This window comes from Melanerpes formicivorus, unplaced genomic scaffold, assembly GCF_026170545.1.
Source record: "Melanerpes formicivorus ecotype bairdi unplaced genomic scaffold, bMelFor1.0.p_v2 SCAF_4, whole genome shotgun sequence".
Lineage (NCBI taxonomy): Eukaryota > Metazoa > Chordata > Aves > Piciformes > Picidae > Melanerpes > Melanerpes formicivorus.
Window position 1 is genome coordinate 15,648,989 of NW_027142356.1, and position 144,179 is coordinate 15,793,167.

At 37.5% G+C, this 144,179-nt stretch overlaps 1 protein-coding gene across 2 annotated transcripts; it reads left to right on the forward strand.

Moving 5' to 3' along the window:
* The first annotated feature begins 15,907 nt into the window (after window positions 1–15,907).
* On the forward strand, window positions 15,908–88,425 carry GLRA3 (glycine receptor alpha 3). Of its 2 annotated transcripts, XM_068137056.1 has the most exons (10): window positions 15,908–16,308; window positions 34,047–34,174; window positions 40,223–40,290; window positions 55,848–56,071; window positions 60,168–60,250; window positions 68,260–68,397; window positions 72,398–72,612; window positions 74,258–74,404; window positions 78,628–78,747; window positions 81,633–88,425. In XM_068137056.1, exons 1-10 carry the CDS (start codon window positions 16,190–16,192, stop codon window positions 81,900–81,902), a joined length of 1,512 nt encoding a protein of 503 aa, XP_067993157.1. In that variant the 5' UTR covers window positions 15,908–16,189; the 3' UTR covers window positions 81,903–88,425. The 2 variants fall into 2 exon arrangements, with proteins under 2 accessions (XP_067993157.1, XP_067993156.1); XM_068137055.1 differs by lacking the exon at window positions 78,628–78,747 and having other exon boundaries at window positions 81,633–88,422.
* The last annotated feature ends 55,754 nt before the right edge of the window (window positions 88,426–144,179 follow it).

Consider the following 144,179-nt stretch of genomic DNA (forward strand, 5'->3'; position numbering starts at 1 on the left):
TATTTTTAAAAATAATGAAAAATAAACATGGTTAAGTGGTCAAGCATCAAAAAAGACTTCTGTGACAATCACTGAATCTACAGAATATATATACATAACATGACAAGTGAATGGTTCCCTCCCCTGTCTTCAAACTATCACAAACATCTCATAAGTAGGTGACAAGCAGTATGAGTTTTTTTGCAAGGAAGAGGTGCATATATGAGGAAGTTAATGTAAAAGAGTCACAGAATTTGTGCCAGCCCATTAATCACACCTCTTCATTGTTCTCAGCCATCAGAAGTGTCCATCTTGCTGTGCAATTTGGTTTAGTGACTACAGAAATACTTAAGTTGATGATAGCAACTAAATCAAACTTCATTACCTGAAGTATTAAAGTCACAGCAAAATGCAGCCCATAGAGTCTCATTGTTCTAAACATGCCATGTGAAAATATCCTCTGAAATAGCACTCAGAGACTGTGCAACAGTTTGCACACAGTGCAGAGTACACTTCCTTCTCCATGAGAAGAGGCTTTCATGTGCCTCTGCTTTGCAAGTACCTACACAATGGCAAAGCAGATATTTTCCGAGTACAGGAAAAAGATGCGTAAGTGGGAGTCCACTTCCCAGCATTTATCCTCTTGACGTAGTTACATTAATAAGTTCACAACTTAGTTTTATCTATTAATGTAAAAATCTCAATGAAGGCACTACCATTCTTCACCATAGGAAAACATTTGTTTAAATGAAGCATTGAAATAAGAAATCTCAGCTGCCCTGCAGTTTTATACTACCTAATCAGTTTACTACAAATTAAAGGATGCACTTCTGTAAATTTTCCATGCAGTGCCTGCTGTTTTCTGAAATTCAGCAAAGTTAGTTCACACGCTTACTTTATTGATAAATTAGAAAGCTGATGTGGAACAAGATTTTATTTCTCTGTAGCTGAAGTAGAATGTGTGAAATACATTAAATATGTAACTTACTGAAAGGGCATGTGTCTGTATGTGTCATTTGCAGCTTCTACAGAGTATTTGAACTAATGTGGCAATTACGTCAGAAAAGGGACTTGCAAGTTCTAAAAGTATCTCCATTCAGTATCACATAGAAGCAACAGAAAAATAAATACTTCCTTGCAAACATGAAAAATCATTAATTCAAGATGAGGTCCCCCCCCCTTTTTTTAATGGCATTTCAGACAGAACTTGGTGCTATGTCGCACTTAAGCATACGGCATACATGTATTCAAATCGCAAATACACACAATTCAAGCCATGTAATTAAGACAATAAAGAAACAGAACCACATCTGCAGCCAGGTAGTACAAGCTATCCCAACTCTCTTCTGCCTACACTTCAGATTTGCTGTAATTGGATCATCCAAGATCAAAATAATTGTTATACTGGATCAGAGAAGAGGCATAACAACATGAAAGTAAGTATTTTTATTCACTTATATTATCCTAAAAGTCAACTCGATAAGATACAGTTTCTAGATGCTTTAAAAGGTGGGATGCATCACAAGCATTACCAGCACATACATGTAGGAAATACTGACTGCTGAACAGAGACTTAAAAAACAACACCACAACACTACTATACATAAAACAATACAAATATCTATTTTATACAATAAGGGATAGTAGTTGGGAAATGAAACAAGTACCATCACTGGAGGTGTTTAGGAAGAGACTGGATGGGGCACTTGGTGCCATGGTTTAGTTGAATAGGTAGTGTTGGATGATAGATTGGACTTGATCTCGAAGGTCTTTTCCAACCTGGTTAATTCTATTCTATTCTAAGGGAAAAGCCTTTGGCTACAGTGCATTTGGAGGGAAAAAATAGTTTCTCTATCACTTTATCTTCAAGCACATACAAGTTACAGAAACAGCAGTTAGCCTTTAGATCTGTGCTTTTTAAGACAAACACAAAAGAAAAAGAAAAGAAATAGTTTCATTATCTTGCTTGTTAACAATGTAATCTGTAACCCATAAAAGTATCAGAAAGCATACTTAGGAAGTCATGTTTTAAAGAATGAAACAACATATATAATAGGAGCCCCTATTACAAGAGGGATGTGGAGGTGCTGGAACGTGTCCAGAGAAGGGCCACAAGGATGATCAGAGGGCTGGAGCACCTTTCCTATGAGGACAGACTGAAGGAGTTGGGGCTGTTCAGTCTGCAGAAGAGAAGGCTCTGAGGTGACCTAATTGTGGCCTTCCAGTATCTGAAGGGGGCCTACAGGAAGGCTGGGGAGGGACTTCCCAGGATCTCAGGTAGTGATAGGACTAGGGGGAATGGAATGAAGCTGGAGGTGGGGAGATTCAGGCTGGATGTGAGGAGGAAGTTCTTCCCCATGAGAGTGGTGAAACCCTGGAATGGGTTGTCCAGGGAGGTGGTTGAGGCCCCGTCCCTGGAGGTGTTTAAGCCCAGGCTGGATGAGGCTGTGGCCAGCCTGATCTAGTGTGGGGTGTCCCTGCCCATGGCAGGGGGGTTGGAACTAGATGATCCTTGTGGTCCCTTCCAACCCTGAATGATACTATGATATATATAAGAGCTACTCTGTAATCAACATCTGATAGAGTCCCATTACTGAAAGAAAGCTTCTTCACTGTGACACTAATAAATTCAATCTCAAGAAAACCCCACACAAATCCAAGTCACTGCAAGACAAGAGTAATATGCCACATATGCAAGCACAATAGTTTTCCTCTGTCTTTCCTCTTAAAGTATTACAATGAATTGCACATCTGACTGAACATAAGATTATTTATTGGATAGGGATTAATCCAGACATATTAGAGTCACCAATCAGGAAAAGATTATAATCTTCACAATTTTATGAAGACAGCTATTGACTTTGAATTATTTCCAGCTACACAGTTTCTTATCAGTAAGATTTCGAATTCAGCAACTTCACGTTCATGACCACTTGGACTCCAAACTGAACTTTAAAATCACATTTCATATTTGATTAAATGTTTTAAATATGCATGCTCAACAGTTTATGAAATGTTTTCAATTTCATAAAATTGTTTGGTTTAAGATCATCAAGTACAACCATAAACATAACATTGCCAAGTCCACCATTAAACCACATAGCTGAGCACCACATCTACATATCTCTTAAATAACTACGGGGATGGCAACTCCATCAATTTCCTGGGAAGCCTGTTGCAATGCTTGACAACCCTTCCACTGAATGGGGTTTTTCTAATAATCAATTTGAACCTTTCTTGGTGCAACTCAAAGCTGTTTCCTCTTGTCCTATCACTAGTTACTTGGTATTAGACATCCACACCCACCTCACTACAATCTCCACTCAAGTAGTTGTAGAGAGTGGGAAGGTCTCCCCTCAGCCTACTTTGCTCCAGACTAAGCAACCCCAGCTCCCCCCTTGCTCCCTGTAACACCTGTTCTCTAGACCCTTCATCATTGCCCTTTTTTTGGAACCCTCCAGCACCTTGGTATCTTCCTTACAGTGAGGGCTCTAAACCTGAACACATTAATTGGAGTGCAGCCTCACCATTGCCAAGTCTGAGGGGGATGATCACTTCCTTAGTCATGCTGGCACTACCAGCACAATCTAGTGTTTGATATACTTGAAGCTAAATCCTACATGATTTTTTTTTAAGCACAAGAGCTGAAGAACTGTCCCACAGGCCACATGTCTCAGTCCTAGAGGAGTGAGCCTCACAAGGTGGACAGATTTCTTCTGTAACACAAGTGAAACAAGTCACTTGGAGTAGCAGGTCAATCTCAGTTCTTTCAATTTTCTAATATTAAAAAACTCTTTTTGTACAAACCCTTAGACATCTTATCATTCCTGAAAGTTTAAGCTTTCAATACATGCATGATGTTTTCAAATTATACCCCTTCAAGACACAACTACACAATGCACTACTCCTTCCTCCTTCCCAGACAAGCACAGCTATAAAAAAAAAAAATCATTAAAATACAATTATTTGTCAGTCTTTAAGTCAAGCAAAGACAGAGAAACCATATAGAAATGCATCTTCAAAGCCTCAGAACCTTCCCCCCAAAAAGAAGTTTACCACACACAAATAGAAGTTGAACAGTAAGTGGAAAGATAGTAGCACAGCTTCTATGAACACCTAGTAGTCAATTATTGGAACAATCTTCTCCCACTATCAAGCTGCTGTTAAGACAGAAATATATGAGCACACATGTATACACAGCCTACAACTTCAGTTACACAGCTGAGTTTTACACCATACTGTGCCTGGTCATAGGAAAGTGCCTGCACTCTAGTACTCTAGTTCCTGTTTGTTCACATCAGTTCAGTGACCCCTGCTCTTTAAATGTGTGCTTAATTCCACTTTCCTATTGTTTCCGCTCAGGCTGGAAGTGAAGTCACTTTAAAAGTCTTCTTTTAGGGCAAGGGAGGAAAGGCAATAACAAGCAACTCCTACAAAAAAAAAAATCAGAATATAGTTGTAAAACCAATGCAGGCTTAGGAAACGCTGCATTAACATCAACTAACAGCCATGTCATAAGCCTTTTCCACTATGTTCTTCCTCTCACCACATCTGTATTTCAGTGATGAATAGCACTGTCTGGTAATGCTGAGGTAGAGAGCATTACATGAGAGAAAACCCAAGCACCGAGTTTGTTTCAGGGGGAAAAAAAAAAATTAAAAATCAGATAATTAAACACAATTCTTTTCACAGATATCAATTACAGATACTGCAAACACAACCTAAGGAGTAAGACAGTAAAAGCTTAAGTTAGGAGGCAGATGAATTTGAGAATTAATATAACCAAATAAGCAAGCAGAGAAATAATGGCAGTGTGAGCAGACCTGTGCATTTTTCGTAGTAGCTAGTTAAATCTTGTCATCACAACCTCCTCTCCCATTATCACTGCCTCATCAGCACAGTGAGCCACAAACTGAAATAGAAAGAAAAGATGACAGGGTAGAAGAGACTTTCTCCAAAGTCCTTATACTCAAGAAACAGCTGCAACTATAACCCAGCTAACCAAGTGCCCCAACATCCAAAACCAGAATGGAATTTCTCAAGATTTCAAAACATCACGAAACTTTGTCAGAGAAGCACATTACAACCCATCAATCCTATTAAGCTTCCTTAGCTTAAAAATCATTACACATAGAAGATCTCTGTACTTCAAAGATACTCACAAAACAAAACCAAAGCATCCAGAGGAAGCTACCTCATCCCAAGGGAACATCAGAAAACCATAGTTCCAAAGAACAAATGGCAGCTCAGCAACAAGAAGCATTTCATTAAAAGCAAACAACAAAAAACAACAAACCCTCACCCCCACAAAAAAACCCAAACAAAACAAAAAAAAAAGGAAACAAAACAAACAAACCCACAACAAACCAAGCCACAAACAAACCACAAAACCACCTGTTAATTACCTTTTTGAGAGGCTGTACCACTTCAGCAGGTCAGAGCATCAGAAAAGCACATCTCATCTGTTCTTCCTAAAGCAATGAAAGGAGCAGTAACTGGGAGCAGGATTTTTTAGTTACCTCATTAATTTAATTCACCTGCTGAATGTCTGATTCTGCCTGTAGTTGCATTAGCAACTGGCGTGTGAATTAGATCAGTGATAGAGTGTATCTTTGGGAAGAAATAATCTGGAGACACTTTCCTCCTCCAAAAGTGAGGGTCCTTGTAATATTTTATTAGCAGTTTTTCTCAAGACCTCTTTTGTAGGAGATAAGTTTTTGCTTTAGGATGTTCAAAAATTTTAGACATGTTTTGTATAAACATCTTGAATTTTGTTCATCCTTTGACATGATGCTTATTAAAATGTTTGCAAAGAAGTATCCATCATCGATAGATTGTGGTTGTGCATGGTGCCTGTATGAGAAACATGTCAGCATTCAAATTAGAATAATTATATTCATAAACTCACACATTTTTGCACTATACATTTTTGCATTAATAAATATGTATTAGTATTGAAAAAAAGAATTAAATTCAGTCAGGCATATCAATTTGTTTAATACTTCTGGTTTGAAAGCTAGACACGAATCTATACCATTGAAGCTGACAGGAGAGGAATAAACCAATGGAAAATATATTCTCTGGGACCTGCCATCACCAGTATAATTTTCAAAGTCATCAAAGCACGGATATGGGTACAATGAGCAGCATACAGTGTTGCCGAATCTCCACAGCCTGGCCTTTTGTAGGATCAAAGTAGGTGTACAGCACTAGTATGTGAGAACAGAAGCTTCTCTTATCCACTTTTCAATGCACTTTCACAGTTTTCATTTTCCTAGAAGCTCAGAGGATTCCAGCAACTCATAGAGACAAGACATCACAGAGCTGCAAGGGCTGGCTGACCCTGGAGAGCCAGGGACCAAGAGTATACTAAGTGCAAATCATGTCCTCTCTGATGTTCTGCAGTCCCACATCACTTGACTGGGATGGGCATAGTCATATGCTAGCAACAGGGTCCATCAACAGTGCCAGACATGGCAAGGGGGTGAACTATGTCTTGTGGGGGGACCCAAGAGAAGACTGAAGGAAGGGCTATAGCACAGAGGCAGCCTGAAGGAGCAAGAGACAAGATCAGAGACTGATGCATCTGCAACATAGCTCACTCTGGGACTAAAGGCTCAGTCTTAAATGGGGCTCTTGGGCCCACATGAGGGGCTGATCTGCATCAAGGAGGTGTTGGTTCTTTTGGGATCTCGGTGAGAAAGGCACTGACAAAGCTGAGTAATGGGTCTAGTAAGTAAGAGGTGGAAATAACAGAAAAAGTCATAGTAATCTTATGTCCCTTATGATGTTGAGTGTGGCTTGAGGCCCCAAATGAGGGTCTGTCAGGGTCACTAGTACCCTCTAGTACACTCAGAACCATGACATGAGCATACAGGATCACACCACACTATTCAGGGTACTTGAGAGGCCTGAAATTTTATTCCTTGCCTACTCATAATTCCCAGTCATTTGAAATGCATCAAATAAATTAAGGTCAGATAGGAACACCAAAGCTTGAAGGCTGTTACACATCTGAACTGTCTTTGCTGCAGTTTTGAATATGCTTTGAAAGAAACACTCTTTTTTACATACTGACCACTTTTTCACTTTATTGTCAGCCTTATCAAACTGTAGCAGCATCTATTCATGCTTGGGATAATGTTTTCAGTAGACTAAAATAGCAGCTAGTAGCTAAAGCAATGCAAGAGTGTCTTCCAGTCCTGCACATCAGGCATGTTTTTCCAGACATGGCTGTGGTAGAACAGGGACAGACAAGGAAGCCTTGGCCACTATGATTTATCACTTGGAAAATCAATAGAGGACTTACACAGACAATAAAACTGGGATCAAAATGAATAAAATAGCTACACCACACCATGAAATCTAGCTCTAGATTTTTAAATGTAGACTTAAGTCATGATCATATACTGATCCCTACAGTCCATTTTAGAATGCAATGACATTATGGATTGGTTGGTTTGTTTTTTTTTTGGGGGGGGGAGCTAGAAAACATTGAATCCAGTAAATTTCATGAGCTCTGAAGAATATAAATGAAGGACTAAGATTGGCAAGATGTTCCAAATGAATACCACGTATTTCCCAAATAGCATTTTGATATTTCCTCATGTACTGGGAAAGTTATTTTTTTCAAGGAAGTACTGGTGCCTTTCTATAGAGTCCAAAACTGACCTTATGCAGAATATTGCATTTTATCCTCATCATTTATTTTTGAGAAAGAGAAATTCAAAGTGGAAAATAAGGTGAGAAAACCTACTCAGGAGACTGGAAGAGGTTGGTTCATTTGGTAAATGCATTTCCTCAGGTTAAATCAAAGGAAGGAAAAAAATAACGTTGAAAAAAATAACAAACACACAAAAAAAAAAAACACAACAACCAATCAAACAGAAAACTGTATGTGAATTTAAACATACCAGGACTTGAAATTAGAAAAAAAAAAAAAAAGTAATTCTAATTATAGAAACAGAGAGATACTATTCCTGTAGGAGCAGCAGCAGAAAAGGGGTTAGCTATTTTTACAAGGTAGCTTATATTTGCCAAATTGTGAAAGACTTTTCATGGTGCTATTACCCCAAATAGCTGTGGACTAACACTAATGTCTCAGAAGTCAATTTCCAGATCTATGTTCAGCTTCACTGTATACACAGAAAAACCACTGTGCTGGAGAAACACAGGATCTTACTAAGTAGAATGATTAGTGACATCAAGGAGGTTCATATCCTGTTCCCTTCACACCACTTTCCCACCATGATGTACTCCAGAATGTCTCTGCTTACTGCAGGGGATTTGGACTAGATGAACTTTATCTCTTCCAATCCAGTGCACTCTATGATTCTATTACTAATTGGGCTAAGGCAGAGCACCACCATCGCATGTCTACTGGTGTTGCCAAGTTATTTCAAGCTGGCCTTTGTAGTCTACTACACTGAATCCGGTAGAAGAATAGTTTGGTTTCCAGTTTTGAATATCAGTGCTTATAAAGTAGACCTCTAAACTAAGCTACTCCAAGTTTTACATTTCAGAATCTCTTCCCAGATCTTTATAAAGGACCCCCTGCAAGTTAAGTCATACAGGAACTCAAAGTGTTTTTGACAGTTTATATAGCTCATAATCATCTTATTAGATTTATGTCTTTTCTCTGCCCTTATGCTAGATGTAATGCTAGCTGTAGTATGTACAGTGAGTACAAACATTGGAGCTGAGCACAGACCATGGCAAGAAAGAGAAGGCAGAGTTAGTGGGAGATTTTCCACTTTGGTCTACATCTTCAGTATTCAGTCTCTCTCTAAATTCATACTTGTGTTTGTTAACTTCCAGAACGTGCTACAAAATCTATATACTCTTCAAGGCAAAGGAGAAAACTGGTGTAAAGTATGGCAGGCTGAGAAAATCTGGGCTTCCAGATTGATTCCTTCCATTTCACATACACCAGCTGTCACTATAACTTTGCTGCATCTGTTCAATGGCACTGAGAAGTGCTTATTCAGAAGGCGGGGGGTGGAGGGGGAAGAATGGAAGAAGAGGCGAAGGGCTTAAATTTTAATGTAAAATACTCTGATGGAAATAAATTTAATTCAACATACCTAAACCCCTGTCTCTAAGCACAAGCATCAATACAGCCTAAAATACAAAACACTGAAGTGTGCCTGTAATCCACGCATTACAAGATCCACATATTTTCAGCTATACCATTAAAATGGCCTCAGTGAACACTACATTTTACACATGCAAGCAATTGTGTTCTGCCTTCAAAATCCATGGGAGTCAATTTATGTAGGTACAGTTTGTTTCTCAGAATTAACTTTTGTATCCGATATTATCCCATGAGCAAAGAAGAAAAAAACAAACAAAAAAAAAACCCAAACCAACAAAACACTCAAATAGAAGAGACAGGGTTTCACACTTGGAAAATGGCAGGCTACTCCAGATATTTAAGCATTGTGCTGCAATGATTACAAGGAGTAATTAAATTTAAAAAGGGGAGTGCTCACTAACCAGCAGAAACTGCCTCCCTTGAGGCCCAAGACAGCAAAATATTCAAAGGGCTGCTGACTCCGGTGGAACAGCTCACTTGCTTTGAGCTAAGCAGTGTTTAATGGATTAAAGCCTTGATTAAAAAACGGAGCTAATAACAAAGTATGAAATGAGTTTGAAAATCTTTCTTGCTTGGACTCTCTGCATAATGGTTCATAGCCCCCTTTTTTTTAGACCACTGTTTGTTCTGTTCTTTTTTGTAAAACAAAAAGAAAATACTAACTTCCCGTTGACTCTCCTTATCTAACAAAACTTCTGTTTATGTGCACATAAAGAGAAGCTTGTATTTTGCTCCAAGGCACTCAAGACACTACAGTGAATATAAACATATCAGCTACACCTCAGCACTCTTTTCTAGCAATGATTACTTACAGAGTACAAATTTACACTGCATTTATATTCTTGCTTATTTGTCTTAATATAAAATGAATACATATGCACAGGTTTTGTAAACATCGTGACTAATATTTAATAATGTTGTATTATCAGCATACATATCAAACATTATTAATCTGAAATATACATATTTTATTAACATTGGATAAGCTCTGGGACTTAGAGCAAAATACAGACCATTTATTGGCATTTTAATTTCTGCCAGTACTACAACCTACATCCCCCACCCCTCATCCTCTCACCCCCTGCCAAGATTAGCTTCTCATATAGTTTAGTACAGACAGAAAGAACATGACGGACAGGAGAATATCAGTTGTCACTGGAACTGGGAAACTCCCATCTGAATTAAGAGAGCTAAGGCTTAAGATAGAAGGTTCTTGAGAGGAAACATTATCCAAAGATAAACACATCCAATCTGTTGGTCACAGCTTGGGCCGATGAATTAAATACCCATTAAGTAGAACCAATTTCTTTGTATGTATCCAGAAATCAAAGGCAACAGCAAGCACTTCAGAAAACCAGACTAAAAGGTCTATTTATTTCAGTTACCCCAAAACTTGCTTTTGAGGTAATATATTTTGAAGCGTGTTATGTTACAGCCTTGTGATATGTATGCATATTTCTTATGGAGAAATTTGCCAAATGCTCTTATGTAGACTCCTCACTTGATTTTCAGAAACTGAAATATGTTGCTAAGCCTCTTGTTGCTTATTGAAGTATACTGAACATGTACATTTTTTTTTAAAGTTATTTTACTTCCATATTTTAAAGTTGGCCTTTCTATTTTAGGATTGTGTTTATCAAAAAACATCTAATCTATTTGTAGTTTTGTTTTAGTAATAGGTCAAAGCCTCTGGGGTTTCACACTTGAATGAATTACATCCTGGGGAATCCTGTGTACTGAGAAAGCCAGATTAATTAACATAATCAAACATGTCTCAGTAAAACTGGGATCTAAAACTACAGTGATGTCATATCCCATCACAACACCCTCTTAAAATGCTGGAAATGTTCAAACTGGCAATGCAAGTGTGGTAAAGAGCACAAATGTGAGATCTTTATTCCTTACCATCATGATATATGTGGGTTTCAACTCTGTCAGCTTGACCAGTATTTGCAAGGTCAATTTACTGCTTTTCTAAAAAAGTAAATAACTTTAACTTTGTAGTTGAATATTGTGTGTTTATAGATTCACATGTTTTAACACTGGAGCCATTTAACTTCTAAATCTCAAGGCTCATCAAACTTTACCCAGCGGCTTCTGGATCAAACCCAGAACATGCAGCTGACCTAAATTTAAGGACTTTAAATGGTGATCGGTACTGCTCCCTCCTTAGTCGTTTCAATCTTTTAATTGCTTCAAAGTAGGATTTTTTTTTTTTTTCTGTTCTGAATTCATCTTTTATCACTTTTCAATCTTGATTATTTACTACCTCTACTTATTAAAAAAAATTACCTTCACTTTGTAACCTTTTTTTTTCATCATGAATGTGTCTAAAGACATCTCTAAACCATTTTCCCCCCTTTTTCAAGCTAAACTGCTTTATGTTAGGAAAAGTAGTCCAAAGTATAATGTTCTTGTAGCTCTTTTCAGAAACCTTTCAAATTTGTCAGCAGCTTTCTTACAGAATGATTATTTAAACATATTAAACCATAACGTAATCAAGGATTTGACACACTTAAAATGACAGTAACTTCTCCTGGCTACTGCTACGATTGGATTGTCTTAATATTCCACAAGGACTCTGTCACACCAAGAAGAACATTCAGTAACTCTTCAATCCATAGCTGCACATTGGCTTCTCCATATGAATACTGCTGCACAGCTGCATGATCTTGCATTCAGTTGTATAAATTGTGTGTCGCTAAAGTGAGCCACTCTAAAATACTGACCTACGCTTATCTCTTGCCAAGTACAAACATCCTTTGAGTTTTCAGGAGGGAAACGCTCCTGATGGGGGTCATAACAGCAGATTACTTTGTTGTTATTTTGTTTTGTTTTAATTCCCCAAAGTGGGGATGCTTGTTCTTGCAGCTCTTCCCAGAAACCTTTCAAATTTGTCAGTGGCTTTCTTCCAGAATGATTATTACCTTTGGGTGCCTTGAGAAAAGTGTGACCAGCACATTGAGGGAAATTATATTCCCTGTTTGCTTTGACCTAGTGAGGCCACATTTGGAGAACTGTGTCCAGTTCTGAGTTCTGGGCTTCCCAGTTCAAGAGAGACAAGGAGAGCATCCTTCTTACAAGGAGAGGCTGAGAGAGACCTAGCACTGTTTAGCCTAGAAGACAGAAGACTAAGAGGGGATCTTATCAATGCTTATAAATATCTAAATGGTGGGTGTGAAGAGGATGGGGCTGAACTCTTTTCAGCGGTGCCCAGAAACAAGACAAGGGACAACAGGTATATACTGAAGGTGTTTAGGAAGAGACTGGATGGGGTGCTTGGCGCCATGGTTTAGTTGATTAGATAGTGTTGGATGACAGGTCGGACTCAATGATCTCAAAGGTCTTTGGCAACCTGGTTAATTCTATTCTATTCCATTCAATTCCATTCCATTCCATTCCATTCCATTCCATTCCATTCCATTCCATTCCATTCCATTCTAAACATATGGGAAAACTTCTTTATTTTGAGAGTGAGCACTGGTACATGCTTCCCAGAGAGGTTGTGGAGTGTCTTTCTCTGGAGAGATTCAAAATCTGCCTGTGCAATATGCTCTAGGTGAACCTGCTTTAGCAGGAGGTTTGGACTAGACGATCTCCAGAAGTGCCTTCCAACCCTTACAACTCTATGATTCTGTGAAGAACATTATTATCTATGGATTTAATTTTAAAATGGATGTTTAAACAAATCTCACCTTTCAGTTTACTGTATCAATAAGAAGTATTTAGAGATACCATAAAGACTCAACATAGCCATCTGTTCAGCTTTGTATAACAGCAGGTAAGTCTACTTGTAGTGATATAGAAAGAATAAAAGTGTTTTCTCAAAGTTCATGATTAAAAACCAAGTGTGCTCTTATGGCTCTGATCTCATTGAAGTCAGGAGTAAGTGCTTGAGTGATTTCTTGGACTGGAAGTTTTTGTAAATCAAAGCAAGTTGTTTGAATCCACTCAGAAAAGAGTATTTTAATATTCAACAGTACCCATATGAAAATTTTAAAAAGCATTTGTATTTAGCAGAATAAAATGATGCAATAGCAAGGTTGCTGCTTAAAGCACAAGCAAGTGTGAGTTTTTCCAGTGGGGACTTGAGGAAGTTTGAACTCTGCTTATCTGAAGTACAATCTGTACATCTAATTAATAGAACTGTTTCTATACAAGAACTGGAGAATTTGTGCTGGTAGTTTTAACTAATTGCATCATAAGAGAAAATGCACTTGCCTCAGTCCAAATAAATGAAATGTCAGACCAATTCACTGTTGACACACATAACTGCACAAAGATAAACACCACCTGGAGAAGCAAATTCATTAGTTGTTTTGAGCGGAAAGATAAGAACCAATTGTTCTTAATATACAAAGGAAGTACTCCACACGAGTTCTGTGGAGCACCAGCACTGACAGACTGTCCTTAGCAAATAGGGGGCTTGTTTAGTTTGTTTGCTATTATGTTTTCAGGTAAGGATTTAAATAGGTTCTTTTCATGATTACTGTTTCCACCTGGGGCGAAAGGGAGAACGAAAGGATAAACATTTTGAAAAGTGGACCTAGAAATTCTGAATACTGAATACAGAGAGTCTTTGAACCAGTACTATTAAAGAAAAAAAGTTCAGGGAACAGAGGAAATAAGTTAGTGATATGATACAATATTCTTCAGCTATGGACTTGATAGGTATCAACAAAGAAATCTAAACTGGATCTGAAATATGTAGTAGGTATCATCACTTAGTGGTACATGCTGGAACAACCTTGAAGAGCTAAAACATTAATAAGGATATGCTAAAAATGGAAGATGTAAATTAAGGAGCAAAATGTAAGTTTGAAGCAAAAAGGACAACATACTTGCAGCTGGAACATGGGATTGCTTTAAAAGATTTCTAATTAAATACCCTATTTCTGACACATACCCTATCCTTAGAAATAAGAACTGCATAAAATCCTGTTTCTTGTTTCTTTCCTGCATGTACTGTACACAATGATAATCTGTTTTCTTTTCTGTGGGAAAAGTTGATGTATATTTCTCTCTTTTTTATTTTTGTTGTTGTTTTTGTTCTTTCCCCCTGTAAATTATTATACTTCCCTAAAATTTCAGTTTCTTTTGCTCTGCTTCATGCCTTTTACCACATGTGCTTCCTTCTTCAGCATTTGATCTCTCTTACAGCTTCAGAATAGTTTAAATAAGACTCTGGCCTGAGATAATGATGTAGGCTGTGCAACTAGGGGAGCTGCAGAGCTAGTGGGGCTGTCTGACATGAACTAGTGGCTACAGGAAAAAGCATGTCAGGAAATTGTACTGAGGCAAACACTGGGATATGACCAGACAGATACATTTCACATAAGCAGAGATCTGTCCCTGAACTGATCCCAGATTTCTCCTTCCATTGACTCTCCCAGACATGATAGAATCATAGAATCATAGAATGCACTGAGTTGGAAGAGCCCTTTAAAGGTCATCTATCTAGTCCAGCCTCCCTGCAGTAAGGAGAGACATCCCCAGCTAGATCAGGTTGCCTAGAGCCCCCCCAAACCTTATTTTTAATGTCTCTGGGAATGGCACCTCCCTGGGCAAGCTGTTCCAGTGTTCTACCACCCTCATAGTAAAGAATTTCTTCCTAATTTCCAGTCTAAATCTACCCTTCACTAGTTTAAAACCTTCACCACTTGTCCTATTGCTACACACCCTTATAAACAGCCCCTCTCCAGCTTTCTTGTAGGCCCCTTTCAGATACTGGATGGCTGCTATAAGGCATCCCCAGAGCTTTCGCTTTTCCAGGCTGAACAATCCCAACTGTCTCAGCGTGTAGGTGTTCAAAAGGTATTGCCTTTTAGGCTCACAGAGGATATCTCTACTTCACAATATAAGACGTATTCTCCTCTTCTGACTCTCTCCAGGTAAAGCCCTTCCTTGAAAACCTTCCATTTTACTTCATGCACAAACCACAGAGATTACTGCAAGACTCTCAATACTTCCCATTATCAACTAATAAATCCTTACCTTTTTCTAATGCAAGCAGTTCCTGGCTTGCATGAAGTGCCATTTGGGAACTCTACCTACAATCATTTACTTTTCTATTGTCACCTGTATTTGTAAAGTTGTTTCTTGTTCCTCCTTTCTCTAGTGAATAACATTCTTGTTTTCTTCTTACAATGTTCCTTCTCTTGTTCCCTCAGTCCCTTCCGTTCTCCCCAGCAAAATTAGCCAACTCTTTCGGTTTCCCACCTCATGGCACCAGATCAGCTCTCTTTTCTAATTAGTGGACTAAAACAGGATATACTATTCCTATGTCCATCAACACTGCTTTTTTCCCCATTTCTGAACAAAAAAAAAAAAAAAAGGAAAATAAAGAAAATAAAAAACAAGGGGGGGGGGGGGGGGGACTGGGGGGGAAGGGGGGAGGAAGCATAGCAGCAAGGTACAGACAAAGTAGAAAAACTTTCACCCTACTTTCCTCAGAGACCGAAGGCTCAGAGATTTCACCCGAGCCTTTGAACGCAGCTTGCCCCGCGCAGGCGTTCCCACCGGGCCCTTCTCTCCGGGCCAGGACCCGCAGACAGCGGCTGCTTTGCTCAACCAGGGACTGCTCTGACGAGCCTCAGACAAACCCACTCCCACGCTCCCGATGAGGCTATCTCCCCTTTCAGGGGCAGCCCCTCCAGGGCGCCCCCTCGCCTCCGCCGTCCACGGTCCCGCCCCGCCGGCCTCCCCAGCGACAGCGCACTCCGAGGGGGCGGCCGTGGCCAGCCCCCGCCCCGCCGCCGGGGCCGCCGCCCCCCTCTCCCCCCCGTCGCCCAGGATGCGGCCGGCGGCGGGGTGCTGGCTGCTGGCAGGAGCCGGGGGCGAGCAGGCAGAGAGGTGGGGTCCCGCCGCCGCCGAGGCTCGGCGCTGCCGCCGCGGCTGGGATTAAGCTCCCAGTCGGCGGCGATGCGGAGCGGCGGGGCGGGAGCGGCGGGGCCCAGCGGGAGTGCGCGGGCTGTCGCCGGGCGCTAGGAAGGCGCGGAACGGAGCAGCCGGAGCTCTCCAGGGTGCTGGGGCGCCGGCCTCCCGCGGGGAGCCGAGCTTCACCTGTGTCCACCGCCCGAGCTGCGCCTAGTCGCGCAGCGCCGCGGAGCCCCGCCGATGCCTCGGACACGACCGCTCCAGGGCTCCACGGTGGTGCCGAGCAGCATGGCCCGGATTAGGTACCTCCGCGCTGCTGTCTCGGGATTTTATCTGTGGGAAGCCGCGGTACTGCTCAGGTGAGTTTTGCTCTTTGGGGAAGAGTACGTTCGCCAGTTTTCTCGGGCGGCCGAAACGCCCGGGACTCGCACAGCGAGCGGCTGTGGTCGCTGCCTTTCCTCGCCGCTAACGCCTGGCTACCTTCGGCAGCCAGACTGGGCACGGAAAAGGAATACGTGGGGTTTGCGCTGCAAATGGGTTTCTAACCTTTCATTGCCGCGAATTTGATTCTGCATTTTACAAGCTGAACACTGTGCATTTCCTTCACCTGTTTGTAGTCAGGGTTTCCCTATTTGATCTGTGAATTTTATCCCTGTTTTTAGCAGGAAGTGTAACGGTGGTTATCTTAAAAATTCTTAACGGTGCCACGTGTCAATATTTTAAAGTTACAGGAGATGATCTGAGTTGGTAAAATACAGATTTATTGCTATTGGTTATTTTCAGTAAAGGGAAAAATGAGGGATTACATTCAGGCAGAGAAGTCTTTTACAGAAACCAAAGAAATGATCACAGAGCGAACAGAGAATGTGGTCTAGGGAATTTCTCTGAAGAGGGAAAACATTTGCAGTGCCACTGACATTTGTAAAAAATGGCAACATATCTATAAATTATGACTTGAGTTCACACTCATGTGACTGAGGTTCATACAGCAGCACACCTTTTCTGTCTAAAGTAATTTTATGGTATCAGTGCAACCATTCTTTTAATACATAGCTCTGAATGTGTGGTGATAGCAGGCTAAAATAAACTTGACTCCTGCATTTAAAGGTGAGGGAAAACTTTGAAAGGAAAAATCAGATAATTAACAAAGCAGGCGTGAATGTCAGCATGTATTCACTGCTAATGCAGAGTGAGGCATGCTCGTTAACATTCTAGCTCTGTGTCACAATGAACAGACTATGGCAGATAACATGACAATGCCAGATAACATGACAATGCCAGACTGTTTTAAGAATCACATTGTTACTTGACAAAGATGAAAAAGGAAACTTATGTTGGAAAAGCGGTTCTCCAAAAAGAGTTTGGAGATTTTACGTGGAAGGGTTTTATAATGGTGCACAAAGTTAAAACAGCAGCATGTAGTGCCCCACGGTGATGGCACACTTCACAAGTGCTCACAGGTTCATAGTAAATCTTACTTTTGGAAGACCTGTTTTTTATCAACATATGCAATGTAAATAGTTTACACTGTGATTTTACTGTAATTGTGCCAAAAGAAAGAGATTTTAGGAAACTGGGTCACATGGTGTGGGATTAAATGACACTGGGAGAAAAGAGCAAATGCGTTTACTTTACCATTTAAATTTTCCAGCTGCACTGAGTCTTTAATGTTCAGAGTAGATGACCAAGCCCTTGTGTAGTGTAGGCAATACGAGGAGCATGGTGTTAGTATTGCTCTATTTCAGTATACTTACAGACTTATTTTTTCTCTGCATACTATTTAAAGGCCATCCTACTCTTGAACAATTAATCCTCTATTTTAATTATATTAAACCACATATTAAGGACTGTTAGTGACTTTAGGTCTAGCAATAATATCTGAGAAATCTGAGTCCATTCAAGACACACTACAGTCTTCACTGTGCTTTACAATGTAACAAGTGGGGGTAAAGAAGGAAAAAAACCCAAGGTTAAAATAATAAAACCTGTAACATTCCTGGAGCAATTACTTCTAGTTCTTTTACAACTTAAACCTTGTGAAATTATTTCCATTAGTGCAAAGGGAACAGGGAATAACAAGACTCAGCTTCCACTCTCTGTGCGACACACAGTCCCCAACCTTAGCACCTATGTAATATGCTGAATGAAAAGATGAATGTGCTGCAAATTCCTAGGTGCAAACCTTGGTCAAACGCTGTAGACAAAAAGAATGTATCTTCTCTTACATTGTACAGCATCAAAATGTTTCTGTTCTTCATTCACACACACTGAAGGCTGTGTGAAAAGACTGAATGAACCTGACAGTAAAAACTCTCATTTCTTATCCAACAGCCCTGAGGCTGTTTAAAGTGATCATTTAAATCTTAGGCTTGCCTGTGAAGACAGATGTTTAGTTTTGTTTTCAATATGGGTCAGTGGTGTATTTGAGGACTGGGAGAAATGCTATAATCAAACCTAAATTAAAAAAAAAAAAAAAAAAAAAAAAAAGAGTATTTATTAATGACTTCCAGGCCAAGTCCCAGTGTGATATTGAGAGTAGAAATGCAAAAATGAGGGTGAAAGCTAGGGGACATAATTTAATAGAGCCTAAAAATAACTGTAATTCACTATCAGAAAAGGAAAATGAAGCTGTAATAATCTCCAAGACTGAATATTCCTACAAGTTTTCATTAAAGTAATAGCATAAACAAAAATTCCTCTAGATTTGCATGGCAAGAGGTCATGCTGAGAGCAAGATCATACTCATAGAGTCAACATGAAGATCATATTTATGAGTACATTTCATGACATCTCTCAAACTTGCATGGACAACAGCACAGATCTATTAGAACTACACAGTTCTTTCTGGGGACTCTGCTTTCTCCTTAAAGCGTGTAGCTATTTTATATGCACACCTGTGTATGGGGAAAGCACAGAATGAAAAGGTAGGTGGCACTGTGGAAATGCAAAATAGATTCTCCCTATATAATATTTCTTTAGTTATGCAAATTAACATACACCATGAATCAGGCTATGACTAGGTTATTACCTCTTTCCTTGTTCTGTTCACTGCCCCATTGCCTTTATTTTGAAGAAAAGAGTATCACAAAGATCTTCACACTGTTTAACTCTGGGGCACATCTCAGCTCACAGTTAACTGCTTTTGAAATTATTCCCGCATTACATTGCAAATTTATTTCAGATGAATAGCTTTAAGAAGCGGGAGTCAGCATTAGTTTCCCCAAATAATGAAAAATGAAAAAAGAAAACAGCTAAAAATATATTTAGTATTATATACTATCACAAATATGTTTGACAATAGTTTCAGATGTTCTAATGAGAATTCAGCATCTTATTAATAATATAGAATACAGAATTAACCAGGTTGGAAAAGACCTTCAAGATCAAGTCCAACTTATCACCCAACACCATCTAATCAACTAAACCATGGCACTAAATGCCTTATCCAGTCTCTTTTTAAATGCCTCCAGTGATGGTGACTCCACCACCTCCCTTGGCAGCACATTCCAATGGCCAATTACTCTTTCTGCAAAGACCTTCTTCCTAACATCCAGCCTAAACTTCCCTTGGTGCAGCTTGAGATTGTGTCCTCTTGTTCTGTCACAGGTTGTCTAGGAGAAGAGACCAACATCCGCCTGGCTACAATCACCCTTCAGGGAGTTGTAGATGGCAATAAGGTCTCCCCTGAACCTCCTCTTCTCCAGGCTAAAAAACCCCAGCTTCCTCAGCCTCTCCTCATAGGATTTGTGCTCCAAACCCCTCACCAGCTTTGTTATCCTTCTCTGGATATGTTCTAGCACGTCAAAATCTTTCCTAAACTGAGGTGGCCCAGAACTGGACACAGTACTCGAGGTGTGGCTTAACCAGAGCTGAGTACAGGGGTACAATAACTTCCCTACTCCTGCTGGCCACACTATTCCTGATGCAGGCCAGGGTGCTATTGGCCTTCTTGGCCACCTGAGCACACTGCTGGCTCATGTTTAGCCTACTGTGAACCAGTACCCCCAGGTCCCTTTCTGCCTGGCCACTCTCCAACCACTCTGACCCCTGCCTGCAGTGGCATGGGGTTGTTGTGGCCAATGTGTAGAACCCGGCACTTGGATATGTTGGACTCTGCCCATCTGTCCAGCCTCTCAAGCTCCCTCTGCAGAGCTCTTCTACCCTATAACAGATCAACACCTGCCCCCAGCTTGGTGTCGTCAGAAAATTTACTGATGATGGACTCAATCCCCTCATCCAGATCATCAATAAAGATATTGAACAGGATAGAGCCCAACACTGATCCCTGGGGGACACCACTAATGAATGGCTGCCAGCTGGATGTGGCGCCATTCACCACCACTCTCTGGGCCCAGCCCTTCAGCCAGTTCCAAACCGAACGCAGAATGCTGCTGTCCAAGCTGAGGACTGACAGCTTGGCCAGGAGTTTGATATGGGGGATGGTGTCAAAGGCCTTGCTGAAATCCAGGTAGACTATATCCATAGTCAGCCCCACATCCGCCAGGTGGGTCACCTGAGTTATGCCTACAATATTGTCCAAGAAATGTCTATTAAAATCAGGATGTGAAAAAAATAGTATGTGAAAGAAAATGTAACATTTCAAGATGAGAGCACTGAGGCACAATACCTTTCCTCATCAGCCCAGACTCAGTTTGAAAAGATTTTGTAGGATAAATCAGTCAACAGAGTCCAGGTCCTAATGAAAAAGGTTTCCTATATCTCAAGGAGTGGCAAGGGAAGGGAAGGTGAGCTGGTAGTTTACATACACAGAAAGGCACGCAGGAACAGGATCCTATCAACAAAGTTTGCAGCCCTGCAGCACCTGTGCAGAAGCAGAGTAGATCCAGCACAAAACCCATTTCAGATTTACAAGCAAAACTGGTAGTGATGAGGCAGGTCCAAGGTTAAGCCCAAAAGTCAGGACATCACATGAAGCTCAGGGTCAGAATTAGGAAGGTGGGAGGCCTGGTAAAGTTGTACCTCGACAGTAGCTTGCACAGAGACCAAAAGCATCTCACCAGCACTCTGGAGGTTAAAAATAACAATAACAATAAAACTAATAATAAAAAAAATTAAAATCCCAGCTCCTGAGAGAGGAGGAGTGAATCCCTGCTAAAGCTTCTACAGCTTATCAAACAGCTCTCTTTCAAAATTGTGCTACTGTATTATTGGAGCTGGCACCCCTGGCATGAAGGAAGTATGCTCGAGGTCCGTATAGATGTTAGGAGGAGAGCATTCCGGTTCCCTTGCAGGGGATGGGGGGAAAACATAGACAGGCATTTTACTTTCCAAAATTCCAGCCAAAAAGGAAGTGGGATTTCCTGTGAGCAAGAGTATGTTACTCAACAAGAGTATGTTACTCAAATTCTCTTGTATTTCAACTATACCATTGAAAATACTGAAATCCCTTTGAATAAAATACAGGCTTTTTCATGAGTATTTCTATGAAAAAAAAGAAGTTGCTTTTTTTAAAAAAAATATTTTATTCCCATGTTTGTAATTTGTAGAAAGAATTAGAGGCAGATTTTTGAGCTTATAATGTTATAAACTAAGTAGATTAGCTAACACCAATTAGAAACTTGAATCCTTACGTTTTTACTGTGCTAGTGACGTTTTCTTATTTTTCAACCTCTCCTAATTAATTTCTAGACAATTGATGTTAACAACAGCTGAAAGCAAGTAATATTGTGAGATAAGTGCTAGGCTTCTGTATGATGAAAAATGTAATAGCTCCTCTATCAGGTTACTTTTGTCCAGATATACTAGGAATCATGGCAATTAGAGAAAATGAAAATCTTTATAAGATTAGAGCTTCTTATTTTAACAGATTTAGAATACAAGCTTCAAATGAACTTACTGAGTATTATGTAATAATACCTATGGGGAATTATTCCCGCAAATCAGCTTTTCAGCAATGAACAACGAAGAGCCCTTCTGTGTAGAGTTGCATCTTCTCCTTTTTATTGCTTTTCCCACTGATCACCATAATGTTTGTTGGGAGAGTCATTAAAAGAAGTTAGCAACTAATATGTAGACATTGTGAACAGATTGAGTAAAAGGCACCTTTTGGAAGCTATCAACTACCATCTCAGCAAGCAGGAAAGGACACAAGTAGAAACTATATGTAACAAGAATGCAGGACCAAAGCAGAAGAATGAGAAGAGCATCAGGAAGCAGAGCAGTCTGCAATGTAAAGTCAAGAGAAAAGGCAAAACTCTTTGAGACTGCACTTTTTTCCAGCTTAGACATCATTTTTATGGGTTTTGAAGCTGTATGATCCATCCTGATTTTTAGATACTGCATTAATACAAATGCTAAATAGAGAGAGCAAAAAGAAAGGAAAATAAGTACAAATGTAGACTGCACATGATTGTAAAAGAATGCATTTTGTTATTGCTCTTCCAGCTATGTGTCTAATGAATTCATTCAGTGTTATTCAACAGCAAACAGGGTAAATATATTTAGTCTACATTGCAATGGACTTGCTATATAACAAACACTTTCTGTGTAATTTTGCTATACCACATACAGACCCCTTATTCCTCTAGATTTACAATAGATGTACAAAATAGGCAGGGACAGTGGGTAGAGTAAGGGCAATTTCTACATAGGAACTTCCCTAAGGAAGATCAGTCCTCTTCAATATTGTTATTACTGAAGTTTCTATTTGGTGACATGAAATATTTGTGAAATGCAGTTTCCAGGGGGAACAGTTTGAGAGAACAGGAAATATAGAAAAAAGTCGAGAAGGCTGTAGTCTAGGGCTGTTGAAATAGTGGAGCTGCACAGGTAATGGGGCTATGGTCCAATATAAATCAATGGCTACAGGGAAAAGTAAGCCAGCAGATTAGCCTGAGACTGTCCCAGTGAAACAATAGCAAGCAAAGAAGTACCACATTATCTCAAAAATGTAAGGTTGCATTAATTGCTATAAACCTGTACGTGATTCATACAGAAAATGCTAATTTAGAAAGGGTACAGTCTCAAGCTGCACCAGGGGAAGTTTAGGCTCAAAGTGAGGAGAAAGTTCTTCACTGAGAGAGTTGTTAGCCATTGGAATGGGCTGCCCAGGTAGGTGGTGGAGTCATCATCCTTGGAGGTGTTCAAGAAGGGTTTGGATATGGCACTTGGTGCCATGGTTTAGTCATGAGGTCTGTGCTGACGGGTTGGATTTGATGATCTTTGAGGTCTCTTCCAAACTTGGGGATTCTGTGATTCTATGATTCAGTGATCATCAACAAAATCAGTGTAGCCATGACACTGGAAAAAGCTAACTAGCGTTTTAACTCATCTTGATTAAAATTCAAGCTGCAGTTATAACTTCACTACCTGTCTTAATATTTTGCCCTTTTCTCCATTCCATCTTTGGTATAAAATATATGTAAAATAGATTTGATATTAAAAAATGTGATAGTTGAATACCTATCCATTTCACCTTTGCCCAAGGCTTCACATAATTTGTACATTTTGCATGAGACTCCACTATGGCTAGAATTTATCTTCAGTTTCTTTTTCTCCCCTTCAGAATTTTGAAAAGTGAAATATGAGCCCAATGTAATCCTTCAATGCTTCTCTGAGGATCCACAAGTAGCAGAATATATAATTTCCAAGATGACTTTCTGTAAAATTGTTTGATTATAAATTTGTATAATTTTTACTTATTAACTTTAATTTCATAGCTAACCACTCAGGAGAAAAGCCTTGCAAATATAGTTACACTGGACATGGTTCTTCAGAAAGTTGGGGTGTTTTTAAAATTGCTACTAATTTAAGTCTTAGTGGGTGATTGCAGAGCTCAGTGAAAACCTGGTTTGTAATGTTTTGGGATGCAGTCAGACTTGATTATTAAAAACATCCTGAGTTTTTGTCCTGCTAAGGCTTTTAATTTCAAAAACATTTCTAAAATGCACTGTTATCTGTTAGATGCAGTAATACACAAGTGTGTCCATGCTCTGGGCATCTGTAGGCAAAGGCATACTCATCTGCAGGGACCAACTAAACTTCCAGTTTTATGAGCAATATATCTGCTGGCTAAGGGTGCCCTACTAGATAGACAAAATAAATGTCACAAAATGGTAACTTGCTGGCAAAAGCAGGGTAAAACTTTTTTGTGAAGGGAAAAACAAAAATGTTGAAATCAATCATGACTGAAGCACTAATTTCACACAGCTAAATTATGACAAACTAAAGCATTCTAAGGTAGATGTTAATTCTGTGCCTAAACATCTGAGTGATGTTTTCCCTGACACTAGAACATCAGATGCAACAGTATTAGAATGAAAATCAAAGTGGACAGATTTCATCATCACATCTGGACTACATCCTATAAAAGATTTGTTTTAAATGCATAGAAATTTTTTTCAAAGCTTTTTGCAAAGTTTCTGGGTTTGTTATTGGGTTTTTTTGTTTGTTTTTTAAGAAAGCAAATTTATCAGTTTGCTTTAAGCCTTAATTTTCAAGAGTTAAAGTAAAATAAACTATCTTCTATTTTGCTTCAGTTCCTGCACACTGAAGATTGAATACATAATTGTTTCAAACATGATGTTGAATTTTTTTGCTATATAAAGTGAATATTAAGTGCACCCACCTGAGACAATAAGCCATGATTACAGAAAGTACAATACAGTAGAGAACTGGAATAAAACATGCTATTTGCAAGCAGTTTCTCCATATACATGTTAAAATTTTACCTCCAAAACTCATCCCAAAACACTAGCACTGTGCAATCTATATGTCTCTCTACCTAATTTCATTGTTCCTGAACACAGATCTTTGGAAGCAAGTGTACTCAAATTTTCATCTGTAATCAGAACCTAAGCACAAATGAGTTGTTTAGATTCCCTAACAGCTACCTGAATGCATTGTTTTTCATCCTTTTGAACTGTGATGACTCCTTCAGAAGAGGAAGTATCTTGTACACCAGAACTCTGTTTTGGGGGTGGTTCTCAATGCCTTCACAATCTCCCAAGAAAGGGATACTCTACCTGGACCTTGTGAAGTCCGGTGTCCAGCCTCCATAGGATGTGCAGGAAGTGTCAGCAGAATGGTGCAGGTCATGATCTCTGCTTCACCTAGCATATTTCCATTTGTTTATATGAAGCTTAGAAGACTCAGATCATAATTAAGGGTGTTTGATACATGGTATAATCAAATAAAATATGTATCTGAGAGGAAACTTAAGTATCACTTTCTGTATGTGAAAGAGAACATGTGTAGAGGACCAGGATCATTTTGGTGGAAACATGAAAAGCACTGTCTTTTAACCTTCCCATTATTTTCTCTGACTTACTCAGTAAGGAATATGCTTCAGTGCATACATTAGAAATACTGGTTTCTGTCATTATGTGGCATAAATCCTGCCACTCTTACCATCACCCTGAAGCTCAACGCTATTCCTTAAAGAAAATCTTATGTTGAATTATATAGTGTTGACTCTGGATAGAATTAATCAAAAAGAAAAAAAAATACTTAATCCATGTATCACATGTAAATAATACAGCTGGTTGAACATCACCATTCCTGTCACAGAAAATTCCAGAGTGCTGTAAAGATTGCATTACTTTTTCTATACACAAAAGGAGGTTTAAATTGCAGAAAGCAGGAAAAATCTCTGTCACTTCTGTGGGGAAAATACTCAGAGAAGTTTTTAAAAATTAGAAACTGAGACTCCACCTTCAGTTCACATCAACATTAGAAAACTGATTGCCTCTGACAGAATAGAAAGGGCACTGGACAATATTCCATCCAAGCCTGGCAGCGTTTCATTAAAGCAACACTGAAATGGATATGTTTCTGTAAAAAATCTTACTTCAATAAATTACTATTTTTCCAACTAGAACATTTTCCATTAATTGAAAGTCCTTAGTCAGTAGTAATAACACAGTATCTGCACTATAATTAGCTGACTAATCAGAATAAACAATTTAATGAGAAGTATTTTGGGAAATAACTTTATCCAGCACTGAGTTCTATTTACTGCTAAGTTTTGACTTCTCTGGGCTCTAGTCCTGCTTGTTGAAATACTTTATTTTAAGGTGAGGCTATTTTCAGGCTATTTTCCACTTTCCTCTAACTAAACTTATGTCTTACCAAGCTTACTTTGAAGAAAATGTCTTGTCTTCCAAACTGCCATCTGACATGCTCAGGGAAAATACAGGACAACACTTGTACTGATGACACAAGTAGAGCTTCCCTAGAGCAAATGGAATAGTCTTTAACTGAATTGTGCTTCAGTCCTAAAAATCCCTGCAGTTTTAATTCAAAATCAGAGTTTTGATAAACCTCAATAATTTCATTCTATCTGAAGATTTTCTGTGAAGATTTTTATGAATAGTAAAATAATTGAGAGGAAACATATCAAAGAATGCCATTTCTCAATTTCAGCTATGGTTTTCAACTCCTAAAATGGATTTTTAAAGCAAAACAAGATAAAGGGGGAACAGAAGACATGGCATTCTAAATGTTCATTAATTATGATTACAATAAATATGTTTCTTCTGCAAATCTACACTTCAGTGGACTCTGTTCCTGTTTATATTGAGTGACAGTACAGCAGCCTAATATATGCAAAGTAAATTGATGGAGCAATGCCATAGTAGTAAAATATCTATCGAGAGAGTAAATTACTAGAAAACATAGTAATAGGCATCTCTACAATTTTAATGTACATTTTGGGATGCATTCAAAATACATGATCAACCAAGCATCTATAATCTGTAGAATTCTATTTTCAGTATTCACAGCTTGCCCCTAGATTTGGGAAGAGTTTGCATTGTAGTTTTTTTGTGGGTTTTTTGGTGTTTTTTTTCTTTCTTTCTTTTTTCTTCTTTTCTGTTAGGTCGAAGTTTAATTTTAATTAATTTTCCTTTCAGTCTAATGTTGTCTCATAGGCATCAGTTAAACCATTATTCATTATGGTAGAGAAAGCCACTATTCAGTTCCTGCACAAGTTCAGTTGGTTAGAGGAATCATTGATTAATCACAAAAATATGTGTAACTGTTCAGCTCTGACATGCTTTTATAGAAGGATATGTGGTGTTATAAAAGATAGTCTTCTAAAATTATTTTACTTGATCATTTTACAATCTATCCTTTTCTCCAATGAATTCTCTCCATTATTCAATTGATATGCAAATTCATTTTTATAATGAGATACTAATTCAAGTTCAGACTACTATAAATTAGTGATTTACAGTTTCTATTCTCAAAGATATTCCATTTCTTTTAGCCAAGGTTATCTATCTAAACCCCCCTTCCAAACAGCTAATTGAATTTTGTGAAGATCTGCCTATCTTTAATTCAAAGATGTCAGAATATCATCCATGCAGTAGATCTTTGGAAGAGTGAGATATTTGTCAGAATTTAAACATTTGAAACATTCCTTGCTCCTTGTATAGGTGTATAGGTGTTTGATTGTTGATTGAACAAATTAAGAAACAGCAAGAGACTTAAGATCTGAATGTAGAACATATATAAAAATAAGCTATACAACAGGTACAAAAGACTTCTAAGGAGGTAGGTGTTCCTGGAAATACAATTGAAGAGTTAAAATTCATAAAATAAGATAATTCTTAAGATAAAAATTATCTTATTCTTAAGATAAAATATCTTAACAAAATTCACATGCTGCATGACTGAAACTGGCAACAGTAAACTTGTCTTAAATGGGAAAGTAAAATTAGACCTGTGGTTTATTGAATACATTAATTAAACAGAAAGCCATGCCCATAGGATTACAAAGAATGCTGACAAATTAGTTTTCTTCCTTTAACCCAAGAGATGTTTTTCTTTCCAAAGTGGGGCTGTAAAGCATTGTGGTTATATCTATATACGTAGTGAGTCACAAATAATTATATATACAAATTTATCCTCACCTGGAATGTAAGCCCTTTATCCTGGAGAATGGTGATAGGTCAGATTGGCTTAATCAGAAGGCTTAAAATCCTGTTATTATTCCCTCTCTGTTATGAAAACTTGAAACAGACCACAGCAATTCAAAACTTTTTTTTTAAGGCTATAGCACATGAAGTAATTAAGCTCTAAACATTATACCATTTTTACTTCAATAACAAACAAGACTGGAGGAAGACTGGAGGAAGGCATTCTCAATTGTAACAATACATCACAAGATAAAAATATCAGGTACATCATTTTAAAAAAACACTTGTAACTATTGCCTAACCTACAAGGAGCACTAAATGCTCAGACACTGAAAGAGAAAAAATGCGTTTTTTTAATCTAAATCTGAAAAGATATTTCAAATTCTTGCATTGAAATGCAATCCCATATATTTAGCATTCAGTCTTCACCTCTAAACTACTAAATTAACAGAGTGGATCATTTGTCATCTTAATAGAAATCTATCGCTTGTTGCATAAAAATATTGTTAAGACAAAAATGTGTCTTGATCTGATACTACATATCTCTGCAGCATGATATTGAAAAATTAATCTGACCATTTGAATTTATTCAAAATAAGAGGATAAAATTCCCTCCTTGCATTAACCTTGAATAGTAGAAGAAGGTAATACTACCTAATTCAGGCATCTAAACTAGAAATTAATTTACTCTGGGTTCACAAGGTAGATAATGTAAAGAGACCGAGTCCTCCAAATTGTAATTCAGAGAAGGAGATGAATTGTGAGTCTTGTTTTCCTCCTCAGAAGCAAGTTTCTGTGTGAGCTAGAATGGGGCAGCAGTGAGAGCTGATGCTGTATATCACTTTCAGGACAGGGTTTGTTCAGCTGTTACCCTCTGATACAGCTCTTGGCTTTTTAGGACAGCCCTGGCTTTTTGTGAGTCAATATTGCTGATGAATGGCTTTCAGTAAGAGAAGTCGATTTGTTTTCTATTTTCTGTTAAGGATTTTGCTTTCCAGTAGAGTGGAGAGGTTGTTTTTAAAACTGCATTGCAATTTTAAAAAATATTTGCCTTAAACATATTCATTCCCCTTCTGAGCTGCCATTCCACAATATCTGCCTCATCTGCAAGGCTTTTAGAAGTTCAAGTTGTGCATTGAAATAAAACACAGAGAACTGCATTTCTCTTCTGACACAGCTATCTCGGACACCCAGTCTAACCTCATGAACATCTGTGTCATGCTACTTGACTGAACAAATGCATTATAATGAAAAACTGTGCACAAATCTAGAAAAACATTAGTTTTATCCACACAATAAAAAAAAAATCAAATTAGTATTGTTTATGCCTTACCTTGACATTAATTTTTTTTTTTGGTCTAAAATTGAAAGCAGTTTTTGTTATTCTGATAGGGCAGTATTTATCAGTTCTCTACAAACAAGGAAAACACTTTAATTTGGATGGGCTTGAGACCTTCAGTGGTCATTCATGTTAACGTTTGGCTGTAATTATGAGCTTTCACATTCTGGAACATTTTTCTTTCCAAAAGATATTTTCGTTGGGTTTATGTTCACTCTTGCAAATTAATAGATCATATTAGAGACACTCCCTTTACCAAAAACACCCCAAAAAATAAAAATCGTGTGCTTCTAATTTCATACAACATAATACTCACTTTAATCCTACCAACTCCATTAATCCTACCAAATATATTTTATGCAAAGATCTATATTGCGCAGGAGAGATTTTAAAGACTGTTTTCATACCACAAAATCTTATTGATACAATTTTGAAAGTGCAGTTATCAAGGTACTGTCAGATGATCGACATCACCAGTTCAAGAAACATTTCATTGTAGCAGACCTTGTTAATTACATGTTTACATTGCATAATTTTTACTTTAAAATTTATGAATTTTAACACCATTACATACAGTTATAGAATCAAGATAATTAGTCCTGAGATTAATTAATCTAACCATTATTTGTGAACCAGTGAATAAATACCAATGCAGATAAATTTACTGATATCCTTTTTTGTATTATTGTTTGTGAGATGCAGCTGTGTATTGACTGGCTGCATTTTTTGCTTTCCTTATGAATGTGTAATTAATTTATTGAGATTGTCCACGAAGCTTTTTAATGTAAAGTGTACTAAAGTCATTCAGACATCAGCTGGAGGGAATGGTCCACAAACACAGGATCCAGTTGCTCATGGGGTTATATCACACTTTCTGTCCAAACGATTAGACTAATTAATGACATGAAAGAGCTATCAGACCATCATAATGCATGCAAAGCATAACAGTTCCATAGTATGCATTCTAAGATGAAATATAAAACTTCTGCTTCTCTAAATGGCTAAGATGGATTGTGGTTGAGATGAAAGAAAGAATTTTTGATCAGGTGAGAAAAATCAGCAAGCCAAATATGACAGTAACCTGGTGTTGATACAAGATTTTCTAGATTAAATACACATGCAGTTTTACTATGGAAGGAAGAAAATGAACATGCCACCTAATTCAAAGCTAACTGGCATTGATTGTATTCAAAAGTAACTTAGTGATACTCTGGAGACTGCTTTCAGAATGACTTGGATAAATTAGGGGACTGCTCTAACCTGGGCTTAGAAACTTTCTTTCTCTCCAGGAAGTTTCCAGTGGAAAGTATCACTACAGCACACCATATTCTTATCTCTGTCATTCACAGGTAGCAGCAGCAAACTGGGGAGCATCATCAAGTGATATAAGATGTAATTCCTTCCTTCACATTTTGCCTGTGCTATTCTTATTAAGTCCTTCTGGAGGACTACAATCTGTCTTGTACAAATGTTGACAGTAGCCCATACTTTTTTTGTTCAATATTTGCAAATAAATATTCTTTTATAATTAAAAAAACCACACCAAATATAATTTTTAAGAACCCATGTTGAAAAGGTTAAGGGAGAAGAGAAACCAGTGAAGAACAGTATTTACTATAGCACACAAATGATACAAGACTCTCAAAGTTGTACAACTGAAAATGCTTCTGAAAAGATATCTTTAAAAATAAAGCATATATAAAGCACTTTCATTTGTAAAATTTGTGCTGTAGCAAAAATGTGCAGAAATTTGAGGCACATAGAAAAGAGGCAATTTATGAGTAGGAATACAGTGATTCTTAAAAAGCCAACCAACCAACCCATGGGAACGCTATCTGATTTTTGTAGGTTTAAATGTTTTAAGCAAGGAAACAGTTGTGGAGATTGCAAAATTCCCTTTGAAAAGTTGCTCTCAATCATTTCCCTTTGAAGAACAAGAAGAGAGTAAGATTTCCTCTCACAAACATGCCTACTTTAAATAGACATTTCAGGAGCATGGATTCATGTGCCATGCTTTCTATTCCTAGCTAAATTGCCAGCTTGTAGATGAGATCTCCCATTTAAATTCTGTAGATTTTGGTGCTCTATCTGCATATCTGTGTTAGCTGTTTTTATTATTTTTTTTCTTCCAGACTTCTGTAATACCAATTATTTTAAAGACCTAAAAGAATAATAATGCAAAACATATCCTCAGTAGAGGGGTTAAAAAAGAACTGAATCCCATCACAGTCATACACGTCACAGTATCCTAATATCTAGCTCCATCTTGACACACAAAGGCTTTTCTATCTCAACTCAAAGTGCTATACTATTCCTGAACTGAAGTTTTTCAGTAACTGAAAGCCATTTCGTTTATGCTGTTTCTTTCATGACAATGTTACCATTTAGCTTAAAATTCTTTCCTCCTTGCAGATGCATGTCAGAGATAGAACACTAGCACATTTTCTCCTAGCAGTGCTCCATCTCTGATATTAAGATGCCTGTAGTTTAAAGATAACTCTCCAGTGTAGAGCTTAATTCCATATTGTGCAATGAGATGATGCTTGCAACTGCTGGGTAAGTCAAATATCCAGCTGTGAAAAGAACTGAGCTAAATGGGCCAACATGACCACATGTAACCTTCAACCCAGATTACAGGTTACAGTACAGGCAACTGTAAACCTGCAACCCAGACTCTGCATAGAAGGATTCCAAGATGACAATATTTTTCACTTTGAACTATACCTATTGCTTCTCTTCCTTAAGATCTTTAAGGTCACAGTGTCCTTTGGCAGTCTGAAGATTTCTCCATGAGACTTGCAATGTCTACTCTGAATTTATTCAGCTTTTCTATGTATCACAGGTCACTCCTTTTCACCAAGCTAGCCATGGATTGAGCACAATGCCTTATATTTTGCTAAACTGTGTCTTACAGAGACCTTAACTGTCTTGGTTGCTACACTTGGATCCTCTCTCTTTATTGTTAAACTGTGTGCCTAGATTTCCATTAGAATTTGTCTGTCTCACTGATTTTTCTTCTGCCTCTCATCTTTGAATAAATGTCCAATGTTTTCTGCCCCTTTGATGTATTTACAGAGTTTGGTTGTATTATTTTGCAATATTCTTTTTGATAAACTAAGCTCATAGAGCTCATAAAGTCTCTTAATTTCTTTGGTGCTTTTCTTAATACTTTGACATCATTTTAAAACTTGGACACAGGATTTGACACAGTGTCCCCAACCTGGTCTCATTAATATAAAATTTTAAGTGACCTTTGTGCTTCTACTTACTCTTTCAAATCTTTCCACACTACTGGATAACACAGTAGTGCTGTGACAGCTGTACCACAACAGTGCTTAGGTGTTCAGCATAAATTCTGAATCCTTCTTAGACTCACATTCCCAATTTATCAATATCAATATTTATACCTGTGTCAATGATGGGTTTTTTTTTCTTTTTTTTTCTTTTAATTCTTAGTTTTAAACCACCAGTGACTTTCTATTGTCTTTCCTGATGGTACATGTCAGTGCTGAACATAATTCTTACTATAACTCCCCACAGTAGCTTCTTGTCTAGAATTAAGGATGTGTGTGCTGATGTAGAGAAGCTGCACCTTGACTTTTCTGGGCTGCTTCTTACTCTCTAACATTTATATTCCATGGTAAATGTCTTCAGCTTGACCTAACAGTTTCTGACTCAAAACCCACTTTCAGTAGGTCATGCACTCTCAGAGACCTGTGATTCAGGGTGTTTTCCTATCTCGGTTCATTAAATTCTGATTTCTCAGTCTTCAAGGCCTGATTCACAGCTCATCTCTCCCGGAGTTTTAGGTGAACACTGATTTAACAGACAGAATAGATCAAAGACAGAAGTAATTAGAGCCCTGGCAATTCTAATTTTCTTTTCACCTCTAGATTTCTGTAAGTTTATTTGGAACAAAACCTTTTACCCAAATTTTTGATGGTGTAAATTCAGCCAGTAACAAATTACTATTATACAATGCTTGACAACATTTTTGAGATTCCAAAAGCCACAAATAGTTACACTGTATATCACAATGTTACTCACAATTTTATTTGTATATATATTTAATGACTACTCTAATTCAAGTAAGAGTTCCACAACAGTAAAGACCTTTCAGCTGGGTCCACATGGCTGGTCACAGTGGTGATATTCCTCACTCTTCGCGTGTGTAGAGCACATTTTAGAATGTCAGTGAGAGTTCTGCATGAGTATGGAGAGGAGGCTATAGGAGATGACATTTGCCATGTGGCACGGAGATAAAAGTTTTGCCCTAAAATAGTTCCTCCAGTAGGTTGTTGGGCTCTTTCCGCCACAGCAGTCACTTTTGTTTTAATAGATAATGACTCTCTATGACTGTTAAAGAATACCATTTGTCAACACACTGTTCGATGTTTTGTATTATGTCTAAACACCAATATAAACTATTTGCTGAACAAAAGTGGTGGTAGTAGTACTATTCTATGAACTATTCTTACTACTCTTTTCCTGATGTAACCTTCTATTACAGCACACCCAATTAGACAGACCAATCCTAACGGAACTCAATATTACATCATTCCATATGCACAGCTCTTGTGCAGATGACTTTACAATGGATGGTTGACCGAAAGTTTTAGTAATCTCCAAAAATCCTGAGGAAGAGGTAACAGTAACCTGTAACTATGCAGCTTAGCCAAATACAATTTGCATATAAAATGTCTGTTTCTTTGCTACTATTATTTTTGAAGCATAAACTAGCTTGAAAGTCAGTCTTAGCTTTCCTATTTTCTTGTTCATACAAGAATGAACTAAGTGATTGACTGTAAAATTCATGTTTCCGTAACAAAATCTCTAACAAAATGTTCTGTTCTGGTTTTTTGTTTTCCCTTGCTACTAGCTTGGTAGCCACAAAGGAAACAGACAGTGCAAGATCTCGTAGCATGCCAATGTCGCCATCTGATTTCCTGGATAAGCTAATGGGTAGGATGTCAGGCTACGATGCAAGGATCAGACCAAATTTCAAAGGTAAATTCAAACCTAAACTTTCAGGGTTTAAGTATTTCAGTATTTCTTCTCACAGAAATGCAGTTTCTGGAATAAATATGAAAATGAAATATGCACTAAAAAGTGTTGGGTATTTTAACTTTCATTCCTGGGACAGTTCATGTCAGTTCTAATATGTTCTACTCCTGCCATTTTCACATCCACCCAAATGCAGATCTTTTGGAAATTTAGCTTATCACAGAATGCTATCACTGTCACTATTATCAATAGATTTGAATTGTCTAATACAGTTTGGTTTTATTTTGCTTTCCTGAAATGATTGTTAATGGATTCATCTTTCCACCTTGGAGCCTGAAGCACTCCAGAAAGCAAGTTCCATGAAAGAGAGGCCAAATACTCATACCTGCCTGTTCTTAACTAAAAGGAAGAGGATGTTAATGATATGTCAGTCACGTTTGAGAGACTTTATCTTAGTTATGCATCACCAAACCTGTTTCTCACTCCAGTGTCGCAGCTGTGCTTTTAAAAGGCGAAAGGGACCATCTTTCTTCGTGTTGCTTTCCCTGTTCTCAGTTCTCCACTGAAACTGCTGGTTCCAAATACCTGGAATTGTCTCTTGGCATGTGCCTTTTAGGCACTTAACACAAAGGAGATTCAAAGAAGTAAAAAATCCAAGGTTTGCAAATGCAGTGATTACATCTTCTGAAGGTCTTAGCGCAAACCATATTATCCAGACTCAGACATGAAAAAAAAAGAAAATTAATGAAAGGTTATACACACTGAAATATTATACAAATATGTATGCAATTCTACAGACAAAGACCACCCATTCTAACTTTTACAGTCTAGGAAGCTTAGGCAAACTTATCTATTCATTTTTTTCAAATGCAAAGAGTTACAATGATATAGTAGAACTATATTTCACTGTATTTCTGAATTGTCAAATCAAGTTATCAATCTTTTGAAAGAATAAATGTATTGTGATTAAAAAAAATACATTATTCTTTTCCTTAGCTACTTCCTCCTGTGCCTAACTTCTTGAGTTCAAGAGATTTCTTCTTTATAACACTTCACTATGAGGCAGTTTTACTCCGTTTACTACAAAAATTGTCCTTCAAGTACACAGGCCTACCTCCTTTATGTCATCTGTCACACTGCCTTTCCATCCTAATTCTTATTCAGTACTAGATTTTATAGTTTTCCAACATCTTCGGGTCCCAGAAACTTAAGTGTTTATGACTCTAAAGCCATTGCTGTTTCCTGGTTTAGCCAGAATTTGCCCAGACTGATTCCTAAGAACCAAGTAGTTTGTAAAATTACTTCCTCGTCAGTAAACCATAAAAAGTTGGTATGACATATATAAAATTATTGCCCAGGATTTACTGCAGCTGGAAATGATTTGCTTTTAAGTAGTTAATTATGTTGATATTGCTCAGAAAATTATAAAGATGCACTGAAAATTCAAATACATTGATAAAAGATTTACAGCAGCGATCAGTATCACTGACAACCATACAGTTGGACTTTCCTTTCTGGAGGTATTTTGAAGAATATTCTAGTGCCTGGCCTGCTGGAGTGTTAAGATGTCAAATAATATTTTCAAAGCAACCCAAGACACTATTTCTCAAATTATCTTCTTATATGAATGGAAACTCATATTTTCTGCTCCTCATTAAAGCCACCTTGCATTACTGTGCAAACTACAGGTTCAACATGAGGTAAAGCTGTAGTAGGCAAAAGACCTCAGGTAAAAACAAAGCACTGCAGTTTTTCTTCTTCTTTAACTCTTCTCAAGTCCTGCAAGCAAGCATTTAAAAATGAGAAGTTTATCACTTTGCAGTTGATTTGGAGATTGAGTTTTGGAGTGCGTCTTGGACACCATACAATCACAATCTGCTGATGGGGCTATGATGAAGAATAGGCAGATGGTATGGAGATTAGCAAATTCAATACAGTACTTCTTGAAAGCATAATTCAAAAGATTTACAGCCTTGTTTTGTAACTATTGAAATTTAAAGAGACAAAACCTAATTTGACATTGTTCTTTTTCAAAAAGTGCACATTCTAAATCTTCTGAGACAGCTATGCAGTTTGAACAAATCTGCCCAGAATGATTCAAATCTGTCACAAAGAATAAGTTTCTCCTTAAGTGACTTTGCCACTTTCTGGTTAGTTTTATTAGTTCAAGTGCTGGGGCTTAATGCCTTTTTGAGTTTTTAATCTGGCAACAGTTTTCAGAATCAGAACAAGAACTAATATAAGAACTCAAACAATATTTTAAAATAATTTGTTCTTCCAATAAAATTCTGGTGTAGAGAAGGTTTTAAACTACCAATTTTAGTCATAATTTGACTAAGTGCTCTGCTTTTGGATAAGGAATTCTGCCTGTCTGTTCTTGTACAACAGAAATAATAGAGAAGACTGACTGTAATATTTTTGGTATAGGATAAAGCATAAAATTAAGATCTCTTGTAAATATCTTTGTTCCAGTTACAAAATATTTTTATTTTCAATACATCAAGCTTATACCAAGGTGCTTCTCCTACTGCAAAGATTCAGTGCAAATCCACGGAGAGCCTTACCAGCAATCACCTCATACTTTGAAAATTTGCTATTTATGCCTAACATTAAAAAACTTCAAAGCAAAAGGCCTTTAAGGACTGTCTCTCACTTCTATCAACCTTAAAAAGCCTTTGACAAGATCATGGTGAAAAATTTTTGAGACTCCAAATAAATTATTTCAGTTAATTTAATTATATATTTAAATTAATATTTAAGTTATAGATTGCCTTTGTCCACATACTCATCAGCTCTTTTAGAGAGAGCTGCAGTAGATTTGAGACATGTTCAGCAAAAGTAATCACTTCCCCTTGTTGGTCTTCATTAGGTATCTCCCCACCCAATATTCTCTCCTGTCCAAGTCTCACTGCACAGTCACTCCACCCAGTTTTGTATCATCAGTAAACTTTCTGAAGGTAGACTCTGTTCCTTCTTCCAGGTCATTGATGATTATAGTCAACAAGACTGGACCCAGTCCTGACCCATGGAGAACACTGGGGATGTTCTAGACTCTTTGCCATTGATCACAACCCTCTCATTAGTCCACCTCACTGTTCGCTCATCTAACTCCCATTTCTTAAGCTTCCCTATGAGGATCTTGTGGGAGACAGTGCCAAAAGCCTTGCTGAAGCTGAGGTTAAAAAAAAATCATCCATTGCTCTCCTCTTATCTATCCATCCACTCATGCCATCATAGAAGGCTATGAAATTGGTCAAACATGATTTATCTCTGTGGTTAATCCATGTTGACCACTCATGATAACTTTCTTTTCTTCTGCATGCTTAGAGATTGCCTCCAGAATGAGCTGTTCCATGAATCCTGCAGGGATAGAGGTGAGGCTGACTGGCCTGCAGTTTTATGGGTCCTCCTTCTTATCCTTTTGGAAGACTAAAGTGACACCAGCTTTCCTCCAGTCCTCAGGCACCCATTCTGTTTTCCATGACCTGTCAAAGATGATGGATAGTGGCTTAGCAATTACATCTACCAGCTCTCTCAACACATTAGTTCATCGCGTTGGGGTCCATAATATTCACCCATATCTTGTAATCGTAATAGTTCTTATAATTTCTACCAGTCTGGCAGGTGCAGAGGTAAGGTTTACAGGGATAGAGTTGATCATCAGCATCATCCACCATTGTACCTCAAGCCTGTTTTTCTTTTTTAATTAAACTTATACTTGTTGGACAAGGTACCCATTTCCACTGATACCAAAACTGGCATGTGATAACTGACTCAGTGATTCCTATTTCCACAGTTTTGCAAAGATTTGTATAGTATATGGCTTGATTGGACCTCAGTCTGTCAGTTTGTTCCTATTTGCTTTGCCTGAAATGTCTTCTAAAGTCCTCATACATTCTCCCATCAGAACGGCTCCAGTATTTGACACAGCTAGCAACTGGAGACACAAAGACTCCGTTTAATTTTTCTGCTCTGCTCTTCTTATCTTTCATGGATACTATTATATCTTAATAATCCTCTACCTTCACTTTCCAGATCTTGGCAAGATTCTGTTCTTGACGCCTTGCAGATAGTTATCGTTGTTAGATTTCCTGTCTCTAGTGAGTTTCAGTTTGGGGGTTTTTTGTTTGGTTTTATTGTTGTTGTTTTTTAATTATTATTATTCCTGTCTTTAATGTATGTTCAGCATTCTTGTGGTTTGCATTTCCTGTGGTTTCCCATTTTAGCAGCTTCATGTGTGCTTCTTTTAGACAATGTTTTGCAAAGTTCATTTTTACTCTTTACACTATCTTTAAGTAATCTCTCCACCATTTACAATCTGCTTTTATCCTCTCCTTTTATGTTCCTTTCAACTAGCTGTTAACTATATTTCTGCAATGCTGCTTTTGAAATTAAGCATCAGCATTGTAGTAATTTAGAGCTTTTTCTTCATAAAAGCAGCTAATGGTTTTTGATAAATTGAACTTAAAATTTGAAGTGTAGGACTATGTTCAACAAGGTAACATCATACCAAAGTGGAAATGATGACAAATATTACAACAGGGAAGTTTTTGTCAGGAAAGCTGCCTTGCAAACAAATTATCTAACACGGCTGGGAAGTATAATATTCTCTCGGACAGTTTTCAGTGACTCTGCCTTTTTTTTGTCACTCTGGTTTTTGTTGGTTTTGTTGGGTTTTTTTTCTTGACCATTTTCAGGAGTTGTCAAGGACAAAATTTACTGAATTCTAAGAAGTACAGATACACTGGATACACTCAACAGCTCTAAATAAGTAACCAAGTATCCAAGTGAAAATATTGTCAAAGTAACTGCAGAGTGAGGCCTCCTTACCTGAGAATTTTGCTCCATAAATGTAGTCTTGTGTATTATTAATGATTAAAGAACACACAGTGATTTTTTTCCCAAAATTGCCATAAAGTACATCAAAATAGTGATTCCCTTGAGGAAAGAAAATCGGATGTTCCAAGTTGCGTCCCGCTGGTAGACTTTTTAATGGATGTTCAGATTCTTTGTGTATTTGATATCAAGTACATCGGTCACTTTAGATTTGCTAGCTGCAAAGCATGACCAGAAGCAGACAACTTCTTACTTAAGCAATCCTAGAAAAGAAATAATTGCATAAGGGTTCATAAGACCAGCACTCAAATTCCCTGGATAGATCTTCCATTATTAGTGACTGCTTTGCACTGCTAAAAGACCTCCAGTGCTGAACTGGGTTATTGATACAAGAATATCAAGGTGCAGGAGAGTGACAGAAAAACCTTGTGATGGAAATAAATCTTCTTTCCATTGTACACAGAATAAAGTTGATAAGAAATAATGGAGCAATTCACATGCTCTACCACAATGTCATTTTTACAGAAACTTTCAGAGAAATAATTTAAAACCTTCTCCATGAAGAGACAAATCATTGTTCAGTTATCATCATGACTGCTCTGACACTACTGATGCTTAACAATTGCAAGATAAGACAGAACAACAGTTGATTGAAGGCCTGTGGTAACAGAAAATTCAGTTTGAATAGATTCTTAACCTTTTTGTGGATTTAAGAGAAATAAGAATAGAATCTAAGTAATTTGTTTCTTATCCACATTTTTCCTGCAAGCAGTGGCGATAAGAGCAGCAATATTTTTCTATAACCAGTGATGACAGATAACATGAAAGAGAGCGGCTGCTTAGAGTGAAAAAGGTGACTTTCATCTCTAAGTGTTGTAGCAAATGACATACAGTTCTCATTGAAACACATAAAAGTGCTTTTGGCTATTTATTTCAGATGGAAGTTTGATTATTTTGTATAGAATAATCTGCATAATTTTATAAGAAACTTTCTTTTTATCGCGAGAAGTGGCCAGTCAAGTAGTGTAAATTAGAGAAAAATAAAAAGGAAAGTTATTATAAAACCTTCAATTTAATTTTGCATTAAATAAGATGTGAATGTAGTCTTATTTCGTCTTAAATAAATAAACATTGTTTCATAATGGTTTGTATTTTATAGTCACTGCATAAGCAATGATTTTGGAACAAGGACTGGGTTTTTTTTCTCTTTTGCAGGCCCTCCAGTTAATGTCACATGCAACATATTTATAAACAGCTTTGGATCCATTGCAGAGACAACCATGGTAAGATATTTTACCTCAAAACATGTTTAAAGTTCGAGTTAAATATGATCAATGGGCTTAAATGCTAGTGAGGCTTCTCTTCACAGGAAGCTAAAGAAGGAAACCTATATCTGAGAACAGAAAATGAGAACATCTACTTTAGCAATTGCTTGGTGGTTTTTTTGTTTGTTTGGTCGTTTGGCCACAGCAACCCCATGCAGAGATATAGGCTGGGGTCGGAGTGGCTGGAGAGCTGCCAAACAGAAATGGACCTGGGGGTGCTGATTGACAGCTGGCTGCACATGAGCCAGCAGTGTGCCCAGGTGGCCAAGAAGGCCAATGATATCCTGGCATTCATCAAGAATAGTGTAGCCAGCAGGAGCAGGGAAGTCATTGTGCCCCTGTACTCCACACTGGTTAGGCCACACTTTGAGTACTGTGTCCAGTTCTGGGCCCCTCAGTTTAAGAAGGACATTGAGACACTTGAACATGCCCAGAGAAGGGCAATGAGGCTGGTGAGAGCCTTCGAGCACAAGCTCTACGAGGAGAGGCTGAGGGAGCTGGGATTATTTAGCCTGGAGAAGAGGAGGCTCAGGGGAGACCTTATTGCTGTCTACAACTACCTGAAGGGTGGTTGTAGCCAGGAGGGGGTTGGTCTCTTCTCCCAGGCAACCAGCACCAGAACAGGGGGACACAGTCTCAAGCTGAGCCAGGGGAAGTTTAGGTTTGAGGTGTGGAGAAGGTTCTTCACTGAGAGAGTTGTTAGGCACTGGAATGGGCTGCCCAGGGAGGTGGTGGAGTCACCATCCTGGAGGTGTTCAAGATGGGACTGGATGTGGTACTCGGTGCCATGGTCTAGTCATGAGGTCTGTGGTGACAGGTTGGACTTGATGATCTTTGAGGTCTCTTTCAACCTTGGTGATTCTGTGAGTGGTTTTTTTTTTTCCTAACAGAAAATCTGTCATTATACCATCCATCACACAAGTAAAAGTAAAGCCAATGGTTGGCTTGTTTTTTCAATATCTCCATAAGTTTTATCTGACAGTTGTAGTGAACTCATTTTTAATTAATTTGTTTCTATGGTGTTCAAACTTTCCAACCTCAAAAATGTCAATTCATGAAGTTATTTTGTTAATATTTATTTTATAAATTTGGTACATACAGTGCATATGAGGATGTATACTTTATTTTTAAATTCCTTCTTCCATAGGCCTATTGCACAGAGAGAATAACTAAAACAGTGATCCAGTATGTAAGATTTCATTACAAATTCTTAACGTGGGGTAAATAAGTCGATCGCACACATTTTGTATATATACTTACAGTTTGTGTGTTAAAGAAAGGCAGAAGGTTGAGTACAAAAAGGCTGTAAATTTTAAGAAAATAAGCAGATAGAGTCTAAAGACTGTAAAACCAGATATTGAACTGTGAACGAACAAAAGTAACTTGGGTAATCTTATTTAACAGGAGAAACATACAGTAATAACTTGGAGCACAGATTTACTCATTAAAATTTGTGGGAAGAAAAGATATCCGTAGATTCATAAAAAGGTTTGCATTAGAAGGAACCTTAAAGAGCATGTAGTTCTAACCCTCTGCCATGGGCATGGACACTTTGAATTACACTGGCTTGGTCAAGGTCTCATCCATCCTGGCTTTGAACACCTCCAGAGAGGGGGCATCCACAACTTCCAGTGTCTCACCATACTCTCTGTAAAGAATTTCTTCTTAATATCCAGGCTAAATCTGCCCTCTTCGAGCTTCAATGCATTCTCTCTCAGTATATCACTACAAGGCCTTGCAAAAAGTACTTTCTTATCTCTCTTGTAGGCCCCCTTCAGGTACTGGAAGGCCACTGTAAGGTCTCCCTGGAGTCTTATTTTATCCAAGCTGAACATTGGTTACACTTCTTTTGATACAGACCAGAATATGATTGGCCCTCAGGGCTGCAAGTGCACATTGAGAGCTCATGTTGAGTTTTTCCATCAACTGACATCCCCCAAGTCCTTCTCCTCAAGACTGCTCTTGAGCCACTCCTTGCCCAGTCTGTATTTGTGCTTTGGATTGTACCAACACAGGTGTAGGACCTTGCAGTTGACCCTGTAGAATTTTATGAAATTGGCTTGGGCCCACCTCTCAGCCATAAGCAAGTCCCAATGGATGGCATCACTTCCTTCCAGTGTGTCAGCTGGACCATAGAGCTTGGAATCATCCACAAACTTGCTAAGGGTGCCCTGAATCCCACTGTTCCATACTGCTGCAAAGCGGTCCCTGTACCACCCCCTGAGCAACACTACTTGTCACTGGTATCCATTTGGATGCTGTGCCATTGATATCAACTCTCTGAATGTGGCCATCCAGCCACTTCCTTATCCAGTGAGTGGTCTACCCTTCAAATCCATACTTTTTCAATTTGGTGACCAGGATGTCAGGCAGAAGACTGTCAAAACACTTTACACAAGTTCAGGTGGATGAACTCAGTTGCTATTCCCATATCCACTGATGCTGTAACTCCATCATAGAAAGCCACATCAGGCATGATCTGCCCTTGATGATGTCGTGTTGGTTACCAACAAGCATCTCTTATTCATTTTCCATATGCCTTAGAAAAGCCTTCAGGAGGATCTGCTCCATGATCTTGCCAAGCACAGTGATAAGACTGGCCTATAGTTTTCAGGCATTCTTTCTCCATACAAGTGCAGTACATATTTTTACATAAGGCAAATAAGCACTTTTAGAAACTGTTATGCTGTAATTTGGGGACTGAGAAAGTTAAAACATAAAGGTAAAGGCAGAACTGAGAAAATACAGATGTGTGAAGGGAGTTATAAGGTCAAAATATAGCAAATAAAGAAAGATGAATGCAAAAGTCACCATTCTGAATTGCAAGTAAGAGCTAAAGCCAGACTTTTGAATGTAGCTAAGGGGATGTAGCTAGGAAAATCATAAAGTCAAATACTTATGACCCCTATCTCTAAACTGATATTCACAGCTGCCTCATCTACCTTGGAACACAGTGGTAGAGGTTACTGAGAAAGGCAGATTATTTTTTTTCAGGTAGAAAATTACTTTAATTTGCATTTGGGTGCTTTGCCAGATTGCAAATCCTAAACAGATTGACATGGCATTCCAGGAGATTTATTCAGGTTCCATCAGAGGATTAAGCAATACCCACATTAGAATAGTGCTCCACAGCTACTTTTTGATGGCAAGCTTTGTGAATCTGGTGCAAAGCAGAAGGCAGACCACAGGGTGAGTAAAGGGCAACTATCCAGCAATTAGATCACTATAAAAAGAATATTAGAAAACTGAAGTGGCTACCACATAAAAAAATGTCCTGAATTTAGAAAGAGGGTGCCTGGGTTCACACCTCAAGTGTGAGAAGTAAAAACGTTTCCTTCCAGTGCAATTTAGTAAGCCAGATCAATACTTTGATTTTTTAGTGAAGTTATATTCTGTTCCTTGTTGCCTTGAAAGCAAATTAAAATAGTTGAGACAGACTACAACATGATCTGTAACAAATGTATCCAGGTAGTATGTTACAGAAAAGACCAAATCTGGTCAGAACCAAAGGGGCTTTTGTTCTGTCGATTATATGTATTCAAAAACCGGATCATTAAGCACAACTGTGGCCTTAGGACAAATGCTGCCTTCGTGATACTGGTATGGTGTTTATAATCTATTCATTGGTACAGTCCAAAACAGACTTTTGTTTGTGGTCTGCAGCTGTTGACGTCTCAGAGACTCAAATCCTCCTTTGCAGAAGAACAAATGCTTTTGTGTAGATATGACTTTTCATTGTGTATTTTATTAGTTTTACTTCTCCTGTACATTGAAGATTAACATCTTCTAAAAAAAAAGCATTAAAATCTTTCTATATTGTAATTTAATTCAAAAGCATCTTACATTATTTTACAAGCTGAATTTCTGCATTGTGGAACAAATTCATTTACTGCAGTTCAGCATTTTACCAGTTGTCATTATTTTACCAGTTTTATTTAATGTAGTCCTTAAAATTCAGGTAGTTATATCTTAACATTCATTCTATTTCTTTTTGTGCATAGAATGACTCATTAGAACAATTTATTAGTCTCAAAAAGGTTTTCTATATTCTTGATAAATTATGTTTTCAAGCAGTAAACAAAAGAGCTTAAGTAATCAGCCAGTGCAGAATAAAACCTGCCCACTAAGTAGTGCCTTGAAGTCTCGCAGATATCCACTAATAATCAGAATAATGAGCTTTAAAGGAGTCTGAGTGCATGAAGACACGTTCTTGTCTGTCGTTGCAATTGCACCTCGCACTGTTAGTTTCTGTCCTTCTTCCGGTCTCTCCTTCGCTATTCTTTCACTGATTGTTAAAATCTCTGAGCTCCCTCTGCTGCCTCGGTTTTGTATAACGCAGTAAACAGAAGTGTGTTCAAAAAACAAAGCAAGCAGGATGAATACAAAATAGCCCAGTGCCAACTTTGCATTACCGGACTTCATGGTTCTCAGTGTGCAGTGGGAAGTTAGTGTGCAGCAGGAAGTAGCTTTCAGGCAAGTGTGTTCTAATTTGCACATGCTTAATTCCCACATACACCTGGATGCATTCCTGTGTGACCTGCTCTAGGTGGTCCTGCTCTAGCAGGGGATTTGGACTAGATGATCTTTTAAGGTCCCTTCCAACCCTTAACATTCTGTGATTCTGCTTCTTAAACTCATATACCTGGTCTCACCAATCAGGAGAGATGGTCAAACCAAATAAAAAAGGACCTTAATTTGGTTTACAGCTTGATACTCTGTAAACTGTTTGGTTGGGGTTTTTTTTCATTGTTAAGTTTTTGGGTTGGGTTTATTGTGTTTGGCTGGTTGGAGGTTTGGTGGGGTTTTTGTTTGTTGTGTTTCTTTGTTTAGGTTTTTTTTTTGGTGGAGATTTTTGTGTGTTTTGTTTAAAACACACATCTTTCAACTTATTACACTTATTTCATATTCAATTTCTTTACCTCAAAAGACAAACAAGATGGTTCACAGTGAGGAAATCCTATGCCACATCTTGCATGGAAGATGTGATCCTAGTTGAACCTAAGTAATTTTATGTGATCATATGAAGAACCTAAAGTATATCATATATGCTCTGAGGAGGTAGAGAAAAAGTAAATCACAACATAAAAACCTCCCTTAAACAAAATTTCAGCAGCAGCATGACTTAAAGTCAGGCCTTGCAAGTCTTCACATACTATTGAGCTTAATGGCAATACCTGATCTGTATCTCTTTCAACAGCATTCACAATGTAAGGATTTCACATTCATCTTCCAGCCAAGTAAGGATTTAGAAATCTTAAAGAACAGGAGATTAAAAACAAAAAAAAAAAAAAAAAAAGGAAAAATGAAAGCTTAGAATAAAATAATTATTTCATTATATGTTCTTGAATCTAATAAATGTGTGCTGAAAAAATTCTCCAGTATGAACACTTTAAATAAGGCATTAATTTTTAAATTCTTTCCTTGAATCAGTTTGACTTATTTTGGCACCATTTAACAATTCAGTTGTGCTCTCATGTCTTCATTCTGCTCTGAATGCTTCATGCACTCTGGGTGTGCATTTTTAATTACAATAGCCAAAGTAATCATTCAGCATGAAGAGCTGTGTCCTCAGACTTTTTATGCATCATACCCATACTGCAAAGATATATCCTAAATCACATTTTAAAAGGTTGAAACCATATTATAATGCTTGCTAAAGTAAAATTATACAATTTATCAAAAGAGCTGTTTACTGCACAGCATTTTTCCTTTTCCAAAGATAATATGCAGCATGCTATCAAATATGGTGATTAAGAGCTGGTAGAACAAGAATGGTGAGACCAGGATTCAGCCTTTTATTTTCTTTAAAAGCCAATACAGTTACAGGAAGGTGTGGGCTGAAAATGTATTTTTTACTAACATGCCCCTCCCTGTGTCATTGCTAGCATTATAAAGATGGTGCCAGATGTTCCCCAACTCCCCTCCAAATCCCTCTATATTTTAATACAGATTTATACAACATCAGAGCTCGCTGTATCCAAGGCACTTTGATTTCTTCAGCAGCACAAAATAACTCTTGTGACTCCAGAATCATCCTCACTTTCTCAGCAGGCCCAGTCATCTCCTACAGCACAGAAAATGGATTCTGTACCTTTGTTCACTGTCAAAGCCCTTTTCTTTCTTCATCTATATTCATCATCTTACCCAGGAAGATCCACATGCTGGATTTACCTCTAGACAGGGATCTACACATTGTCATCCTCCCTCTTCTTTCCAAATTTCAGGTAAACCCAGCTCACAAGTTCTCTGCTTCTGTCTCTAGAGCAGCTTGAAGAGGCTTTTATTTTCTAAACACAGAATCACAGAATGTTAGGGCTTAGAACGGATTTCTGGAGATCTAGTGGAGATCTAGTCCAACTCACACCTGCTAAAACAGGTTCACCTAGAGCAGGTTGCACCGGATCACATCCAGGCTGGCTTTGAAGATCTGGAGAGGAGTCTCCACCATCTTTCTGGGCAGCCTGTTCCAGCGTTCTGTCCCCCTCAAAGTAAAGAAGTTTTTCCTTATGTTTAGGTGGAACTTACTGCATTCCATTGCCCCTTGTCCTATCACTGAGCACCAATGAGAAGAGACTGGCTCCATCCTCTTGACACCCATCCTTTTGATACTCATGAGCTTCATGCAGGGCAATAGACACAGCAAAGCCAACAAACACCAACTCCCTCTACCTGCAGCGTTCTCCATGGTTTGGAAAGGTCCCAGCTTGTAGGCCTTTATGAAAAGAAAGAAAATAATAAAAATAATCAAACCCCAAACTTGCTCAGGGCATTTCTTATCACAATTAGGAAAATATTGAAGGTGAACTAAAACCAAATACATTGAATACAAGTAACCGAGAAAATGTGCATTCATTATTTCTTCTTTACCTATTTTTAATGATAAACAATAATGAAAAATCTTCAAAAGCACTTACAAAGAATATGAACTTATTCCCTTGCTTTAAAAAATAAGCTTTCTTTTCTTGCCACCCCCCCCCCCCCCCCTTTTTTTTTTTAATGCTATCTGATCATTTAGTCACTAGATTTCTTCTTCAGTTAATAGGTTTCCAAAAGGTAACTATGTAGGAAAGCATGTAAGCTAATTTATTGGCATAAGAGGATTAAAGAAAATTTCTAGTCTCTTTCCATTCATAAACATTGTGCTACAATGCCTGGTCTCTCACAAGCATTTTTAGTTGCTCTATCTTCTTTTATAGATTTAAATTGAATGACGGTTTAGCTTCTTAATTCTTAGTAGTATTGAAAGGACAGTTGAACAGATAGAACGTTAAACGTTTGACATTGCTATATAGTCTTTCTTAGTTCCCTGTTTTGCAATATATTTTTCCTTGTTGTTGTGATTGTTATGAAACTGGCTACTCTATAGTTTCAGAAATCTGAACATATAAAATACATCATTTGCATGCCTTGAAAAGAATATATATTTTATATAAGATATAATAAATGAATTCAGCCCTTTTGAAAGCATATGTTTGTACTTTACGCAGTTAACTCTCTCATTCATTTTGGATAATTTTACTGCAGTTTTTAGATATTTATCCTGACTTTATAGTGTAATAAGATTGTTTTCCAGCTTAGCAAAATGTAGAGAAAATGTTTCATGTCTGTGCCTGTTGACTACTGTTCTGGTATCACTGTCATATTACATACTATGAGTATTTGAGATCTATCAAAATAAGGTTAGGATTGGTTTTTCACTGAGTACTCTCTATTTCCACCTTCTTCATCATCTACCTAGTGGAAGCCCATTAAGTTGACCTTTCTTTCTGTCTTGCTACTCATCTGGGTACACATGCATTGGTTCACAGAGTTAATTTCTTCATGAAAGGAGAAGGTTAGCAAGCGGATACTGAATGGAGTTTGTGTCTGCTCAAGTTTTTAGTTGCCTAAGTGTATTTAGTGGATTTAGAGACTGATTTAATAATGCTTGAGCCATGAGTTTTGTAGGCTGGTAGACATACAGGATTGAAGGAGGTGTGCATCTTTTTGAACTACCAGCCAAAAGTCAGAATATCATAGGGCTTTTAAAATGTGATTAGATAGCTTTGTGTAGACATACAGATTGTTCCCTTTCTTCTTAGTACTGGAACAGTTCAAATGCACAGTAGCTTTTCTGTGTAGGTATGGCATCAGTGTACAACCTCTACAACACCACAATTTTCCAGACAGACAGTGTGCTTCATACCTATCACTAAGTTTAAAAGCAACTCATACCTAGTTAAGTTTGTCTAAAGTTAGATATTTCTCCCTTTGCATAGCCCATTTTAGCAGTTGCTTAAGCTGCTGGAGTTAGCAGGCCCTGCTTCTGGACCTGGGCTAATTCTGGCTTATTTTTTATTTTACTCTATTTTCTCTATTCTAAACAATGTTGTATTTACCTACCTACACAAGAAAAACTGCAGGCAAAAGTTAGTCTGGAATTCCCAAATTCCTATTTGATCTAATTGCATTATATTCCCTTGAGGAGATGAAATAGATGATGTCGAATATGTTTTCAATAAAGATTTCCTCTATTAGCCCATCCAGTCACTCACTGAAACCAGTCATATTCTAGGTGCTAACTAATAAAATGTATTACTAGCACTATGTAATATATAGTACCAAAAATTCATCCGAACAAATGAATAATCTCAGAAAAACTCAGCTCTTCACTTAGCAAGAAATGACTTCTGCTGTTAGAGCAAAAACATCTTCAGGGACACATTATCTTCCTGCCAAAAAAAAAAAAAAGAACAGAATCTTTTGTCAACTGAAAATATTGCAAAGATCAATGAAGACAGAGGATTAGTGGATGATGTTTGTGCATGTAATTGTCATGTCCATTTTAATCTAATCCTTTATACCTCTGCTTGAAAATGCAAACATTTTAAAAGCCCCTGAGCTAAAGCTTAACAACAAAAAAATAGCAATTACATTGAACAAGTTGCAATATGTGATTTTAGTGTGATGCATCAGGAGTTGGGAACACATAGCTTCCATTAAGAATGGAATTAGTATATTCAGTCATCAAGTAATAAATATTCTATGATATGCATTAAGAGCTGAAACAAACATTATTATACCGGTATAATAGTATATCAGTACTATGTGTTATTATGATGAGAACAAACAGCCTATATATTCACTAGCTTTGACTTTTGATATGACAACTATTTCTGAGCATAGAAAATTAAATCCAGACATTGTTACAGATAATAAACAAGAAAATAAATAAATAAATAAATAAAAACAACAAAAAAAAACCCTCCACACTAAAATTAACTAAACTTTTTAATTTTGCAATCTTTCTATCCTGAAACCTATGGAAAATAAGTGGATTTTGTAGCACACAAATGAAGATTTTGAATGTTTTGTAATAAGGAGAAGCAAGTCGGAAGTTACAAATAAAGAAGTCCTTACAGAAACTACTGACTGCATTCTTCTTCTTTTAGGTACGGGTTGAATGACAAAGGCTGATACTTCTTTACTAACAAGCATCCTATAAGTGACTCTATAATTTCAGTATGGAAAAGGTTGAACTGTAATAGTTATAAAACAGTTCTCATCCTCCAAACCTTTAGCAGTGATGGTAAAATATTACTGAGCCTAGAGGAAAAGATGGCAAGTGATGTTCATCTGTCCCAGGAAGAACATTAACAGAGGACATATCACTTCAGCATCCAAGGGCGCCAAAGCAGTTTACTCATCTAGGAATAGCACTTGGTGCACAAAGTAGTGTATATGCTTATTTGTTGAACTCTGAATTTTGATTTTGTATTTGAGACATCTCATTAATCATAGAATGGTTTGGGTCAGAAGGGAACTCCAAAGGTCATCTAGTCCAACCCCCCTGCAGTGAGCAGGGACATTCTCCACTAGGAGAGGTTGGTCAGAGCCTTGTTGAGCGCAACATTGAATTAGGCAAAATTGAAATACAGCTTTTACAAAACTTCACAGGGCACCCACCCAGACACTTAGCAGTTCAGAAGCATAAGGAAAACAAAACCAAACAAACCCAAATAACCTCTGAAATATGAAAAATATTGATTTTTTTAAAAAGCATTTTATATATCCATGGACAAAGAGAGCTCTTCATCCAAAATCCATCAATCTTTTCTGAATAGCTCAAGTAATTTCCTAAAGCTTGCTGAAATCAGAAGGAAGTTAGCCCTCACTCAAATCCCCAAACTATCTGGCCTGTTCTGCTTAATGCAGGGGGTAAGAGTACCCCCCATTTTCAAACTGGCCTAGGCTTAGATCTTTTATCCAGGAACCAAACAGGCCTTACTGCTCATTCTCAGCTTGCAAAGGCGCAAATGTAGACATCCTAATCACCAATGAAGTGCTCAGCCAACTAACTTAAGGCAGAACTCTTATTCCAGCGTGATAACAGTAAAATTATCCTTAGTTTTACCCACTGCCAAAAAAGTATCTCAAGTTGCAGGTTTTTCAGAGACTGAGATAACTTCAGAAAACCTGAGCAGTAAAAATTAATGTGTTATATATTGCAGGAATAGCTTTTCAGGCACAGCAGTGAGAATGAGGAAGCAAACCTGAGAGAGCATGACAGCTTGTAATCATCAAAGCCCTGCATGGTACTACCTTTGTATTAATATAACAAAAACTCAAATGATGCTTCACTTTGAGAAATTTTCTCTGATGGTTTTCTAAAGAAGAAAAAAACACCACAATTAACTAATTCTAGCTGTGGTAACCAGGAAAGCATGTTATAAGGGGAAAACATACCCTAGAAAGTGGGGGGTGGGGGGAAGAAGTTAGTATTGTCCTTACTGCTGTTCCACTTGAACAGCCTGGTCTACTGGAAGGTGTCCCTGTCCCCCCACTAGGGGGGCTGGAAATAGATGATCTTAAAGGTAATTTCCAACTCAAACCATTCTATCCTTCTATGATTCTATAGCAATAGCAGGTTTAGTACTATACTGGATTGTGCAGCACTCATCTGATTCAGAAAACAACCATTTTCTGCTTGGTTTTTGGTCTCTTTTTCCCCCCCCCCCCCATAATATTACATAAAACATTAAAAGTAAAATTGCTCAAGGATTTTAATAACCGTCTTTAACAAGTTACATCCAGGTTAAGTAGTCAAAGTATATTGGAGATAAAATGCATAAGGTAACCATAATATTTTGTAGAGCAAACACCAAATGTTTTACATTTATGCAAGAAACAAAATGTAAACTAAATTGACAAGTGCTCTACAACATTCCTTTTCAGGTTGGTGCACAGTGGGTGTTGCCATTTCACTAACAAATGAATACCTGATAAATCAGCACCTGTTTGGGGGAGTTTTTTGGGGGAGAGAGGGGGAGTTGTTTGGTTTTGGTGGGTTTGTTGTTGTTTTTTTCTTTTGGGGGGGGGGCAAGAAGAGTGAAGAGTGATAACAGACTTGGACAGCTGTATGACCAGTAGTCTCATTCCCTGTGGGGTAATAATCAAATTCAATAAGATAAATAGCCATCTATAGTTAGAAAAATTATACTTTGTAATGTCTTGAAAAGTCATTGGTTACATTTTTAGGCCAGAATTACCTTGGGTCTTACTATTGCTGATATATATTCCCCTCCCTTGGAACATTTACTTAATTCAAAAAATCCTCCTGTAGCCTTCATGATTCTAGTAGTTCCTTCTAGTTCTGCCTTGACTTTTACTCCAGGACACCCTGCTGATTTTCATTCCTTCAACCTTTATGTGAGCAGCTGTTTCCAGTATGTGAGGTCTTCCTAGGAAGAAGGAAGGATCATATCCAGCTTTTATTAAAAAGGACAATAGTTACCAGGTTAAAAAAAAATTCTTGACAAGAGTGAATTTTTTCCCTAGTGCTTTTAAATGCACCCTTTGCGTCATTCTTTGAAAGTCCATAAGATTTCCATGTTAAAATTTTACAATGAGGTAGAACAAATAAATCAATCAAACAAATAAATTGCTTGACTATGTTTTGCAAGAGACAAGTCTAGATTTCACTTAGATATATTAATTGAAATTATAACAGTACTTAGAACTACAATAGATAGAGTTCTGGAAGGTTATTCACTTTTACATGAAAATTTGACTATTTGGTTCAAATGACAGCATTCAAAGATTATGAAGCAGGTAATATGCAATGTTAAATAAAGGGCACATTTTGGATATTTGCTTTTGTATGTCTCATGGATCCAAACAGATTCCACATACAGTACATATTAAAAACACATTGAAGAAACCAGTGAGAGTTAGGCAATTAATATCTTGAGGATTTGTACAAAAGTTTCTGTAAATTAGTCTAGCTTCTGTATGTTATGGGAATATAGCTCTATCTGTATCAGCATAATGACAAAGAAATCAACATTCTGTACATATTTTAGGTTTCACTGTGTGCTGGAAATTAGAAATCAAAATGTTGGTACTGGGGTTCACAATGGTTTTGGCACAGAGAGCAAAGACCAGTTAGCTGATCTCCCAGATTTTATATTACTGAGGCCTATGAAGTAGATGAGCAGTATCCTCACCTTAAGTTCACCCTGTGGCTAAGGGTTTTGAAGGACAGTAGTGCAATTGCAGGCCCATAAAGTGACCTCATTTTGTAGGACCAGCGTACAGCAGCTGTTCAGATATGTCAGCCTTGAGGTTATACAAGTGGCTGTGGATGTCACCACAACTTAAATGATGATTTCTTTCTCCCCTGAAGAAACCTCCCCATCACAGAGCTATTTGAGTTGGGAGTCACTCTTCCAGACAAGTAGCACATGAGAATAGTAATCCTATTGCAGGAAAACAAAGCAATTCTCACAGTTTAATTATGGTCTCTGTGTTTGCATCAGACAACCCTGCTTGCTTAAAGCAGTTAAGCCTTATGCTCACAATGTGTAATTATAAACTGAGACAATGAATACTTGTCTGTCTTACAACAGCAGTCAAATGTGTCTTTTGATAGATTAAGGACTAAGGATGCATAATGAGAACCACATTAAGTCACTTTCCAGGGAAGAAAACAATGAAAAATTGCTTCAGCTGCATCACTGAAAAATTTAACTAGCATTTCATCTTATGAGTTAGAAACAATATAAACCAATACAATTTAGGCAAACTGACATACAAAATAACTTCATATAACCTATAACATATTCCTCCATTTGTCATCCTCCATTATTTTTGTCTCATCTTTTTGCTACACATTTTTCACCGGCCTTGAGAAGCCTTTTACTCTCTAAGTATTCTTGAACTCATCATATTCTGTAGAGAAAAGTAGAATAAGTGGACATGCTTCGCATTATACAAATCAAAAGGTAAATATTACATTTGTCTGAAGTGCAGATGAAGTCCTGAGAGCGGCATCATTCACACCCAGTGCCCCAGGTTTAGAGCAATAGTTGCCTTCAGTGCAAGTATTCCACATGTTGAGGCAGGCATTAGAGCTGTCACCGCTCCCACATCCCGCTTCTTCCTGGTGTTTTGATTGTATACAGGAACTGTACTGGTACTGTGTGGCATTTGCCATATAATGCAAAGAAATTAGAGTATTTTAGGAGGGATTATGTCCTCTTGATGTTTGGAAGACACCCAAAGCTCTGTTGTGTGAACACTGAGGCACAAGCTTGTCTAAGAGTCTTGTCTTATTTTATAAAAATAAGTATGTTTCTACATCTGTAAAGTACAAATCCCTGGCTCTGGTTTCATCACACCATGGTGCTAATTATGAAAAATAACAGCAGCTTCTCGTAAAAAATTTGTATGGCTCTCGAAACTGTCACTAGCCATGATGTCCTTTTCTGAAAGGGACGTTAGCAAAACAAACTTTTTCTTTTTTATTTAGTGCAAGTGAGTAACAAATCCTGTGCTTTTGCCACCTGTCATTTAATATTATATTATTTCATTTGGCCAGAGAGCCTTTTTATGTCTGAAATAATTTGATTTTCTAGGTGTAGTTTTCCACTTACTGGCTTTGTCTGGAAAATTATAAGGTTGTATGAATATAAAATCACAACTGAGGCTTAATATGATATGCAGTATTTTCTGATTGTCAAGCAAAAAAAATGTTTGTTAAGCATGTTTATTTGGCTACCCTAATTCAAGCTGACTAATTAAATTGACCAAACCAGCATGATGCTGAAGATATAAAAAAGACCCTCTGCTTCTCATGAGTAAATGTTATATACTGATGCTCCTGTTCTTTATTATATATGTTGGCATGATTCACACAACCATATGGCTGCATGTTTCAAGCTTCGTAAGACCAAATATTGATATGATACTGATTTCTACACCAATTGGTCTCTAGCTACATATTTTAACCACTAGTAAATACCACCTAATTGTATTGCTCAGCCTTGAAAACTTCATTTCCCATTCTGACTCAAAATGTTCTCTTTTAGTAGTCAGTTTTCATTGATTTTAACAATTACATTCAAAATTGTCCTGTAAGCTCTAGCAATGAACTTACATTTCCCCTCTGCACCTAACACATCTTTGTTTCTATTTTTATCTTCTTTTATTAATGTAGTAGTGCAAATGAGGAATATCACAGAATCATAGAATCAATAAGGTTGGAAAATACCTCAAAGGACATCAAATCCAACCTGTCCCCTAAGACCCCATGACTACTAAACCATGGCACCAAGTGCCACATCCAATCCCTTTTTGAACACCCCAAGGGATGGTGACTCCACCACCTCCCTGGACAGCCCATTCCAATAGCTAACAACTCTCTCTGTGAAGAACTTCCTCCTCACCTCAAGCCCCATATTATAACTTACAAAAGTATAGTACTTACGTGTTTATGCTCAGTATCTTAATGGTCTTAGTTCTTAATGTAATGAAGTGCAAATACTCACTTATTTAAAAGTGACATTGGTAAAGTTTTAAGAAAGTGTCCAGTCATAAAACACAATGTTGTTTCTGACAGAGTATATACAACACCAAAATGACTTCTGGAAGTTTGAATCATTCTACTTGCCTTATTCATAAAAGCACCCTTGATCAAGGCAGGACTGTCTGTAGGAATTAAGGTGACTCATCTTGTACCTGAGCTAATTTTCCATAAGGACTTACATGATAGTTGCCATATTTGAACAGGGGATGAACTTGTCCTGCCCAGACATCTGTATGGCAAGTTACTGCTCACACAATTTTCAATAGGGAACTGAGGCACAAAAAAAGTTCTGAGTCTAAAATATGTAAGGATTAGAGGGAAAACTCACTGCTAGAGAGGAAAGTGGAAATGTCCCCTCCAGATGCCAGCTAACCATAAGTCTCTTTCTGCTTCTCTCATTTTCATTTCAAAACAAAGCTACTGTGAGGGTAGAATTACCTGGAATTACATGCACTATAAGTGGAGGTTTGATTTCTATGAGACTGCCCTAAAATGCATCTCTCTTCTTATCCATTGTATTCCTGATAACACAAATAGGTATCATGCTGGCATTCAGCTAAGTAATTCTTTTGTCATCCACAGATGGACAGGGGATTATGTGGTTAAGAAATGAAATAAAAGCTAAATCCCTGTGTTTGATAAAGCTTTGTTTGTTTTCTCTTTCATTCAGGATTACCGAGTGAACATCTTTCTCCGTCAGAATTGGAACGATCCGCGCCTCGCATACAGTGAATATCCAGATGACTCTTTAGACTTAGATCCATCCATGCTGGATTCAATTTGGAAGCCTGATTTGTTTTTTGCCAATGAAAAAGGTGCCAACTTTCATGAAGTTACAACAGATAATAAGCTGCTACGAATTTTCAAAAATGGAAATGTACTTTATTCCATCAGGTGAGTCTCTAAGCAGATTTTGATTTTCTTTTTTCAGATAGAGGCTCAAAAATATACCTAAGAATTACTGAGATATCTTCAGTTGCTGGGCATTTGGAACTATCACAAAAGTAGTGATTTTTGAATAAGCATTTACTCTTCACTGTTAATACTAGAATAAAAAAGGATCCTTCACTAGGCATGTTCCTAGTAAAAACAGTAAGAAAAGTATCTTTCCTATTTTAAAACTGTGGTGGGTTGAAATTACCCCCCCAGCTAATTTAGAGAACTACCGTCCCCCCAAAATACAATTGCCAGACAAGCTCAGTGGGATGGAAGCAAATGCAGCTATTATTTACAAGCAAGCTGCAATCTAGAAACATGAAATGCAATGAATATGTACAAAATGTACAATGTTTACATGTATTCACAATTTATAGACAACACAAGAACCCCCCTGGACAAAGCCGGGGGGTTACCAGTAGCTTCACCCTCTCTGCCCTCTTCCCCTCTGTACAAGGGAAAAGAGAAAAGCATTGAGTGGCTTGTTAGTACTTAGCCACAACAGGAATGCAGCCAAGGTCACCTACAGCTAAGCAAAAGCTACCAGCTCATATCCCCTAAAGTAAGGAAGCTGAAGAGACAAAGTTAGCTTACACAACTAACTTTATGTTAGTTATCAGACCGATGGGATTATTTAGACCTTATCATTATTTTCTCTTCACATCCAATGGTAATTTATTTACATTCTACCACTTTCTACTCAAAATCTGTGGAAAATTTACTAGGCATCAGCCTAAATCTGCCACAAAACCACAGATACTAACTCTAGAGGAGCTAGGATAATTGCACAGAGCAAATAATCCTCAAGTATTATAAACTGAGTTGGCCTGTGTACAAGTTTCACATGCTGTGGCCTCTAGTGCTATTTCTTTTTCATCTATTTGGGTACTGCAGTCAGACTTCAACATGGAAAAATGACTTGTTTGAGGAAGCACAACATGTAAACAATGACAGTATCACAGTATCACTAAGGTTGGAAGACACCTCAAAGATCATCGAGTCTAACCTGTCACCACAGACCTCATGACTAGACCATGGCACCAAGTGCCACATCCAATCCCCTCTTGAACACCTCCAGGAACGGTGACTCCACCACCTCCCTGGGCAGCCCATTCCAATGATGAATGACTCGCTCAGTGAAGAACTTTCTCCTCACCTCGAGCCTAAACTTCCCCTGGCACAACTTGAGACTGTGTCCCCTTGTTCTGGTGCTGGTTGCCTGGGAGAAGAGACCAACCCCTTCCTGGCTGCAACTACCTTTCAGGTAGTTGTAGAGGGCAATGAGGTCAGCCCTGAGCCTCCTCTTCTCCAGGCTAAACAATCCCAGCTCCCTCAGCCTCTCCTCACAGGGCTTGTGCTCAAGGCCTCTCACTAGACTCATTGCCCATCTCTGGACATGTTCAAGTGTCTCAATGTCCTTCTTAAACTGAGGGGCCCAGAACTGGACACAGTATTCATGGTGCAGCCTAACCAGTGTGGAGTACAGGGGCACAATGACTTCCCTGCTCCTGCTGGCCACACCATTCCTAATACACGCCAGGATGCCGTTGGCCTTCTTGGCCACCTGGGCACACTGCTGGCTCATGTTTAGGCAGCTGTCAATCAGCAATAGTCAATAGTTCACTTAGAGCTGGAAATGGAGAGAAAAGTGGAAACTAAACTCTTGAAAATTGTTTTAAAAGCTGTAAGCAGCAATCATAAGTATTGAGAAAACCTGGTTATCCTACTTCTTTTCTCCCCATTTTCCTTTTATTAATACAGACATTAATATCTTCAACAACTTCACCTAATTGGAAACACATTGGATGTAAGTATATTAATGTCTTATTAGACATTATATAACTTTGGTATTAATATAGTGACCTTGTATAAAATGTTACATTTTCCAATACAAATACACCTCTTGTCCACTTAAGTGTTTTGCCTTGCATGCTTTCATGACACTTCATTAACAGGTAACTGGACTTTTTGAACAGGAATCTATAAACAGTGTGTATACTAAGAGAAAACATTTGTGACTTACATGGTTGTATCAGTGGCATGGGAGTTTCCTTCCTCCCTCCTTCCAGTAGAGCCTCTTGTCAAGCTTATATAGAGAAGCAGTTGGGTTAAAATTCCTGCAAGCATTTCAGATCCAGAAGTTGGTCTGCCAGCTGAGGAACAAAATCATTCTTCAGCATCACATGTATTCTGTCACTAGAAACAGATGGAAAGCAAGTAAAAAGGATTCCTTCTCCAGTCCCAAGTAGAAAGCAGAGCTAAATCAATTATCTCCACACGGAGTCATCCTGAGAGCCGTTGGCAGTCACTCCACTCTAATCAAATAACTATTCCTCCTTGTCTTACTCCCTCAAGATATGTACACCAGAGACACCATCACATAGCTGAAACAATTTTGGATTGTAAATTCAGTAGAATTCATACCAAAGTCATGGTCACATCAAATTAGGGTGGAAGGGATGGGGGGCGGGGAGGTGGAATATTATTACATTAAACTATAAAAATCACATAATTACTGTGATGAAAGCAGATGCCAGATTGCTTCTGTGTTTCTTATGGAGGCAGAAAGTAGGTTGCTATGATTTAATTAAGAACTATTACAATTTCTGAAACAGACTTAAAATCCCATAATTAGCATCTGGTTGAGTTATGTGGATTTGAGTCAGTTAAGCTTTTGATGAGGGGAGACATGCTGCTTCTGTGCTGATAGTAAAAAGTAAAACAAACAAACAAACAAAAAAGACTCAATAGATTTTCTTTTTCCTTTCATTCTTTAATATTTCCTCCTCCCCTACTTGCATTGGAACAATTCAGACAAGAAAGTAATGAGTAAGATTCAGCTCCCAGTGTAATGAGTATGTAACATGAAATAATAAAATAGCTTCTGAAGAACAAAGTAAAGTCCAGGTGTATCCTCTCTGAAATGACCTGCCATGTTACTAGCCTGCTAGTTAGATTTTTGCGTTTGGGACCATTTTTAAGAGCAGGGGAATAGGTGTGAGTGCCTCCTTTGGACACTTCCTCTGCAGCTATCACTGTCAAGCTAAACAGAAGTTACAATAACCAAGAATCAAGAAGCTTTGGAGAATGGAATATAAAAAAATACATTGATACTTTCTGCCTACTGTCCACTTCCCTTTAGTTCTGATGCCAAACTCAGGGGAATATGTTTAAAAGAGGTGGAGGGGGGGACTAGACCACAGCCATTCTAGAAAAGGCCTTATATGGAAGGAATTGCACTTAATCCCCTCAGCTCTTTGGACAAATTCTGTCAGCTGAACTGCTAAATGAATGTGGGGCAAAGTTTCATGGAAGTTATTTGCCAGCAAGAAGAAAGGTGCAGTCATGATCCTGAATGATGACCCAGATATGCCCAGGGAGGTTAAAAAATGTGCTTTTACCTCTTATATACTTCTTTCTCGTTCCACTGAAAAGTAGCACTCTAAAGATAAATTATTGTATTGATATAATGTGTGAAACAAAGAAACAACCTTTTGCCTATAGGTTGCAAAGTATTTCAAAGAAGTTATCAGGACTATCGTGAAATAGCTCCAGTTCAAAATTGCAGACACATTTCAATCTACCATCAATATCAGAAAATGTTATCCTAAACCTTTGTGTTGGCAATTTAAGCACCTTATTTTAGCCCAATACCACATAAATCACTTTCCCACTAAGATTTACAGCTGACATCTGTTACAAAATTCTTGCAAATCTGGGTAAATTTTATGTCAAGGATATGATATTTTGTAATAGTACAATAATTCAGCTCTAGCTCAAGAAATATGCCTTTAGAGTTCCTCATAAAGTTAGGTAACACTGCTGAGGAATGGATTTTTCTGAAAGTCTGTAATTTTTTTTCCCCCTCCATTGTCAAGTTAGGCTCATGGGGTGAAGTGGGTTCAGCTAATATGCATCCCTTCTGAGAACTTTCTAATGAAAAAAAAAAGTATTTTCTTCTATGTCTAATGGCATCCAGTGTTTTCATGCATTCTTCCTGTGCAGTTCTATGACATTTGTGGTCTATTTTTAATATTTTTTTGTGTTCTTTCAGATTGACTTTAATACTGTCCTGTCCGATGGATCTCAAAAATTTTCCAATGGATGTGCAAACATGTATAATGCAGCTGGAAAGCTGTAAGTTTGCGTAATGTATTAGCCTACAAATACTTCTGTAGGGATTACAACAGCTAAGCAGGAGGTAAAAAGACCACTTGTAGTAGTACAAGAATTCTCTATTTTGCCAAAAGCATCTGTGAAACAAACATGATTTTCAAAGGAAGAGATTGTTTCATCCTTACTTGTATTTAAAACCAACAGTTTGGTGTAACTCTAAAGCAACTACTAAACTCAAGTACCCAATGACACCTCATCTGTATGCAAAAATTATACATATAGGGATTCAACATTAAATCTTCCCTATGTTCACATATACAGGGGGACAGTAATGTGGGAGAGAATAAAGAAAACATGAGAATAACTTAAAGAAGTGATTTATGCGATTTATGTGAATATCCTGAAATCAGTAACAACTCAGCGTTCTTAAAAGCTGGAAAGAAGGTAATATATACCAAGTCCCTGCTCTTCAGATTCCTGCCCTAGCTATTCAGCATGCCTTACATGTTACAGCTACCTATCTGTAGCTATCACCTAATCATCCTAGAAGGGATTAGGGAAAAGGTTTACCAGAAGGGAGAATTGTAGAAAATCGCAAACCGCATATGTGTGAATGTATATACTGATACACATAGGTTATGTCACAGCACTCACCTTCTCAACTGTGGCAGTGCCTTGGCTCAGTGGAACACTCCTCAGAAAATCTTGGGATGGGCTGTAGAACCTTCCATAATGAGAAGGAAGAAATCCATAGATGATGTCATGTAGCTAAGGATAAAATGTGAATATGAACTGATCTGTAACACCAGAAAAAAATTCTAGTGTCTTCCCAAGACTCTGGGCCTAAAGGAATTAGTAGTAGCATAGATAGCTTGACACAAAGCAAAACATGGAAAGAATAAAGGACCCAATAGCTTTCTAGGGCAGAAAAGATCAGACAATTTGACCAAATCTGGTGTTACACTAGAATGCAAATCACAGCATCTCTCCTCAAAGCTTGCTTTGCATTATATACTAATATTCTGATGGGAATAGAAGGTAAAATGAGTTTAAACAAGACAGGCCTTGCAGAATTATGTTTCAGTTAATAGCAATACTTTTTATATGAAATAAAATCAGCATTCATTAACCCATCATATATTGTACTTATGTCCCTTGATACCTCAAGTAGAACATAAAAGAGGATGGAAAGCATGTGGCACTATCCTGTTTCAAGGCACACACACAGATGGGCAACACTAAAGATTCTGTCTGATACTGTCATCAGAGATAACACAGGATGTGTGAGGAGAAAGTCACAGAGATGCATTAAATTCTTGTAATATGAAGTGTTTGGGAATTGCTTTTACCCTTAAAATGAAGGGGCTTCAGAACACATTCCTAGCAGAAAAATCCTCCTAATGTTGTGAAGAACAAAATACAATTAAGTGGATTTTGAAATGCTCTAGCAATCTGACATTTGTGAACATTAGTGTAGGAGAAAACCAGATAAATAGCAAGTATCCTTTTTCATATCAGATCTAGACATGAAGTTTCAGAATCATTCAGTAAAATATTTCAAAATATATTTTTTTGCATATAGAAAGAACTCAAAATATATATCAGAAGCACAATATATATAATTTGATTAAAAGTAGTTCTTTGTTTCTTTTTTTACTGGAACAAAGCAGCATCTAATAGAAGGGGAAGATAATTAACCCACAGTATGTCAGAACTGTTGGTTGTATGAATAATGGTATGCTTTGACAAAGAATTTACAGGAGGAGTATAAACACCAGGTCTATCCTTCATTACAAAGAGCCAGTAATATTATAAAGCAGCCTTTCAATATGCAGGCAATGGTTGAACCTGACAGCAGAAACTTTCTTGACTAAAATTGAGATGCTTATTTGCTGCAAATGTCAAGAAATTTAGGGCAATATGATATATTCAGCATTTAAACAAAACTCCAGTCAACCCAAGCAGATAATTCTAATAATAACCTGTGTCACCTCCATAATTTATGTGACTAAATAAAACATTGATAAGGCAGTTGTATTAGGGGACATAGAGATGGCATGTATATTCATCATATATAATTATGCTTCAAAGTACCATAGTGCTTGACCAAACAATCAAAAGCTATAATTTCTTTTAAAAAAAAAAAAAGTGTTTAAAAATTATTACATTTGTTATTTATTAAATTATTACTTTATTTTTGTTATGAAACTATTACTTTAGTGAATTCATAAAGCTCAGCTGTATTTTGCCTCTTTCAGCCCTTGTGAGAACAGGTCCTACAGCAGCTGAGCATTCTTGAACAAATGGGCATCTGTTTTGCTTTATAGAAACCTTGTAGAAACTCACAATTCCCACAAATTTCACCACATGGAACCAATACTTGTTAACTCAATAGCATTGTTCTACTGTATTTTCCAGTAGAATGCTTCACTTAAGTTTTGTTGGGTTTTTTTTATCATTCAGTTCAATGGAAATAAATTCCCTGCTGCACACTCACGTAGAGTGAGGCAGTGTTCACAGAAGACCTGAACAAAATGCGAATGAGTTTTTCAAAGCCTGATAGTTACAGAGAAAGATCAAATTTGATTTCACAAAGGAAGTTACAAGTAATAAAGCTTTACCCATATTGCTTTGTCTAATTCTATTTTATCTGTAACTCCAGACACTGTAAAATAGAAATTATGAACAAAAGAGCTGTCCTGAGACAGGAACTCTTGCATCGTATAGGGGCTCTGGCTATACCCACATATCTGATAGTGGAAAAACCAGTTAGGTTTGCAAGACAGCAGTCCCTTGAAATGACTGTGGGATAGATCTGAAGAAGATAGGCACAATGACATAACTTCCAAGTGCCTAGACTTTTAAGAGTTCACCTTCTCAAAAGCTGTTTCTTTATGTAGGAAGGGAAATAGACACTTTGGATGAGTTACCAGTAATAACTACATGCCCTACAGGAGAGTAACTAGCTCATAAAAAGTTTTCTGTGAGTCTGATCTCTGATCAGTTTCTAAAACTTGGAAAAGGATGAGCAGAAACATTCAAATTTCAGAGTCTCTGGCTAAGAACAGCCATCCAATTCTCTTTAAAATTATAGAGGAGAAAAGGAGGATGGGTGCATTTAGCATTTTCCCAGGCTTCTTATCAAATATCCAGAGGTGAGAACTGACATAACCCTGAGAACCTGAATCCGTCCAAGCATCTCTAATTCTAGGCCACAGTATCATACTTGTCTGTGGCTGTCTGGCTTAACATTTTCTGTTGCATAGTAAGACAATTTGAATAGAAGGATCAAAGCACTGTCTGAGGAAGCTGAAGTTGTGGGGTTTCAAAACACAGTCTTTTCATGTCCTAAGGAAATGATCTGATCATCAGGTTGTGCTGTAAAAAACAAAGTGGTTGCAGGAGGAAAACAGCAGCAGCCAGGCTTCCATATATTTCTTTTTAAAGTGATGATCACTGCTCCTTTTTCCACTAAGTGTCAAGTTGGGTAGGACGTTGTACAATTATGAATTTACAGCTTCTTTACATTATATCTGATCTTGCAAGCCTTGCTCCTGCAAGTGTCACTGAATAAACTAGACTTTTTCTACCAAATCACAAAATCACAGAATTAAGCAGGTTGGAAAAGACTTTAGAGATCATCATGTCCAACTTATCACCCAACACCATCTAATCAACTAAACCATGGCACTAAGTGCCCCATCCAGTCTCTTCTTAAATACTTCCAATGCTGGTGACTCCACCACCTTCCTGGGCAGCCCATTCCAATGGCAGATCACTCTTTCTGTGAAGACGTTCTTCCTAACATACAGCCCAATCTTCCCCTGGCACAGCTTGAGACTGTCCTTTTCTGTCACAGGTTGCCTGAGAGAAAAGACCAACCCCCACCTAGCTACAACCTCCTTTCAGGTAGTTGGAGAGAGCAATGTCTCCCCTGAGCCTCCTCTTCTCCAGGCAGCCTCCTCTTCTCCAGGCAGCCTCCTCTTCTTGCTCTTTCTCTCTAACTTATCTTACCACCAAGTTGCTATGATGCTGTTAAGTGAATAATACAACTTATTTACTCACAGTCTTTAAATTGGAGATTGTGCAAATGGAAAGATTGGTAAGCAGGCTACAGCAATACCAGCTAGTGCATTACAGAAAATTTTGTTCACATTGTTCTTTTCCCACAACAGCACAAGGACACCATAAGAAAAGTAATAGAACTGGAGTATATTTGTTATCTGCCAGGGAGTGCCAGGTGTCTACCTGAATGACAGTAATTATGGACAGACAAGATCAATGCTTGCCTGTGTCTGAACACATGAAAACCATACATATTCTCCCCTTTCTGTTTCAGTAGCACAAAAATTGTCACAATTGTGGTTTTAGGCTATGTCTTTATAATTCTGGTCAAACCGGAACGACAACTCATTCTGCATATGGGTGACTCAGCTCACTGTGCATATCTGAAGTGAGACTTGACACAGCTCCAGAGATCTATGTATTTGTAGTTCTCAGCTCTTGACCAATGCAGGAGGTAAGGGCAGTAGTAAGTGTGCAACCACTGTTGAATGCGCAGGAACTGCTGTAAAGTGACAGCTGAAAATCTGTCAGTAAGAAATCTGAGATGTGGTAGAAGTCTGGGCCCAAAATATTATTCTTCTCTAAAATTCAGGCTAAGAAATAAATCTGTAAATCCCAAGGCAGAGATTCCATCAGATGGCTTAAAGTGTAGTACAGGAGGTAGACCCTGCACAAAACAGGCCAGAAATACATAGAATAAAATCCTTCTTTCTTGGAGCTGCAGCATAAATTTAGCCTTGAAATGCATCACAGCTATTTCTGAATCTAATATATTTAGTGTGTCATGTATATTAGCAGAATTTATTCTAACCTCAAGCCAAAACCAGATTCATTAGCTCTATTGTGTCTTTCTCCTGCTATGTTGCTTGGAATTTCAGGCACAACTAAAAACTCTGCCAGGTTATTAGGAACAGTAACATGAAGGCAGCCTATCCTGGAGGCTCACTGTAGGGATACCTAACAGAAGAGTACTAAAATGGCCCTAGTCATCATGACTGTAGCCCTTCCCTCATCTGGATACATTCTGAAATGCTTGATTTGCTGAATAAATCCAAGGTTTCTCTCGGACCTGTACCTGACTAAAGTATTGGGAATGGACTTTAGAAAAATCAGTGGGGTTAAAAGAACTATAAAATAAATTCTGTAGTGAAACCAAACTCTCTTGTACAAAAATGCTAAATATTCAGATCAGTTGCTTCATGCCTTTCATGTGTTTATTGAACAAGAGGAAAGAAATTAGGTTTTAAGATGCCTGTAGGTATTGTAAAATGACACAAAGAAAGCATGATCTTCCTGAATAAAACAAAATGATGAGCAAGTTTTCACAATATATTGGTATTAGGCTGAGTCACAAGTTTACTTAAAAAATATATTTTTCATGGCTTGGAATGATACTCTAAGGCCAGTTAAAAGAACCTAGCACATAGGAGTATGTCAGAAGTAAAAATGGAGGCATCTTGGAATTACCAAGACAATTGTGGTGCAAACTCCCAAAAATGAGTTGTCTCTTTAAAATTACTTGTTTGCTGGGAGGCTACAGTGCCACACATACACTCAGCTCTTAAGTTGTCCTGAGAAATACTCACTCTAACAACCTTTTCCTCCTGGGATGGTAGCCTTGTTTGCTTTTGCATTACAGACGTGCAAGATCTCAGACTCTAGGTTAAGAGAAACTATTAATGTAACCTAACCAGTCCTGTAACTTCTGAAACACTGTTGTTCAACATACGATGTTTTTTCTGTCCTTTCTTTGCAGTTCTATGATGACACCATTTATATTTGTATTATTAGTAATATGTCTGTAGATTTAGGTAAGAGCAAACTCCTGGACAGTAGCCAGACAATAAATACATTGCAAAATTCACCCAGAGCAGCTGGGTCCATCCCCTAATAATTTGGCACCTCTAGTTCCTTTCTCAACTTTCATCCATTTACACTCTTCAAACACAAAACGTGGTGCACTGCATTTCAGTCACAGAAGTCCTTACTACCTGGTTTAGTTTAGGTGGACCTGGTCATGCCTACTAGATGCCATTGCTTTCGACTACAAGGGTCACTGCTCTTCTGTCCAGTGACTGTTTGTCCTATTCAACAGTAAAATGTAGTCAGTGAGATTTTCCTCCATGAGCACCATATTTCATAATCACTGGTAATAAAATTGCCTGGTAGCAGTTTATAATAAAAATAAAAACTCCTTTCTAGAGAGAGGCTGAATATCATGTTGGGTTGCAGCAAATGGAAATAAGAAAGATGTGTATGTTCTGTTCAAAAAGCAGCAGGAGGAGAGATAATGCACTAAGATGAGCAGTACGAATTTACAAAGAATAGGAATAATCATGTAGCAACACTTTATCCTGAAAGACAGGTGTGCTCAGAAATAAATTGACAATTGTTTCTTCCAGACACAGACTGGGACTACCTTCAGGCATGCACACCACATTTCCTATGAAAAGCAGAATACGATAGCAAGGCACAGAGAGAAGACATCTTGCACTCAAGTCTTCCAAGAATTCCGAATTCAAGAGCTAAGCACATAACAACTACTACAGAATAAGCTCCATACATATATAAGTGACATAACTTTAAAAATTTAGTATGTGTACTTGATATAGCATTCTTCTGATTTGTCTTTAGGTCATCTCTTTCTATGCTTTTGGAGTTGAGTAGAAGGCCACTGAAGTTATTTCCCTAGGCAAAAGACAGTGCCCTTTTGATGGACAAGTTAAAGACATAGGAAATACAATTAGGTGTTGTCTTTGCTAATTTTACAAATTAAATAAAATTATAAATAAACTACAAAGCTCATTACTACAGTAACATTTGGCATGGCCTCCTGTAGTATAGAAAGTGAAAGGAGGAGAATCTAGAAAAATATATAATGAGGGAGATAAGGTCTCTGTAGGTGTGAATCTGAACTTGAAAAGCTGCAAGAGACACAATTCCTCATTCTGTGACATTGTCATGAGTTCGTTCTTCATTTTCCCTCAAATTCAAGGTCCTAGATTATGTCAACTCTCTTGCCATCTAGTTTCTATGGATTCATATTTATGGACCTAATGGCACAACAAAAATACAGTTATCTGTCCCTTAGAATAACTAGTGAAACATCACGTTCTTTGTAACTACCACACATTTAACTTCTTACAAAATGGAGAACATATTTAGCAATACAACACAGTGCAAGTTTCTACTGGTAACCAAATATCTGTTCAGAATAAAGTCTTCATATTTCAAGCCCACAGTTTGCTGAGAAGGTGATCCAATCATATAACTATTCTTTACTTCTTTCTTTGCACAGTGATAACCACATAATGCAATACAGCTTTTTGGATGTCTTATCACGCAGGCTGTTTAGAAAATATGCACCATGTATCTCTAATCTTTACCAGAAGACCAATATCAGCAAGAAGCACTTAGACTGCTTCTTAAAGTTATTTTATAGAATGATGATTGATAATTGTTACTGAAAGGTTAAAAGGCATTTCCAGTTATCAGTAGGTATACTCAACAGGTCATTAGCATTGAGCTAAAACAGAAAAGAAATACTGAAGAAGCAAAATACCTTTCAATCACCTGTATGATTTAGATGTAAAAATTACTTCCTTACCCTTCTGGTTAAATGTACTATATATGGCTTAAGCACTTTTGTCATTCAAACTGTTACAACAATAGAAGCTCTCTAGTTTGAGATTTCAGTCTAAAATCTCATGTTGTCCAAATACCTTCACGGACTGGGAAGGGTAAGATTTTCCCAAGCACACAGGAGAATTTGGTGTTTAGCTCATTTTGACGTTTTTGTAATTCCATCAACAGACACTTTATGATTAACAGGTGCAATCAGACTTCCTGTTTTATCTCTTCTTTATGACATTTACTTAAGTCATCACTATTTAGTATGCCCTTGCTTTTCAAAGTCTGGAACTGCCTTAGCTTATTTCTGGGTTTTTGTTGGTTTTGTTTTTTAGTTGGATACACGATGAATGATCTAATTTTTGAATGGCAAGAGAAGGGAGCAGTTCAAGTAGCAGAAGGTCTCACTCTGCCACAGTTTCTGTTGAAAGAAGAAAAGGATTTATGTTACTGCACCAAGCATTACAATACAGGTAGGAAAGCATATTAGCAGTTAAACCTGTTATTTTGGAGAGTTTGGTGTTGGTTTGGTTTTTTTCCTAAATATAATTACTGAACTCAAAATTCTTAAAATGTACAGGTACACTGTACAGGATAGCACAGACTGAAATAACTGACAGTGAAAGCTGGTCAAAGCTACTTCAAGAAACTTCAGAAAATAGTTAAATAATTTAAAAGAAATTTGGTCAGGGGTTATTTTTACAATGAGTTCCATAGCCACAACTAGACTGTGGGATCTGAAACACTGTTAAAATCCAAAGGACCATCAGCTGTGCACTAAGCATGGCCTGACTTAGTCAGGAAACAGTGACACAGGGTTGCCAAGCCAGTTGCCCTCGTTCTTATGGCAACAAGGCAATGCAAACAAGCTGAAAGCATTCTTAGTGTATACTGGCCTTTGAGTTGAAGCCTGAGGTTTGGGGGTTATTTTTAAAGCTTTTTAAAAATTATTTTTTATTGTAAAAAGTTATATTAATAATTGGATAATCACAAGTATAATAATCCTCAATAAAGTCTAAGAATGCATAGCTTGCATCTTCTTAGAGGGAAAAGCCCTAGAATTCTTTCATTGTAATCCATAGCTCTTAATTTCTTCTCTCCAATATGATACTTAAGAGATTAAGCATATCTTGAAATAAGTTTAGTAGACATTTATTTGAATTCTGCAAAAATGGCAAAAGGGATGAAGGGATTCACAAGGAGTGTCCTGTGGCAATCAAAATAAAGGAAGAATGCTTTTCAACATGAGTTTTATCAAAGGGCTTCCATGGAACCCTAAGGGAATGAAATATTGTCTAATAATTCCCATTTAGAGTGGGAAAATATTCATAGAGATATTTTTAAGCATTCCCCAAAAGAAGTTGGAAATATATAATGTGCACTTTTGCTGTACAAATCCTTAAAAACTTTCAAAAACTGGAGATACGTATCCTACAGCAGGGTAAATTTTCTTTCATTCAAAAATCCCTTTGTAAATGATAATAATAAAATTAATATTTTTAACCATAATCTCTATGACAAATAAGACAATTTTATTTTTGTTATTTTCCTCCATCTCCTCTGTTTTTTTTTTTAGGACTTTCATGCTTTTGTGCCATTTTAGCATATGCCTGTAACTGTACTGCTGTAACCTGTAAAGTGAGATTAACAAACAAGAATTTGTCATAGATAATACCCTCGTTTTTGCAAAGTTCAGCCGGACAATATAATTTATCAAAAAAATCTCTATGCAAGGAGTCAAAACATTATTGTGATACTTAATCTGATGTTGAACACAAGCCTGTTTTAAAATGTCAGAAATTCCAGTGATTTCCAAACATTGCATCCAAAGCTGAACTGCACATACTTGTTTGAGAACTTCCATTAAATCAGTATTTTTGAGCCACTCCTTTTCTTCGTAGCCTACATTTCAAGCCTGCTTAAGTTGCTGTTAATAGTGAAGCATGCTAGACCTAGGTGCAACACACTACGTTGCATAGGGTCAACTTAAGTCTACTGTCTTTTCCACTGTGCCCATAAACTGAGCTGAGAAGTAGAAGCAACAGAGGTCACTAAATGTATGGAAGATCTCATGACTCTCAAAACATGCCTGCAAGACAAGTGTGCTTATCCCCCAAGTGACCGTCCCCCTTTAAGAGGTGGGGAGACCTATCTATGAAAATGGATTTCACAAAACTGCAAAATTAATACCAGCATAGAATAGAATAGAATAGAATAGAATAGAATAAACCAGGTTGGAAGAGACCTTCAAGATCATCGCATCCAACCTATCATCCAACACCACCTAATCAACTAACCCATGCAACCAAGCACCCTGTCAACTCTCCTCCTGAACACCTCTAGTGACGGCGACTCCACCACCTCCCCGGGCAGCCCATTCCAATGGGCAATCACTCTCTCTGTGTAAAACTTCCTCCTGACCTCCAGCCTGAACTTCCCCTGGCACAGCCTGAGACTGTTTCCTCTTCAATAGGCAAAGTTATACTCAGCCCAGCAAATGCACAATGGCCATAATAAACAGGAAAGCAGCCCTTAATAGCAGGAGAAGAAAGAAGAGCAGGGTCAGAAGAACCTCAAGTAGCAAGCACACACCACACACACCCTGCCTCAGCAGCCTTCCAACTTTATAATAAGCATGATATTTATGGTATAGGATACACCTGTGAGCCAGCTACCTGAGATGCCCTGGCTGACTCAAAACTTCCAATGACCTGCACCATGTGGATGGCCTATTGTTGTCTTTAAAAAAAAACACAAACCAGGATAATGATCTAGACACTGACTTCTATGAAAAGCCACTTATATATTCTGGGGGAAAGAAAAATCATATAGACTGACTGGAATATACATTTGTCCACTATCATTTTGGTTTCAGCATGAACATTGCATGGAAATCATACCAACCTTGCAGATCTCACATTGTAACCAAAGAATAACTGTTATGAGAGGAAAATGTGCAAATACGTACCAGTACATTCACTTCACATGCATAGGTAGAGCATTCAGCAAAGCAACACTTTCATTCTGTATCACAGTGGACTCCCTGGTTGGGCTAAATTTATAAACACAAGGAATGTTACATTTGTTTCAGGAAGCTCTCAACAGTTGTTGTTTCTTTTGTATTACAAAAGCCTGTCTATTGCATTGTGCATTGTATGCATTAGCTTTAGTCTGTGTTAATTTGTTACTCAGCTTCAGCAAAATTGCACCATGAAGTTTCACATACTCCTTCTAGCCACTTTCTGTGAATCCACAGTGCATATCAAAATGAACAAGAGCTTACTTTTTATGTACTGGGAAGTATTATTAGAGCAATGCTCTTAGCTGCTTGTCTGTCTCCTTCCCCAACTGAGACAACTTCATGGGCATGTCTCTTTTGATCCATTCAACCATCTACTGAAACAGATTCAACTGCAGCTAACTGGCTTTTAATTCAAAATAGAAGAGAAAGGGAGTCAACAGCTGTATGCTGGCTTCAGCTGGGAAGCAACTGCACAACCTCTGCTGAATACTTTCTAGCTGAAGCTCACATTTGCTAGTGGAAAAGTCAGAGTTTTTCCATTCTGCTTTGTTTAGCTAGGTTTATGCAGGTGGTTCTGATCTCAGCCAGGAAGGTCAAAAATTAACACCAACCTTCTCACACTCAGACCAGTAACTGCTACAACTGCACTGCCAAGAATGACTTCCAGCTAGTGCTTTTCTCACCTGCTGTCTGATGGGATCAGTTCAAGATCTGAGATGTGATCTACAGTTTACAGGGTCAAAAAAAAAGATAAAAAAATCTGGGTCAGAGAGAAAAAGATGAGGTTTTGGCATTTCTGTGAGCAAACAATATCAGTGGAAGTTCCTTGATGTTCTGTATCTGGAAATATTAGGTGATTTAATTAGCTTCCTAAAGTTGCTTGGTCTGAAGTCCTCTCCTTGTATTTGAATCTTGGTCATTATATTTTTGAATGGGCACAAAAGGAGATGTTTAGGGAATCTTCTGTTGATAACTTACTGCCCACACTGATCACACTACATTTTTCCCAAATTAATTGGATTTTTAAAAGAATAAATGTAAGCTTAAAATTGGATCAAAAGATAAAAGAGATTTTATACAATGAATAAGCAAGCCTTTTGTGTGCATACAGCAATTCCAAACAGTAAGTGGAAGAACAAGTGTGATCACACAGAGAAAATTTCCATAATGAGTTGTGTTTTGGTCATTATAAAGAAGGAAGATTTTCAGAGGTTATCAAATTCCTAACTTAACAGGTTTTCTGTCCCCTTTCTTTCCAGTAGATAATGCTGTTGTAATGGTGACTTTGCATATTAAAAATCACTGAAGAGAAATGAAAACATTCATTTTTCATTAGAGAACAAATATGTTTGACAGAGTATGAATTATTTAGAGTGTGCACTGTTTGCTGACAATGAAGACCATTCTATTTCTATATAATATTTTTAATATTTCTCCTTTGTTATAAAAAGGAAAGTTTACATGTATTGAAGTCCGATTCCACCTTGAGAGGCAGATGGGTTACTATCTCATCCAGATGTACATACCAAGTCTCTTGATTGTCATTCTCTCCTGGGTTTCATTTTGGATCAATATGGATGCAGCTCCAGCCAGGGTGGCTTTAGGCATAACAACTGTACTGACCATGACAACACAGAGTTCAGGTTCAAGAGCATCTCTTCCAAAGGTAGGCAGAATTTCCTTTGTTTTTACCATATTAGTACAAAGTCATAATAATATATGACAAATAGACTCCTTCAGCCAACCTTATGTGTTTTAAATATTAGCATTTAATCATCTTCAAAAAAAGGTAAATAACTTTGAAATATATGGAGGTTTTTTGAGTCACTAATCAAATATATTCTATTTCTCCCATCTAAATTATTTAAACCACCACATATAAATTCCATAAACCTCAGCAAGTAATGAAAGCAATGTTATTCAGTACTACATAAATGCTGCTTAGAGACTGACTGCCTCAACCTCTTTGCAGACCGCAGTCTCTGAAGACATGCTAGCAGAAATTACTGAATTTCTAAAGATCATAGCTTCCAGCTTGTTCTCAATGATACTGCTTTCTCATAACCTGCCTTCCTGTTTTCTGACTTGTCATTGCTCTAAAGATTTTTTTTTTCATTTTAAGAGTTATTCTTTGACCATCTTCATGTGCCATTGTAGCTAATAGAGATAAAATGTACAAAATAACCAACCAAAGTCCGCATCTGCATTAGTTTTAACATGGTATTTCTAGGTTGGCTAATTAACATTTTTCCTAAGCGAAATAGATATCCCTAACAGAGGTGAGTGTCCTTTGTGCCTCAAATATATGGAATCTGTGCCAGGGGAGGTTTAGGCTGGGTATTAGGAAATACTTCTTCACTGACAGGGTTATCAAACATTGAGATGGTTTTCCCAGGGCAATGGTGCAGTCACCATCCCTGGGGGTGTTCAAGCAGCGTGTGGACCTGGCACTTTGGGGCATAGTTTAGTGTTGACCCTTCAGAGCTGGGTTGAAACTTGGACTGAATGATCTTTGAGGTCTCCTTCAACGAGATATATTCTGTGATTCTGTAAATGCATCTGAATGTAGCATAAACAAATAAGAAAACAGAATGCTGTAAAACCTCAGAAAAGCAAGTTTGTAAGAGGTTACCAGAAAGAGCTAACAATGTTTTGAAGCTAGCTGTGTTGGCCTGTATGAATTACCTCTTGTAAATCTGCACACAGAGAGGGAACAGACTATACTTTCCTGGTTCAGATTACATTCTTGGCAATAAAGGATTGCAGTCAGTTCATCTATTTTGTAAATTATTTTCAATACTTCCACTGTGTCAAAATCACAGCACTAATTTTAACCTATATCTTTGATTTGTTATGCCTATATTAGCAGAGAATGAGCATATCAGTGTTCTCCACCTCCTTTCTTCTATCTAGTTTCTATTCCAGGAACTTTCAATCAGATCTGTTATAATACAGGAATTTCCAGCAGTCCCACTATAAAACATTCTCTGGGTCATTCTCTGGGTATCATTCACAGATCTCAGGAAGAGGTTGTGTTTCTTGTGGATTCTTTGGTTGGTGATAAAATACACAGTACACTATGAGGAAATGTGACATAAACAGTATACATATTTTATGAAAGACTACTTTGTAATAAATAATATTCAAGACAGATTGAATTGTTGTCCCTCTTATTAGTTAGCTTTCATGTTATGTTTTGTTTGATTGAAGTAGTGTTTGGATATGGAGATATTAATGCACTTGGCATGAAATATTGAACTTCACATCTGTGGTTTTAACATATTCTGTCTTCTGCTCTATTCTCTCCATAGGTGTCATATGTGAAAGCAATTGACATCTGGATGGCTGTATGCCTTCTCTTTGTGTTTTCTGCACTTTTGGAGTATGCAGCTGTAAACTTTGTGTCAAGGCAGCATAAAGAACTTCTGCGATTCCGCCGCAAAAGGAAGAAGAACAAGGTAAAAATAGCATATTCACAACTTTGAAAGAGAGACAGAGATAGACTTATGCCAAGATACAGGGTTAATTTGGTAAGCATACTGCAGCTAAAAAGGGTGATATCACTAAAATGGCAGCACAGAATGAAATTTGCTACAGGCAGAGGGTCATAGGAACTACGCACTGCATAAATTCAACTTGGATTCTCGAAAGAGGGTTTAAGAGGGATTTAAATGAGGCGTGGGCCATGTGGGAGCCATCTGCACAAGCACAAACTTCACTGTTAGAAAAGTTATACTTCAGTGGATGAATATTACTGGTATTTGCAGCAGTTTGTATGACACTGAAATTCAATGAATAATGTTTCCTAATTTCATTCTAACATTCAGTTCAAAGCCCTAGCTGTATTTCACATAAATGTGGTTTTTTTAATACACAGCATACTTATTCAATTAATATTATTGGTGGAAGAACAAATATTTTACTTTAAAAGGCTTAGAAGTCTTTTTTTTCTTCTCTGTCATGTTAGCTTAGTGTAAATTGTTCATAAAAGTAGTAAGACACTTTAATACAGCAATAGTTATTAATATGTATTGTGTAGCTAAAGCTGTCTAATCTCTAGTAAAATAAGTCACTACCAATGTGCAGTCAAGCAGCTAAGACTACAGGTTTGATTCCTGAAGTATGCATATAGCCGTTCTCCAAAAGCTGCTTTAAGGTTTGGAATAAGAATGGCACAGACATTAAAGGCATAGGGGGCAGTTGGTCCACCCCAGTGCATCACGTATCACACACAAATTACTGTAGTAAATGGTGTGACTATACTCCTAGCCCATTACTTTCTCACTATGTATTGTAGTGTCTTCTGGATCTGAGGCAAATTTACGATATTCAACTTTAGTGATATCTTTATAATTCCTCAAGTACATGGCAGCTATTTTAACCACAAGGTTAAAAATTGTCAGGTAACATTACCTTCCTCCCTCAAGATCAACCCAAATCTCTCTCCAGCTCCCTCTTAAAAGACTTCAAGCTCACCAACAACATTCTTTCAGTAGTCACAATCAGTCAAATTTCAGTTTAGAGGTATGTGAGGAATGAAACACAATATACAAAACAATTCTAAGAGTGGACCACTTAACAAAAAAAGCATGCACATGCATAGTGTCACAGACTTAAGTGTTTGTTGGTTTTTTTTTTTTTTGGATGAGTGCTTGTCATTGTGGTATTTCTGAACTCAAAAGTCCTTATTCTAATTTTACACTTCATTAAAGAGTCTTCTCTCTTCAGGTAAGTTGCCTGCTAGGTTATTATAAAATTAGAGGATTAGATTTGGAGACTGCAGAGTCTAATGTAAATTATCATGTACTACCCTTTTTTCTGAGGATAAAAGACATTAATTTCAATTAATTTCTTCACAACATAACCAGGTGAGGCCATATGGTTTGCCTTTTCGCCCTGTATCCATATGTTTCATCATGAGACAGGTTTCTTAGCCTAAATTTGTCAAAAAACCAACACCTTTGTTTTCATGCAAGGTAATGATTTTAAGAAACAGACATTTTTCTGAAAAAATTAACTAAGCATTTCTTGACTGACTCCAATTCCATGTAGACTTAGGGAATACCCCTTCTTAAGCTCTAAAGACAGCTCAGCTAATTGCTTCTCTCTTCTCAATGTTTTATTAAACCACTCCTTGCCCAACAAATATAAATGAACTTGAAACATTGCAGCCTGGAGATTTTATCTCTTCCAAAAAAATTGGATTGCTCCTAAACCCTTGGGTACACAAATAATAAGAAATTATGTCTTATGGATTATGGAAAGCAGTTAATAACTAGCCTTTCTTATCACAAATGTTATTATTTGTTCACCAACATTTTTAACGTGTAATGTAGGCCCATAGGATTGTAAGTCAAGATAACTTGTGTTTACTTCCTCTTTTGTATTTCTCAAAGTCAGTTACTGTAGTTCATAATAATAGGACAAAGAGCCACAGGCTCTCAGGAATTAGATTGTATTGACTTTATAAAACTACCATATATAAACAAATGTTAATTTGACCAAAAGATGCATAAAAGAGATAGGTTAAAAGGCTGTGTATAAAATAAACTTCAGGGGCTCACTTGAGCATTAAATGCTGTCCTAGTCAGTATTTATGTCCAAATAGATTACAGGAATAGAGCAGTTAAGATAACATATTAGGTTTTTTTTTCATCCTATATGATTACCATCTTGGGATATTTTACCAGGATCAGATTTTTCTACCAGATTAATTCCAACTGATTAATACAGGGTTTTTTTTGGCACTGGCATTTTATCTGCAAGGGCATGGAAAAAATCCTAGTGATTCAGAAGTCCAACAATAGATGGCTCTGGAAATGTTTCATTTCAGGTGTATGTTGGCAGAGGAGAACATGTATGACTAACATCTAATAGCAATGTCACCTGAAGAATTTTTGAAGTCTATTTTCTTTGCAATTAAAGAATAGTTGCAAGAAACATTTACTTTCATCAAGAACCCATAACAACGGCCAGACTATTGAATTTCAATGCTGGAATGCCCTTGAAAGGTCAGTTAATCCATTTTCCTGACCTAAATCAGCTACACCTAATTCATCTCAGTTCTAAAGCTCCCCTGCAATCTATACCAATGGTTTAGAAAATTGGATTTGTATTCATGTCTTTTTTGGCCTCTCATGGCTTGTTTAGAAGGGACACAGAACAGACTACTTCACTCCTATATGGAGCCATTTGCACATTTCCATTGAGTCTTTTTTTCCTTAAGTATTCTCAGTCAATACAGTCTATTTTTGCTCATTCTCATTTTCCATCTCTGGAAATTCTCCTAATATCATATAACTCCTAAAAAACTCTTTGCAGCATGAAGCCTAACCAGTAACATTGGAGAGCAGCCAAAGGACCACATAATTCAAATTATACACTTGTTTATCCAAACCAGTTTGCTGTTTGCCTTTTTAATGACAGCACGGTATTGACCCATATCAATACTGTAACCTTTCCTAACTCCCAGGTCCTTTTTCCAGAACTACTGCAGAGCCATCGTATGTTTCTGAAGTTGATTGCTCCTGGCTAAATGTAGTTTTTTCCCAGGTTAAAGTTCTTTGTAAATTTAATCAAAACTATGGATTATTCCTTTTCAATGCTGACTAACTGCATAGGGGAACTGAAATCTCTCTCCTAAGAATCGTAAGAAGTCAGATAAAACCCCTGCAGTTAAGAAACATAGCAAACAAAATAAGAGCTACTGAGTTTTATGGAAAATCATGCAGTTATACAAAATGTTATGTACAGAGCTATATCAAGACATATTGTCATTAAAGTTCATCTATCCTTGCCATTTTCCATATGCTTTTTCCACTTAAGTCACTGCCTCTTTTTAACACCATCTAGTACATTTGCAGCCTTCCTTCCCAGACAAGAGTAATAGCATCATCAAGGGCAATTCTTAGATATAACTGCACCCTCTGGCTACCTTTTTTCCCATGGTTATAAGCATGGTTCCAAATAACAGAAAGGCAAATTTCTTTCCAGAGGGCTGATCCAATTGGCACAGAATTAACAAAAATTGTGAAGTTTCTGGGATTGTACTATAAATAAATTTATAAATTATCACTGTTGTTGCAACATAAAATACAGCTTGCTGTTCCCCAATTGGCATTGCAGCAGATATAGGAGATATTTCAAAGAGGGTCTAATTTATTTATGGTTACACAAATGGTACAATGAATTCTGATAACAAGGGAACTTTGGTTCCAAATCTGAGACTTCAATTGCTAGGCAATATATGATCCATAGTCTTTTTGTCTCTGTCGGTGAAAAAAATCCGACACAACTATTTCACAAATAACTTCATAATGTGATGGAAGCATTTCTTCAGCAGGAATGAATATTAATTATTCATTTGCATCGACATTCCTCTTGGGCTTGAAAGACAAAAGGGAAAAAAATGGCAGAATTAGAAGGCACATGGGGATATTGAACCATACCTACGATCACTGCTTTCTCTTAGTTGCGTGGAAAAACATTAATTGTGTACATATACTGCATAGCAATTGTATTTAAATAGATATAGTTTTCAAGAATAGCCATTTTTTTAATTCTATTTTCAAAAATCTAAGGATTGCACTATGTTTAGTGAGGAAAATAGACATGCAAACATGGTAATCACAGCTCTTTTTTCTTGTTTTCTTTTTGGTCAACCCACCTGTTTTGATGAAAGTATTTTGAGGGAGTTCTTGATGGAAATGAAATCAGTGAATCATTGCAGCATAGCAATGGCTTGAGATGTACAGGACCTATAGACGGGACTTTACCTCAAATCTACAGTACAAATTTAAGGGTAAACTATGAAGAAGATGTCCCATTTGTCATAATGTGATATCCAATCATAAAGAGGCCCTATCCTTTTGTCTGAAATGATGTCTTTCCATGTGAACTCCATATACCTTCATTGCTACCTGTATGTGATGACGTGAAATGTTAACAGAGGTACCTGTCCTCTTAATTTTATAATCTATTTTTATCTGCTTAAATATGGAATAAACATAGCATTAATAATTTACTTTCTGTGACTTCAAAGGAACAGTGACATCAGTTCAAGGTGAGATCGTTTGCTGCCAGATCAGCATTTAAAACCAAGCTGCTTGAAGTGCAAAATTGTTCAACACTTTTCTTCTCAAAAATAAACACTAAGAAATAGTTCAAATAATGGAAGACAAGGCCTCAAATAAGTCTCCAACCTGCTACCATAGCCTACAGTCAAAAGGCTGTGGAGGTATTTTGAGTTCATATACATAGTACCCATAAAGAGAAATGTATTATAGACTAGACTAGACCAGGTTGGAAGGGACCTTCAAGATCATCACATCCAACTCATCAACCGATCCAAACCACCTAAACAACTAAACCATGGCACCAAGTACCCCATCAAGTCTCCTCCTGAACACCTCCAATGATGGTGACTCCACCACCTCCCCAGGCAGCCCATTCCAATGGGCAATCACTCTCTCTGTATAGAACTTCTTTCTAACATCCAGCCTAAACCTCCCCTAGTGCAGCCTGAGACTGTGTCCTCTTGTTCTGGTACTGGCTGTCTGGGAGAAGAGACCAACATCTGCCCGTCTACAACCTCCCTTCAGGTAGTTGTAGAGAGTGATAAGGTCACCCCGAGTCTCCTCCTCTCCAGGCTAAGCAACCCCAGCTCCCTCAGCCTCTCCTCATATGAACAGAAAACGGTATAATCGTAGGGCTGCAGAAACTGACAGCATTCTGTTATAACTTAGTATTTTGCAGAACAGTGCTCACAGAAAAATAAAATAAGTGAAAGTATTTCCTTCAAGTCTCCGAAGAATTCTAACTTTCTAAATAAAATTCATTCTTTAATTACAACAATTATAATAGAAATGATAAATACTTACATGTTGCCATAAGCAGAATGAATAATAAAAACAGAGTGTCATTGATACTTTATAAAAATGCTTTCAAAAAAGCACTCAAAAGTTAATATGAATCTTTACTGCTGTGCACAAGGGCCCTTGGATACGAACTTGAGGCAAAAATGATGATTTTTCTCCAGTATGAACCTGCTGGAAAACTGGCAGAACCATGAATTGGATATTCCAGCTGGTACCCCAGAAATCTTATGTTGGTACCTGACACGTTGTAATGCTCTTTCATGAATATCTGTTAGCCCTAGCACTTTGGTCTGACTGGGGGCTTCAAACATCCTGTCTGCCCCTGCAGAAACACCATCCAACAAGCACTTAGCAGAAGTGATTGATTCCTAAAAGGATCTTCATACCACTTTATCATCAGCAGAGAACTTTTCCAATCAACCTGCCTGCAGACTAAATTCAGCAGGATTGCAAGCAAAAAAGTAAGCAGGGACTTGGCCTTTAAAACCATTCTAGGGGACTAGTCAATTCAGGTAAGCCCAAAGCAGATACAGTGGAGTTTTAATATATAGTGCCTCCTCCTGAAAAATACCAGACTGAAAGATGCTACTCAGAAAAATTGTTTTGTCATCTTTTTCAGCCTGTGCAGTCATAAGCATTATTTTCTAAACAAATGTGAAAGTATTTAAGCCCTGAATTCTATGTATGCAGGAGCTTAAATGGCAAGTTTAGATTAAACTCTTACAGTCCATGTGTTTGTAATTTCTGTTAACTGAAATACAAACTATAACCCTTCTGGAATACAACTACTGTAAAGATGTTATTTCACATTTTCTGACAGGAAAACTAAACTATTATAGTTGTTTGGTTTATCACGTCATCAAATAACGATCCTATCATTTCGTATTACTGTTATTCATTTTCCTACTGAAGTCAGCAATTTTTCCTCCTTTTCTTTCACATAAATTTTCCTTTATTTATTTTATTCTGCAAATATATTCAATTTACACATTTGAAAAAGTATTGCAGTTGAGTAATAAATACAGCATTTGTGTGATAGCTACAGTTCTGCCAAGTAGTTCAGTTCAAACTTAGTAATTGAGCAGCATATTTTTGAAGATATTAAGTGACTTCGTATTTTTAATAACAAAGTAATTAATACTGGTCCTGCCAGCAAACCATTTTCAGATTTTCCAGGCAGATTTTTCCTGAACTGACAGAAGAATATTTCAGAAGAAAAATCTGGCCTATAGCTTTCATAGACTTTGTTTTAAACAGAGACGCTTCACCATAGTCTTTATCTGATGTATTCACAGGCAACAGCAGAAATAAGGCATGTAGATAAGATTACTGAATATGCAATGACCAAATAGGCAGAATTCTCACTAACAGAATTATCATAAGCATCATCAGTGCTAGTATGCGGATTATCTCTAGAGGTCAGGGTTCCATTTGGTTAAGCAGTATATGGAGTTCATGACTGTTGTCTAAAAGACCAGTTTGAAGTTTGCCCACTTAAAGACTGTATATATTTAAATGGGAAAAACTAAAACAAATCAGAAGTTGTGTGCCTGATTAACACTAGTTTACTAAGATTTCTCTGTTCTCTAAGTAGATTACAGAATATATAAACAAATAAGAAAATACTGTGTTTTTTAGAGATGCTGCAATATTTTTGACAGACAGTAATGATTTTAACCACTTAAGCTGTGAATTCAAGAAGTCACTGAGGTAATGGTACAATACTTTCTATTTAACAGCTGGTAAGTTTTCTGGAAAAAAAAAAATTCTTCCTTTGTATTTTGTGTTTTGTTTTTCCCTTTTTTAACAGGATGATGACGCAAGAGACAGTCAGTTTAGCTTTACAGCATATGGAGTGAGCCCATGTGTGCAAGCAAAAGATGGAGTGACACAAAAGGGGCCAAACAATCCTGTTCAAGCTGCACCAAAAAGCCCTGAGGAAATGAGAAAGGTATTCATTGACCGGGCTAAGAAGATAGACACAATATCCAGAGCTTGTTTCCCATTAGCCTTTCTGATTTTCAATATTTTTTACTGGGTAATTTACAAAATCATCAGGCATGAGGACATTCATCAATAATAAGATTAAGGCTTGCAGTGTGTACAGATATGGCTGCTATGTTCAACAGGAAGCTTTCTGTTAGGAATGCATATTGAAGGAGTGACTAGGGGGAGTTAAAAGCATTAAGTGGTTAAAAAAAATAAAATAAAAGGATCCTTCATGGCCTACAAGGCCCAACCACAGTGGAATGGAGGGAAGCTACACCTGCTATTACAAACATTATGTCAACCTGAATATTAACAGCTTTTTCATTATAAATCACTCTCTACCGAAGACTTACTGCCAAGTACTTATACATACAGCTACATAGTGGTATAATTGTACAGTACTCTTTGGTGTTCCTCAATTATTTTTTTTTTTTAAGATTCTGGTGTGTTTTTAATGAAAAATAAATGGATCCAGAACACCCATGGTATATCCCACAGTATTACAGAGCAGATCATTATTTGTAACATTTATTTCTATTTAACAAGATAATGACAAATTACTAATTTGAGATTATAGTTTTAATGCCGCCTTCTTGTCTTAAGGACAGTACCTGTGATTTTGCAAGGCACACATTTGGCACACTGAGGTTACATAACCTATTCAATATACTTATTACCATTCCCCTGGAAGGTGTGTGTTGAAATACCTCAGAGAGCATGATGTATCTACAGCCTAACAGCCTGCATATCACATGGGAAATATAGTAAAACTTGTAGAGCGTTGATTCCTGCAAAGGATTTTTTTTTTTTCTCTTAATTGCTTATATGTTGACAACTGAAACTTGCAGTATTTATTTTCTCCTTTTTATAATTTTGAAGGGGTTCATTTCCCAATAGATAAAACTCATACAGCTTATGAGATAGACAATCAAAATATTGCAGCGCTTCATTTCGGTTGAACTTGATCTTAGAGGTCTTTTCCAACCTAAACGAATCTATGATTCTGTGATTTTGGTTCAATGCAAAGAGGTCTTGGACCAAAACTAAAAGCAAATAGCCAACTGCTCCACTGAAACATTTGGAAGATAAATACATCTGTGTTTATACACAGTTATCTCCTACCTGTTACATAAATTACGCTTATTTTATGAATATAGCAAGTATTTCTGACACTCACTGAAGTATATTGATATGTCTCAGACACTGGCTAAGAAGCACTTCACAACTTTGGGAAAACATGCAGATTTCCTAAAACACAAGAAAATACCTGGATGATCTTTTATTATTCACAATTAAAGAACAATTATTTAAAATCTTGGAGAGATTTTCCCATTTTATGATTAAACAAGTAATATCAGTTGCTTCTTTGGTAAGACAATAGAACACATTTATGGCATAGCTTGTGGGCAAGGGTTTACTTTTGCCTATATTATCTATGGCAAAACAAACACATGAGAAGATGTGGAAATCTGATGTTTAGAATTACTAGATACTTTAAGTCCAGTAGCTGAGGCTGCTTCTCATTACAACATATTTTTATTTTGAACATGTTTTAAGCTTTTGTTTTGTCACTCAGAATATTCATACAAAAGCAAAATCAGATGGAGGCAAACATCTGGTGCGCTGCCAAAGGCATGGTGCATATGAAGTAACAGAAGCAATGTAACTGCACTGAGGATTACTATATAGCAGCCTTAGGTTTGCTTTGGTTTGTTGTTGTTTTCCTGTAAGCATTAGACTTTAAAATAATACCTCTCAGATTTTGTTCAGCTGTCAAAAGAAGATGTATAAACTTCCTTTATTATTAAAGCAGTACTTTTTTCAAATAGCTTTGCTGCATTTATGGTCTGAAATGAATTCAATTCACTGTAAGCAGTGTTTTGGGTTTGTTTTTTTTTTTTTTTTTGCTGAGACTGTCTTGTTTTCATTGATTACATTCATGTTTGAAAAAATCCTGTTCATTTATAAAGGTGCTTATCTGTGTCATGGGGTATCATGTACTAATGGCTGATGTTTCAGTTAGGTTATATGGTTATATTTGTCTCTCAAAGTTATCACAAGCCATATCGCATGACGAGATGTTAACTTCCATCTGCTATCAGCAAGTCAACAGTATTTTAAGGACTGTTTGAAGTTCTGTATCCATTATCATGGGGCAATCATAAGAAATTACATTATTATTCAACCTCATCATTCTTCTTTCCATCTAAAACAGTTGACTTGCATTCAGTGAAGTGCATAAAAAACTACTGGCCTGTATCAGAATAACTCCTGGATATTGTAGTTTATAGCACTCCAGAACCTGATTCATATTGCCTCTTTCCCAATCATTCAGTGGTCTGTTGCTCTCATGTGTGGTTCTACCTTGTTTTGAAACTGTAATAAATTTGAATACAGCAGAAGTAAATTTCTTTAAGGTAGAAAGGGTCTCTCAAATATAGAAGTCAGGCAGGAAACCACAAAAGTGATAGAAGAGAGATTGGATTACAACACTGGCAAAATGTAATAGGGAGTCAGAAGGAATGTAAATTGTTAAGCAAGAAGGACAAGATCCTCCTTTCATATGTAAACCTATTACCTCAGTGAGGGGGGGTACCCTTCTGCCACATTTTTCTTAGATTAGCATACTTTATTCAGAAAAAGTTACACTATATAGCATATACAAATAAAAAGCTTAAATCTACATTATCTTTTTTTGTGACCACCCTGATGAATTCCTACCTCTATGTTCTGTTTAAAATACAAATAAATCTGTAGAGTTAATGACTGGACTTAGTGTCTAGTCTTGTCAAGATGTGTCTCTTCAGCCATGTACTATGGTGAGAGAAAAGAGAATGTTAAGACCTGGCCAATGAAAAGATAATCTCTTCCTCTTTAGTTATATTTGCAGTTATTTCTTTTCCATCAGCCATTACACTAGGAAGTTAAATACACCTTACTCATATCATACTTCATTATATTTACCTATAATGCTCAATCTTTCAACAGGAAACATTAAAGACAAATGTTTAAAACATTGTTATGAAAACTGTACAAAAGCTGAGACTTTAGGGTTTTATTTAGCAATCTGTTGTAGCAAAAGTACCTCAAACAGAAGAAAAGCAAAAACCACCTCCATTATGATGTTTTCAAATGCACATAACATTTTCCATGTCATTCTGTAAGTAAGATTTTCAGTTTTGATGTAATGGAACCAAGATCTCTTCTGAACTGATGAGTTTGTATTTTGAGGTGCCATGTCTCCCCACCCCACCCCCCCCCCCAGAATCATAACATTTGCAAGGTAACAGAAGCATCTGCAGTCCATTAAATAATGTGTTTTCAGAAGAGAGCAGAACTTAATCTAAATGAAGTTTAAATTTTCTGAAATTACTTAATGTAAAGTCACGCAGTAAAGAAAGAAATGTTGAGATAAGAAATTTCAAGGCCTGCTGTTCACCACCAGCTAGAGAAAAAGTCCAGAAATGTCAGTCCTCTGCACAAAGCTGGAATCAACAGTTGCTGGACCAGCTAAAATTAGTGTGGGAGATGGTTCTTTCATAACTGCATAATGAACATTAGGAAGATGCAAAATTTGAAAGATAATTTGCAGTATTAGACTGCAGTACTTGTACTACAGTTCTATGGAAGAGACAGTGGAGAGGCAGAAAAATAATTCTTGATGGAGATGCTACCTAGCAGAACTTCTCTTAAATCTATAAAAAGACCCCCTTCATCAGGCTGATGTAGACAGCTAACTCACTACACTGTTACTGAACCTGGACTCTGCAGAGTACAAGTTCTTAGAAAGGCTTCTTGTAAGCACAACCTCTACATGATAGGCTAACACCACTTTACCTGACTTATTATTCACTGTGGGTGCAGACCTTCTGCTCTTCAGGTCATGTTTTCATGGGTTTTGTAGACCAGCCCCATAAAACCAAAATACTGGCACTGTAAGGTCATTGCAATACAATTAGAGGGAGACATTATGATCTGGAGCAATATTCCAGTAGCACTGCTACCAAAGAACTGACACAGTCACCATTAATGGGAAAGAAGGAATCATGAAGGCATCCTTTGTACTTTTTCCCCATCCCCCAGTATCATCTCCATAGGTAATGCTTGTTCAGATAAAAGCATTATCTGCAGAGGGAAACAGTTTATGTCAATTGCTGCTAAGTACATATACACACACACTACTGTAGTTTCAACCTGTGTGGATAAGGAATTGACTTCCATACCATCCACTTTCTTAATTAAAAGGGAAGGGTGATACAAGATGGAAAGCACACATTGTACATAGCATAATAGGAACCACAAGGAGAGAAAAAGCCCAAAGCAGTGTCTGGAACCTCTTATATAATGGTCTTTAATTCCTGCACTAAGAGAGACGTGGTCAAATCCATGGCACCCTTTGTAAGGCAAAATACTTCAGGACCTTGAGAGAATAAGAAAGGTCCCTTAGAGGAGCAGTAGATAGAGTGAAATACCACAATACCAAATTCATGCTTAGATTCTGAAAGCCAAATACATTTTATTTTTAAAACTATATACAAGTATCAACAAAATGAGCTGACATTTTTTCTTAGTAATGCTGATAAATCAGAGGAGACTTGAAGGAGAACAGGAAGAAGGGGTACTAGTATTTTACTATTTGGAATTTAGCTATTTTAACACATTTTACTTTCAAGAGCTTTTGACAGCAAACAGTAATTTAAGCAGGTTAGGGGAATTCAGAAAGAATGAGAATTATTTTCAGCTCAAACATACCAGATTGCTTTGGATTCTCTTTATCAGAATTTGTTTCAAAACCATGTTATAGGCTGCTTTATAAAGAAACCTGTGAAGCGTGAGAGATGATTTTGTTTAGTCACTAGGAAGACTTATATTTAGGTGATTTAGATATGCACTTTACATTTCAGGAGTAAGCTATTGCTTCCACTTTGTATTATAAACCCTTAGAGAACTGTAGATTGACAACATAGATAAAAATAAATATAATAAACCGTACAAAAACTTCTATTTTTGACAGTAGGAAAAGATAGAAAAGGTCTTCCTTAACTTAAAGTTATTTTTAGCAATAATTTTATATCAGATGGAAATAAATTTATTTATACAGTTCCCAGACCAAACTGAGATGGTTGGTTGCAAAAGATATATATACTTCATGTAACATTTCTGCTCTCAGTTGAACTGTTATAGGAATTAATCTAACCCAATCCAACAGAGCAGAATTTGGCCTTAAACTGTGAAACTGCTGAATGAGCTATTAATTTTTACAGCGCCCTTGGAAGGTAGTAAAATAAATTTATCCACATTTTGCTGTGTAATGATATGGTTATTTATGTGAGAACAGCATCAGATCACTATGGATTTTTTCCTTTTTGAGACAACCAAGAAGAAAAGTATAAATCATAACTCAAACTACTTGTTAACAGGAGAAAGAGTATTCTGGTTTAGGGAAGTTGCAGAAAAGGTGCCTTCAGGCAACACACATTACCTACTACTGAAATACTATCAGTATTCAAGAAAGGCTTGTGGAAGCAGGTTAAATGGCTAGAAGTGGTGGTTTAAATGCCAGAAAAGAGTTGGTTCATCTTGTATTCTTGAATATTACTGCACTTTCATCCTTGTGAAATACGCAAGAAACATTTCATGGACTCAAGTAGCTACTGATCTTCCATGAATGTGTAATTTGTAAGTTAACAAAAAGAAATTGTGCCATAAGCTTTTGACAAAGATTTAATATAATAAAAAAAAAAAAAAAATACTTTGTGTGTTAGTGATCCCAGATTTTTAAAGGCTACTGTAAGGAAAATAACATAAAATCATGTGATAGTGTATTAATAACTTGTCTGTGAGTTTTCAAGTGTTCTTCTGCAAATTCTGTCTGATGGCAATTTCATCTCAAGGTACTTTTTTTTTTTTATTGGAAAAATCTCTGTAAATGTTTTTTGCATGGACTTGATTGAATTCCTTTTTATTGTATTAAAGTATTATATTGCACTTAAACTGACATTCTTTGCAGACAGAAGTGCTAAAATACGTGAAATTTGCAGTGTCACCCATGTTACTGTAGATATTTTGTTCAAAAAAAAATAAACTTAACTTTTTACAGAAATCATGCAATTATTTTTATGCTAACATAGCCAATGGGTTTAAAGCCACAAGAGGAACTAACTGTCAATACTATCGGCAAAAAATATGAAACCCTCAACAGCATTTCAGGTAAATTCCCATTCAATACTTTAAGAGTGAAAACCTGAGAGAGAAAGAACAGGGTGCTTTCCATTGTTATATTATTCAGATCAAGATTCAAAATACTTCAATTGCATTAAAGAAATACACAAAATTGTTTTCAGGGAGGATGATGGTGGGTAGCAGACACTGAATTATGAGTTTGATCTTCCAAGGCTTCCTTTGCAATGAGTGGACACCTGGGGAGAAAAAAAGAACGAGAACCCCACAACCCACACACACCACAGAAAAAGAAAAAAGTAGCATATCTTAAAGAGATCATTATGTGCTTGTATTGCATAAATTGCACAATCCTCTCAACAGAATTATGGAAAAACATCAAATGCCCTCTTTTTCATGTTTACATATATCTGCCTAATTATATTTTAAACAAAATATTTAAATCCATATGGTCCACACAGTGGATTTTTTTTCTAGTATCTTATTCTCTAGCCACTAGCAGAATTTGAGAACACTTGTTTTCTGAATAAGATACTAGCATGTTATGTTAAAACCCTGGATGACCATCTGCCAACTAGAATTAGAGGAAAAAAGCTTCATTTTTTTAAATAAAGGAAACCTTTTAAAAATGCAAGTACTATACTTCTAAACTGTTAATCGTCAAGTATATATATAATATTTTGTCAGTGACAACAATTAGATACTTCGGCATTTTCTTCATAGACTCAAAGTCATAGAACAGTTGAGGTTGAAGTAGACCTCTGGAGGTCATCTGATCAAATTCCTCTGCTCAAGCAGAGCCTCCTAAAACCAGTTACCCAAAAGCTTCTTCAGACTGCATTTGAATATCTCCAAGGATAAAGACTCAAAAGCTTCCGTGGGCAGCCTGTGCCAGTGCTCAGTAACCCTCCAAGTAAAAGTGTTTTCTGACATTCAAAGTGAATATTCTGTGTTTCAGTTTGTGCCCATTACATCTCGTCCTGTCACTGAGCACGTTCTATCTATTTTCACAAATTGGTAAGATTCCCCCAAAACTGGGCACAGTGTGGTCCTACCAGTGCTGAATAGATAGAAGAGATCACCTCCCCTGGCCTGATGACATTACCGCTAATGTAGCCAAAGACAGCACAGGTCCTACAGGACCCTCAGGTCTTTCTCTGCACACCTGCTCTCCAGCTGGCTATCCCTCTACATACAACAGTGCACAGGGTTGTTGCTCCCTAGGTGCAGGACATTGTACGTTCTCTTACAATGCTGCAAAAACATCTCTTATAACATTAGGTTCTGCTTAACTAATCTGCACTTAAAAACATCTCATGAGCCTAGACTGAAGTCTACTTCTCACATTTTCATTCTTAACAAGCCAATTCTTCTCACACCTGACCTGCCCTGAAAACCAGCATGTTACATGTACACTTTTAGCCCTATGCAGATTATTCTCCTTAGACATGTTCAGTAGGTAGAGAAGACTTTGAAATAGTTGTCTTTAAAAGCACATGGTACTGCAGCTTGTTTGTCCTTGCATACAGTAGGAGTAAATTGCATGCACTTATATTGGAACAGAGTAAGTCCATACATTGTTAGAATGTGGCTGAATGTATTTAAATTAAAAGCATGATGGGAATTCTTACAAGTTTCAGTTATGCTTGATTTCCTTATATATGAAACAGGTTTTTCTCCCCATCTATTTCTTGTTTCACTGTAGCGATAGCATGGTCATTTCTCAGGAAAGGATTAATTACACCACAAGATGGCTCCCTCTCATACCTATGGGGGCTAGCATGGATGCCTGCAGTTTGTTCAAGGAAATAAATTTTAGTTAATACATTTTTCACGTGGAAACTGACACTCTCAAAACACAACCATTATTCATGATAAAAATCACACTTCAGTTTAGAAGTGATGCAAACATTGAGGTGATGCTGTGTTAGCAACAGAAATAGCTGAGGTGTTAAGAAGAAAACCCAAGGGTTTATGGCTAAATGCATGTATGAAAACACAGGTTTGTGTACCTGAATATGAATGATATTTTATTACAGAAGCCAATAATGTACTCTTTCTTTCAGATCTGTTTGATAAATACTACTACAGATGTGATTTTGTCCAACAGAAAATGAATGGCTAATTCTTAAAGCAGTTTTTGCAAAACTAAAGGGGAAATCAATGATTTATGTGCTGCTTCCAGATCTGAAGCTGGAAAACCTTCAAAGGAGACTCCTAATAATAAGGATGCCTTAAGAGCACAGTTACAGTACAATTGCATCAGTTACTAACTATGCAAAACAGCTACTGCTTTATGCTGTAGTCTGCCTGGACTTCAACAAGGCCTTTGACACCATCCCCCATAGCAAACTCCTGGCCAAGTTGGCAGCCTACAGCTTGGACAGGTGCACTCTGTACTGGATTAAGAACTGGCTGGAGGACCAGGCCTAGAGAGTTGTGGTGAATGGTGCCACATCCAGCTGGCAGCCAGTCACTAGTGGTATCCCCCAGGGATCAGCAGTGGGCCCCATCTTGTTCAATGATGTTTATTGATGATCTGGACAAGGTGATTGAGTCCACCATCAGTAAATTTGCTGGGGGGCAGGTGTTGATCTGTTAGAGGGTAGGAGGGCTCTGCAGAGGGAGTTTGAGAGGCTGGACAGATGGGCAGAGTCCAACTTGATGAGACTTAACACCGCTAAGTGCCAGGTTCTACACATTGGCCACAACTCCACACAGTGCTACAGGCTGGGGACAGAGTTGCTGGAGAGCAGCCAGGCAGAAAGGAACCTGGTTGATAGTAGGCTAGACATGAGCCAGCAGTATGCACAATGGCATCCTGGCCAGTACCAGGAATAGTGTGGCTAGCAGGAACAGGGAGGTCATTCTGCCCCTGTACACAACTCTTAGACCACATCCCTAAGCACATCATCTAAACATCTTTTAAATGCCTCCAGGGATGGTGATTCCACCACCTCCCTGCTCAAACCTTGATGACCCATTTGGAGGAAATTTTTCCTAATATCCAACCTGAACTTTCCCTGGTGCAACTTGAAGACATTTCCTCTTGTCATGTCCCTCTTGAACTGAGAGAAGAAGCCAATCCACACCTGGCCCCAACCTCCTTTCAGGGAGCTGTAGAGAGCAATGAGGTGTCCTCTTAGCCTCCTCTTCTCCAGGCTGAACACCCCCAGTTCTCTCAGCTGCTTCTCTCTAGCTCTGTTCTTCAGACCCTTCCCCAGCTTTGATGCCCTTCTCTGAACCTGCTCCAGCCCCTCAGTGTCCTTCTTTGAGTGAGGGCCCCAAAACTGACCCCAGCACTCAAGGTGCCCTCACTAGTGCTGAGTCCAGGGTACTATCTCTTTCTGGGTCCTGCTAGCCACACCATTGCTGATCCAGACCAGGGTGCTGGTGGAAGATGCATGAGAAGGAGGGAAAAAACACCATGAGAGAGGAAAGAAAAGGGGGAAAAAGCACAGAATGGAAGCCTGACACAATTTCTAGGTGGCAACCATGCTGGATATATTGATCTCACTGCTCTTTGGAACAAGGCATTGCAGGTCTTATTCCAGTGCTGGCAGCCTGGTATCCTATTGCTCAGTGTGATCTAGATGCCAACATCTTCCTGTTGGAAGCATCTCCAATGGGACTGCTTTCAGAATTCCTGCCTTTGATTGAGGCAAGAATTAATTTCACGCACAATAACTTGCCTTCTTGTCAGCTATGTTTGCTACCCTTCTCCCATTCAACACATTATAAAAGAAAAGAAGAAAGCATGAAAACTGAGGAGGGAGGGGAGGGGAAGGGAAGAAGGAAAGAAGAAAGTGATAATGAAACACCCAGATTTAGAGTCACAGAATCATAGAATTGGTTGGATTGGAAAAGCCCTCTAAGGTCATCCAGTCCAACAGGAGCCCAACATCACTATGGCCCCAAGAGCCATAGCCACATATTTCTGGAACACCCCTAGGGGTGGGGACTCCACCATCTCCCTGGGCAGCCTGTTCCAATCCCTGACTACTCCTGCAGCAAAGAAATGTTTCCAATGTCCAACCTAACCTTCCCCTGGCACCCCTTCAGGCCATTTCAAGGGGTCAGCTTTATCGACATTCAACAAACGTAGACATCCCCTCAAAAGAGGACAATGCCATGCTTTAGTCTTGCTAAAGGGAAATAGGACCTCCAGGGACTGGGACCATCCTACACTCTGCCTAAACAGCTCCTGCTCCACCACCACCCTTTCTGCACCCATGCCAGACTCAAGGGCAAGGCCCTCAGCCAGCCAAGATACCACACAGAAGAGTTCGCCCCACTAAGGCAGCACCCATGGGTGATATTGGAGAGGCCACCAACCCTCTTCCTATCTAACCGGGGGGCCAGCAGGCCCCCCGGCCTTTGTCCCTCCCCCTCAGTCATATGGTGTGCACCATGGGGACTCACCAATGATGAGAGGAGGATCCTCAGCCCAGATGGGCTCAGCTTAGAGCTTCTGCCTTTCCTGGGGGGGATTAAAAAGAGGAATGGGTGGGGAGGGCAAAGTGGCCACACCTGGGGTAGGAGGAGACTCCAACAGAGCCCAGGTGCTCTGGGATTGGAGAGGAAAAGGGTGGGGTGGTGTGGAAAAGGGGTAGACTGTGAAACCAGTGTTATTGAGAAAAAATGGATATTAAAATAATATTCAGATATGAATTTTTGACTTCTAGTGATTGCTAGATGCTTAATATGGCTACTTTCAGGATGTTCCACTACTCTTGGATATTAGATAATTTACTGACAAACCGAAACATGATTTTGATAGGCCAATACTAAGTTCAATAAACAAAAAACCCACACAGCTTCTGCCACAGCAATTGTATAGCATTATCATCTCAGTAAACTATCTCAACCTGGAGGGGTATTTTTTGGCGTTGTTATCCTGCTCATCTGTGTGTGGGAGAGGGGTCTTGCTTCTGAGAGCAGGCTGTGTGAAGCCAGGACACTGCTATGCTGCAGATGAGCCAATGGCTTTAGCTAGCAGAGTTGAACTCTCCTACAGCTGAACAGGGATAGTACATGCTACAATGAACCCTGTGGTCCCTCCTGTGTGAGTATGGAGATAATATGAGTATGAGATGGAAACCCTTTGTTCTACAGGTACAAGCACCTGAGTTACAAAAAAAAGTAAAGAGAAGAGAGAGTTCTTCCAGAGTCCAACTTGATGGCATTTAACAAGTCCAACTACCAGGTGCTGCACCTTGGCCACAACAACCCCATGCAGCACTACAGGCTGGGGTCAGAGTGGCTGGAGAGCAGCCAGGCAGAAAGGGACCTGGGGGTACTGGTTGATAATAGGCTGAACATGAGCCAGCAGTGTGCCCAGGTAGCCAAGAAGGCCAATGGCATCCTGGCCTGTATCAGGAATAGTGTGGCCAGCAGGAGCCAGGTGGTCATTCTGCCCCTGTGCTCAGCACTGGTTAGGCCACACCTTGAGTACTGTGTCCTGTTCTGAGCCCCTCAGTTTAAGACAGATATTAAGATACTTGAACATGTCCAGAGAAGGACAATGAGGCTGATGAGAGGTCTCGAACACAAGCCCTGTGAGGAGAAGTTGAGGGAGCTGGGGTTGCTTAGCCTGGAGAAGAGGAGGCTCAGGGAGACCTTATTGCTCTCTACAACTACCTTAAGGGAGGTTGTAGACAGGTGGGGATTGGTCTCTTCTCCCAGGCAACCAGTGGCAGAACAAGAGGACACAGAGTGTCACTCTGCACCAGGGAAAGTTTAGGCTTGAGATAAGGAGGAAGTTCTTCACAGAAAAAGTAATTTGCCACTGGAATAGGCTGCCCAGGGAGGTGGTGGAGTGGCTGCCCAGGGAGGTGGTGGAGTGACTGTCCCTGAAGGTGTTCATGGACATGGCACTTGAAGCCACAGTTTAGTTGTCATGAGGTGTTAGGTATTAGGTATTAGGTAATAGGTTGGACTTGATGATCTTTGAAGTCTTTTCCAACCTGGCTGATTCTGTGATTCTGTAAATGCAAAGAAAGAAACACATACAGCTTTCACTGAGGAACATGTAACTTTGTATTATCTCATATCTAAGATGAGGTGATCACACACACTCCACCAATGTACACAATGTAAATCTGTCACTCAGCCTGTAGATTGTTGTGTCATCACCTCTCAGTTTATTAGAAGACTTCACCCTGTTACACATTCACCAAACAAATATGGAAACAGCAGCAAGAACACTGTGAACTTTGATCTGAAATGATACTGAGGATATTATTAGAGATAAATACTACAGAATAGTTACAGACTAGAATAGATACTACAGTGTACCACTAACATCCATTTACCATTTGTCCTTAATTTCTCAAGAGGTTAGAACATACATTCTCTTTCAGGATTTAGATGTTAGATAAATGAGACTGTGATGAAGACTATTCATTTTTAATGTAATACTAGACAATGAATTGTTTGCCAAAGGTTAGAGAGTGATGTATTTAAGGATCATAGCAGTATTTATAATTTAAAAATCAGTGAGTATGATCTGTTGTACTCTTTTTTTTTTTCCCCCAGGCTTTACCCAGATGAACTGTTTTGATGTAAGAACCAGCAGTTTTATATTTAACTGCATTGTCAATAAAAGCAGCTCAATAAAAATTAAACAGAAAGAGCATATCTCAGTTCAACGATAAACCTTTCAATTTTGTCTAAATGTGGTCAGATGTAATACAGAAACAAATTTTGCCAACACATAGTTTAAAAAATAAATAAATTTTAAAGCACTTTCAGAAGTGTCCTATCCCTTTTTCACTAGCCTGAGATTTACTTAAGGTTTCTAAGTAAAAAAAAAAAAAAAAAATAAATAAATTAAATACCAAAACACAACAACAACAAAACTTAGGTTTTTTTATTACAAAATATGGGACCAAATAACTTTGTGAAGAGTTTTGAAGCAGTACCAACACAACTCCTAGGTGAAGAAACAGGGAAAATAGTTTTTTTTCCCTCTGTCTCTGTCTTTTCTCCCCAGAAGCTTTTTATCTCATGGCAAATCTGTGGAATTAGGATGTTCTTGGAGAATGGGCATCTGTGAGGCTAGGACGTTCTTGAAGGACATTGCTCTATAGCTGCAGTGCAAGGCAGCGTTTATTCAAGTGCCACCTAGGCAACCAACTGTGACACAAGGATTTCTGTGTTTAGGTAAAGCTTTGATGGTATAAGAAAGTACCTTGCTGAGAGCTCTTTGCATACTGACCTCAGTTATTTCAGCTCTGGTTTAAATCTTCTATTCCTTAATGAAACCATCAGAATGTTGCCATTTTGAGATATAGTACATTCCAATAGCACCCTCTGATATAAAGCCATTAAACTGGTTTGCTATCCCTGGTCCCGTTCTAATTATTCTCTGCTCTGATTAGTAACCACTTGCACAACAGATGCTTTGTCTTCCAGATTATCAAACTCCTAATACTTAATTTCTGCCTGCATCACTTTCAATAAGAATTACAGAAAAACTCAGGTACTTAGATAACTTCCTCATGTATCTCCTTCCATTACCTGGAAGGAAATCCTGGAAACAATTCAAGATTGGTTTTCAGTGTTTGCATATCTACATTACTTGAGGTCTTCTATGAGCACATTCTTCACTACATATTTTTGAAGTATTAAACTCATGTCTAAATCCTATTAAAAATTATTTATTTCTTCCTTGGCCTCACCTGAAGGGTTCTGTTTCTTTGGGATGCCCAAAGGAACTGCTGCTAAAAATCTCTGAAGACATTCAGAAAATCCTATATGCCCTATTTTCCCGTCCAAGCTCATAATCTCTCCTGAATCTGTACTAATTCTTATGCAACCATATCACATTGTCTAATATACATGACGTGGCTACAGGGCAATCCCATGGCACAGACAGTGCTTGCTGATCTGTGAATTTTACAAGGTTGTTTAACCTTTTTAATATTAACACAGCATATTTTACATGTAGAATTCAGAGCAACATACTCTGCATGTTTCTTATGGAATGTGCATCACATTCTTATGGAACGTGTGTTTTTTCCACTGTGACAGAAGCGGTTAGTGTTTTACATAATTCACTCAATGTCTAACAGTTTTCTACTTCAGGGTCAGATTTAAGCCTGAGAAAGCACAGAAGTCCAGCTTGCTGTGGGTTTGTTTGTCCCTGCCAGGCCCTATACACATCAGTCACAATTTACACATGTATTGCTGGTTTATGGCTCCAAATAAAAAAACAGATCTATTGTCACAAAACCTGAGTGTAAAAATTCACAAGTTATGCTCACATATTCATCTTGAATAAAAAAAAAAATCTGTTAAAAGTTATTCTGTCACTGACTTTTAGGCAAGGCTGTCTTACCACAGCATGATCTAATTTTCATGAAAGCAAGTGGTAAAATCCAATGGAAAATGAACCTAAGGAGTTTTCCTCCAAAGCTTCCTCTAAAGCTTTATCTGCAACTTTCTTCTGTTAGTGACTTGCACATGCCTACCCAGATATTCCAGAGTAAACAGTGCTTTCAGCAGGAACAAATACAAACTGTGAGAAGTGTACTGGAGGACGCCAGCCTTACTGAAGTGATGAAAATGGTTTGTTTACATTCACAACAGAGCATTTATGTGCTACTTTGAGTGCCTGTGAGTGCACTAAAATGCAGATTTCTAACAGAGTTGTCCACCCATGTAACATTTTCACAGTAGTATATCTACAACAACAAAAGAAAAGAAAATATGTTGCTCTCTCCCTCTTTGCTATTTGGCATAATATGCCTATTTGACATATTCTTTCTTTACACTACATTTCTTTACTCTTTTATTCAAGACCAAAAAAAAAAATATTTCCAGTTCACTTATTCTTTCCTCACAGATCACAGTTTCCAGACTGTTGCTACTCCCTTTATGTACTTTTCAGCTAGTCTTCCACCTATCTTGGAGAGTAAAAGACAGAACTAAACAAAGTATTCTGGCTGAACCTGTATTATCACAATGCAGAGCAAAGGGATTACTCCACACTTTGTATATTGGGTTCTATTTATACATTTTCCTTTTCATAGCAGCATGTCTCTGCTATTAGTGTTCAGCATGTGAGCTATACCAATCCATAAATTCCCTTCTGTGGACAAGTTAGTCTCTTGTTTTGCTTACTAAAGCAAAATATTCTGCTCAATTCAAGAGTGAAGTGACATGAAAAAAAAAAAAAAAAAAAGCAATTTAAATCTTTTACAGGGAATAAGAGGCCCCTTTTAAAATTCCTTTTCCAGCTTTGTAAGACATTTTAGAAGGTTTTAAGACTGTGTTGGTAGACCCGTCCCCAATCACTGAGTAATGATAAGCTTGACTGTCACAATACAGCTACATACTATTCCTATACTGTACTAACAGTATTTTTAAGGAAGAAAGCATGAAATTGTTGAGTAAATATTTATTTGAAGTAATCTATTGCTTTCATAAAATAACATCTTTAATTGCTGATTAAAGCACTGACACATGTATATTCTAGTCTTAGAGCAACGAGTCTCAACTCATGCAAAAACTTGCTTTTAAGTGAGACATGGAAGGCCACAGAGTGTCACCAAAATGCAGTGGTAATTCCAGTGAAACAAACAACTATGATTATTACTACAGGCTAGTATTTTAAATGCCATATTCATAACATTCTTTGACCATAGTCCCAACAGCTGTATTAGTGCTATCCCCAAAAGGCAGTGTTATTTATGGAAAGATAGATCAAATAAACCCCTTTGCATAATGTGTATTCATAAAATATGTAGTATTGCTACAGGCAGCTGTGTTTAAGGATTTCTTTCACTACTTTTAAAGATATAGTTGATTTTTTAAAATTTTCTTATAACTTCAGCAACATAACATAGTAAAACAGCAAAACAGTTTAACATCCTTACAACTGGGTTTACAATACTTCTAAAAGCAGACCCACACTGCTTTTCCCTCCTTCCTGTTGCTAAGCCAAAGGTGGTCAGAATCAATACTTTATTTTTCTCTGAATGTGCCAAACTTTTCAGCATGTCAAGAATCATTAAATGGAAAAACTAGTTATTTCAGAGAGCACATGGGAAAGAAAAGACCTACCTAGACAATCTTTCAAAATTCCTAAATGTCAGCTAATCCAGATGCTCCAGATTTCAAACATCTGAAGAACATTATCAACCCAATGCTGGGATTCTCATTGAAGTATTAAAGACACAAATAAGATAACATACCTTCTTCTCATTGCCTTTTTTCTTATGTAGTTTTTAGCTGTGTACAATGTATTTGCAAGAAGATGTTATTTTTAAATTGAGAGGGAGAGCCGTGGAGTATTTTATTTATCAAAAGCAAGCTCTGCTGTAAGTTGGAGGCTGATTTGATATTAGCTTGTTGAAGTTCACTGTGGACTATTTCTTCAGTTAAGTACTTCATTAGGAAAAGATACTATCAATTGGTGGTGAGTTGCCCTTTTCCTTCTATCTTCCATACCATCTCTGATTGCTAAGTGATAGAGAGAATACAAGGCTACATGCCCTCAGGGAAGTACCGTAATTAACAATTAATAATTTATGGGGAATTTCAAGATTGCAAGAATTTTTTTGTTCTCTTCACTCACTTTCATTTTTCTAGTAAGGTTCTCTTATTGTATTGTGGTTCATGCTTAACAACTTTCATATTTTACTAGATATACTGAATTATGTGACAGAACTGTTTCAGTAATGCTCTATGTGCAGTGCAGAAGGATACGTACTGTGTTGGAAAAGGAGTGTAGACAGAATACACTATAAAGCATGGTAAAAAGCACTCCACTGGAATTTGTTAGGGTTTTTTCCCCAAGGAGTTCGACATTATTGTATTTATTCTTATCTCATGCAAGAGGTTGCTGTTATTTCACTCTTTTACGTGCTCATAATGGTGTAACTGACTACAAAACCACAGAATAGCGAAGGGCTGATTGTGACCAGGGACAAATCCAGCAGAAATTCTTTAGCCAAACAGCTGCTGTGGGCGTTGCTCTAAGAAAACCTCTCTGAAGACTGGAAACAAAATAACTGTTTGGAAATTTATTGTAATTTTACAATAATGTAACTGTTTGTTTTGATTTTTTTTTTTTGTAACAGCAACAGAAGGACAGAGTGTAAAAGGAAGAAGGCTTAACTGAATTTTCTTATATGGATGAATCCTCAATAAAACATATTACACTGTATGTGTGTACGCCTCAGTGGTTCTGGGCTTCTGTCGTGCCAGAGCCATTATCAGATCATAAGTGAACATATTCACAGTAGAAACTCTTTCTGAGAAGTAGATGCAGCTGATAAAGTTACATTTAAGGGCTACTGCCCAGTCAATCCTTTGACTACTTTACAATCCCAAAGCTCAATGCCAGATCAGTATTGCCAGTACATGCGATCTATCACAGCCAATTCTGCAACTCTCAGTTACTCCATGGCTTAGAATTCTGTTTCATAACTGAAAACATGTAAAACAGTTTCCATAAACTTCTTAATGATCTTTTATACTGGAGGAGAAAAGAGGGACTGGTTTTCATTCAATAGTACAAAACAGTGTCTTAAAATTCTGCTATAAACTGTAAGCTTGTTAGCTGGAAATGCTCAGTGCCCAAAAAGAAGGTCTGAAAGATCACTATAGAATGACAGCAAACTTTCACATGTTCCAAGTGAGGAAAATGCGAAAGGAAACATCAGTGGATATAGTTTTATTAGGAAAATATTCCATTCAACAGTCCTGAGAATGTTCTCAGTACCTGTGTTCAATAACCTCAAACAGATCCAGAATATTTGGACTACAGTAAGAATATGAAATTCATCTTTCACATAACGAGGCTCAAAGAGCCAAATCTTTTAAATTTGGTAATATAAACTGCAAGGATATGTGACTGATCTCTGCAAAATGAGCACATCCTTATAATTCTGATGAGAGATGAACATCTAGGAAAAAAAGAATAAAAAAGAAAGAAAAGCAATTCTTTGAACTAAGAAAGAATGTAATAAAATAAAATAAATAAATAAAGTAAAATAAATTTAGTCATTAGTATTTTAGGCTCTCTTCTTACAGAAGAAACAGTTCCAACCTACAGAGCATTCAAGATTTGAAACAGGTTTGCAGTGAAAGCAATAGAGGTAAAAGCCCTCAGAAAGAGAACTCATTTTTTCATATGTAATATGATTGCCCACAGCAAAATGAGATTTCTGTCAGTGACTAAGTAATTTTCTTCTGATCTGCTGTTACCTTTACACACATATGCATATGCAGATAAAATTTATAATACATAGAAATTACATGTTATTCTAAAATACATTTTATCCACCTCAATGTGTAGCATCTGTTCACGTGTCTATAGACACGTGAAGAGTAAATAGAAATACGTGAAGAGTAAATAGAAATACGCAAAGTATTGGTTAGGAGTTAAATGTCATAACCTGTTGTCACTGCAAAGCAAAATATGTACTCAGGGTGTATAGTCCTGAGTCAGTATTTTTATTGACATTAAGCTGTTATACAACAATCTTATTTTAGATAAACACAATGGCAAAGAACAAATATATTTTCCCAGGAACTAGTTAGGATGTTGTGTACCTTAGCATACCTTGAAAACAGTGTGTAATCTAGGAGTGACTCACTAGGGCACCAGCTTCGGACAATGTTAAATTGCTGCCCTGCCATGGCCTTATGATTAGTCAGAAGAAAGCCAAGTGAGGCCTATTTTAACTATTGTTAGTTCAGTCATAGTGTTGATGGAATTACTCGCTACACTGTGTGTAGTGTAGTCTTCAAGACAGACCAACAACCCACTTACAGCGACAGAGGTGATCTCATTCCTTCCACCCTCCTCCCTGATGCCCAAATACACAGCCCTGCCCTCTCCTTCATACCAGCTGTCTGCCCCAATTAAGCTCACTATGTTCATCATTTCTGCTTTACCAATAAAATCAGGGAAGGAACAGTCAATTCTAGCGGCTCAAAGTCTGGACCACGGGAGGTAAGGCTATGTCTTTTAGTATAAAATGTTCTTCATTCAGTTCAGTTCATTCACAATCTACAAATGGGATGAAAAATTATATTTCTCAAGAGAACTAACACTGTTTTCTCAAATCTCAGGCAATCATTGTGTTAAAATACTGAGAGGTAGAAGAAGTAATTTGTCCAGGATTATACTAAAAAAATGCACTTATTTACACATAATCTATTTCTAGTAAACTATTAATCTTTAGATCTAAATTTCTTATAGAGAGGTAAATATGTGCATGCATTTGTCAGTGTACATTATGAATTTAAATTAAAAAATAATTGAGTTATTAATTTCATATTTTGAAACCCATGATTAACGTTTATATCTGTCATTAATAAAAAACCCACAGAGTTGGTGAATTTTTATTCTGAATAAGGAGGGGAAGGAGAAAGAGCATACACAAACTACTTTGTTTAATTGCTTGGGATTAGATTTTTCTTGTACTAGAAGAAATTCTCGTGAGAGGAATTAGTATTTTGAGTAGGTCTTATAAATCTCAGGTTGTTAGGAACCTTAATACTAGTGACAATTAGCTAATCAACATGACAAATAACCAACCATAATATGCTTTTTAGTTACACTGAAATAGTAATTTACCTAGATTTGTCTGCTTGTATGCAGGAATACAGCAAAATATTCATTACACAGTCACCCTTGACTGACATGAGGCATTAAAAAACCCCAAATGAAGCTAGATCATCATTTAACCACATAGAAGTTGTTCTCAGCTTTGAGATGATTATTTATGATATATTCATTCAGTTTATTCAGTTTTAAGTAATAGAAAAAAAAGAAACAAAAAGTATCTCTGCTTATTGACTTGACATTTTTTAATTGAATGGCTAATGTGAGGTTCCCACATCACTAACAAAATGTCAAAATAGATAACCTAGTGGCTGCCAAACACTTTTAATTCCCATTAGTGACAAGAGTCATTGAACTCATTGTGGCTGGCATCATGTCTATAACACAAATCTATTTTAATTTACTCTTTAATTTCATGGTACTTGCTCTCTAGTAGCAACTACTTTTTTTTTTTTTTTTTGTGTACTATGTATCACAGTATCACAGTATCACCCAGGTTGGAAAGGACCTCGAGGATCATCGAGTCCAACCTGACACCGCAGACCCCATGACTAGACCATGGCACCAAGTGCCACGTCCAATCTCCCCTTGAACGCCTCCAGGGTCGATGACTCAACCACCTCCCTGGGCAACCTGTTCCAATGCCGAATGACTCGCTCGGTGAAGAACTTCCTCCTCACCTCGAGTCTGAACCTCCCCTGGCGCAGCTTGAGACTGTGTCCCCTTGTTCTGGTGCTGGTTGCCTGGGAGAAGAGGCCAACTCCCTCCTGGCTACAACCACCCTTCAGGTAGTTGTAGAGGGCAATAAGGTCACCCCTGAGCCTCCTCTTCTCCAGGCTAAACAATCCCAGCTCCCTCAGCCTCTCCTCATAGGGCTTGTGTTCAAGGCCTCTCACCAGCCTTGTTGCCCTTCTCTGGACACGCTCAAGTGTCTCAATGTCCTTCTTAAACTGAGGAGCCCAGAACTGGACACAGTACTCAAGGTGCGGCCTAACCAGAGCAGAGTACAGGGGCACTATGACCTCCCTGCTCCTGCTGGCCACACTATTCCTAATGCAGGCCAGAATGCTATTGGCCCTCCTGGCCACCTGAGCACACTGCTGGCTCATATTCAGGTGGCTGTCGATCAGCACACCCAGGTCCCTCTCTGTCTGGGAGCTCTCCAGCCACTCCGACCCCAGCCTGTATCTCTGCATGGGATTGCCATAGCCAAAGTGCAGCACTCGGCACTTGGACTTGTTGAAAGCCATCCCATTGGACTCTGCCCATCTTTCCAGTCGGTCGAGGTCCCTCTGCAGAGCCTTTCTACCCTCTAATTGACTAACATCTGCCCCTAACTTTGTGTCATCTGCAAACTTGCTGATGACTGACTCTACCCCTTCATCCAGATCATCAACAAATATGTTGAAGAGGACAGGGCCCAGCACTGATCCCTGGGGGACACCACTGGTGACTGGCCTCCAGCTGGATGCGGCACCGTTCACGACCACTCTCTGGGCCCGGCCCTCCAGCCAGTTCCTAACCCAGCACAGAGTGTAGTGGTCCAATCCACAGGCTGACAGCTTAGTCAGCAGTTTGCTGTGGGGGACGATGTCAAAGGCCTTGCTGAAGTCTAGGTAGACCACATCCACAGGCCTCCCCACATCCACCAGGCGGGTCACCTGATCATAGAAAGAGATCAGGTTGGAGAGGCAGGATCTGCCCTTCCTGAATCCATGTTGGCTGGACCTGAGCCCTTGGCCATCCTTCAGGTGCGCAGTTATTGCTGCCAGGATAATCTGCTCCATCACTTTCCCTGGCACTGAGGTCAGGCTGACCGGCCTGTAGTTTCCAGGTTCCTCCATCCGACCCTTCTTGTGGATGGGGACCACGTTGGCCAGTTTCCAGTCATCTGGGACCTCACCAGTGAGCCAGGACTGGAGGAAAATGATGGAGAGTGGCCTAGCTAGCACATCCGCCAGCTCTCTCAGCACCCTAGGATGGATCCCATCTGGTCCCATGGACTTGTGGATATCCAAGTGGCTCAGCAGGTCCCAAACTAACTCCTCATGGATTTCCAGGGTTTTACTCTGCTCCCCGACCCCAACGCCCAGCTCCGGAGACCACTCGTCCTGAACTCCTGCCTTGCTGTTAAACATTGAGGTAAAGAAGGTGTTCAGGACCTCAGCTTTATCCTCATCCTCAGTAACTGTGTTCCCCTCCAGGTCCACTAGGGAGTTCAGGTTCTTCCTGCCCTTCTTCTTATTGTTAATATATTTATAAAAATGCTTTTTATTATCTTTGACTGAGGTGGCCAGCTTCAGTTCCAGCTGGGCCTTAGCCTCCCTAATTTTATTCCTACATAATCTAACAGCTTCCTTGAACATACCTCGAGAAGCCTTCCCCTCCTTCCAAAGGTGATACAGCCTCCTCTTCCCCCTTAAATCCTCCAGGAGCTGCTTGCTCATCCAGGCTGGTCGCCTTCCCCGCCGGCTTGCCTTCCGGCACATGGGAACCGCCAATTCCTGTGCCTTCAAGAGCTCCTGTTTGAAGTAGGTCCAACCCTCCTGAACCCCTTGGTTCATGAGGGCTGGTACCCAGGGGACTTTGCAGACAAGTTTTTTAAATAGGCTGAAGTTCGCCCTTCGGAAGTCCAAGGTGGAGGTTCTGTTGGTGCTCCTCCCAATCTCCCTGCATATTGAAAACTTCACTATCTCGTGGTCACTGCACCCTAGGCAGCCTCCCACGATCACATCTCCCACCAGCCCTTCCCTATTGCAGAACAGCAGGTCAAGCAGAGCCTGTCCCCTGGTAGGCTCGCTTAACAGCTGTGTCAGGAAGCAGTCCTCCATTCGCTCCAGGAATCTTCTGGACTGCCTTCCCCCTGCTGAATTAAGTTCCCAGCAGATATCTGGGAGGTTGAAGTCACCAACAAGGACAAGATCAGATGATCTTGAGACAGCCTCCAGTTGCTTGTAGAACTCATCAGCCGCCTCATCCTGGTTGGGTGGTCTGTAACAGATTCCAATCAGGATGTCAGACTTGTTAGGGTGTCCTCTGATTTTGACCCACAGGCTCTCAACTACCTCATCTTCCACCACAAGTTGTGTGGCAGAGATTGACTCTCTAATATACAGAGCCACCCCTCCTCCTCTTCTCCCTCGCCTGTCCCTCCTAAAGAGCCTGTAACCCCCCATTGTAGCACTCCAATCGTGGGTGCTGTTCCACCAAGTTTCTGAGATGGCGACTACATCATAGTCGCCCTGATGGATTAGGACCTCCAACTCCTCTTGCTTGTTGCCCAGGCTGCGTGCATTGGTGTACATGCATCGCAGCTGGGTTCCTGACTTCTCAACTGACCCTACCTTGCGCCCTACTCTTACCTCTGCAGAGGGACCGATTGCCTCACCCACCCCCTTCAGACCTAGTTTAAAGCCCTCCTAATGAGCCCTGCCAACTCCAGTGCCAGGACTCTTTTACCCCTTCTAGATAGATGCACCCCATCAGGACCCAGCAGGTCAGGTGCAGTGAAAGTTGCCCCGTGGTCATAGAACCCAAAGTTCTGCCGCTGGCACCATCCCCTGAGCCAATTGTTGATGGTGTGGGTTCTCCCATTCCTCTCAGTGTACACCCCTGACACTGAAGGAATTGAGCAGAACACCACTTGAGCTCCTGTAGCAGAGTATATTAAAAATAGACACATTTATTCTGGAATAATAGCACAAATAGCAGGCCTCTCTTACAGGCCCAGTTATAGATGATGAGTATGTATTAAATTCTTCCAGAATTACTTTTAAGAGCAATGAAAAGAGAAGACAATGAAACTGGCTAAAGCTACTGGCTCACAACTACAAATGAGTAAGCTGATTTCAAATTGTCATTTAATGCACTCCATACACAAACAAGCCTGAGCCAGTGCATATCATATTCATCCCAACAATTGCCCCTCTGGATTCAGAGTAATGACCAAACCAACTGCTAAAAGAGTTAATGGTATTTTCTCTGTAGCACTACAGGGTTTCTTGAATATTTTTAATGGAACAGAATAAACAGTATTTCTTGGACCAGCTGACAAAGGCCCTGCTCAAGACCTTTCTCAGGCTAGCAATTTGATAGCTCTGTTTCTCAAGTGCCCAAGCAGCTTTCTTCAAAGTGAGCTAGGTTAGTTTAAACAACTAGACTTTAACTGGTTCATTTTGACTGAAATGGTCCCAGGAATGAATATACAAATATTTCAGCTACCAGCAAAACTGAAGGAACAATAGTCTCTGGCAGGACTTCAGAATACACATCCATGATTAGAATATTCTCTTCTATCCACAGAGCTGCTGCTGAAAGTAACAGAGCCCTAAATGGCCAGTGTTCAATGGCATACATTAATTAAGGTCTTTTCCTCCAGGTCAGTTTTAGCCAGGCTACTGCTTTTGTGATGAGGAACCATTGCCTCAAGCCCAACCTGAAAGTCAGGGGTAAGCCTGATGGCTTGCTATATCCAGCACACCCAGGTAGTTAAATTTCAGCTGTTCAATCACTGCTACTGCAAAATAGAATCTAGACATCACCACTAAGAAGCTGAGGTTTTTACTTCATTATATTCTGTATTTTTAAACTGTATCTAATTGGTTTACAGATACAGTGTCTTTTCTACAATACTGGTCACTATATTATCTAACAGTGCCATGTGTATTTTTAAAATTCCTCTGTGAAAAGAAAAGGAATTTTTTTCCTATATATGAACACACAGATTATCAATAAATACCCAGAGAAATTATTTTAAAATGTCAAATTGAGGAAAAGCCTAAGGGAGAACAACAGAGGAAGTTACATTGAGTCAACAGCAGCGTCAGGCTCCAACTTTAAATTTGTAAGTGAAATAATGATAAAATAAGAAAAAAATTATTAATTTCATATTTTAATTTATTGCCTTCATCCATCTACTTTATGTTCAGTCTCAGCCACTCCCAACAGGAATAAAACAGTGAAAGACAGGCAGTTGGAACAAGCTTCCCTTCTCTTCTTAATGACTCAACAGTTGCTTACTGTGCATTTTGTTAATATTATTTTTCAATGCAACGAGGTAAATTTGTGTTGATTTATTTGCATTTTTTGTATCTAATTGATTGAAGAAATTCTCTCACAACAGACTGTGCATATTAAACAGCTCTGTGGCATCATTCAAGAACAATTTCATTGGGTTTCTTTTCCAATTCTCCTTTTTTGTTATGCTTTGTTTATTGTTATTTGCCAAAGAATTAAATACTTTCTTTTTTATGGAATGCTAATAGGCCGAGTTATCATCAGACCCGTGGGTCTACATATTAAGATATGGTTTTTGTGCCTCAGCAAATAGATTACAATCAAATTTTTATCAGTAACATATGTTTCCAATTCCACAGCTATTTGTGTTGAGAGGTTTCCCATCGTGAAAAGAATTATGTGCAAAGCACAAGTGGTGGAGGTACTGAGGAAATATTGTTGTGCTACATTATGAGTCAGACTGGATGGATTCAAAACACATGACTTTCTCTTAAGAAACACTGGCCTAAATTAATGAAAATCCTTTATATACATGTGTTTTTGTAGAGTTTATAACATCTGGGATGAAATTCTTCTGTCATCCAATCACAAGTGATAAATACTCTTTTTCTCTTCCTTCACTCTAAACTGTATGTACCCTAAACTACAAATTTATGTGTTTATTTCTTAGAAAATATGTAGAAATATCTGGAAAGATATTTCTGTGTAAAATATATGATGCCTGCAGTCAGAATAACTTCTTTAGATTCCTCCTTCACAAAGAGTCAATGGTAAGCTTTTGTGTCTTCATGTGACTTCAGAAGGCTCTATCTTGCACTACAGTAAACAACAAAGTCCAAAAATCAAGTTATAGATTCCAACTGCATTATCAATGGAATCAAAACCTTTGGTGTTTTTTTCTCTCCTCTGGTATTTTTAGCTGTATTCTGCCCTTGTTGCCATTTCCTCAAATTACAGTGCTCAAACATTAATTTCTTTCATGAATACCATCCATTTTCCATATCTGCATGAAGGCAGATGGAGTGTTTTACGATCCAAACAAACAAAAACAATCACTTATCTCAAAAGTGATGAATGCAAGTACTTGTGTAATTGTAGAAACATTTCTTTTTTTTTTTTTTTTGGGGGGGGGGGATGTATGGCATGGAGTTTTAAACCTTGCTTTCTCACTATCATGTCAATTGCTCTTAGGGATATATAGAGTGAGGGGAGAAAAATTTAAGACCAAAGTTACAGTTGAAGTGCCCTGTTGAAAGGGATAGGTCTGAAACTTGAAATGAACTATTCTCTTCAGGGAATTCAGATATTTTTTTTTCCTTGAAAAAGCAGAAAGATTTCTCTCATATCTTGTTTCCCCTTTTTTGGTTTTGTTTGGTCTTGTATGGTTTTAACTTGACCCTGGAAAGGCATCAGTGAGCTTCCTGTGCTATTGACTGCAAAAGAGGTATTTGCTATATTCCTTGATAAGTGCATTTTAAGAGAGAACATAGTGTACATGAATTTGAATTCATGTCTTGGGGGGCAGGAGGCAGGGGAAAGCGGTGGTGTGCTTGAGAGAAATAAAATATGATTCTTGTGCAAATCAGAGAGAGATATCACTTCTCCTGAACCTTTTTCTTCTATCATTACCTCACCAGCTTCATCTGCTCATTTGAATGACTTGTCAACTTAGTATCAGAAGGCTGATGGACTATTGTCTCTTGCTTGATCTTATTGTCTCAAAACCACATAAGAGGTTGGGTTTGGTACCACTGAAGAGTCTGATTACCTGTTATAAATAGCTCATTTCACATGATCTAGGAGATGAGGATGCAGAAATCTGTCACTCTGAAAATTCATGTTATAGAGGAGCAAAATGGTACACAAAAGATTCTGCAAAATAGATTTAATTCTTGTGGTCTTCTGCTAAGTTAAAACAAGCATTTCTTAAGCCTGAAGCGATCTCCTAAATTTAGAGTTCTGCTTGCCCTCAGTTGTTTATATATTCTTTTGGACAGTATGAAAACCAGAAATATAATAAGTTCATTGTTACATGTTAAATTTATACTCAGTAAACTCGCCAAGAGTGTTTCCAGTTGACTTAGAAGCTATTGCCTTGGAAAACAGGATATTAAAATGCTTGCTGACAATTTTGTTTCTCCTGGAAAAAAAAACAATTGAGATAAGCCTTCCCTGAACTGTCATATGATGATAATGAATATGCATCTCAAATCATATTTTGTTCCTGTCAAAACACACATGAAATTGATGAATTACTGATATTCATAACTGTGTCTTCTGAGTTCCAAAAATAAAAAGCTTCTTGGTTCAAAACATCATTAACTTCAAGATATGCTGTGCTTTAGCCATTTTGCACCCATCATTGCTTCTATAAATAATTATTTGATGCTATCAAACAAAGTAAGTAATCAGCCTTGTTGAAAATATTTAAGAATATAAAAGCTTAATAGCATTCTCATTTATTTTACAAGACTGACATATATAAGGCACTGCTTATGCTAAAGGCATCTTTGCTTGGGGACTGCATAAAGCAAGATTATTTCAGGTTTTATGATTCCCAATGATAACTATAATGAATAATCTCATTACTGGTATCGTTCAGATTCTGCTTTTATTAAATAAAGCAGCTTTATATGGACACGATATATGTCATAATTGACTAGAAGTTAGATTCTTTACCAACAAAAAAAAAATAAATAAATCATGGATAGAAGGCTTCGTACCACAGATCAAGAGAAAATATTAAACATTATATGAAACTTGTCTCAGAGGCTGAAGTTTGTCTTTGATAATAACTTGTTGCACTTTGCCTTGCTGGATAAAGCTAGCTATGTCAAGATTTTTTAAAATGCTTTAATTTTTTAAATTATTCTTTTTAATAATAAATATAATTCTAAACAGCAATGAACATGAGTGAACGACAGTTCAAGACAGTGTGCGACTACTCTTGTTTTACTACTTTCCATAATCATATTTATTTTATATATATAAGAAATAAATATGCTCTGTGAATTGAATCTGCATAACAGCATAGATGGTAGGAAGATTCTACCTGCAAGGTAGACCTCGCATGTTAACACACAGTGACAAAAACTCACAAAAATGTATGTGAAATCAGGTCTACTCCTCTTCCACTCCATAGACTTGTAAAAATTACTCTGGAATGGAGGTGAAATTACAGTTGGGTTTCCTCCATATAATAATAATAATAATTAACAGACACAATAGCACAGGTGTAGAGAAAGTGTAACAGGAAAAGCACATATCTAGTGTGAGTATTCTTGATTACCAAGTTTGTGCAAGTATTTCTGAGCTGTAGGACTGTTATCCTATAAATTTGTTCAAGTTTCCCTTGGAGCAGATAAAAAATGGGGGTACCTACAGCATCTGTAGGATGCAGTTTCATGGTTTAACTATGCATTGCATAGATTTTGATTGTACTTCAGGAACACCAGGAATTTCTCAGGTATGGATTGTTTTCATCATGCAACATGTTTTGTTTTGTTTTGATTTTGTTCCTCATCATACTATCTAAATAAAAATTATATCAACTTGGTAACATATACTGACATTCCAACCTGATTTTCTCTGCAAGCTGTTCTCCTTTTTAAAGAGACAGATGTTTTTCACCTCCAAATATATTATACTTTTGGGTTTTTTTCAGTCACTTCTGACTTTGTATTCCTAAAAACTGCCTGGTCACAAAGACAGCTCTTGGTTTTTAAGGCAGAACTAAGTAAAATATTGTGACATAAAGCACTCATTTCTAATAACACGCCATTCTTTTTTTTTTTAGTCATCGGCTCCTTAATTCACTGTTAGTGTCTCAAATACATATGGTCTATCCCTGTATATTAAGCATATAAAAACATAAACCAAGAAATGAAAGGTCTATTCCCTTTGGCTCTAAGGCTACTACTGTTGTCTGAATTTACTGGACACATTCCAATTTCGAATCTTATCATCTGTGAAACTTCCAAAACATACCGAGCTTGCCCCTCTACCCTGAAATTGATTTACTGTTATTGCTACTAAAAAAGCTGTGGAAGTTGCATCAGGTCTTAGATATAGGTTCTAAAATATAATTAATATCACATGATCACATGCTCTTTTTCCCCTTCAGCTTGTTTATACAACCACAAGTCATCCAAACCCACACTGTAAGTATTTTCTGAAATTTAAAATATATCATTATTCTCTGTATTTCTGATTAGAAAACAAACTGAAGCATATACAGAACTAGCAAACAAACAAGCTGACTCACAACTGTATTAGGTCTCATCCACTTTCAATTATATAACTAACTGGGCAAACTGCAAGCATAACGCTTCACTCTATATGCAATTTTGCATTTCATAGAATAATAGAACTGTTTCATTTGGAAAAGACCTGTAAGATCGCTGAGTACAACCATTGGCCTAATACCACCATGGCCATTAAATCATGTTCTGATGAGCTATGTCTACCCATGCTTTTAATACCTCCTGGGACTATGTCTCTACCACCTCCCTGGGCAACCTATTCCAATGCCTGGCTATACTTTCACTAAGTAAATTTTTCCTAAAATCCAATTTAAACATCCACTGGTGTAAGTTGAGGCCCTTTCCTCTCATTCTATTACTTGATACTTGGGAAAAGAGACGGACCTCCACCAACTTTCTTTCAGGTAGCTGTAGACAACAATGAGGTCTCCCCTCAGCCTCTTTTTCAGACTAAACAAGCCCAGTTCCCTCTGCTGCTTCTCATAAGACTTGTTCTCCAAGCCCTTAACTAGCTTTATTGCCCTTCTCTGGACATGATCCAGCAACTCAATGTCCTTCTTGTAGTGAGGGGCCCCAAACCAAACACAGTATTTGATGTGTGGCCTCATCACTGCTGAGAATAGGGAACAGATCACTTCCCTACTCCTCCTGGCCACACCATTCCTAATCAGTTTGGTCTCTTTCCAGAGATTCCAAGATGATTTAGTCTCATCAGGTACGTTTTAGACATGAAACTAAATTAAATTACAAAGTATCATCTGATCTAGATTTTTGAAGTCTCTGTGTACAGGACTTTAGAGCATTGGCTGTACCTCTGACACGATGACATGACCTCTGTACCTCTAACATGACCCTTAGTAAATAATTACTCTGCATTTTGCAGCTTAGAACAACTAGGTTAACATAAACACAGCCTACAGTGAAAAACCCTGTTTATTGGATAACTTGACCAAGATAAACTGTGAATTTATACATTTTTACCAAAAAAAAAAAAAAAATTAAAAAATATAGCAAAAATTCCAGAAAACCTCAGTATTTTAAACAAACCCTTTCATTTTCAATTCACAAAATAACAGATGGTCTTGTAATTTCAAGGAAATCCAAGGAAAATTCTGAGTCAGCTTAATTTAAAGCTTTGTTTTACACACACTCAAACTATTGCTCCGGGATATGTAAGTGGTGAAGTAAGTTAAGTTCAGCACAAGTAGAATTTAACCTTGAAGAACTAATGCAAACTACATCTTGTTTTCACTGTAATTACTGATCTGAAATTTTGACACTCTTCAAAAAAATCTACTTCAAAACTGGGATGTTTCTATTTGGGAAATACATTGAGTCATGCTGAAGGTTATACTGATAACTGAAATGAAATGTTAAGTGTAACTAGATAACTGATAAGAGACTGACCTGATGCTGTGGAATCACCAATTCAAAATACAATCTACAAGAAAAGAAGGGAAAAAATCAATTTATATTATCTTAAAACTACAAGATGTTTGTTTCATAATTAGTATTAATTAAAATAATAATTGTTGTTAATTTAATCTAATAGACTAATTCTTGAGCTATTATTTTTATCAATTTACATTTTGTATTAAGTTCATGGGTTATTGATAATCATAACAGAAGTTGAGAATACAAATGGCTAAAAATCTCCTAACTATTTTGCAATGTAGTGTTTACATACATCTGTGTATGTATATGTTTGTATACATGCACATAAACTGTACCACATATATTGGCAACCTGAAATCTTTGTTATTCTTATAAGCCTGCAGGAAACAGCAATTATTTTGCAAGAAGTCAAGAGCTTCATTTGTATTCTTAGGAGACTGGATGCTATGGGGTGCTATGGGCGAGTTACCATAGTATGATTCACAGAGAAAAGGTGCAATTGGGTTGACAATGTCTGTCTAGACTATTTGCCCTAACTGCAAGAGAAGTACCTTTCTGCATCCTAGGTGCATTGCTATATCCCCTGCCTTCTCACAGTCATAACTAACATAATGAGACAATGTTTTCCTACATTGTTTGTCTTCCATAACAACAACAACAACAAAAAACCAGTAATGTGTAATATTGAACAGTTATTACTAAATGAGTAATTTTCTGTCATAATAAAAAACCCCACAAGATTAATTACAGCATGTTCTAGCTCCAGCATTTGGAATCTTGCCATTTGCTAAATGTTTTCTGTTAACTTTCTTGAAAACAGGTAAAGCCTGCTAGTTTTATTTAGGTACTAGTTCCTGTATGTTTTCTTAACAATCTTAGCTGTATTGTTTGTCTACCCTGCAGCATCGTTAATTTTTGTTCTTTAGATACCACAAACTCTCTACTGCAATGTGAACATATTCTCAACAAAAGAACAGACAAAAAACCTCTAAAACAAGAAAAAAAGCAAGCTCTTGCTAAAAAGATAAGGATTGGCTATATAGATGGAACAAAACCCTACTGCATGCAGCTCTCTGAGCTGGAAACGCCACCTTCATAAAAATCTTGACAGCAGGGCTTTCTCAGACTGATGGGGGGAGGGCCTCAAATTCCAAAATGCAGGCTGTGAGCCACAAAGTATTTAGCAACTGCTTAATTTGAAGCAAGCGAGTAGTCCAAATGACTCTAAGCTCCGTGTGCCCGACTCTACCTGTCTGCCAACTTAACTTACTTGCCTGCCTGCAGCTAGCAAAACCTCTTCCAAGCATGAAAGCCATTTTCATGGATGTGTCTTCACTTGGAAACAAGGTGTGTCTTCATCTGGTAACAAATGCCTCGTAAATTCCCAATGAAGACAGGCAATTTGCAGCTTTCACACATTAGTAATTCACCATTGCTGCAGCAAAGATCCAGCTTGATCCCCAAATTCATATTGAAATTATGAACTGAGTTATCTTCATTAGGACTTTGCTGGTAATCACAGTATCACAGTAATCTTAGTTATTATATGCTAGCTAAACTGAGTAAAGAACCCTTGATCTTTTGGAGAAAATGAGATATATGAAACAGCTTACCTGTTTACCTGAGATGTAAATTGGGATCCATCTAAGAAAAAAGTCTATTAATGATGGCATTGAGAATAGACTGGTGATCTTCCTCATCTCATTGTCACAAAAGAACTATTAGGACACAAATAACTCGTAATTCATAACACCTAAAAGGGGAGGATTAAGTGTGGAAAGATACTGGTCCTTTTTCAAGGACCATTCTTGGCAAAATTTGCTTATTAGACTGAATCATATCAGGATTTTCATTATTTTTTTTTCCTGGCAAGCAATCCATAGGTTTACATTCTTTTAAAAATCTAAGATAAGTTTCTGGTGATTTGCCTCATTCTCCTAATGAAACATACACATGTAATATTCCTAGAATCCTGTTTGGTTTATTTTGGGGTTTTTTGTTTGTTTGTTTTTCAGTGATTTCCTGTTTCATGACTTTAGAAAATGGTAATTTGGGAGGCAGTGGTTTTTATTGCTGGTTTTGCTTTGCTTTATATAGAGTTGTAGAGCTATGCCGAAGTAAAAACTTAGTAGAGGCAAGTTACTTTTAGGTAAAACAGATTAGGTCAGCAGTATGCCTTCAGGTGTCTTTTTTTATACATGTATTTATTTACCTGGTAGAAAAGCTAATGTTTCTTGTCACTGCGTGCATTTTGCTTGTAGTAATTAACCTAAGGTAAAAGCTTACTTAATGAAAGCCAGTCTAATATTTTTATAATTATGTTTTTTTGGTGTGGTGGCTGCATGGAGTTGGTAAGATTCTGATGCCTGCTCTGGTAGTAGTGTGAAATTTTTAGTGTTTAGTAAATACTAATAAGTTCCCTTTTCCCTTTCAAGTGAACCTGGCAGGGAATCAAGTAAATTTCTGTGATGCTTTCAGATTAATTTTTTTTCTCAGATCATGTCTCTAAGTACATTCTGACTAAAAGTTTGCAGCAACTCTGTGCTTTGTCCTGCAGTTCCACACCTTTAACATGGCTCCTGAACAGAGCAAGCAAAGTCAGTGTAAGCCTAGAAAAAATAATTGACATAAAAGCTCATACACAATAATCATTAAATGGACTTTTTGCATATTATTTTAATTAATATAGTTGAAAGGTAGATTCACTCAGTAATTTCCAGTATGTAAGCACACAGGGTTTATTCATACTCCTTATTAATCACATTAATAACTTTCTTTGACACTTTTTGTCTTTGAAATGTGTTAATCAGACATGTTGGCAGACTGCTTATATATAGCAGAGAACCAAAGGTGGACAAATTTGTTAAGAACGTCAGTGTAAATGAATCAGTTTCAATAAAGTATATACTGATATGCACTAACACAGAAACTAATCTTATTTACAAGAATAAATATAAATAAGTAGACAAAATAAATAGTCAACCACAAGTGAATATAGAAAACTATAAAGCCATGGTTTTAAATTAGTGTTGGTAGCCCAGTGTCCTCATTCTAAAAGACAAAGAAGGTGGCTAGGGAAAAGTAAGTACAGGGAAAGCTCAGACTGTGTTTTATCTAATACTTGCCTGACTTCAACTACTTTCAGTTTACAGAATTTCTTGAACATGATGTAGTTCATCTGTTTAATAAGCTCTCTGAAGTACTTGCATCACATTTCTAAGCATTGTTACAGTTGTCTGCTTGAGCCCATGTTGATTTTTTGAATACAAAACATCCTTTGACAAAAAGTTCAAAAGATATACAACCACACTGCATGATTAACCACCTGCCTCTTAAACTAGGTTCATATCAGCTTTACACATTAGCCCCTAGTTCTTGTTGTTCAGTTTAATCATTAGTGGTACTGATACCATTCCATATCTCTGATCACACTTTTTCTTCTTTGAATCTTTAGGATTACTGTTGCTGGCCTATGTTCTGCTGCAGTGAGATGAGAGAAAAAAAAATCACAATATTCTAGGAGAAGATACATTTACAAAGTGGCATAAATATTTATTTAACATTTGCTCTTTCTTCCTTTTGTAATAATTCTTAACATTTCTTTTTAGCCACTGCTGAATGTTAAGCTGATGTTTTGACAGAACTATTTATCATAGAGAGCCAGTTCACCAGTAAGTGGTAATATCAAAGCTGCAGACTGCCAGTTCACATGTGGAGCTAGGATTGTTTTTCCAAATGTGCATCATCCTGCTTATATTTACAACAAATGTCAATGTTCCCTTGATGACACAGTCACTTAGACTTTTAAGGTCTTTTTGCTATCTTCAAACAATGTAATATGAAAGCTGCTTCACTCCCTGAAAATATAATTTTCTAAATAATTTATAGCTATGTGGATGACCACAGTTGCAGTGGAATTACAACAGTAACAACTCTCTCTTGTAAGAAAAATACATTCTTTTAATTTTGTTCTTATCTTTCAACAAGGAATTTATCAGGAGGATTTTCCCTCCTGTTCCGTAACTATGCAGTTGCCTTAAAAGCCTTTGGACAAATACAGATGAACTATCAGCTAAATCACCTTTAGCTATATGTTTACTGATTCCTTTGAAGATTTTCAAGAGATTTGCAATACAGGACTTGCCTTTAATGAATACCAGAGGATTGTATTTATCCCAGTTTCTACCCTTAATTAATTTAATACACAGTAAGATCCTGATCTCATAGATACTTAAATGTTTAAGTATTTTGCTTACCTTAGTCACGTTTTCAACAGCATGAGGCTATTTTAATAAGTGAAATTACATGTGTGCTATGTCTTTTTCAAGAATGTCCTGTGCTCTAATAACAGGGGATCTGATTCTTTCTCCTTTATATTAAACATTGAGGTATAGATGCACTTCCAAAAAAAGAGGTAACACAAATATATTATACTATAATGATGCTGCACTGTGATAAGTCATTTCTAATAAACCCCTGTTAGAGGAAGAAATTGGAAGTCACATTTATATGAAATAAATACTTTGCCTGGAGGGCTCAGGCTAGAATGTATTTGGCAAGAGATGTTTTCAACATACTTTGGTCTCAATCTTGAGTTCATATAGTACAAAAAGCCAGCAGCTGGGAACCATTGTCTCAGAAGTAACACCAGTAAGGTTAAAGCAAGAAGAGGTTATATTTTCTGATGCTGTGGGTATAGGACAAAATAAAGCTTAAAAATAGCACAAATAAACTTAAAAGCAATATATTAAAAAATAGACTCTAAGACATGTAAGCAATTCCCAGCCTGATTTCTTCTTGGCAATTTTGCAGAGAAGTGAAGGTAACTGAACCAGCACTGAATGCAGCTCAAGGCTCCAGGAAACAAGAACTTAGTAAAGATTCTCATTCTCAGAGCTCATAACCCTTCTCATAGCCTTTCTTTATGTGTAATGGCTACAAATATGCTTCAGTATGATCAAGTCTTCAGAGTAATTACAGACTATCAATTTTTATGTGTAGTTAAAAAAAACAAACAACAAAACAGCAACACTAGTTTGTAATACAGAGGAGGAAAGAGGCAAGAAATGCTGTATTTGGAAATGCCAGAAAGAGATGTATTCAGGATGGAATAGGAGAATTTAGAGAAGACTGTCACAAATACAGATTTGAAATGGAAAAAAAAAAATAGCCATTATCAGGAACTGACATAACAAAGACACAGAAATGCATATATTGTCCCATCCTTACAAGTCTTGTCATCTCAAAATATCCTAGAGAGTATCACAGCATTTGAGAGTCAAAGGTTACCTCTAAAGTGCCCTTGTAAAGCACATCAATTTAGTTGTCTTCAAACCCTCCTATATAAGGGTTTGTGTTGCAGAGCAGACTCAGAATACATTAGTTGATTTTCTTTTGGAGAGACTGAGATACCACGCCGAGAACAGAATCATGCTGAGCAGGAACAGTAGTTCAGTGTGCACAGCAACCTCAGTTTTCCACATTTAATAATCAGCACTGGTACCACACCTGAAGTTAATTTTTTCTCAATGTAACACTTTAGGCAGATTCCAGAATCCCAACTAGTTAAGCTTGTAACAGACAGCAGTTCTATTTAAGGCCAAGACTTCATCTCTTAGTCTCTTATGTTAGGCTGAAAACCCACAAAACTTTAATACAAGTGTTGAGTATTAAGGCAGCTAGCATACACAAAAAAAAAAAACAAACCCAAAACTGATTGTATGATTTAAGAAGCCCTTTCAGGCCTGTAAATATGCCAGCCCAGCAAATGTATCAGTCAGTCACTACTATCAAGTTGGCCAGAAAAATAGCCTCTTTGCAGGAGACAAACTCAAAATTGTATCCATGCAACTCATAAATAAAGGTCAAGGACAAAATTAACACATCCACAAAGGTTTATAATTCAGTCGTAATGAAAACCCCCTGTAATTTATATTAATGCCTGACATTTTAATGGGTATTTGCTCAGCTTTATTCCATTTGTTTTCAAATGGATAAATGTCCAGCACAGACTGCTTGGTGAAAACATATTTACCCTTCCAGACAAAAAAAAAAAAAAAGGCTGATATTGGCAAGCCTGTTTAAGTGAGAAATCATCTAGACTGAGGAACTCCTGAGGCAGTTACAAGATAGATAACATCTTGCCTTTGGAATAAGGGCAATAAGGAAATTGTTTCAACAAACCAACTGTGAAACACATGGAGTTATTATAGACATCTCCATAACAGCTAGGGACATTGTAGTTACAGTGTCAATCAAGGTGGAACATGATCAGAAACAGAAGAAAGGGAAGGCAAAGATCCAAGTAGAAAATAATAATTTCATTCAAGTGGAGACTCAGAGATGGTATAAATTCAGAAGAAATTTAGAAAGATGACAGCAACGATGAAGAATTCAGCAGCAGCTAAAATGAAAATTTTATAGTACAAGAAGCTCTACAGAAGCTCCTGGAGATAATTAGATTAACCACAAGGGAAGATAACTCTGCTGAGACAACAGAATAACTTGGCTGTGGTCAGAGAAACATGGTGGAGCTCTGCAGCAACTAGATACAGTGCTCTGTTAAGTGTGACTGCAGCACCTGCTGCCCAGTAAATGGGCCTAAATTCATAGCTTTAATTCTCTTGTTGCCTGCCTCTCCAATCATCACATTGTTTTTCATATGCTGCATACTTTTCTAGACTAATCTTGTAAATTTGCTGACAGGGCACTCAATCTCACTGTCTATACCAGTGATGAAGATACATAACACTGATCCCAATACAAACCTTGAGAGACACCACTTGCCTCTCCTGTCTCCATCTGGACATGACGCCACTGATCATCCAACCAATTCAGTCCACCCATCAAATCCATATCTCTCCAGTTTAGAGAGAAGGATGTTATGGGGGGACTGTGTCAAAGGATTTACAAAAGTCCAGATAGATAACATCTGCACAAATGTAGTTACACCATCACAGAAAGCAATTAGGTTGGTCAGGCAGGACTTGTCCCTGGTGAAGCCATGCTAGCTGTCTCAAAAATGTCATTATTATGAACTCTCTAAGTAACAAAAAGCACCTCCACCTCCTGTGATTAGGTTTTATGGAGAAGCTTGAAAAGCTGCATTTTGTGTAGTCAATTTTCTGTTGAACAAGTAAATACTTTCCATCATTGTTGAAAAACGTATTTAAAAGACAAGAGATTCCTATGAGTTACAAAAAAATCCTGTAACTCAGTTTTGAATAGATATGTTTTTTGAGTCAAAGGGAATTATTCATTCTAGGTCTGGATAGTTTTCCATAAAAAACTGGTCAGATGCCAAAGCAGATGCTTCTTGAGATGGATATACAGTATGAATGTTTTTGAAGAGGAGGACTGGCACTGCTGACAAACATTTATTGCTTTCCTAAAACTCTGTTCACAAGTAGGTCATGAAGAATGACCTTTTCTATGTGATACACACTGTTATGATTTACAAGGTCTCAGTAAATTTAAATTGGAATAGAATAGTCAAAGGTATAAAGAGGGTACTACCCCAGAAGAAGCAGCCAAGTGTTTTATGCCACACAATTTAAAGAGCTGCATTACAGTCTTAGGTAGGTATTCACAACCAGAGTGAGTTGGCAATAAAAACTGAGCCAGACAAGTTAAGTGTTAGCAATCTCTAACCTACACAGGTATAATCAGTAGGCTGTCAGAAGTATGCCTCAGGCTTAATGATGAGGACATTATTTGTCTGAGATATTTTAACAGGGAATGGCAAAGATAGGGTATTGTGATATTATCTTTTAAAATTAGTCATGTATAATCATTAGAAAACTTTCATTTGGGAAAGATTTTATACATGAAGTAGAAACTGGCTTAGAGTCTGCAAGACTGGCATATCTGTACAAGCCATTTTTAATCTAAACCTCTTTAGAAGAGCTGTCCGTAATGTTACACTCATGGTCTCACTGCATGTCTGGTGGTGCAACAGTTAGGAAAACAAATTAGAGTATGGAAACAATGGATTATGTTCTATTGCCCATGAAGCTGAATTACAAAATGTAGATAAAGGAGCAAACCATGACAGCTGGAATAGGAGCATATGTAAGTGAAAAATAAATCCACAGCAATATTGATCCTAGGCTAGGATTTGAAGTGGCATTAAAATTAAAAGCCATTCCCCTGCATGACTGTAACCTAGCATCAGAAAACGCACAAATTTGTTGTGCTTCCTCTTCATAACTTCTTCTGACAATGAAAGCACAGTAGTATAAATGAGCATTATGGTCTCTTTTCTGTATTTGGCACTATTTGTGTATATTCTAGTTTGCAATGGTTTGGGTTTTATTTTGTGAAAACAAGTTTTTATTTGATACAATAGGAATTTTACATAGCTGCATTGCAATGGGTCTCATAATACAGAGAAAGAAGGTAGTTTTGTCTTATTCCTTTTATGGAAGAGGCACAAGCACTGTTTCACATCTCGGGAAACAAGCTACTTCCTTGGTCATGCTGAGATCTGGATATTTTCCATGCCAATAGAACATTTTTTTTTCTCTTTCCTAACACTGAAAGTATATTTATGGGTTTTTTTCTGTGCCTAATGCACAGAAATTAAAGTCTCTGAAATAAGTTTCATTTTACCATCTCAGATAAATTTGTAATATTGGCTGGGGTTTTCACTGCAAATATTCTATATAGAGAATAACAAAAATATTAATGTTCTTAAAAGAGTTATGAGAGTCTTCTTTTCCTAACATACAAATTCACATGATTTTCCATCAGAAAATTAAAGACTCTTAAGTGAAATGCCGATATTTATGCAGAGTTTTCATTTTTTACGTTATCACAGCTGTCTTAGACTAAACAAGACAGTTCTATTTTAAACTAAGAGACTTAGTGTATTTATTTTCAAGAATTAACAGAGCTTTTAAAGTGTCTGATGTGAGATACAAATACAGAATAAATATAATAAAAGATAAATACATATATTATTTAAATAAAAACATGTTAGAACAATAGTTTGGCTATATATTTGTTTAAACACTCAAACATAGCAAAGATGTTAACTACTTAGAATAATATATGTCCCCATTATTTTGTTTTCCAACATATCGGTTTATTTGGCTTCCATTTCCACATATTATTCGTATAGAATAAAAGTGTACTATTTATGCATCTGCATTTCCCCTTCAGTGACACAAATTTAACAAATCATGGCATGGGAGAGAAATAAATTTTTAACCACTGAAGTGAAACTGAGAGTGTATAAAATAGCAACATCAAAAGCCACACTGGCTTTAGTTAGGTCCAAAAAATGGGTTTAGGAAAGCAAGTGAAGTGTGCTGACTGGCTTTATATTTAGCTGGTGTTAACTCTATAATCTGTATTAACAGGAAACTGTAAACAGGGATCAACACATCTTTTCATTCATGGTGTTTGTATCACCTTTCTTAGGAGGACCATGATCATTCAAATACCTAGTAAATTACTTCTGATGTATCCAAAGTACATAAACTAAATGGTAAGTTTATTACCACATATGTTACTCTGTCCATTTATGGCACAGAAAATTAACACGTACAGCAGCACCCAGGAATATCAAGCTTATCTTAAAAATAAGTTACTGCAAATGCTAAGAACACTATCATTTCACCTAGTCAGTTTTATTACTGTTCATAGCTTCTGACTCTCTCTTTCACATCTTTTCTCTCTTCACATCACATATGAAAACATTTCCCTGTAAATTTATCTTCCTATTTTAACCTCAGACTACTTCATGTCTTATTCTATACTCTGTAGATATCTAGGCCACACTCTTGTTTCTTCTTAATCATCATCACTATTATGCATAAGGCTAGATTAGTTACAGTTCATCGCCCACATATGGAAATGGCATTAATTCAAATACAATGACATAGAATACATAAACCAGGTTGGAAGACACCTTCAAGGTCATCGCGTCCAACCCATCAACCAATCCAACCCACCTAAACAACTAACCCATGGCACCAAGCACCCCATCAAGTCTCCTCCTGAAAACCTCCAATGACAGCGACTCCACCACCTCCCCAGGCAGCCCATTCCAATGGGCAATCACTCTCTCTGTATAGAACTTCTTCCTAACATCCAACCTGAACCTCCCCTGGAGCAGCCTAAAACTGTGTCCTCTTGTTCTGATACTGGCTGCCTGGCTGTAAATAATGGTATAGTGTATACATATGTTCTCAAACTACTTCAATTTACAAGTAAACATTATACAAGAGTAGTTCCATTGAAATGAATAGAAATTGTTTACCTACTCAACTTTAAGCACATATAAATGTTTACAAGAGCTGATCTTAGAAGAGGAATTGCTTTGTACACTAATTTGCTTTGTCCTGAGGTAAAAAAGGTTGCGACCTGTTATGATTGACAAACCTGTCACCGTTTTCCAGTTTACAAGTATGACTGATTTCAAAGTTATTTGAGATTTGGAGATAAAAGAAGCATGAACTCCTACGTTCCCATAATATTCTTATGAACTCTGTGTATGTGTAATGGCTATTTTACAAGGGTTTAACAAAAAAAAACCTAAAACTATCATTTCACAATTTATCATACAACGTGAATTTTAAATGTTATGATCTTCTGACATTTTCTTAACTATGAGGACTTAGGCGAAATTCTGCCTGAAAAAATGTAAATCTAAAATGTCTTTATTGAAGTGAATACATGTGTTACAGATTTAAACAACTGCAAAGGGGAATAGTGTTTGGCTTCATATCTTTAGTCACAATCAGACATTTTAAGGAGAAGTGTAGGATATTCTGCAGACTATTTTTTACATAGTTTTCCTTTGTAAGGAAATATTTATGACTGTTGTGCTGTCAGTCGGAAAAAGAATGGTCTTTTTTTCTTACCCTTGCAAAATTGAACAGATAGCTTTGCTGCATGAGATGAACACAAAACTGAGTCATAGTTACAGTATGTTGGGTGTGGCTGCAGAGGAAAGAAATATTCTTTACCTGGACCATATTTGCTATTACTTGGGGGGTGGGCGGGAGGGAATATGAGTGATTTTATCAGTCAATGGGTGTGTTCCAGGCAAACCAGCTGGGTATGCCATCTGAGTAGAGTTCTCTGTGAACTTTTGGTACCAGAATAGTAGCATCAAAACCAAACATCAAATAATCTAAGAAGAAATTACAGGAAATCTGGAAGTTATGGGAAACTTCTTAGAACATATGCTAAGTTTGAAAGTCCCTAAAATACCCCAGAGAGGGATGCACTTTTCACAACAAGCATTTTTCCAGATTCTTGACAACTAGGCTGCTGGGTGCAAGAATAGGTAAATCATATACTTACAGTTACCGTATTTGTCCATCTATAACTTCCAGGTTACTCACTAAAACACAGTGCAATTCAGTAGCTATGTAGATTAACCATGTATGTCTATTACATATGTGAAAGTTTACAGCAGAGCATTTTCACTCTTACCTCTCAGCTGCAGTGACTGCTAATCTGTTCCTGTTTGCCTCCAAGTCTAGTCTGGGAATTCTGTCACCAGCAACAGTGGTGATGGTGATGGTGATGTAAGTGTCATCAGAAGCATTTGGTTTGATATTGGGTTTGTGTATATTTGTATCTAAGCTGAAAAACTACTAAAATACTAATGTCTTGTCTGTGTACATGAACATTCCACATCAACCTGCCTTTTAAAAATGTTTGACGGAAGACTGCTAAACATCATTGCAGGCCTGAAAACAGCTTTTCTGTGAGTCAATGTTTAACAGATGGCACGTTTGCTGAGATTATACACAGAGCACAAGGCAGGTGCTGGAGTTACAGCTTGTTCTTTCAGATCTCAGGGAGGAACAGGAAGCTCTTAAAAGTTTGTCTAACATTTCCTTTATTAGCAGACTCTCATATTTGTTTCATATGTACCTCCACCAGCAAACACTTTTTATAATGACTGCTAGAGAGACTTAGGATTGATTTTAAAGTAGAGGCTGCCTTTTACTGACTTAACCAAAGATAATTTTCAGCCCACATTAATTAACATGTCCCAGGGAAATATCTGCATGCCAAAATTCAGACCAGTTGCTTTTCAGCTGAAGTTCTGTAATTTAGTTCCCCTGTCAAGCTTCTAATTTCTCATGTGAGAAAGCATAGGTATACACAAGAGGAAGATCAGGCTAATACAAATTCAAGTCTCTAATTTCCTCTAGGTTCTCAGGTCCAACAGACATAGCCAAATCACACAAAACCCCTCAGAACTTTTCCCAGAGGACTCTGGCCACACATTGAAGGAGAACTGAAAATTTTCATTACTCTTCTTACTCTTTCTTATTCTTACTAATTTTTCATGAAATTGTACTGGTTTGTTAGAACAGAACTAATTCTGCTCAGTGATTTTGCTTTTCAGCTCAGTTTTATCCAAGTAACTGCACTTTCCGTAATGAATAGAATAGAATAGAATAGAATAGGCCAGGTTGGAAGAGACCTTCAAGATCATTGGGTCCAACCTATCATCCAACCCACCTAATCAACTAAACCATGCAACCAAGCACCCTATCAAGTCTCCTCCTGAACACCTCCAAGGATGGTGACTCCACCACCTCCCCGGGCAGCCCTAACCTCCAGCCTAAATCTCCCCTGGCACAGCTTGAGACTGTGTCCTCTTGTTCTGGTGCTGGTTGCCTGTGAGAAGAGACCAAATTTTCACAGACAGAGTCTGTTTCTAGTAATGATAACACTCAATTTTTATAGTTAGTACCAAGAATTTGTATACTAAATCTTGTGTACCATGCTGGGGCTGCAGAGTAAAAGGCTGCACTTTCCAGGAGGAGTAGACACTTCAGGTGACCTTGAACTGACCAACAAGTTGCTCCATTCCATGTACATCATGGAATGGAACTAGGAGGATGGAGGAGGGACCACAAGGCTCACACTCTTATTTAATGGCCAGCATAGAAGGAGGAATCTGTTCATTCTGCCTTCAATCTCAATCCATGAGCTGCTGAATTAATCCACCTACTGAATTTGGTTCCTGTTTGCCTCTCAGTCCAGTCTAGGACTTCTGTCACCAGCAACAGTGGTGATGGTGATGTGTCATCAGAAACATTTGGTTTGATATTGGGTTTGTGTATATATGTATCTATTTCATTTTATTATTATTAATTTCATTAAAGCTGGTTTAGTTTTCTTTTCCAATCCATAAGCTTCTCTCCCTATACCCTTTCTTCTTTACTGTGGGAAGGGAGAGAAGTTAACAGAGAGCATCTGTCACTCATATAGAGAGCAGCCCAGTCATCACCCTTGACAAACACACACACACATAAAAAAAAAGACAGATAAAATATCGTTCATCAGTCAGTTTACACACAATGAAAAATTTCTTCTGGAGGCCAAAAAGATCGTGTTCAGGAACCTCATTCACACTGAATTTCCACTGCACATTCAGGTATATATATTACATCAAACACCACACCATGTGCTGGGTATTTCACAATGGATGGAACAGAAGTTATTCTGGACAAGCAGGTCCCTCTGCTTAAGACCATTTTCTTCTGGTTTCATTTGATTTCCTTTCTGCCCTGAATATACCTCCTTGTCCCATTTTAAGAGCACAGTTGTCATTTCATCGCTAAAGTAGTACATTTTGAAAAGAACATCTCCATTAAGGTCAGTGAGAAAACTTTCTGAATGCACCAGTTAACTGAATTGTCTTTGGAGAAGTATCTGCATTAAAACAAACAAACAAATACAAACAAAACAAACAAACAAAAAAAAATACCAAACAAAACCAAAACCAACCATATAAAATTTGTAAAGGTACAATAATAAAATGTGAAGAATTTAGGGCTGCAAGGACATCTTCAAAACCAAATGAAACAGTGGAGATTTACATGACTATAGAAGGTTCCCTAGCTTATGTTGGATGATGCTAGCCAGTCCACAGTAGATAAAGAGAAACATTGCTTACAGGCTTTTAATATTCCATCTTTACTCCATTTATCTTTGTGGAGGATCAATTTACTGCCCAGCAGATGCTGATTTTCACCTACCATCTTTCCTTTGCTTCCTTTCTTCTGCTTTCCCACCCTCACTCCCAGTTTTTGTGAGAGAAAGACTTGGGGAATAAAGCATGGTCAAGGATGTTTGAAGTTCAAAGTTTTTTTCAATTCTGAGAGACTAATTACAGGCAACATCTACTGATGCTGATTTTACTTTTACATTTTCAAAATATCTATAGAAGTTTATTAAAACACTATGAGTAACAACCTGTCAGAACAAAGCAGGACAACAGACAATACTTACAGTGCATTTCTTTTAATTTTGTATGTCATGCTCCATAGAAACAAGGTTTAATATGAGCTTGTTGTGTTTTGTCATTGTTGTTTTCTGACCATTTGATTTGTCTTAATAGCTTTTGAATGGTTTGGCTGATTTTAAACAATTCTTGTAGAATGTTGGAGGTGGTTTCCTTGAAAATAAATGTCAGGGGAGAAAACCCAGATGATGCCGTTTTTCAAACTTTGACAAAAGATGCAGAGTCAGTTTGTACATTATTAAACATGAACAAATCCAAATAGGACAAACATCTCATAAATATGCCTGCCACAGGAAAAGTTGTTGTCATTTTTAGAAACCAAAACAAATCAAATGTGAGGCATACATTTCTAGCAAAAAAGGCTAGCCCTTGTGATCTGAACTGACCAAGAAATGGCAATATGTTTGAAAGAAAGTAAAAATATCCACTGTTTTTTTTTTTTTTGTGAAAACAAGATTTTTGGAAATATGCTATTCCTTACTGGACAAATCAAGAATCATTATTTGCTGTCAATCAAAAATTTGTATTAAGCCCTGTATAAGAATCTAAATTTTGCTTCATTAACCATTGGTTTATGCCCAACCTAATGTTTGCTGTATGGAATCACTGGATTGAAAATCTTCTAGGGCAAGGACACGATTTAAATTTCAGAAAGTGATATTCGACTTGGAGTAACAAAATATTACTAAGAATTCAGCAACATGTTAATGCAGGAAAAGATGGTAACCAAAAGGCTTTAACCTTTATTTCCTTCCAGAAAAGCATTTAACTTTCTTTTATGTAACTTTCTTGTTCTCAATAGACCTTATCTCATCTTTTTTTATGCCAGATGTTTGCCCATTGGGCATAGGCCTACAAAAGTTCCCTACAAAAGTGGACATATCTTAGGAAAAGTGTTCAATAGCTGGGTTTATTTTTCCTCAGCACAATGCTGTCACTGGAACAGAGGCTTTACCTGTGAGGAAAACATTACAGTACATGACAATACATCCCATATTAGCCTACTACATAGAAAAAAAAAAAAACAGTCCTTTTAAGTTCATAACCCCTAATGTTCTTCTGCAATATAACTTGATCAGAGCTCTAAATTCTTCATTAATGACAGTCAAAAAGTAAATAATAGTTTGTAAGTGATGTAATTCTCAAAGAATCTTTGCTTTCTCTTTTCAATTGTCATAACAAATCTTGATGACAGCTTTTAGAGCTGACATCTCACAAAAACCTTCTCCACAAAAATGATTGCTGCTTTTTAAAGAGGTGCTTACTAGCTATATATACCAATGAAACCAGTGAATTTACAGTCAGCTCACAGGCAGATTAATGCACTTGAAGTCTAGAAGGGACTATTGCAATAATTTTCGATGACTTGGTACACATGACAGATCCTTAGCAGATCAACAAGTAAATACTGCATTGAGTCAGCAAGTTAGTCTTGAATTGTAATATATCACAATACAGGAACATTCAACTTGTATCAGTTAAATTATCTCGATGGGAACGGTCTGGGAAGATGTGCTGGGAAGACTGATTGGATGAGAGCCTTTATACCTGGATTGGACCCTTTCAAATAAAAGCAACACAACATCAGAGTCAGTTGGTAAGCCACATTTAAAGGAAAAAAAGCTGGTTCTAGAAAAAGACACCTACATGGCTAGGCTTTCTCCTTCTTTTGGACTATCCATCCTCACTCAGAGATTCAAATACCTTTGCTTCAGGTGCAATGTACACGGTTCATCTTTGCAAGATGCCTGTGTCTTCTTAATAGTTAGCAATATTATTTTAGCTTCTAGTCCAAGGTCAGCCTATATCTATTTGTTCTTGTGCCAACATTGTTCTTTAACTTAAACAAATCTGTTCCCTCGTGGTGTTTATCCCTGAGGATAGCAATTTTATCCCCTCTCAGCCTTCCTTTTCCAAAGTTAAACAAGTCACACCCTTCCACCTCCTCTCATTAGTCAGGATCTTCATTCCTTCTGTCATCCTAGTAGTCTTTTCTGCAAATGAACTTGCTTCAGTTCATTTTTTTTGCATGTCTATGATAGGAGTTTTGACTATCGCAGGAGACTGCACATCAAGGTCTATTGCCATTGATCCACTCCTTGTATCTCCTCCTGGAATTCTCCTGGTGAGGAATTTTCAAAGTCACATTTGTCATTTTTCATAGCTCCATCCCTTTAGCTGTTTACGCCTATACTGTGATCGTCAATAGTGTCTTGTATTTCTCCTCCTTAACTACTTAACTGATGCAAAATTATAACTAATTTTTGTGCTCATAACCCTTAATGAAACTCCGCATAGATGGGATTCTGGACCAAATTTCTTCATGACAGATCAAACAGTAGTACAAAACATGCATGCATAAGGAAAAACATTTAAAAGTGAAAGCATGAAATGCAATTGCTAAATCTTCTTATATATCCACAACAGGATTAAGCATAATACTTACTCACACAGTAATAAGCATTTGAAGAGAGAGAGAAAAATAGCAGCATCCAAGTGCAGAGAAATATAAACAAGTCTTCTAAATCCATAGTGGCTAGATAACTTTTTTTTTCTGATAAAGCGTTTTAAGTTTGGTAGAGTTTTTGTTAAATAACAGAATACTGAATACAGTGGATTTATGGAAAAATCCTTTATGCTTTCACATCTTAGAAATAAGGAAAAGAATTTTTAAAATTACAGTTTTTACTTCCTCAGATTTGTACATATGAATTACAAGTACCAGCCTGTGTAGAGAAGGCTGTTTCAGATTAAAGTTGCGAAAAGTTGTTTCACAACTTGATGACTATTTGTATCTCCCACCTCTTAAGTGAACACCTTAGCAGAGCTCAATCTATCTTTGCAAACAATATTAATTAAAACACTGCAGTGAGTTTCCTCTTTTATATAGAGAATGTCCCAGTGACCAAACACAGTCTTCTTTTTCCTGGTTTTTGTGTTTCACTCTTTACTTTCTGCAGTTTCCCTAAGTTTCCATAACAAGCATAGTTAAGACAGCTATACAGCACTCAGTTAGTCAGAATGCTCTTTCAGGAGGTAAAGGACATGATTTCTATGTCTCTCAACCTGAACAGAACACCAGACCCCTAAGTCTATGTCTGAATATTCTAGGCACCTGGCAAAAGAAAATGTGATCTTTCACTGGTTTCATGAATATACTCCCTCCTGTCTTTTGCTTTTCTGGAAAAAAACATGGAGTATTCCTTTGAACAAAGTGCTTTCCTAAGAACTGAGGGAAGAAAGTAAGGATCAAGCTCATTTCAATACAGCAAACTACAAAACATGTTTTGATCCAGTGGAAAACATTTGGTTTGTGTTTTTTTTAATATGAATTTGCTGTTTCAGCAGCCAAAACAGAGAACTTATTTTTTGTTTCCTTTTCCATATCTTTCTCACCACAACTTCTTGCAGCTGCATATTTTGACAATTTGACAGAAACTTCCAGGTCTGCTCAGGGCCAAGGAATGACTCTCTCCCTTGGAAGCACTGTCTAATGCATGGGGACACATGACTGCTTTTTAAAGGGGAACTCCAAATTTGAGTCTGAGATAAGTTTTCCTTTAGTTTTTAGATTGTGATGCATGTAACAGGGAAAGAACCACTCTGCAGTGCCTTGTTTCTTACAGCAAAATGTTCATTGCTACCACTGGGAAACAGTGGCCTTTTCATTTGATTCTGTGTGGAATTCTGGGTTTATACTACTTCCTATTATGGAATTATACCTCAGGCACTGCCTTCAGCTCTTTCAAAAACTACAGCTGATCAACTAGAATTTGCCCAGCAACAGCAATTTAAAACCAAGAAGACTATGTTTCTTTGTGCTTTCACGTGCATTTAAGGGCAAAATACATACACTTAAGGACGACTGCTCTTGACAGTTTATACTAGTTGAAGTTTACACTTTCATCTCCCAGACCAAATCCTGGATCTTTTCTTGTTTCTTCACATCACTGTATTTACATCGACTGCACCTTCTGTGCTCAGCATGGCTTTTTCTTCATAACTGTCACATCAATGTGTCTGGCTCTAATTTGCAACCTTTCATCCCTTTGGTTGTGGTCTGGGATGACTTCAATCTAAATCATATCTTCTAGCAACAGAAATCCCCCAAAGAAACACACTCAAAGAGGGTCAATGCTTTCATTTTTTAAATGTTCATTATGAACATTTTCTCAAACAGAAAGAACTGTGTTTTCAATGTTAGACCATTTAGTTCCTGTTATTTTCTGTAACCTCCTTCAAGGTCTTGGAGGTTATCTGCCCTTTGTCCTAACTTAGAGAATATGATTTAGTGAGCAAGTAGATTTGGCTAGAGGTGCTATGCTGAAGTAATTTCATCTTAAGAACATGTGGCATATATGATTTGTAATTTTTTTATCCATTGCATATTAAATCTGAATTTTCAACAAAGTAATGCCAGGCTGTCAAAGTAGTGACTACATATGTATTAGTTGTTTAAATTTCATAAAGAATATTTCACAAGATACATTTTTTTTTCAGACCAAATAATTCCTTTGGTTTGTATAGAACAATGTTTTCATGAAGTACAGTTTTCAGTTATACCATTCAGCAGTGATTTTGGAGTTGATTATTAGGATTTCTATTTCCCAAAACATTTTTATAATTGTGGTTGTTATTATTGTCTACCACAATTACAGGGTGGTGCATGAATTTACTTTGACTTGACAGCCTGCAATTACATGATGCTGTGCATACAATCATGTATATGATTGTGTCAAAACCAGAAAAAGAGCTGCTAGGTTAAAAGAGTTAGGAAAACACACCTGGTTTAGGCCATTTTCATGGTTCCATTCACAGGATTAAAAAAGAAGAGGCACGTGTTACTCAACATGCAACCGAAGAAAAAGTTCCATATGGGCTTTGTAGTAAAAACTAAAGGTAAAGTCTGTCTGATGTAGACACAGTTTGAACACATATAGATTTCAGTGATCTGTCAAGGTTTCTCTGACTTTTTCCCCTTGCATTGGTGTTTTCTGATGAAAGAAAGGAAGTAGCAAGTAATACATCAGTGTTTTGGCTCCCGAATACACAGAAATGACAGATTGCTAGAAGAGCAAATAATATGACTCACTTTGTATTTTAAAGCAACATCGTCCACCTGGAAAACAAGTCTACACATTTCAGAAAACTTCTCATTTTTCATTATAAAAGTTGTCATTTTGCACTGCCTGTGAAGTTTTATTAGCATGTTCCAAAACCTCAGCAGAATATTCTTAGAATTGCTCATTCATGCCACTGGGCTTTTCCATAGACACTATTGTGAATGTGCTGTTTATCTGTTACAAGTGCACTACCCAGTCCTCTTTAACATACATTTTTATTCATGTGATCTAAGAGACAGTACCATCATACAGGGAGTTGTTGGCATGGTAGGTGATCAGTTGTACTCTACCAACATTATCTCTGCATAGTAGTGCTCTTCTCATGGCTCTACAGAGTCTGACAACTGTCCTTTATAACATGAGTGACTTTGAGGAAATTGTCTACTGGAGTGAACAGCATTATCAAAGCATCTAATGTCTCTGCCATGTTCAAGAAAACATAACAGTGGCCAGTATTGCATGGCCAAGTTCACAGATCCAGGGTGTTTACAATGATATTTTTGCTGCCTCTGAAAAGAGGGCCATGCTGCTGGAATGAGCTGATGAAATCATGAGAAACAAGTGTTACATTCAGATTGCTAGCAGACACCATGTTTGCCTCCTTTTCCCCTGAAGTAACTTTCTAGGGTATATTTGTTCCGTGATATATAATTTGTTTTGTCATGTCTAAAGTCCCCACCCTTTTGTGATCATAACCAAAATAACTGCACAGCCAGCAAACAGCAGCTGTGCCATCCAATAACATCGGGTTCAAAATCAGACAGAATTTAACAATTACAAGTGAAGATGAACTCTACCAAGTAATATTTCAATTGATATCCTAGTAGGGAACTTCTCTGATAAGATGCTGTTAAAAAAAAAAACCGAACACCCCACATTCTTGCCACAACTGATATATGATGACTGTTACAGAATTAACTGGTAATGTGTGGGGAAAAGGCCAACAACTGTTGAGACTTCAGAGAATTTATCTCAGGTGATCCTGAGTGCAAGCTGAATCCTGGGCAAAACAGGAACAGAGAAAGTTCCATCTGAATATAAGGAAAAACTTTACTCTGAGGGTACAAGAGCACTGCAACAGGCTGCCCAGAGAGGCTGTGGAGTTTCTTTCTCTGGAAATATTCAAAACCCACATGGGCATGATCCATGGCCCCGTGGAATGTGCTTTAGGTAAACCTGCTTAGAGCAGTGGGGGTTTGGACTAGATGATCTCCAGAGGTCCCTTCCAAATGCTACCATTCTGTGATTCTTTGATGCTAGACTGATTAGAGATGCTTTTCTTTCTCCACATCAACATTCTCAAAGTGACAGACTGTGCCTCAAGCTCAGAGGTTGTCTTAGAATAATTCATATTCATTGATTCTTGTTGCAAAACTCAGATTAACTGTTCCATTTGGCAAGCTTCCAGACATAGAGGACTTCTTTTTGTTTCTCCTTCTGAAGTACTGCTCAGAGGAATGCTGCCTATGAACAGCCTGTACCACCATTCCTAGAACCATAAAGACAGCTTGTGGCTTTGGGAACAGCAAGGCTGCCAGATCAAAGAGCAATTTTGCATGATCAGAGATAGTTCTTTTTCTTTCTTGAGATTAGGAAAATTAATAACTCCTAATCCTCTTTTGCATCACTCAAGAAGTATACTTACGTATGCAATCAGACTACTCTTCTAGAGAATCCTCTTCAGTGACTGTTGCCTCTACTTCCATTCCTCTGGAGCGTCTCTTCCTTGCACAGCTGTAAACAGTCACAGTTTCATATAGAGAAACTTACAACTACAGTAAGCAGCAGGCTTCAAATGTTTGTTTGGTTTGTTCAAGCTGACCATGTGTATTGTGTCCATGTGAAACCATACAGTGAACAGACACATGCAATAACATGTAACAGAAGTAGAACTTCCTGAAATCAAATCAGAATAAAATAGTAAAGCCACAATGGTGCTAAACAGATGAACACATTTTTCAGTTAGGTCAAGCATGCTATTTGGAAAATTTTCTGAAGACAGTGGAAAGTCTGTGGCTGGAGTTTATCAGTACTTTCTGTGGAAAAAAAAATGCCATTCATGAAAAATTTGGACCAAATTTAGTGAAAACTCCTTGCAAAGTTCAAAATAGTTCATAAAACCTCAGAGAAATGATCTTCAGAGTATTCTGTGATTGACTGGGGAAAAAAAAAAAAATCCATTCTCCATTCAGAGATGTTAGCATTTAGGAATAAACCGAGGAGTAAGAACCCTGCTAAAGACACATAAGTGAATAATCACTTGATTGTACTTTTGGAGTAAAGAATCTATATAGAAACCATTGACATATAGTCACCACATATAAATTAAATGTTAATAAGGAAGTAAACAGAAATTAATAACAGACTCTCATGTGCCAGAGGCAATATTTTTTCTAAATCTTCCTTCTTCCAAATATAAACACAGTATCTCCTTGGAGTTATCCTGAGGTAATAATTCATTTCATACTCTGTAGTTGTAAACATCCTGGTATGACAGACAAAATATTTAAATTATTTTTGATTTATCACCTTGTATTATTCCATGCCTGGGATGCCTTTAGCATGAGTTGCTTTGAGGTGAGAGAGCACTAAGACTAATCTAAAATTGCTCTACAATGGACTGAGGATTAATCACTTAGGTGATCTCAAACACTTTGTGCTACCACTAACTCACTAACTCCTTGTCTCCACCTATGCATAAGTATGACACACATACACGTGCACATATATGCCCTGTCACCCCAGTGTAATTCTTGGATCTCAGTCTTGTGAAGATTATCAACAGGATATGACAGTCTTTATGCCACAAACTCATTTACTTACAGGAAATCTCCACTTGCTGCATTAGGGCAGACGTGTCTCTCAGGGTTACATTAATGGTTATGATTTCACTGCTGCCCCAGAAAACCTGGGTTTCTTTTGAATGTCCTGTGTCATATCTGTCAATGGGTACCTAAAAGCATCTAAAATAATGTGGTTAACTATGTTTAAGCACCAGAACCCTTTCCATTATGGTCTCTAAACTGAAGAATACATTACAGTGTAGAGTTCAAGTCAAAGGTTTAGTTCAGTACTTGTCCTTTGAGCAATAGCTATTCTGATGTTTTCTGTCAAGAATTCTTACGGAACAGAAGATAGCCAGAATAGTCACTGTTCACTGTTCAAAGGTCAGGATATTGGCCTTTATTAGTATATGTAGAAAAAATCCATAAGATACTTTCTGTTGTCTCTGAACAAAAGGAAAACAGTATTACTAAAGACATTATAAACTTACAAACAAAGTCCTTAAAATTTGATTTTCAGACTACTGATTAGATTTTGGTTTCAAACAGCTAGAAGTGTTAATCTTAATGAGATTGTGGTCACTGGAAAGAATGAAATCTCCATTAGTGGAGTTTTACTACCGAAAATATAGTCCCTAACACTGCTCAGCAGGGGTTTTGAGAATCACAGTGTTCAATTTAGATACTTAAAGCAGCTATAGATCCACTTTTGCCACTTCAATATTTTTATGAATCTTGTCTTGAAACTCCCTGAGCCTTGATTTAGACTAGAATAATTCTAGCACTATAAGAAACTCTTAGAAGTCTACTATGAGAAAGCTTCTACTACCTTTGTACCCAAATATATCTGCAGACAGATACTGCATCATCTCCCATGAGGACTGCTTCCTCACTAATAATATTGGTTGAAAGATGCAGGTCAAAAGGCTAGTACAGACACATCTCTGATTGTTTAGACTGATTATTTGTTCTCAGAGCAACAGAAGGAATCTACGCAATGAATTTGTGCAATAAATAAAGAGTTAAGCAAAATGTTTTCCCAGTTACTGATATTCCAAGTTTGCTGATTTATCCAGCTCTCTTTTCTTTGGACCTTACTGTGTTAGCTCTGCCTTAGTCATTTACCTAAATGAATCAGCATGAAATAATTCATGTGTGTCTTAGCTTCATTGGATTACATTTAGTCACGCAATATTTGATTTGTCTTAATTCCTAGATTCCTAGTGTATTATTTTGAATTTGCACATAGTTTTTCTCTAAATTTTTGGACATCTTTGTTGGCTCTTGACATTCTGCATTGAACTTTCTCTGCTCCAGATGCCAGATGTGGTTAGCAAATTTCATCTAGAGCCCAGAAACTTAAAAACAATAATAATAAATAATCTAAAACAGATATGGAAAATGAACCTATGGTGGTGCCAAGTTCCACCCTCATTTTTCATGTGTAGAAGGTACTCTGAAAACTTTGAGCAAACAGAAGCTCCATCCACAAGTCCAATGCTGAAAAAAAATGACCTCAGAATAACTGCTAAAAGAAAATCTTAAGGCATCATTTTAGCAGGACAATTTGCACTTACTAGCTACCTCTGATTCCACACAGACAGTCAACTTCTGTTCCTTATACCTAGGAAGTCTCTACATAACCAATTTCAAGAGAACATATTTCTACTGCACAGAGAAAGACATGAATTAAATAAAAAAGATAACCAGATTTACTTGTAAAAGCAAGAAGCCTAAAATAGAATAAATACACATGTCCAGGAATAGACTATCCAGTGATAATAAAAAAAGTCATTGTGCTGTTCTTCTTCATGAAACATATTCTTTCTTTTACATGATTCGTGAATGTCAATAAGCATTATGGATGCAGAGTATATCCAAACTTTTTTTTTCCTGTCTAGTAACTCTTTGTGAAAATAAGAACTAGTTCTATTCTCTTCCTTGATCCCCTATAAAATATTGGTTGTCTGTTGTTTTAAACCACATTGAAAGTTCTGTGATCCTTAGTGTGTGGGCTCATGACCACACCACGTTCTCAGTCCTTAGAAGAAAAAGAGCAAATAAATACCACCAACATGTCTGAAATTAGTTGAGGCTCACATAGAAACTGTTATAGGCTTGATCTTAATATCAAAAAAAAAAAAAAATAGTCTAGAAGGAGAAAGAACAAAAACTCTTATTTTAAAAGTGCTAAAAACATTACATGTCAAAATTTCTTTCTTTTAATTTAAACAGGAATGTTTTTGCTTAAGGTGTAAAATGAGATAAATTCATTAAAAGTAACTCTGGGATACATATATATCTACATGTATTGGCTGGCACTGAAATCTATCAGCCCCACCTAATGTCACCTAAGCCAGGAATTAAAATATAAACTTGCTCTGTAAATACTATGTCTCTTTTGCTGGGTTGTACCAGTTTGGAGAATAAGTAATGGGCTAACTTATCTTTCAAAATGTAATTAGTGACATGTAGAACTGGGTTATTTCCTAGCTGTAGAAAGGTATCCAGGCTATGCATACCTGTACACATATATACACATACAATTATATTTGGACTATTGAATGCATACTGATAAAGAGGACAGAATTCAATACACCTGAATTAGTTTCTTTAAAAAACCAAATATCTTCAAAAATAATCTGTTTTCTCTTGAAATATGTTCTGAAAAATGTATGGAATAGATTTAGTTAACTTAATAGACAACATCACACTGCTGTAATACCAAAAACATGCCTGTACTGGTTCTGAGCAAAAATAATCCTGTCTTAGGCAGCAGCCAGAACAGAACATATATGTATTGAAATTCTTGCACACTTTGCTATCTCACCTTCAGTGAAAGTAATTTGCTGTCTAATTAACCTAAATTTGGCTGATCATTTTTTGAACACGTGTAAAATTGCCATGTTTGAAACACGTGTTAAATTACCATGGCATCCAATGGCAGAGTTCCACAATCTAACCCTGTTGTGTATGCTGTAGTGACTGCTACTAACACACATCTTTTAAATAGCCAAATATTCCTTTCTAGTTAGGCTCTCATGCTGAGAAGGGGTGCTAGAGCCAAAAGAACAGACATATAAAGCACAGAGAGCCCTATATGGTGCTTAACATTCCTACTTACAAGCTCCAAGCAGCTTGGAAGAAAAGTTTCCTTTTGTGATCATCCATCTCATTCACTGCATGACCTGTATAGAAATCGTATGTGCAGAATGCATCAGTGAAGTGATCTGAATCAACCAGCTAGGACTAGATGCCTCATATCCTGGGATTGTTTCACTACTTTGAGGCAGCTGAACAACCATTCTGTCTGTATTTTGTTATATTTATACACATGATAACACACACACACACACATATGTATATGTATATGTATATGTATATGTATATGTATATGTATATGTATATGTATATGTATATGTATATGTATATGTATATGTATATGTATATGTATTATATATATGTATATGTATATGTATATGTATACATATACGTATATGCATAACAATGTCAACTGACATCATGAGCCTGAGAAAAAGTTCTGTTGATGTGAACTTTAATTTCAGTGCTGGATTAGGAATATCTTCAGATCACTAGAACACTGTAATTAAACTTCGTTGAAGACTTCTACTGCAATACTATAAACAGCCTTAGAAATTTTGATGTCTCAGTTACTTAGAAGTGGACTACATAGTTTACACCTGGGCTGCAATTTACAAGCCACCACAAAATTTGCCTCCAAAAGCGGGGGAACAGTTTTATCATATCCTGCTATACCTAATGAACATTTGTAGCTCACACCCTTCGGTATCTTCTGAAAGCTTCATGATTTAAAGCACAAGGCAATAATTGAAAGACACTAAAAATTAGATCATAGAATCAGAATTGTTAGGGTTGGAAGGGACCTCAAGGATCATCTAGTTCCACTCACCCCTCCATTACACTATCATTACAAAAGAATTTGTAGTCAGGAAATTTCAGTTATTCATGCAATATAAAATTTGAAATTCTAGGAAGAAAAACTACTAGGAAGTTGAAAAATATTAAGAAATATATACAACAGGAACTAGACTACAACATAAGACAACTAATAGAATATAAAATCTTAAATAATAACAAAATTTCATAATAAAATACATAATTTTGTCAAAAGAAACATTGCCATTACTAATGACGAAAGAACAGGCTTGTTCTAATAACCTTTTTCCTCTGCAATTTGTAAAAATGAAGGTTTTACCATGAGAAATTTTTGGCTTTTTTAATACCAAAACAGTGAACATCCCTACTAACAGTGACAGAAAATATGAGAAAGCAGATTTTTTTTAAGATGTTTGAATTTTTAAGGAAACAAGGAAATAGAAAGGTGAAAGAATATGGTCTGATTGATTTAACACTTAGTTTGTCACCTGGAGCCATTCTGGTCTTACATGGTTCATAGATTTTTGGTAGTGTATTTCTCTATGTTAATTTTTGTATTCTTATTTTAGCTTCTCAGTTTCAAGATTTTTTTACACATTATGTTGTTATTCAGTAATGCTACAGAGCATGAGCTAATTCAAACAGGAGCAATATATCTCTTTTAACTAATAAAACACTTCACAAAATTAGAAAAAGAATATTTAATACTATGCTAAGTTATTAACAATCACAATTGCAGGAAATGGAATTCAATCACATGAGGATGATCCATAGATCCATAAAAAAATGCATATCTCAGTAGTTACCTGCATGTTTCATTTCTATAGACCTGTTAACTCCATCAACATCAGTGTATTTAAAAAATATAAGAGGGAAATTAGATAACCAAACAAACAATCCATCTAGCTTCAAAAAAACCAACCAAAGAAAAGACTGTTCAATTCATTCACTGTACCTATTTCTAAATATATTCAAATTAAGTAAATAGGAAACCATAACAGCAAGGTATTCACTGCCTTTATATTTCACATTGTATCTGGCCTAATAAAATGTCATTGTTACCCTGTATCACAAGAATGCTAGAAACACATAAGCCCCAAAGCAGCTAAAATTTGGGTGCAAAGACAACACCTCTCAAAAGATAGAGATGTGGGTTTAAACATTCCCTTCTCCCTGACAAGAAAAAGAAAAGAACCACAGACTAAGAACATATTTTGCCACGGAATTACTTTGAAAAGTAGGCATTGCACAACAACATAAACTAGCAAGCAGTGTTCCCGTGGTATTATGTACAAAGCCCAAACCAGTATCCGTGCCTACCACTGACGTCACAGCACAGAGGACTGGGAAAAAAATGCAAGCAGGGAACTGGAAGGTTTTATGTGTATACTGGACAAAGATTAACGTACAGTTTACACTTTAGACATGGACATTGTTAGTGAGACAGTTTTACTGGTAAAAACAAAAACGTCCATCAAAAGTGAGCAGAAGCTGGGCACTTGCTTGAAAACTGCTGAAGTCCTTTTGCGGATGTTGATCTGCATGACAAGGCCGAAATACAAGAGACATGCATCTGAGAAAGAAATACTATATATCTGTGTTTAAAACCACAAAAGGATACAAGAATTAGGAGTTTTTATTAAATCATCTTGGCCTATGCTGCGTTAACCGTTTGAGTAGAGTAGATAACATATTTGATCCATATAAACATCATGAGCAATACCCTTATGTGTTCACGCATGTTCACCTTCTCCAAGGCAACCACTGCCGCATCACAATCTCAGTGTTGATCTATTCCTTACTTAATCCTACCATCAAAACCAGTGTGTTAGGTTTAAATGAAATATTCCTGTGTTAAACTAATTTCTCTCTATACACATTAGTTCCACTTTCACCTTATCTATGGCTTTATTATTTATTTTTACTTTAATCTTCACCCTTCTAACATGTTCCTACATATACAGTTTTATCACTAAACGTCATCTTTAAAATGTTATATTAAAGCAAAAGGTTAAGAAATTAAACACTATTACATCGTGCCTTTTATTTTATTTATTTGTTCAGACTCAGAGAGATTCATCAATGCCTGATTCTTTTGAAAAGGTAGATGAAGTAAGGTTAAGTTATTTTTGTCTCCAACTACTGTCTGATTTGCCTCAAGATGGAATTAATCCAACAGTTGTTGAGGGGTTTTTTAATTTTGTACTGTAACTACTGATTAGAAAATATGAAAACATTGAAAACAGTGTATCAGCTACTTATCTGTCAGAAACTGACTTGACTTCGGGGAGGCACACAGTGTGCATCAGGGACATATGTGGATAATACACACATTGCAAATCAAAGCAGTTTCCTACATGAGGAAGCATCACATAGAATTTTCATGTAATTCAGCATACATTTGGTATTAGTGGGGTTTCTTCACCCCTGTAGTCAATTACTTTTCTAGCCTGAAGTGTATTGCTTTGTTGGAAATAGTATCTACTAAGTGACTGTAAACTTTGAATAGTTAAAATACTTCACAAGCAGGCTACTGACAAATGTTAACTTGTGATCTTCCCTTTGACATAGAATTACTTCATTGCATATTTTTATAGACTTCTTTAAATAACTGCTGTTTTCCTTATGTCTGATTATAGAATAGAATAGAATAGAATAGAATAGAATAGAATAGAATAGAATAGAATAGAATAGAATAGAATAGAATAGAATAGAATAGAATAGAATAGAATAGAATAGAATAGAATAGAATAGAATAGAATAGAATAGAATTAACCAGGTTGGAAAAGACCTTCAATATCATCAAGTCCAACCTATCAACCAACACCATCTAATCAACTAAACCATGGCACTGAGTGCCTCATCCTCTTCTTAAACACTTCCAGTGATGGTGACTCCACCACCTCCCTGGCCATTTCAATGGCAAATCACTCATTCTGTGATGAACTTCTTCCTAACATCCAGCCTAAACCTCTCCTGGTACAGCTTGAGACTGTGTCCTCTTGTTCTGGTGCTGCTTGCCTGGAAGAAGAGACCAACCCCCACCTGGCTACAACCTCCCTTCAGGTAGTTGTAGACAACAATAAGGTCTCCCCTGAGCCTCCTCTTCTCCAGACTAAGCAACCCCAGCTCCCTCGGCCTCTCCTCATAGGGCTTGTGATCCAAACCCCTCACCAGCTTTGTTGCCCTTCTCTGGACATGTTCTGGAAAGTCAACATCTTTCCTAAACTGAGGGCCCCAGAACTGGACACAGGACTCAAGGTGTGGCCTAACCAGTGCTGAGTACAGGGGCACAATGACTTCCCTGCTCCTGCTAGCCACACTATTCCTGATACAGGCCAGTATGCCATTGGCCTTCTTGGCCACCTGGGCACACTGCTAGCTCATGTTCAGCCTACTGTCAAACAGTACCCCCAGGTCCCTTTCTACCTGGCCACTCTCCAGCCAATCTGTTCCCAGCCTGTAGCACTGCATGGGGTTGTTGTAGCCAATGTGTAGAACCTGGCACTTAGATGTGTTAAATCGCATGCCAATGGACTCTGCCCATCTGTCCAACCTGTCAAGGTCCCTCTGCAGAGCCTCTCTACCCTCTAACAGATCAACACCTGCCCCCAGCTTGGTGTCATCTACAAATCTACTAATGATGTACTCAATCCCCTCATCCAGATCGTCAGTAAGGATATGGAACAGGATGGGGCCCAGCACTGATCCCTGGGGGACACCACTAGTGACTGGCCACCAGCTGGATGTGGCATCATTCACCACCACTCTCTGGGCTCAGCCCTCCAGCCAGTTCCTAACCCAGCACAGAGTGCTGCTCTCCAAGCCATGGGCTGACAGCTTGGCCAGGAGTTTGCTGTGGGGGACTGTGTCAAAGGCCTTGCTGAAGTCCAGGTAGACTACATTGACTACATTAGGTTACATTCACCATGCCTGCCATCAAGATATATTAGTTGTTCTTGTATTTTCACCAACTAATATTATCAGTTACATTTCCTTAACTAATTCAGAACTTGAACATTTACCTAATGTTTATTGTTGATGTTAGTTCATGATTCAATGTAATGTATTTCATAAATGTAAGCATTAAAAAAACAAAATAAAATTGAAAACATTAATTTCTTACAAGCAAACCTTCTGTGGTGCTGACATTTGAGATTTTCAACTCATTTTTCAATTTTATCTTAAGTAACAAGTGACAAGTGTCATTTCTGGTAAGTACTTCATTCATCAGTACTTTTCCTTTCTTTTTCATACATTTTCTTTGAGTTTTGGTTGATGTTCCATATTATTTCTGAATGTCACCACCTCATTCTTCTCACCATATGGTAATCTGTAGTACCTTATAAGTATTCTGTACAGGTTTTTGCACACCAGACAATTGTCAAAGTTCTCTGACTTCCTTAAAACAACCATATAACAATCACTTTGCTCCACAAAATAATGAACTCCCACTCAAAAAAAAAAAAAAAAAAGAGCTGTGCATGTTATGTATTTTTCCTAAAACAGAACACTCAGAAGCTGATATAACTAGACAATGGTTATGTAGCGGGAGAAAAGAAAACCAAAACAAACAAAAAGCCAACCAAACAAATAAGCAAAACAAACAACAACAACAAAAGACAATAGAAGCCAAAACATTAGCTATCAAGACAATTATCACAGTTAGACCCTACAGAAATTTGGAGAGAAGAATAAGGAGAATTCATTGGATTCATGGCTCCCCAGTAACCCATTATTTTTCAAAGCTGGAGTGAAGGTTTTCTGTGATTTATCTTTTTGGTTTGGTTCTTGCTTTTCAAAAGTTAAAACATAATCAAAATCTATTCCTTCTCTCTTTAACTGGATGTTAGTAATAGAAAGCACAATAGTAGCATTTATCACATAAGATCATTATTAGGACTCCAGCTTTTCAACAAATATCCAAAAGCTTAAGTTTTATCTATGTGGTTATAATCCTTTAAAGGAAGTAGGCAACAACTCAGTTGCACTAGATGTATGCAGTTCTAAGAAACACAAGTTACTGAATTTAGTTGCTCATATCACCTTTTCCAGAAGTCTTTTACAGTTTGAGCTTTGGCCTCCAACAATTTATTTCCAAAGAAACTGCACTGCTTGATGAGCTGATAATAAAATGAATAAGGTAGACAGTCCTTCATATAGCATGTTGCCAAAGTTCCAAGAGGCATGGGAGGGGTTCACATATTGTTGTTTTGATTTTAGTGCCAGCTGCCATACTTCTGTGGTGTGCAAAGACAGTGCCAAATACAGGGTTTTAAAGGTTCTCCTATAATTCTATCAGATAGAGAAAGGGCAGGGCCTGCTTTAACACTCAATGCTTCCTTATTCATTTAGAGCCTGGATGGAGCCTTAAGAGGCTTAACAACTTGCTGAACTACCTTCTTAGCAAGGCTAGTTCTGTCCTGGCCATACATACTAATGTTCATGCTCTCATTTTTCCAATAGACTGTAATTTAACAAAAATGTGTTATTGGTTCTCAGGGATGGAATTAGCTCCATATTCTCTGAGATATCCAGTGAATTTTAAAAAGTGATTTAAACTATACTCATGAGACTGTTGAGCACTGTGTTATCATAATTGCTTTGAGTTTGTTTTTTTCTTTAAAAGCATTCATATCTAGTGGGAAATAGTAGCAGCTTATGGCTCCCCAGTTATTTGACCTATATGCAGGACAATGGATCGAAAACTTTACCATTCTAATACCTAAGATACAGGCTGCAGTACTGTTGGACAGAAGGAATTTGATATAGAAAAGGCACACTGGAGAGCTAGAAAGCCTCTATCATCAGGCATTCAAGGCTGGATT

Excerpts from the sequence above, each read along its gene's own strand:
- GLRA3 (XM_068137056.1), top strand. The coding sequence starts at position 16,190 with ATGCCTCGGACACGACCGCTCCAGGGCTCCACGGTGGTGCCGAGCAGC. Across the intron at positions 16,309-34,046 it reads GAAGCCGCGGTACTGCTCAG|CTTGGTAGCCACAAAGGAAA; the intron begins GTGAGTTTTGCT and ends CCTTGCTACTAG. Across the intron at positions 56,072-60,167 it reads AATGTACTTTATTCCATCAG|ATTGACTTTAATACTGTCCT; the intron begins GTGAGTCTCTAA and ends GTGTTCTTTCAG.